At 40.6% G+C, this 121,330-nt stretch overlaps 5 protein-coding genes and 1 pseudogene across 6 annotated transcripts in view; all 6 read right to left on the reverse strand.

The window, feature by feature from the left end:
- Nucleotides 1–2,738: 2,738 nt before the first annotated feature.
- Nucleotides 2,739–20,448, reverse strand: bsk146 (brain specific kinase 146). The gene is made up of 5 exons (XM_008292809.1): nucleotides 20,228–20,448; nucleotides 9,654–9,923; nucleotides 9,354–9,556; nucleotides 8,757–8,948; nucleotides 2,739–7,619 (listed from the first exon to the last, which is right to left on the reverse strand). The coding sequence occupies exons 2-5, from the start codon at nucleotides 9,823–9,825 to the stop codon at nucleotides 6,843–6,845; spliced, it is 1,344 nt and encodes a 447-aa protein (XP_008291031.1). The 5' UTR covers nucleotides 9,826–9,923; nucleotides 20,228–20,448; the 3' UTR covers nucleotides 2,739–6,842.
- Nucleotides 20,449–24,325: 3,877 nt separating this feature from the next.
- Nucleotides 24,326–49,897, reverse strand: LOC103365382 (uncharacterized). Its single transcript, XM_008292810.1, has 20 exons — nucleotides 49,684–49,897; nucleotides 45,169–45,350; nucleotides 44,802–44,985; nucleotides 42,834–42,976; nucleotides 40,830–41,011; nucleotides 38,382–38,641; nucleotides 38,012–38,249; nucleotides 37,740–37,923; nucleotides 35,600–35,726; nucleotides 35,298–35,384; nucleotides 33,929–34,114; nucleotides 33,553–33,827; nucleotides 31,291–31,439; nucleotides 29,256–29,337; nucleotides 28,226–28,340; nucleotides 26,937–27,068; nucleotides 26,610–26,849; nucleotides 25,405–25,546; nucleotides 25,111–25,276; nucleotides 24,326–25,033 (listed from the first exon to the last, which is right to left on the reverse strand). The coding sequence occupies exons 1-20, from the start codon at nucleotides 49,727–49,729 to the stop codon at nucleotides 24,620–24,622; spliced, it is 3,534 nt and encodes a 1,177-aa protein (XP_008291032.1). The 5' UTR covers nucleotides 49,730–49,897; the 3' UTR covers nucleotides 24,326–24,619.
- Nucleotides 49,898–51,107: 1,210 nt separating this feature from the next.
- On the reverse strand, nucleotides 51,108–98,375 carry LOC103365383 (uncharacterized). Of its 2 annotated transcripts, none has more exons than XM_008292812.1 (40): nucleotides 98,094–98,375; nucleotides 90,754–91,559; nucleotides 90,292–90,481; nucleotides 89,826–90,187; nucleotides 86,301–86,420; nucleotides 86,007–86,204; nucleotides 84,897–85,037; nucleotides 83,361–83,621; nucleotides 81,602–81,782; nucleotides 81,315–81,481; nucleotides 81,020–81,163; nucleotides 80,717–80,895; nucleotides 79,961–80,133; nucleotides 78,593–78,817; nucleotides 78,362–78,471; nucleotides 77,405–77,620; nucleotides 76,681–76,807; nucleotides 76,356–76,578; nucleotides 76,073–76,220; nucleotides 75,278–75,455; nucleotides 74,917–75,094; nucleotides 73,303–73,429; nucleotides 73,045–73,164; nucleotides 72,306–72,456; nucleotides 72,091–72,203; nucleotides 71,218–71,368; nucleotides 70,864–71,112; nucleotides 69,582–69,794; nucleotides 65,061–65,242; nucleotides 64,694–64,877; nucleotides 62,726–62,868; nucleotides 60,722–60,903; nucleotides 58,274–58,533; nucleotides 57,904–58,141; nucleotides 57,632–57,815; nucleotides 55,492–55,618; nucleotides 55,190–55,276; nucleotides 53,821–54,006; nucleotides 53,445–53,719; nucleotides 51,108–51,305 (listed from the first exon to the last, which is right to left on the reverse strand). In XM_008292812.1, exons 1-40 carry the CDS (start codon nucleotides 98,101–98,103, stop codon nucleotides 51,108–51,110), a joined length of 7,707 nt encoding a protein of 2,568 aa, XP_008291034.1. In that variant the 5' UTR covers nucleotides 98,104–98,375. The 2 variants fall into 2 exon arrangements, with proteins under 2 accessions (XP_008291034.1, XP_008291033.1); XM_008292811.1 differs by having other exon boundaries at nucleotides 90,745–91,559.
- Nucleotides 98,376–100,107: 1,732 nt separating this feature from the next.
- LOC103365386 (sulfotransferase family cytosolic 2B member 1-like) lies at nucleotides 100,108–102,422 on the reverse strand (annotated as a pseudogene).
- A 4,186-nt stretch (nucleotides 102,423–106,608) lies between these two features.
- Nucleotides 106,609–112,950, reverse strand: sult2st2 (sulfotransferase family 2, cytosolic sulfotransferase 2). The gene is made up of 6 exons (XM_008292813.1): nucleotides 112,681–112,950; nucleotides 109,882–110,093; nucleotides 109,050–109,176; nucleotides 108,460–108,554; nucleotides 108,192–108,372; nucleotides 106,609–107,312 (listed from the first exon to the last, which is right to left on the reverse strand). The coding sequence occupies exons 1-6, from the start codon at nucleotides 112,817–112,819 to the stop codon at nucleotides 107,203–107,205; spliced, it is 864 nt and encodes a 287-aa protein (XP_008291035.1). The 5' UTR covers nucleotides 112,820–112,950; the 3' UTR covers nucleotides 106,609–107,202.
- Nucleotides 112,951–116,870: 3,920 nt separating this feature from the next.
- Nucleotides 116,871–121,330, reverse strand: part of radil2b (Ras association and DIL domains 2b) — a 37,979-nt gene continuing 33,519 nt past the window's right edge. Inside the window, exons 15-18 of the mRNA XM_008292815.1 lie at nucleotides 119,582–120,091; nucleotides 119,277–119,509; nucleotides 118,293–118,432; nucleotides 116,871–118,215 (exon numbers count right to left, since the gene is read on the reverse strand). Coding sequence (XP_008291037.1) covers nucleotides 118,122–118,215; nucleotides 118,293–118,432; nucleotides 119,277–119,509; nucleotides 119,582–120,091 — 977 coding nt within the window. The 3' untranslated portion in view covers nucleotides 116,871–118,121. The remainder of the gene's footprint in view (nucleotides 118,216–118,292; nucleotides 118,433–119,276; nucleotides 119,510–119,581; nucleotides 120,092–121,330) is intronic.

Below are 121,330 nucleotides of genomic sequence, written 5' to 3' on the forward strand. Positions count from 1 at the left end.
CTAAGTTTTTGCTACCATCACACCAATAAAAGGTTCCAAGCTAACACAGCATTAGCTAGCTGGCTATCAGGCAGTATGTGGCCTTATTAAACTTAATAAAAGTAGACATTAGTTACTGTGTTTGTGCATTATATTCCTTCATAGCAATAATTAGTTGGCTTATTGACAGACATCTCTGTTCGACTTCTGTTGGTACTCTTCCTAGCAGGAGCTGGCCAGCTGATTGGAAGCAGCAGTTCCAGCTCTAAATCGAAATGTTGCGTTCACGAACGATCAAATTCTCTTTTATAGCTTTTGGACACAAACAAAGGGAACTGAGTTGGTCTTCAGAGCTATTGACAATGTACTTGTGGTGGTGGGTGGTACGAAAAGACTGTACGTAAGAGATGGACGAAGCCTCTGTGTGTGAAAAATGAAGTCAGTGTCGAATGCCTTAAAGCTACATTCTTTCTAACAGTTCAGCAGGCGGCAACTCCTCTGGTTGTTTGAAGTCTATGAAAAAAAATGACTACTTCTTACTTGATCTATTACCTTACTAAACATGTTCCTATTGAGTTTATAGTCTCAGCTGCTAATTTCAAGTCTCCTTCATCACAGTGTGGTGGTCATTCACTAAATTATGGTCCCGTTTAAAGTAAAATAGATGATGATGCAGGGTATGTTTTAGGGTGTGGCTACCTTGTGATTGACAAGTTACCACTGCATGGGTCTGCATAGTGTCCATAAGTTCTCCAGTTAGATGCACACCTCCACCTAATTTCAAAAGACCAACACGACAACAGCCAAACTGCAGACTTATGGCTTCACAGCAGCAATCCCTAAACCAGTGTCTCTGTCCATCTTTTATAAACTGTGTTACGGGGAGGTTCGAAGGCTCATGCGCGAGGCAACATGACACGGCAGACAGGCAGTTTAAACAATCAATTATTTATTTGTACACACAGAAACCGATAAAGAACTAAAAGAGATTGCTGGAAAAGCAACTATGTCTAAAATGACAGAACAAACAAAAACCAGAGGCACGGACCCGAGCTCGGTATCACCGAGTCGGGCACCGAAAAAACAAAACGAGACGAAACAAGAGAAACTAAAAGAGGACACCAAAAGGTGTTAAAGAAGGAGATTTACTTGAAAACAAAAAAGGACTAGCAAGCTGAAAAACGCTAGCTCTACGCACGGGCAGGTGGGGGTAAGCAAAAACAGAAGTCTAACGAACTGAAAAAGCTAACGGACCAAAAGCTAGCAACGAGCTAGTGCTAAGCGCCGACTGGCGAACTAAATACAGGGCGAGGAGAACAGACGTACGGACAGGATGACAAACGGAAGTACAAACACTAGCGGGACATACGGACTGGTGGAGTAATGATGCTAAACCGGAGGCTAATAGTGAGGCTAGCTAAACCTACGCTGGGGGGAATCTGACCTGACGGGGAACCGACTGAGAGGAGAGGGGACGCAGGGAGGTGAGTGGAGGAGCGGAGCGCCTGGCGTTGCCGCGGCTGCGGTGGAGCGGCTGCCGAAGACCGGGAGCGGACGCCAGGGAGCTTCGGGAGGGAGAGGAGGACGGAGCTGGTGTCTGGGCTGACGGGTGGACCAGAGCGGGCAGGTGACAAGTGGTGAGTCCGATTTCCGGGGCAGGAGTGAAACGGAGACAGAACCGGTGAATGGTTTGACGGCGTGGCGCTGGAGCATTGTCTGGCTGGAGCTGAAGTACCAGCAGACCGGAGGTTGCAGCTGGAGCGGACCAATCCCCACGCAGCAATCACCAGATTGGTAACCAGGTGCACCTGCCTGCGTGCTGAGAGAGAGAGAGAGAGAGAGAGAGCGCCAGAGAGAGAGAGAGAGAGAGAGAGAGAGAGAGAGAGAGAGAGAGCGCCAGAGAGAGAGCGCCAGAGAGAGAGAGAGAGAGAGCGCAGGGCAGGGGCTGAGGCTGCAGGGCCATGACAAACTGTCCATGGTGTCATGGTGTGTGACTGATTTTCTGCAGCTATATTCTACAGATGTAAATGGCAGAATACCGGTAGATAATACAATTTACCTTTGTTCCCTAAATGTCTCACATTCAAGCTATTGGTAGATGGCTATTGGAATGAGTTGCCTTGCACTAATATATTTGAAAAGAGCAACAGCCAATGGTAAAACTCCTATCACTAGGCCAACCAATGGTGTAGCTTCACCACTCAGTCAGTCCATCAGTCAGACAGGGACATACATTCATGTTTGTAGGAGTGACCCGCTGTTGGAAGCTCTGGAGCCATAAGATCTGACTCCCTTCTGTGAGGACGTGCAAAGACTTGGAAAGATTGGGGGCATGTGATTGGCTGAGGAGCTCAAGAGAGAGAAGTGGTAATAAAAATGCAAACATCCATCCATCCATTATCTATACACCGCTTAATCCTCACTAGGGTCATGGGGGGCTGGAGCCTAATGATGATAAAACATGATAAACCTAATAAAATGCCAAGTATAAAAATTAAAAAAAAAATTAAAATTAAAGCCGAGCATTTCATTATATTCTCTTGAGTTATACTTTTTATGATTCCACAAATGGTTGCTTCATTTCTTTTCATACATTCAAATTACTTTACATCCTTTCTTTGATAAAGTGCTGTGAGATGCTCTGATGGAAAGATACCAGTGCAATTTGACAAGCATTTAAAACACCTGTATCTGCCGCTTTGGCCTAATGCATGACAAAAGACGTGCAGCAAGAAAAAAAAGACAAACATCCCAACAGCGCTCCAACAAGAATTCTCATTTTATTGACTAAATCTCAGCCTACAGGAAGACAGTTGTATTGCAAAGACAAAACCGGATACGAGTTCTAGTGCTGTGGTCATCTACTCACTAAAACTCCACTAAAATCATGATGCTTTGAAATATGTCACCGGACAGAAAGACACTGGAACTCCATTACAACACGTCACGTCATGGGTGAGGTGAGAAGGCAGCAGTGACTGACTCAGACACTGGAGAGGAAAGCCAAGAGGGAAGGGGAGTCGTGGCAAAGTTCTAGTTGGGTGTCACCCGTCCTTCCTACCAGCTCAGGCGTCATTAGCTTCAGCAGATCTGCTGTGGTTCATTCTCATACCCTGGGAATCCAAAAGGCCCACCTAGACGTGTAATTTCACATCTTGAAATTGTGTCATTCCAATAAAAACGATGTCAGGATGAGACTGTGTTCATAATAAACTAAAAAATCATCTTGCTTTTTCATGACCTTTGTGGTGGCAGACATGTTCATCTGTGGTTTGCTACCACAGTTTGCTAGTGGTGCTAAACTTGCTTGGCGATTAGCAGCAGACATGTCAGTTTATGTTTGGAACAGATAGCATTTTTGACAATAATGCTACTGTTTATAGTTTTCCAGATTTCAGGGAGACAGTTGTGGTTAATCTTTCACAATGTTGCCGCGTGCAGATTAGTTGTGTGGCCAATTGGCAGTGGGCTTCTGGCTAACTTTGTAAAAAAAAAAACTGTTGCAAGTTTGCTGCAGATTTGCATATTTATATTTTAGGTAGTTTTTATATTATTGCAGGTGATTTTCTTGGCACAGTAGTTGCACTGTTGCCTCATGACATAAAGTTGCTTAATAGTTTCTGTTGTAGGTTATTCTCTCACCCAGCTAGTTTTGACTATTAAATTACCATTTTTGTAACTCATAGCAGCCATTATTTCCGGCAAACTTAGCAGATTAGAGCTTGTGTTTGAACAAATTGTGGCTATATTGTCTGAAATGAGCCTGGACCGTTTTGTAAGATAATATAATAAAGGTCAAATTCAGGAAAATCAGGGAAGAGCAAATACGCCTTGTCAAAAGCACCAAAAAATTTGTCAAAAGGTTAGCTAGCTATCTTAGCAAGCTAAACTTTGGACAAGTTTTTTTTGTTGTTGTTGTTTTTGTTCTACACTTGAAAAACAAATTATAAAAGTAAAACGAACAGGAATAAAATTAAAAGTTAGGTCTTTAATTGCCTAAATAAATTAAAAATTCAGTGTGTACAAGAACAACAGCTCATGCCTTGTACTCTTTACTCTGTTTTGTAACAAGAAGCTAATGTGGTTTTCTTTTCAAATACAAAAAGAAACTAGCAAGGTCTTCTGAACGACACCAAACCATCTGTTACGTAATTCCAAGTAAAAGTATTTTGGATTCAGCACCACAGAAAACTGGGAAAACTATTCTGTACAAGTACAGGCTGTTAGCTTCTTTGTTAGCATCAACAATTCTGACGTCGGTTTCAAGAGGAACAGTGTTACCTTGAATGAACTGAACATTATTTTCATCCTTTTACAGTTTATTATGTGGGTTGAGTTCCATTTAGGTTGTACAAACCACATGTACGTTCTTAATTGTTTGATATAATTTTTCTAAAATGGCCGCCTCCTGCTGCTGCTACTTCTGAAAACTCCTTAAGAGTTCTTCAGATATGAAACTAAATCGCTTCTTAGCATTGTTTTTGAACTGCCCCTAGGGGATAAATAAAGATATCTGAATTGAATTGAATTAGTGATAGATTTATGTGGCTACAGGGGAAGTAGAAGGTGGTTTTGGGATGAATGTGCTGCAGAGAGAGGATGACGTGATGAGGTCATGTACAGGCTTCATACGGTCACGTGACTGTGAGGACTGACACAGTGAACGCTGCCTGCAGCTGGCCGATAGCGAGCCACCGGCTGCAGAAAACAGTGTCTGTGTCAGGACCGTCCATTGTTCTGAGTCAGAAGGCTGCTGATGAGGTCAGAGATTGTCACAAGATGTAGTAATTTGCATACTCCCCTGCTGATCCGGGGAGCAGCCTTGAAGAACATGATCCAAACACAAAGTGAGCTTAGCCGACCCTCAGTCAGGCCAGATCCGAGCTGAGGACTCTCACGGGATAAAGAAACATGTCGTTTGCAGCTATACTACATCTACAGAGTACTACAGCTTGTGACAGGAGAAACACTGCAGGTTTTCACAACAGAGCTTTTAGCACATACAAGTTCATGCAAGTTTATGTCTGGAAAGCAACACACAAAATGCCCATTCCTATGCATGATCCAAGGCTCCTTTTTTTTTTTTCAAATTATTTAGACTGATATTCAGGAGGAGTCAAAAAGGAATGGATTACTTTTTTTGCCATTGTAACTTAGTAAAAAATAAACAAAACAAAAAAACAATTCAGGCCACATTATTTCATTAAAGGTGGCTGTTTCGAAGCACAAATTTGAACTAAAGATGCATCATTTAATTCCCTACCTGTGATAAATTCAAGCCTCTCGCTCAATGTCCTCATGCTTAGTTTTTTTTCTCTTTTTTTTGAACAGTTTTTGAAGGTGGTGAGATGAGCACACAACATTAATAGCAATACAAATACATCACACTGAATAGAAACTAATTATTGTTCAGATCTTTTTTTCCTTTTTTTTTCTTTTTTTTTTTTTAGCCCTAGTATGTCTCAAGAGATCATAACAGTTAGATTCACTCCCGGACATAATGCAAGAAATTGTGCTACTGCAAAAAAAAAAAATCCACGTCACGACATTTTAGATTTTTTATCCTTTTTTTGTTTCTTTTTTTGTAAAGCCGGTTTAAATTTCTTGTGATGTTTGAGCTACTTGTCATGCAGTTTATAAAAGGTGACTCTTCTGTGATTTTTTGTTGTTGTTGTTGTTGTTTCAGATTGAATTGAAACTGATCAGTTTTTTTCTTTTCAGACAATAATTTTCACTAAAAGAAATTTTTTTTTCAGTTAAAGTTTCGATGAAAAGGTACGCAAGGCAGACAGAATTTTTCGGAAAAAAGCGTCAAAGAAAAGCTATACAAACAGAATTTCAAGAGTGAGTAGAAAAAAGTCTTTCAACAGTGAAGTAGATATGTTTGTCATGAAGAACTGAGACATCATAAGCCTTCTCTCACTCCAGTCTGACTCCTGCAGTCGTGCCTACAGTGTTAGAATATTCCATCTGGAATCTATTGATCATCTTACATAATGTACAGTATTCATACCGATATGTACAGCAGCCAGCCGAGTGTGTTGCACGGAGAAGTGGATTTGGCACAGCTACGTCTGAACACCAAACTACAATGTCGAGTCGAATGGAAAACAAAGAAAGCTACCTTACAAAAAACAATAGAAAAAATAGAGTGTGTAGTCTTTTTAGATTCAAATAAATAATAATAAAACTCTCAAAGCAAAATAAATCCACTTCTTTTAGATTCATACATACAGAACGCACGGCGATACACACAAACACACTCGCACTTTCACATTTTTGTTACACGTGAAACATTTAAAACCACCGCTCGCTCCGTTTTTTTTTTTTATCTCACAAGGTATTTCCTTGAGTTCTGTTTCAGTCTTCTTCAAAAATACAAATCCCCCGTCTCTTGGCTTCATCAAAAACGATACGTCTTGAAGAGATCACACTGTTCCGTCACTATTTGTTGTTATTTTTTTTGTAGCTGGAAGTATTGCTTTAAGAAATACATTTTGGTCTTCTTCTCAGATGGTTTTAGTGACAGAATCTCTAATGGAAGCAATTTTTTGAATCATTTTTGCTCTGGATTTCCCTACACAGCACTTGAACGTTACATTCAAAGTGTGCACAAGGCTGCTTCTGGAGTCTGAGAGGACGTATGACCAAAAACCCTCCCTCGTGAGGACTGTTTGCATTCTGCAAAGACGCTCTCTTAAGTCTTGCATGTGTGTGCTCTTCCTTTGCCAGGATGTTGAAAACAGGATACGTGCTCATACTTGTTGTCTGTTTGTTTCTTTTTCCATGCATGCACATCTATGTGGTTGGATGAGAGGTATAAAAGTGTGTACCGGCGAGTCCGTCACAATGTTCTGACGCGCTCAGACGCAGATTTCTATGGGCGTGGCTACCAGCATACGGCCACCCGGTGAACTGTTCTCTCGTGGCATTCGATCGTAACTGTTGGTAGACGACACGGAGCTGTTGGTGGAGACGGACACAAAATGGTGGCCCCCGCCCGGTTCCATCATCCCTCCTTTGGCCCCGCTGCCGCTCCCCCTCTCCACCACCATGGGAGACATGGGGGAGAGGGGCGACAGCGGGGAGCGAGGCGACAGAGTCTGCTGCTTCATCCTCTCCACAAGGAGCTCCTCGTCCTCCTCCCCGGACGAAGATGACGAGATGGTGCCGTCCACCTCTCCTCGCACACCCCCTCCTCCTCCACCTCCTCCTCCGCCTCCTCCACCTCCCCCTCCACCGCTGACTCTCTCCCCGCCACCTCCGCCTCCCGTGTTGCTGTTGTTGTTGTCGTTCTCTGCGTCCAGCATCCAGGAGTGACTGAAGTAGCCGAACACCTCTTTGACGGAGCAGCGGCGGTCCTGCTCCATGGAGAGCAGCCGGCGGAACATGCGGAGGGCCTGCTCGGTGAAGCGCCTCCACTGCGACGGCACCGTGTTCGTCCTCCTCCTCTGCCAGCGGATGAACTCCTGGTAGAAGGAGTCGGAGGGCAGCGCCTTCTCCCACGGGAAGTTGCCGGTGAGCATGCAGAAGAGCAGCACGCCGAAGGCCCACACGTCGGTGCTGTAGTCCACGCAGAAACCCTCGTGGCGAGAAACGTCGCAGAGCTCTGGGGCCGTGTAGGGGATGGTGCCACTGACCTGCAGGGAAAACACAACGGGTCACAGGTTTCAAATTGCACAAAAGCAAAAGCGAATTAGGCTCGTTTCCATTAACTGCATTGAGGCAAATAAACTAGGTTGCATCGTCCCATCCATAGACTGTATAAAAGATGGACGTAGCTACCGTGACGTCACCCGTTGGTTTCTGCACTGAGAAAATGAAGCCAGGGTTTTGCTACTTCCTGGTTGACATCTTGGATTTTTGGAGGCAGTGGCGCAAAAATCATCGGAGGGGGGCGGAGAGCCATAGGAGCAGCGATTGGTCAGACGGATTGAGAAGCAGGCCCTCTCTGCCCGCACACATTTACCGCCTTCTGCTCGTTTCATCTGTATGGTCGCTGCCGACTGTCAATCAAGCCAGCCACGCCCCTTGCCCCGCAAAATTTTGATGATTTTTTAAAAACTCAGTATTGATTTATTTTCAGATTGGCCACCTGATCTCTGGACTTGACCATGAAAACTAATTTTTAAAAAATCCTGAGCTGTAGGAATGCAGTATTTCATGATCTGTGATCACTTCTTTTCCAATTCATTTCTATGGGAGCCAGGGCTTTTTGGAGCCAGGACTAGCAGACGTAGTGATATTGCAGGTTTTTGACACTTCCAGGTTGGCTTCATTTTTCAGAGCCGGTTGCTACGTCCATCTTTTATACAGTCTATGGTCCTATCAGAGGGTAGTGAATACTCTGTATACACAACGTTGAAATATACAGAGTAGAAGAGCTCAGAACAAAATCAGTCGTTTGGCAACTGCTAGAAGCTTCAAAGAAGATGAAGAAACAACCAAAACTTTGTCCATCTACAAGAGAAAAGTGGAGCGAAGTATCCAGGAACTGTTTTCAATCAGGAAGTCTGTAATTACTCCTTCATTTCAGCTCGTAGTGGCTTGTTTCATGCTGTCCAGAAGTGAAGACAGTGAAAGAAGCAGGAACACAGTCATGTGAGTTAAATGCTCACTGCGTCATAACCTAAAAAACCTGGTTCCATTATTCACATCAAGTCAAAAACCACCCAAAGTGAGCGTACGTTTTTTTGAATTTTGCCATTGCCATGACCTTTTCCTAATGTGATACTTCACAAATACATGATGGCTTATAGGGTGAAACAGAAACTCACTCTTTTCACGGGCGAGCCAGCACGACGGGTCATGCCGAAGTCAGACAGCTTCACCTTGCGGCACTCTCGGTCAAAAATGAGGATGTTTTCAGGCTTGATGTCCCTGTGGACCAGCTTCTTACAGTGCAGGTAGTCCAGAGCGATGGCCACCTGGTGCACACAGCGCTTTGCCACCGCCTCAGGAAGACCAACCTTCAGGAGCAGACAGAGGGAGAGCAGCACAGTTAGACAGTGAGTTTGGTCAAACTGGAGCAGAGCTTTGGTTCAGGCAGAGCAATGAAGTCCCACTTGTTCAGTCCTGTCAGTGAGTCATTCATTCACAGTTTGGCTACCAGCTGATTGAAAAGGTGATGTCACTATTTAAAGAAAACTGCAATCATTTCTTGAAGATAAAATATTTTATTGAAGCCCGTGTGTGCATTTTTTTTTTAAATGTGATTAAAGAATGTTTCTAAATGTAGCGATTTAACTTTGGAGTGAAAACAACTTCACTGCCTCCTAATCTAACTTGTTAGGATGTTAAATTAGCCATAGTCCTAGACTCAGACGCTATTATGCAGCGAATCAATAATCACAATGATGGCTGTAAATGAGCACCTGTGGAGGAATGATATCGAAGAGGTCTCCTGCCAGAGCGTACTCCTGTGCGAACACGTAGTACTCATCTGTCTCGAAGGCGATGCCGAACATGTTGATGATGAAGGGGCAGGGAGACAAGTAGAGGGAGATGCTGTACTCCCGTAGAAAAGACTTCAGCTTGGTCGTCTTCTTCTTTAGGAACTTCAGTGCCATTTTTGTACCTTTTGGAGAGAAACAGAGGAGATTTGTTTTCTGCTGATCATTTGTGTTGCAGCAGTATGCTCTACTGCTGTTTGTACAACGCGCGTGGTCCCTCACCTCTGATCTTGTGGATGACCAGGTCCACCTTGCCGTAGGTGCCTTTGCCCAGCTCTCTGATCACCTCGTAGTACTTGTTGACCTCCAGCCTCTCCAGGTTCTGGGCAGCAATCAGCTGCAGCTCGTCCAGGATGTCCATGTTGGCTCGAGAAACCAGTGGAGAGGAACTCATTGTGGGGAACGCTCGCAGGGGACGGACTGGGGGGTGGAAAGACTGAGGACCGGACACTCAGGTAGGACAGGAGCAGCAGCAGCTAATGGCTGGTGTCACTGCACAGAAACAAGAGCAGAAAAACATTTTTAAATTCATGCCCACTTTTATTCTTATTTCACCTGTAGGGAGTGCTACTAAAAAAACAAACATCAAATTGATTTGAATTCTGTGGTTGTTTTGTCTTCTGTGCAACATGTCTTTCCTTTTCTTTCACTGTCATTTAGATCCTGTCTCTTCTTTCTGATCGTGTCTGTTCCGCTCAGTGTGTGTTTGTTTCTACAGAAATGTTGGAAACAGACACAAAGACCGGAGCTGAACAGGAGAGGACAAGGAGAAGCAGAGGAGGGATGAAAAGCAGCAGAGACTATCACACTGAGCCAGCATTAAACAGTGCCGCACATAAATGAAGACAAATTAAGTAATTATTATTATTATTATTTTAAATTAGAAATACTTTGCTTTTTTAGGACATCAGTTGAATGCTCAGACTGCACTTTTACTTTTATAATGTAATGTGGGAGGTCACTTTTCAGAACCAATCAGAATCAGAATATGATCTGTTTCTAAACTTGAGAACAGTTTCAATGGGAGGGACTCACATGCACTAACACACTCTCGAGCTGGTCCAGCTGCTAAAACACAGACCAGATTACAACACAGAGGGAGTGTGACTCCATCTGCTACAGATGCCAACACTCCACAATATCTTTACATAAGATAGATGTTTGCTGTTACATTATTGCTTCATTTATCAAAACCTTGCATATGGCACCTTTACATTTTGTCCTTTATTTTTTTTTCTACTATGATGTAATATCATTCTCCAACATGACTGAATTTTTTTCAAAAAATCTTGATCCTCATCTGTTTTTAAACATCTTTTAGACATGGTTAGCACTGTCTAAAACTGTGGAGTAAATATACATGAAAAATTTAGTGTAAAACTTTGGCACAATCTGTCACTGTGGGTACTGCAGCTTGTCTAGAAGTCGCCATCCTACTCATATGATGGTTGTTGTTTCAGTGTGACAGTAAGGCAAATTATTTTAGTCTGAATTACAAATGTAAATATACTTTGTTGTTGTTACTTGTTTGGTTTTCAAGGTCAGTGATTGATGATACGCCGTCGATGTCGAAGCTCACAGTCTGTTGCTCTGATCTGCAGCGTGATATTCACTGAAAATGCTAATTATCTGCAGTGAAGGCTTAAGTAATTCTAAATGCTACTCGCCAAGGGGGGATGCCAGAGCTGAGCTGTGAGCTGACTCACACACACACACACACACACACACACACACACACACACAGCCAATAACAGTCCTTTCTAGCAAATCCATTCCCTGCTGCAGTGTGATTATTCCTAGTGATTGCTTTTTTTTTCTTCCTGAGTAGCCGGACCTGCCAAGTTCTGACCCTCAATCTATACCTCCAGGCCCATGTGGAGGAAATATAGGAGCTCTACACACACGCTCACACAGACTCACACAGTCCTTACATAACCTGAAGTGCTGGAAAGCAGCCGGTCTCCATTGGTAGACACTTGGATTGCTGTCATATTTACAGCACCTTCTTTGTCATCAACACAGACCCCTGCCAAGCTATATCTGATATTCTCCACAAATCCTGCAAAGGGTTTAATTTCTTGCCACCGGCTGGTTTAGGAAAGAATAAAATCACATTCTGATGTGGATGCAGCAGTCGCAAGCTGTCGTAACATGCTTCATCGCATGTTAAGTCACCGCGTATGTACACTTCTACAATTTCATATTGCTTTTATCCAATGTGATGATGTATGTGTATGTATGTGACAAAATAAACACACAAACAGCTCGTCATCCCCTCCACAGGCTTCCACTGTAGGAGTGCAATCTTTTTTGGTGTGTGTGTGTGTGTGTGTGTGTGTGTGTGTGTGAAGTGGACAGGAAGAATGGTTGACGCCAGCAGGTGAGAAGGGATGAGTCAGTTTGGGTGATAAATGGCAGTTCAGAGAGGATGTACTGCATCTCTGTGCTCCCTTAAATAAAAGCTTGCAGACACATGTGGTAAGAAAACACACACACACACACACACACACACACAGGAGGAAAAGCTGGGAGTTGTAAACAGAGAAGACCATTTGTTTCTGCCCAGGATCAGAAGTGCTTACTGTAGCACTGCAGGATGCATGCAGCACCGTGTGTGTGTGTGTGTGTGTGTGTAGGTGTATGTGTGTGTTTATGCTTGTTGGTATGTTCGGACTGCAGAGGACTTTGGTCAAAATAACAACCAACATCACCTTGTTTGACACTAAAACATACTATGTTTATTAAAGTGCTGCAGTTTTTTTTTTTTTTTTTTACCAATTAAGCAGTTTTGAATTAAATATCTTGTCAACAACTGGATCATTTGGAACAGATGGTCATGTCCGCTGACTTTTTATCTAGCAGATCCTCTCCGGTGAGAATGAAGTTTTTTAACCTTGTTACCACGTCCATGTGGTGTTTTATATATGCTGGAAGACACACAAGCAGTCAGTGTTACAACTTTCCATTGTGTAGTGTAGAGTAGTACTATAGTGTTTGTGCAGAGTCATGGGTGAGCTGATGTGCTCGAGCTGCTGTGAGTGAGGAGGGACGGGTGGGGAGAGAAGCAGGGACTGCATGGATCTACACATTCTGGACGAAGCAGCTGTGTAGAGTTAAAAGGCATGAAGGGATTATTTTGAAGGACAGCCAAACACATGCAAACCTTTCCCATCAGCCTCTGCTGTACTTCGTATTTAGCACGAATTAACACCTCTTAGTATGCAAACAAAATTAAAATGGTGAATCGCAGCACATCTACTAAACACCAGCATGTTGACATTGTCACTGTGACCATGTTCAGGTGCATAGATGTTCACCAAAAGTCAGTTAAACTCAACACCTGAAAACCTTTTTGTACCCAGTGAGCTGCTCTGAATGGCTTGAGTTTCAGAACATGAGATCCAGTTTTCTGCATCTCTTCCTTGTTGTTTTTGTGTCTCTCCTCTTCCACCAAGCGATCAAAATTTCTGGCAAAGACAGCCGGTGGAAAACTCTCGCTCTGATCAGCGGAGAACAGCGCCTTCTTTCTCATCCGCTCTCGGTGTAATCAGGTCATACTAATCTGACACGAATCCTCACGTATCCGCGGCTGCAGAGATACCACACGGAGAAATGTGATTAGTCAGCACGGGCCGCTCGGTGTTTTCTCCCGCTAGCCTCTGCTGTCTGCAGAGATGATGCAAGTTTCGAAAAGCCTCAGTAATCTTCTCTTTTTCACACATCTAGGAGCGCTATCTGCACTGCAAACCTTCTATGATTACTACAAGGACACATGAATGCAGTAACGAATGTAAACCGTTGGAGCCCGTGCAGACTGACTTCATGTGCTTGTTTGTTGTAATCTTGGTACTCAGACCTCCCTGGAAAGCAGCGTTGCCACTGAGTGTCTGGTGAAATAAAACCAGCAGAATTGAATTCCGCCTTAAGTCGGATGATCTCAGCTACATTAATCATCAGCTCCTAATCACTGTAAGCATAACCGGATTAACACACCTACACTGTGCTCAGGCAATTCATTTAATGGAAGTAAACTCATAGCCTGATTTCATTAGGTGTTTTAAATGTACACAAATGCCAGAGAGAAGCGACGAGTGGACTGAATGCCAATCACCTGCCTTAAAACGGTTTAATCAGATTTCACTGTGGACCTGTGCAGTACGTCGTCTGGGTAGTTACAACAATCAGCTGTCTGCAAAGTGCAACCCTCAGTTCTGATAACCAGACTTTAACCACAGAATTTATTGTATTTTTAAGCTTATATAAACATCTTGAGTGGTTTTCGGATGAGTTGAGACGCCTGTGATTGATTCTCTAAACTACAGTGACAACATTGGAGAGATTCTATGTCATCTGCTGTTTAGTATTCAGACCAGACGATTGCGTGCGACTAGATCAGACACTCCTTAAACACGTCACACATCATCTCTCCTTACCTCAGTCTGCCTTTATCAAACACACTCAGGTCTGTGCTGGCAGCTTCCATCCACATCCATGTATATGTGTGTGTGTGTCAGCCTCCTACTGTGTGCGTTCGTGTTTACCACAAAGACAAACTGAATCTGTATTTATATAGAAGCAGAGTGAGTCATCAGATCAGGATAAATGTTGGCTCTTCACGGGGGAGAGGAAGTCTGCTTGTGTGCGCATCACATAAGCTCAGTGGTAGCCATGCAAGTAACACAATGCACAACTAGCTGCATTTCACAAGCATTCTGCATCCTTGGAAGAAACAACTGCAAAACCAGCGATTGGACAGCATCTTGGCAGAGCTGAAATCTGATTGGATAGAAAAAATTGGATGACCTGCAGCTCATCCTTCTTAAAGGTGCAACATGCATTTTAAGGGAACATGAAATAATGCTGCGAAAACACTGGAGATCTCTCTGCATGAGGAGTGTAAAGAAGAGAGAGGGAGGTGAAGCTGACTAGTAGCGTCTATCTCACACCACTGTTACTACTGTTAGCAGTGTTTTCTCTTTTATATTGCACCTTTTTGTAAAAGAAATGTAATGGTAGCACTCCTCCCTCTGAAGCAAAACCCTCAGTGGCCACAGCAGTGTGTCACAAGACATTCTGGGACTAGACACTGTCTGTAAAAGATGGAAAAACCTCTTGGTCTAAAAATTAAAGCAATGAAAAAGCGCCCTAACCTGCATTCTTTTTAAGAGAGCTGCAATCACTAGTTTCAAGTCTCCTTCAGTAGAGCATCGTGCTCATTTTGTAAATGACGTTCCCAGTCAGAGTTACACAGATGATAATGCGGAGTACTTTTCAGGGAAGGGATAAGTTATGATTGACAAGTCACAACCATATTGGTGTGCTTAGTGTCCTCAAAATTCTCAGTCAGATCCAACCATCATGGTTACGAAAGACCAAGATGGTGATGGCCAAATGCCAAACTCGAGGATTTAAAACGGTGGTCGACAAACCAACGGGTGACGTCACAGTAGCTACGTCCATCTTTTATTTACAGTCTATGGCTGGGATGCAGGAATATTGTTTGGTAGACTAATATAATACATAAAATCAAACACATTAAAAAAACAACAATTTTAGTTTTATCCATCAGCTCGACTAAGTCAAGATCTGCGTGCTACCCAGACATGCTATCAGACTCGTATCCCTCAACTCTGAGGTATTTTTAACTCACTGTTTTGGATTTCCACTGCATAATTTCCAATCTCATTATCTACATTTCCAGCCATCAGCAGTTCTGATAAATCCACTTGACAGTGTCCCGTCCAGCACCAAGCTTTAGCTGAACAGCTAGCAGCTAAAGAACAAACTACTTCCCTTAGACAGTAGACAGTATATTAGACAGCAATCTGGAGGCCACAAACTCGACTTCAGACACATCACATGCTGTAAAAGGCACATTTTGCATATTTTGTGCTCTGTTTGGTCGGCGTTGCTCCTAAATAACCAAACGATGCTGCTTTAATGCACTGCAGCAGATTCCCCTCCTGATAAAAAGGTAAAAAAGCAGCGCAATCTTTTTTGTGACAGCCTCATTTGTAATCATTAGTGCTGAAGGGAATGATTGATTAATGAACCCAGCACAAAATGAATCAGCAAATATTTTGATAATTGAGTAACTGTTTAAATTACGAATCAGGCAAATACACAGACTCTGGTTCCAGTCTGTTGTCATGGATGGAGTTTATTTGGTGGATTGTTATTTTTTCTTTTTGCACCAGTTTGGCCATTTTATAGACTAAATACTAATTAAGCCCCCAAAAATCTATCAATTAAATAATGACAAAAGTAACTTAAACTGTCTAAAATGTGCATAGTCATAATTTCCTTGCGACTATTTCCGAATATTCCTCCTCTCCTCCTCAGGACCGCTCACTCCCACAGGCTTTAAAACGCAGCGCACTGGAAACAGACACAAAATACACCATGTTCCTTTCAGTCGACCACAAATCCATCCCCCCCCCCTCCTGCTCCTGCTCCTGAATCCTCTCTCAGCACTGACACTGTGCCACCAGGTTTAACACTCCGTGGAAACAGAGCGGCGACCGGGGGCCACAGCTGACTAAATCCCAGACTGCTTATGCAACCAGCGGGCAGAGCTGACCGGTCGAGCACATTCAGCGAGCCAAGGCGATGATCGCAGCCACGTCCACCCCCGCTGATGCAGCCATACTGCCCTCCAACAATTAGAGCAACGCCATCCTCATCCATCTTCCATTTCAATGACCTTTCGCTTTTTCCTGATAGTCATGCTGCAAACACACACATTCCTGTTTCCCCAACACAAACATTTGGCCATTAAATTTTCGGACCATTTGCCTTCTGTTTACACGAAGCCGGCATGATCAGAAGAAGTGGCCGACCGCTGCAAACACACATAATCAAAGTGCTTGACAGGGAGCTGGTGTACAGGAGAGAAAATAATGAGAGAGGAGGGAGAGGGAGAGCAGCACACAATGACAAGGGCCGTTGAGTAGCAAAGCACCAGTCAGTGTGTGTGTGGACAGAGATAAAGAATAGTGTGGTGGCCGCTATCTCTGCACCTCAGCCCCTACTGACACAACAGCAAGTCACTGTGGCAGATTCTGAACTACATTTACAGCTTAGTCGAAAGGTCAGATATAATGATCCCAATCTCCTCCCTCTGTGACCGACCTTTGACCCGTGAGCTTGATTAGAAATTCTTACATCATGATCAAACTAGCTTATTAGCAAAAAGAAAGTCAACAGTCTTACATTTTGCACAAAATAGCAGGCCTGTAAAAACACAGCCGTTTTGTGTTACATTTCCATAAAGTTGGGGGGGCTCAAAAGAGACAGAATAAACAGAGAATGAACACAATAGCAGCAGGCTGAGATATTCAGACTTCTTGTCTCGAATGCAGAGAAAATTCCCAAAACACTGACTCCTACATTACCCACAATGCATCTCCATGCATGCTAAATACTCAGACCTGCAATTTGTGTGTAGGTCTTTTTTTTTTTTTGTTAAAACTGCAACGGTTGCAGCAAATGCCACTTATAGTGTTGATTTATCAGTCATCTGTTTTGTCATAAGATGTTAAAAAATGGTAAAAATGTCCATCAGTGATTTCCCAAAGCCCAAGATGACCTCCTCAAATGTCTTGACTTATAAACAACCTAAAAGATTATAGAGGAGGAATGGAATCAGAAAATATAACAATTTAAGAAGCTGAAATCAGAGAAATTACACATTGTTTTTTCTTTTCTTTTTTTTTTACAACATCACTGATACCTATCAATTGATTGTCAAAATACTGGGAAAGTAATTTAAAAGTTAACAACTAATCACCAGTAAGCTCTAATGTAGTGTTCATGTCATCTTGTTGTTACCAGAATTACCAGTTTTCCAGCAAGTTGTAAGTATGAGTGGGCAAGTGAATAAACCCTGGATGTATCAGATCTGCCACAGTATATTATGTTGAACAACTACACCTGACGGCATCACTACGATCTCCTAGTGTTATTTAGCACCCATTAAGCGAATATCAGTGTCCTCATGGGCGGGTTTCCCTGATCAGCCGCCATCTTGGTATAGGTTCATATCTAAATGAATGGGGAGAGAGCTAGAATTTTATTCATTTAAATGTTACCGAGACAAAAGTTTGGCTACCATCCTCCAAAATAAGGTATAAAAAGCGTTTTTCCCCCCATAGGTTATGCTTTTGCTCCACATTTGCACTAGCATGACGACATGATTGGCTGCACGTTTCCTAGTTCTGCTGGTACGAAGCCAATGATTGTCTTTTTGGGGAAGGAGGAGGACGCGTGTCATAGAGCTTTCATCTTTAACGTTACAAAATTCTCCCCTAGATTTCTATTCAGGATTCTTTAAGTCGCTTCCTTATAATATCTCTGCATGCACAGCAGATTTATACATTAAACTCAATCTGTGATACGTGTGTGAAGGAACATCATCCCCACATCCACTTCAAGTAGTGTACACTTGAACTGAACAGCTTACAACAGCTCAGCTTTTTGAAAATGCATGTATCTGCTTCAGGGGTGAGAGCCAGAAGAAAAAGCTGATCCCATTCTTACGTCTGTGTGCGAAACATGAAGATATTGCTAACACTGGAGACTGGAGGCACTGGCTGTTTCCGAAATCATCCACTTACTCCCTACTCTCTATCTAGGGACCACTGTGTAGTCAACCATGTAGGGAGCACTTCGGCAAAGCAACATTTCGGACACTACTCGAGCTATTAATTACGTTGCTTGCTAGTAGTAGTAGCGCAAACACATCAAATTCACAGTTAAGTACATAGCTTAGTAAACGGTAAACTCAAATTCAACAATTCAACCTATATGGGGAGTTACTTAAATTTTAATGAGGAGCTGTCGTGCTCTCGTTTGTCTTGTTCGTGTTCTTCTTCATGCAATGCGTGATGGTACATCGGCTGTACATTGCTTTTCATGGTGCATTGCGGGATATTTTGAGTGCACTATATAGGGTGTAACATTTGTAAATTAACATTCTGACAGCCCTACAAGATAGCAAACACCCCATGTAATGACTACGCAAGGTATAGTGGGTGATTTCGGACACAGCTGCTGTGTCAAATCTACCTTCCAGCACTTCCTGTCCAACAGCTACCCAACTTTAAGTGAATTCCAGCACATAACTTCCTGCAAAACCACACATTGGCGTTTTATAACTTTGGTTTGTGTCAGAAATAAACAAATATGCTGTCAATAAGTACAATTTACACATGTTTGTATGTATTTTTTGTAAGTTTTGACAGAGCAAAGCTAGCAGTTTCCAGTTGCTAAGCTAGGCTAACTACCTTCAGGCTCTAGCTGTATGTTAATGTACAAAAACATACATTTCTTGTCTAATTCTTGACAAAGAAACTCTTTGCACATCAGTCTTATAAGACAGTAGTGTTGGAGACGGATGACCATTTCAAAAAGTTTTAAAAAGACACCTAAAAACTATCAAACTTGCAAAAATACATTTATTTGGGATGAACCTTTGCGAATAAATGCATTTTTGCAAGTTAGACGTTGCATTGTTAAGAAAGTAGACACATTTATTTCCTAAAATTTAGCTACAGACTTTTAACAGTAGGGCTTGAAATATTCAACATTAGTGTGTATGAGCTTCGTATTGTGATACGAGCCTTTCAGCACGTTGCATTCTAGAAATTTCTGAGTGATTCCAGGAAAGCTGCAGGTTTTCTTTTATCCACAGAAGGGTTTAGTGTCATCTACAACATAAACAGATGACTTTATACTATTTTGATCATATGTATGTGATTTCGTTTGTCACCCCACTCTGCAGGAGAGCACAGAAACACTTGCAGCAGTGCTCAGATGTGATGAGCAGTCAGAGTCCTCAGCGCTGCTGGTCAGCTGTTCACTGAACACTGCACCTGGATGTCTATCTGACCTACATCGTGATCTGTGACTCATCAACCTGGAGTTTATCTCCACCGTGTGTGTGTGCTTTTATGTGCCATCAAGGAGCTTTAGCCCACTTTGATCAGCTGAGTCTCTGCCTTTAACACGCACACACATGCACGGCAGCAGACAGCCTCCCACAGCGCCTCAGAACACATAAAGCAATAAGAGGAATTCATTACAGGATGATTCACTCCCACAGTGCTTCTGCAAAATAATAACCAATAATAGGTTCTATAAATGGAGCATCAGGAGCAAACACTTTGACAACCCTAATTTTTTGAAAATAAGGCCAGAAAATGGGTGTGATTTGGCCCAGCGACTACAGAAAGCAGCCAGTGAGGATGTAAACATTCTGGTCCCTCAGCTCCAGCAGTCTGTGGGGCTACGTCATGTTGATGCCACCTGCAGTGTGTCCTCACACTGCACTGACTCGGAGGCAAACCGCTGTCACTTTAGTGTAACAGAGCTCAGAACACACACACACACACACACACACACACACACACACACACACAGACATGCAATAGCTGCTGCAGATACCTGACAACCCCCCTCCTCCAAAAAAACCACAAGATGCCTGGTGGGGGTGAGGGAGGAGTGCAGCATGTTGTGATCAATAACACAAATCACACTACACACACACACACACACAACACTGTAAACAATGTAAAATGCTAACAGGTAAATGGATTGCTGTTTGCTGGGGACAACAGTTTGTACAAACACAGCATTACGGGCCAATCACAGCATTGTTTTCAGCGATGCCGCTGCACACAATGGGCCCGATCGATCCAGCATCGGATCCAACAGCGTCCAGGAACTGCTGCGTAAGGAAACGGTGCACGTCGGTGAGGGTGCAGGTGAGGATACACCGGGTTTATTCCGCCACTCACCCGTCAGTTGGTTCCCATATGGGGGCTGCTGAAGTCCGCCCTGTGAGCCCGGGCTGCTGCTGCTGAACACACAGGTGGATGTGAGCGCATACTAAGGCCAGGTGAGCCGCCTGCTGCCGCCGTCCCGCGGGAAGCCTCCGAGCTGCCGTGAGTCGGTAGAAGTGGCGCCGAGCATCCTGCAGCCTCCTCTGGCTCTGCGTCCTATTGTCTCCGCATCGCTCTGTCCTCTAGGAGGGGAGGAGAGGGGAGGAGAGGGGAGGCAGGAGAGGAGCGCCAGAGCCCTCCCCCTCCTCGGGGCTCTGGCCAATCGCAGCGCCGCTCCGCCGCTGCTCTGTCTCCGTACAGACTAGGCTGCCTTCACGGCCCGTCGGAGATAGTAGCACCTCCTCCAAACACGGAGGAGACAAACATGTTGCTGAGGCCGAGCTTGCCTGAGGTGACTTTTAATGATGAGAACACCGTGTTCAGAGTCACTTAAAGTGGAACTGCACTGATCTTACACTAAAACTTTGTTAACACGTGGGGTGCAGTGTAAAAAGTTGGATAAAGGCTTTAGTGTCTTCAAAGAGAATCATGTGAAATCTGACATGTCCTCAAGAGATGTTATTTGAGTCTGTCTCCAGGGCTGACAGTCTCAAAAAAGTTTTTTTTTTTTTTTAAAGACTGTACATGCATTTTGTGCCATATGTATGTTTTAGGTCGTATAAATACATGTTGTGGCTGTGATAGAAAGGAGGACAGTAGACTGATCCTCCTCTATTCGTAGGGTGACCATATTTTGATTACCGAAAGCCAGGACACTCAGCCCAGCAATGTGACACTCAAATGATACTCAAAGTTTACTCAAAGATGTCTTATAATTTCAATACATTCAAAGTATGCCTTCTCCAAGACAGGACCAGGACATTTCCATCACTTTATAAAAAGCAACCAAGACGGCCAGGACAGGACATGAAAACAGGACGTTTGGTCACCATAATAGTCTATTCTTGCCCTTACAAAAGCTAAATTTGTGGCAAATTTGTGACCGATGCAGCACAGACACATTAGTTTGTCATTAAACGTCATACATGACAAACTTTCAGCAACATTGTGGCAGTAGTGAGAAGTTCACCACCAACAAGCTAACATCCAGTGAACATGTCTGTCAGTGGTGCTAAATTTCAAGTAACCTTCTTGTACCAAGTTTGCCGTTAGTGGCCAACATGTCACGTTATGTTTGCCATAACTTTTCTCAAAATAATATTATTCACAGTTTTATTCCTAATTTTCAAAATCATATTTTATATAATTTCTATGATTTTAAGGGTGGGCTGCAAGGTGGTTCAGTGGTTAGCACCATTGCCTCGCAGCTGGTTCACATCCCGGTGAGGACACCCGGGATCTTTCTGTGTAGAGTTTGCATGTTCTCCCCGTGCAGCGTGGGTTCTCTCCGGGTTCTCTGGCTTCCTCCCACACAGTCTAAAAACATGTTGAGGTTAATTGGTGATTCTAAATTGTCCATAGGTGTGAATGTGAGTGTGCTTGGTTGTCTGTCTCTAAGTGTAGCCCTGTGATAGACTGGTGACCTGTCCAGGGTGTCCCCTGCCTTCACCCTGAGTCAGCTGGGATAGACTCCAGCCCCCCCGCAACCCTAGTGAGGATCAAGCGGTGTATAGATAATGGATGGACAGATGAATTTTAAGGGTGATGATCTTGTGCACTGTCACCTCACAACACAAAGGTTACGAGTTTAAACTTATTTCCCGGTTGGCTTCCTCTGGGTTCTTCCCCCATGCACTGTATATAAAAGTTAAAAGTAGTCTTTGGACCTGAAGAAGGTAGCCAATGCAGAAGTGCCTTAAACCTGCATTCTCTCTGACAGCCAGCAGGAGGCAACAGAAAGAAGGCGAAAAGAAGTCTGATAGTAAAGGAGTCTATGAGAAAATAACCCGACTTCTCCCTTGATATACTTCCTCAGTATATATTTTCCTAAGGGGTTTATGATCTCAATCACTAATTTCAAGACTGTATACTTAAAACATGATGTTCATTTTGTAGATGATGGTCCGAATTACCATAAAGGAGGCAATATAATGGAGTATGTTTCAGTGCCGGCTTAACTTGTTGACAGGTTGCTGCTGTATTGCTGTGTGTTATCTGCTGTGTTTCCTCAGTCAGATCCACCCATCGTTTGCTACATCGGGTTTCAGTGACTAACACAGATCTGGTCAAATGCTAAACTGGAGGCTTCCAAACAGTCATCCACAAACCTGAGACACAGTGGCCTTGTCCATCCTCTATATACAGTGGGCTGTTCTCCCTGTGTCCACTTAGACCCCCTTTAAAGGATAAACTGGGTGATGTTTAAGTTCGCCAGAAGTCATTGAAAGTTTACTATAATTTGCATATGAAAATATGATCTTCCTGCAAACTCACATCAACATTGCCAAAGGTCAGCTACATCTGCCTGCCAGAAATCTGAAATTTCCATAAGGGTGAGGCTTGTTGCTACAAGCTTAAACACACCTAAATCTCAAAGTGAACTGTCAGCAGTTAAGTTGCATTGTGGGTAATAGAAGCACAAAGTTTCGACAAGGAGGAAAACAACCTGTTAAGGACCTGAGAAGTGAAACTTTCCCCAACTCCCTTCACCTTTTAAATCCAGTGCACATGGCAGATGGTTCAATAACAGCTTCTTTACTTAACAGTGCAGTTATGCCCATGCACTTTCACCACATGACTACGAGGTCCCCTTTATAGTTGGATTAATTACAAATTGCATAACAGCTTATTATACTTTTAAACTGATGCTAAAGAGTGCCACAAGGAAGAGTTCACATGGCCACAGATAAAAACAGCACAATACAGTGTTTTAATGTGAACTACTCGTAAACATCAGTGAACACGACCTGCCAACAGGAGCCCCCAGGAGTTTAGAAGCCTAAAGGGACACCGTCAACTGCAGCAGGTCCAGCATTATTACTTCAAAAATATGATAAATAATGAGCGAAGTTCGAGTTTACAAGCTACACATGAATGCGGCGTGAGTCTAGTAAAGAGGGCGAAGCTGTGCAGTGCCAGAAGAGTCCCACTTCTAATATAAATGTGGTGTTTGTGAAAACAAGTATCACCTGGTAGTCATCTCCTCTCTGACTCATGCCTGTGGCCCGTTATCACTTTCTGTATCTAACAAAACATCAGCGCAATATTCAGCTGTGTGGCCCACAACACTGGGCTTATCTTACTTCGTGATCCTGCTCATTTTCCCCTTTTAGGACACTCTGTTACTGAGCCTAGAAAAAAAAGAACTGGAAGATCCCGCACTGCATCTTAAACAAACAAAATATGTCACGAGTTCTCGCAGAATCGCACCAAATAAGCTCTGTTCTGATCATAAACAGCCCGCTGTTCGTTCATTTAGTACATTTTGTGTCTCAGTGATGCGTTCCCCATAAATGATCCTTTGCAGAAAACAGCCCTCTGGTTACCAAGAGGTTGCATCACAGGATGAAAATAGGGAGGTTCTGTCCCCAGAGGCGGCTTCTGATCTCTCCACCAACACTCATCACATGGATAATAAGTGTCCTGTTTTGCTAAGATTACCATCCTACAGCAGCTGCGGGGGGGGAAATAAGAAGTTGGAGATGTTGGGTTTTTGTCACACAATATTGTTTAAAAAAGAGAATAAGAATCATGCTATAATGCTGGGTTGTCTTACACTCTGACACTGGTATTAAAAAAAGCTGTCAGTGGTTCCGACTTGAACCGGGCAGAATGACAGGTGATCTTTTTTTCTTTTTTGAAGACTAACTCTTGTATCAAAACAAGCCTGGGAAGTGTTTAAAGATGAGCAGAGGAGCTGTGTGAGCTTCATATAGACGCTACATGCGCCTGCACCATCCGAGTACAGCCTGTTCCCTGTGACAGTGTAATTACTAGAAATGATGGGAGCCTGCGAGGGACCCGTCCAGCCCGCGCTGCTTCCACTTGATTTAACTTAACCCTCAGCTGTAATCACTTCATCTGTCAGCCAGGTTAAGGTGATGGAACCTCTCATTACTAAAGATGTACTGGAACTGCCTGAGAGATTATTTAAGGAATAAAAACTGCTTCAGCTGGCAGAAAAAACAGATTTTATTTGAATGGAATGCTTCAGTAAAGGTGAGGGGGGGGCAGGGTACAAAGTGCTAAAAACATTAAGTACTGACCACTTTAAAAATAGAAAACAATGTGCAAAATTAGTCTTTTCCAAAAGAGCAGGCAAAATAATACAGAAGATAGTAACGTGGGCACATCTAGAAAGAACTCAAATCAGTGCATTTAAGATTAATTTTAAAAGGCATAGAAAACACCTGGAGGGGACTGTTTAAGTTGACGCTGTGCAAATATCTCCACAGACCTTAAAAAGAGTTATACAAACAGATAAAGTGCCAAATCTTTGGTGTGGAGATGCTGCGCCAGGTTCTGAATACGACACAGGCGGACATTTTGAGCGTCTCCTGCGCTGTACACTCTGAATATGTGGTAGCGCTCCTTCTCCTTCAGTGCAAAGTCCAGCTCGTTGGCGGAGAGGTGGATGAACGACCTCTCTTTCTTTACCGTCGCCTTCACCTCTACGTACACCACCTCCAGTGCTGCTCCCGCCGCGAAGGTGAGTTTGAAATCATAGGGCTGGCCGGTCTCTCCGCTCTGGTTGCACCACAGGATGCTCAAGGGTCGTCCGGGATCTCCGCTATCCTTCCAGTGACACAGGAAGGAGTTGACCAGCTGCTCCCCCCACTCGCCGATCGCTGCGACGTCCATCTGGTCGTCAGATAACACCACCTGCAAGAGAGGCACGATTAAGAAAAGCTTGACGGCACTGAACCGCTGGGACACCGACGTGCTGCTGGTATACTGACAGTGGTGGGTCTCTGGCAGGTGAGCTCCATGTCCTCCAGTGTGGCCGGTGGAGGCTGGTCTTTGTTCCAGAGAGGGAAGTTCAGGTTCAGAGGAGGACGCTGAGCCTCTGCAGCAGCTGCAGTCCCCTGGAAAGTAGTGGAAAGCACCACAGCCTCAGGGACGGCGCTGATAGAGACAAAGAAGTTGGGAGAGAGAGGAACGAAAAGAGAATGTGGTGTTACATGTTGAGTGAATCAACATTAGTTTTCTATATGAGTGTTTGAAGTATTCTGGGATGAGGAGAAGAAGCCTACAGGCTGTTTGGAGCCGGCTGCTCGCTGGTGGCCTCGGCAGGCTGTGCAGACGGAGGACTGGGTGTTGGTCTGGGAGCGGAGAGGTTTTCCTTGTTGGCCTCAGCTCTGTCTGACTTTGTGGGGTCACTCTGCTGGATGCGCTCTGTCAGTGACAAACAACACCACATGGAAGAATTCAGCATTTACAGGACGTGTTGTACATGTACAATTTGTGAATAACGCCATTGTGCAGAATGACGGCACTAGTTTTTGTTTGTGCAACTCAGTCTTTCAAACACTCAAATGGGATGTTAAAGTCAGATTTTTTAAAAATTCATTGCAAATGACAGTTGGACCTTGTTAATATTGCCATACTACAGGCTAAATAAAGGTAATAATATCCACCGAATACCTTTCCTGCTGATGTTGGTGATTTGGCCCCGAATGCTCCACATAGTGTTTAGCTGTGAGTCTGCATCTTATATGTTTGTGATTATCACAGACTACTAAAGATGAACCTGCTTATTCTGATTTACAAGGTGCGATCAAGTTGTATCACTAGCTAGATTTACATCATCAGCAGGGTGAAGTAGCTCCAAATAGCAACATCTAATGAGCTAAAACATCTTTACATGTGAGTTAAAGCTGCACAATAAATAATTTCATGTCCACCTGCGGACAACACAATATTTTCATGTTGCTATGGCTAACACACTCTGGATTCATGTTTGTGGTCACCAGATAGCGTAGGTCCAATACTAATAATCCCTTCCTCTGGGAAATACGTGGCATTGTGGCTGAAAGCAATTCAACTTGTTTCACAAGCTAATTGTTAACTTCACTTGTCTGTCACTTGAAGCTCAATGAGTAGTGTACAGTCTGTTTATTAAACCTTTTTCAAAGGAAAATGATGCCTGCTGCAGTTGAACACAGGCTTCATGTGTTTATGGATTGAAAAACCAAAACAGTGAAGCTTAAAGAGTACAAAACGCTCTGCAAAGCTACGCAGAGCTGGAGAGATGGGGAGATGGGTTCATCTTTTAGGGTTTGTCACTACGTCCGGTCCCCTTCAGACATTTGAACAGACATTTGATCTTTTAGAAATAAAATAATATTGACCGCTTAAGGTTAAATTTTCTGCTACATTTACAGGATTGTACCTATAATTCTAAACCAGCACAAAAACAATCAGCTGCAGGGAGACAGTAGTTTGTTGGCTGTGTAACCTGGAGGCTGTGGGCTGTTGTTGGTCGCTGCAGTGGCGTTCGGCTGCCCTGCATGGTTGAGGACTCTCTGAGGAATGGGCTGGTCTGGAGGTTTGCTGCTGCTGCTGCTGCTCCTGGGTGGCTGGTTGCCCTCGTGGTCTCTGGGGGACACTTCCCTCTCTGGGTCTCGATCTTTAGGTGCAGCAGGAGGAGGCCACATTTTCATGACGGCTTCGACAACACTGCTACCTCCCTGACCTGCTGCCAACCATGGGAAGTGAAAAATGTAGGTTTTAAGACGCTAAAGCAATCGATTCTTTCTGTGTTCTCAACAGCTTCATACAGTACCTGTGCGACTGCTTCCTGTGTTCAGCATAGATGCTCTTGGAGGCCAGCAAGCCAGCGTCTGCTCCCCATCCTCTTGTGCAGGGCGAGATGGCTCCTCTGGGGAGCTGATGGAGGAGTAGCTCCTTGATAGCACTGGAGGAGAACATTTTCATAAGTTAAAACCAAAGAAGAAAAAGAGGAAAAGATTGGTTTAAAAGCTGTAAAAACCCCAATCACACACAGTATGAGCCTGTTTCAAGGCTCTAATGCCATAAAAACAGATTTTGTAATGAAAAAGTCTTTGATCATATTAATCCTTGTAGATGTGTGTGTGCTCTCTGCTGCAGTCAGGGATCTGCTCCTCTCGCTCTTTGAGCCTTGGCAACAGCTGCTCTTTTATGTCACCACACACAAAGTGAACAAACCTGAATTAGCATATGTGAGAAACACACGTTATCTTTCTGTGTGTGTGTGTGTGTGTGTGTGTGTGTGTGGAAGGAGAGTGTTTATGCAAAGCTGAGACTCAGAAGAAAAACACTTTGAATATTATGAAATGATAATGGAAATCGGGGCAAGTGTCACAAAGAGAATTGGAGGAACTGCAGATGTAAGACGGAGAGAAAGCAGCAGCGAGTTGTTAGAATTCATCTCATGCTCCAGTTATAGCGCTGAGTTGATGTTCTGCATCAAACTGTGATTCTCTCACACGTCAACACCGAGCTGCAGTTGTGGATTTTTCATGGTCTTTTTTTTTTTCTTTTCTCCAAACATTCTACACTTTAACGCTCAGCCTTTTATGAAATTGGTGCAACGCAACCAAAACAGTGACAAGCTGATGGATAGTTCTGCTTTCTTTTTCTACAGACTGAACTGACATGGAGCTGAGTTTATGTTTCTGAGTCAAAGGTTAAGGCCGGTGATGTTTTGTGTTATGATCCGATGAAGTATGAAAACACCAACATCATTGTCCTAAATAAGTCTTTTTTCGTCAACAACAACAACAACATATATGGTACCGAATATTGGTAAATGTTCATTTGTGACATGTGAACATGAAGTGGCTCAACCTGAGAGGATTCAATGTAATGACTGAGTAAAGTCGGTTATTCAGTAATATGTGTCTAAACTAGAGCTCACATTAGCAGCACAAGCTACTGGTGATGACAGGCGTGACAGCAAAACACCTGAGTGTACTGAGCTGTGCATGGGTGTGTTGTATCTCGTATGAATTCAGCACATTTCATGTGTAAAAGGATGGATGTGTTTTTTTTTTCCATCTTTCCACTCAGACGGTGCAGTGACTCCTGTACCTCTGTCCAGGGTGACCTCTGGTTTGGGAGGCTCTGGGACCTCCCACTGCTCCTCGTCACTGGGCAGGTCTCTGATGTCCGCTTGGTTCAAGAATCTCTTCAGGTCTCTCGGGTCCTGCGATGCATTTATCACAGTTTAGAGTGAATAACTGCAGTAAAGCTGAGATCTAATCTTGGTGGGGGTTATTAGATTTGTGTTCTATTAAAGATTCTCTGAATTCTTTGAAAGAATTGCTGAATTTCATTATTCTATTCACCCCACAGGAAGTGAGTGTTTCCACACAGACAAAGAAGTGCTCCATTCAACATTAGTTTGAAGTCCTTATTTAGAAAACACCAGTGGAGTAGATTTGGAGTTTGTTCATTCAGATTCTCTTGTTCAAAGTGGCAGCGAGAGACATTCTCATTAAAATGCTGATGACCTAATTAACATGTGCTGCCAGTGACTGATCAATTTCCTGGAATAATCTAAAAGTTAAAGTAATAAGCAGATACAATAAGTCGGGAGGCAGATCTGTCCACATTTTCCTCTAAGCCTCTCGCATCAGTTTAACTGCAGTCTATTAAATTGCTGTTAAATCACATCATTAAAACCTTTAAAAACAGTCGAAAAACCCTCTTTATTGACTTTGGTAAATCCAACCCTAACCATAAAATTTCCGATACATTCTGTCCATATTTCAGTATTGATTATATCATGCAGATCTAGTTCTGCTGCGTGTCTTAAATAAGCTGCTGCACAAAGAGAAACAGGAGAGGATATTCACTGAGGAGGGATCAGAGTTGAGGACCAGTGCTGCTGCCTCTGCTGCTGCGCTGTTCAACAGAGATGAGAGCGAGTTGCCATGCAATGTAAACACGACTCCCTCCAGGGGAACAGTCATTAGTTGTAGCTACAGTCAGCTCAGCGGGGATCGCGTGTGATCGAAGAGATAGAGAGTGACAGGATGAAAGACCGAGAGCAAGCAAAGGGCCTTTTCACTGGGTATGGATTAGTGATCAATGTGTGAAGAGATCATATATCCCTTACATTGAGCGAGGTTAGGCCACTCAGGAAATGTGTCAGCTCTTTCCTATGGCTGGTCTCTTTGCAGAACAGGGTCGCCAGCTCCCTGAAACAAGCACACAGAAAAACGTATAATACAAACACCAAAATACAGACAGGACTATATCAAATAAATTTCATCACAATTTTTCCAAAAATAAACATGCATGATGAATGTAGATCTGCAGTCTAACTTCTATAGTCCAGCTATAGCTAAAAGGTCCCATTTGGTGAAAATGAGTTTTTGTTCTCATAATAAACCCCCTTGTACTTTCTAGAGCTGCCTTCACAAATTCTAACATTTTTCAGACACAAGTAAAGCACGCTAAATGGTCTGCTTTTTACTGCCAGAGTGAACATATGAGTCTTCATGCACTCCCAGCATCTGAGGAGCTGAAGTTAATTACTTGTATTTTTGATGGCAACATCCCTACACCAACAGGAAAGTTGTTGGCATGTTGTACGACTAATGTGGCTGACGTTTTAATTAGCTTTGATCGCATACCCACTGGTCAGAGCTCTGTGGAAAACCTAAAGCCAAGGAACACTCAGACATGGTAGAAACTTTAAGACAGACTGAAATCAAGGTGACTGTCTTTTCATGTGGCCTGTTGTGCTTCAGTCCAACCTAAACTCAGATGGTGTTTTCATGTGTTTCCTTCTCTCCTGCTCTCTGTGCTCACATACACTGTATTATCATACAGTAGAAGTAGTAATAAAGCTGTTTGAACTGTTTCTGTCAAACAAACAAATATGAAATATAGACTGAACCACAGCCCATTAGGACCATGATGCTGACCAACAGCCACTTCATAGCCATGTCCAAGTTGCTACAAACTCACCATACACAAGTTAAAAACAATTTTACACATAAAATGATCCATCTGTCCCCATCACTGTCATTGGATGTCCGTTAGGAATCAAAGAGATTTTATCATGGCCAGTACAGACAGAAGGAATGACTACAGCAGTCAGTTTTGTTTGTAGATATAAATGAAACAATGTGAACATATGTTTCTGTTAATGCTGTATAGTGTTTGCTGTCATGATGATATGACTATGGGACAGTCATAGGATAAAACTGATCACTTTTTTAAACTGCCAACAGGACTTCACTCAGTATCTTAATGTTTAAATGTTAAACATTGTAGGAAAATAGTATAAAATTACAAAAATTGTGATTTAAATTAGGAATCAGTAGGTAGGATAGTAAACAAGAGTTCTAATACTTTGTGGCACATTTCTGTGGCATCAACAATAAAAGAAAATTCCCAAATACCTCACCCTAATCAACCATATTAGTATTTATTAGATTTGATTCCTGCTCTCTACAATTCTAATTTGACCATGGTCTTGTAAAACTGCAATACTCACATTAATAGGAAATATACTGGGTTGAAATAAATTGGAATTATTCCTTTTGGTGAAATTGTTGAAAAATAATGAACTCTTCTATTGTTCAAATTACACCATAAAGATTTTATAATCCATGACAAAGCTCTTCGCATTGACTGGCCACTCAGTGTTGAAAATCCCTGTTTCTGTGTGAAAAATCCATCATATTCCACGTCAGACGGGGAAATCTCAGGTACTGGTTTGTTGCTTTTCTTCCACTGATTTTATCTCCCTTTCCTATGTATTTAACATTTTTTCTGATTAGCCCACAAAAAATTGCCACAAGAAGGGAGAAGAAACTGTAGCTGCTGTAGACATTTCTGTATTGCTGTAGAAATTTTATTGAATTTCCCTTCTGGGATAAATAAAGTATTTTTCATTTTTCATTTCATTTCAAAAGAACCTCCAGCATCCATAAATTTGACTCCCAGGATAAGCTTGATAAGCTTTTAAAGCTAAATTCCTCCACCAGAGATCTTAATTATAAATGTTTGAAGTTTTCTTGATTTAATGAAGGTTGAAAAAGATGAACATTATGACTTTGTTGTTGGTGCATGACCTTTATGCAGTTAGAACTCAGTTTGAGAGCAGGAGTGAATGTTGGGACACTTTCCAACACACATACCTGCAGATGTCCAGCTTGGAGTTGAGGTGATCTTTCTGGATGTAGAGCTCCTTCTCGTCCTTCAGCAGACAGATAACGTCCTGCAACTCTATCACTGCGTCTTCATCATCAGCAACTTCCAGCTGGTGGTGAATGTACAGCTTGCCCACCTGTAAACAATCCAACAGCAAGTTAGAACATACCTTCATTTTCAGCACTTATGCCTTTTGCTAAAGCCTCCTCACTCTCAAGTGTGTGCGAGTTCATAAGAGGATATTTTTAAGGTTAGTGTAGTTGTATGAACCAGAGCTAAACTAAACCTCAGAGAGTGACAATTAAAGTTGGGACACAAAGAGTGGAAAACAGGACTGACTGTCACATAATCATTTACTTCATGAGCTTGGTGATCTCAGACAAATCCACCGATGAGCTTTTTTCTTCACTTGAAGAATGCTCACACACAGCAGTCCCTAGTGCTGACTGCATAATGAGCTCCTGCCCAAGTAAATCAGCTGTTAATTACACACAAACTCAAAGACAGGCTGAGTGCAAATGTGCACTGCTCTTTTATGTTCGCAAATCTCCTGCTCTGGACAGAAGCAGCACAGACAGAGATGAAGGAGCTAAAAGGAAGTTCCGCCTGTTGAACAGATTGAATGTTGAATGTTGCCGTGATCACGGTGAAGAGATTCTTCCTAAACAAGGTCGTCAATATGTGTGCCTTTGGAAATGACTTTAAGAACTTGTCTAAATCAACCACACTGCCAAAACTCAACTCAAAAAATGAGCAAAAATTAAGGACATTTTACCTGAAATTGGCAAATGATCTGCCAACAAAACAGGATTTCTTTAAACCAGTCAAAATATTAAGCCTCAAAGAATGTAGATATCCTAAAACTAGTGCGCTCAGAATGAAAGCACTTAGATAAATTAGTCTGGGTACAAAGAAAATATTTAAGAACCGGGGTGCCATGATAGCTCAACTGGTTGAGCTGGAGTCCCATGTTCAGGGGCTGTAGTCCTGGGTTCAAGTCCCGCTCATGGCCCTGTCCTGCAGGTCCTTCCCCCATTCTTCTCCCCCACTTTCCTATCTCACTCTCTCAACTGTCCTATTGAATAAAGGCAAAAAGGCCCCAAAACAAGAAAATATTTAAGAACTGTTTTCTCAAAATGTCAGAAAGCGATCATCTTGAAATAAGGCTACATACCCTGGAATATACAGCAACAAATAGCATACTGAGCTTTAAAGGGATTATTCCTCCTAGAGTAATGTATTACCACTAGAAATAAGATTGGCTTGCTAAAAGACAGAAATGAATCTAAATGCTGAAGAGAGCGCTGAGTCACTCTTAATGGATGTCAGTGAGACAGTTTGAGTTTCTCTTCAGAGCATCACTCTGTGTACACTTATCAGTGATAACACGGACTGTCATCAAGCCAGCAACACACGGCACTCGTGGTGTCACAGCTCCACTACTCCAGCGTGAAGGTGAATAAGACACGACACGAGCAATTGAACTGTAAACACAATGAAAACAAACATAGAGCAACTCAGCATGACAGGACATGCAGAACATTTTAGCTAATGGCCTAAATTGCTGCTACAAACCCAAAAGTTCCCTGGCACTCAGCAATGCTATAAAATATCTCTTTACTTCGTTAGTGAGGACTCAAAGGCCATGTGTGCATGTTTAGGGGAGAACAAAGGATGCAAAGACAACATAAAGACCATTTGTTGTCAAACTGAAAATGAAATCAGGAGACTTATGGCAAGATAAACATAACAGTGCTTATAATAAACAACAAGCTTCCTGCCTATTTATTAAAGGTTACTGGATTGGTCACACGCAGTTCTGATGTCAGGACTTTGTTAAGTACAGCTTTTGTTCTGCATTGTATGTTATCTATGGACAACATAACTGCTCCAGTCTGGCTGTGGTGTAACAGTGAATTCCATGTGGTCAGCATCTGCTCTGATATGTGAAGAAATGAAAAGTATGAGATGTTTGATAAAAGAAATTCTGACTTCAAGAAATCCGCTTTGTACTTCTCAGTATTGATCCAACATCTTTTCAGGAGATTTTAGTTCCAAGTCATAAGCTACTCAGAAGCAGTAATAAAATGTCTTATTACTGAATTTTTATCACCTTGTTCCTATCACTATTTTATTATGCTAATTAGAGAACAAAAAAGTGAAATCCTCCACCAGAAATACCATATACTGTCTTAAGAGATTTCCTCTTACTCAGTTTGCACCATACTCCTTCAGATTGATCGTCTCACCTGCCCGAAGGAAAGGTGCTTGATTTTCTGTGCTATGTTGTTGTTCGTCAGCTCTGAGTAGACGTCATTCATCTCCTCGTGGTGGTAGAGGAACTTCTGGATGTAGGGGATAACTGAGCGCACCATGTCCTGCATGGACGGACAGGGTCTCAGGTTCTCAGTCTGAGGCTCAGACTTGACACACTTTGAAAGCTGACGGATTCCACAGATCTCCAGAAACAAAAACCTGTCCTTCTCATTGAAGTTAGGAACTTGTTCTCCTGAGGCTGCGTGACCTGGCAGGCAATCATACAACAACAGTCATAATCTTCATTTTTTTATTCAAGTGGTATTCTAACACGGACAACTAAAGAAGAATCAAGTGGCAGCAACATACCAAAGTTCCCAGTCCTGCTCTTGGGAGCAGCCTTCTTCTCTGGTGGTGGCAGGTTGAGCAGACACACCTGCTTGTGAGGTTTAAAGATCTTCTCCAACTCTTTGTTGTCACCAATCATGGGTTTACGAGCCAGACTCACCCAGCAGTTATCTTTGGTTGGGAAGACCCTTTTATCAGACACCATACCTGAACACAGAACAAAAAGGACAGACAGACTGAGTTCTAGACATTTAGCATACATCTTTTCACTTTGCTGGTGCACCTTCTAGATGATTATTAAAAAGCCATCAGGTACATTTTGATTGAAGTTTTTTTACAAATCCAACTGGTTACATGGATAAAATAAAGTATTATTGGAATTATAATTCCACGTAAAAGGAAATCACGAAGGCAGAACTGTAACAAATCAGTAGTTTGCCCTGTATTGAAAGAGGAAACACCAGTTGTATCTCCAATATCCAAATCTCATGGCAACTGTCTCCCAATACAACAGCTTCATGTTGTTTAGCTACCAACCCTGGTAAAGTACTAACATTAGTCCAGTCTTTATATCCATCAGTTAGCTTTGCTGTGTAATGTAAATAGCAGTTGGTGCCCCTGAACATTACTTCAGTTTCGTCTTCTCTCCAGTCTAGCCTTTGCCTCTAGTGGGAACCAATCATGAAGCCCAATAGAAGGTACGTCATTTGTAAACACAGGAACTCAAGCACAACTCAAACACATTTGGTACGTACACCTTTACTCTTTCTAAGAGCTTTGTGTCACAGCTGCTGTTGCAAGTGCTGACCATGTTATTGAGCGAGCCATACTGCAATAAATAACTTGCCATTGTTTTTAGAATAGTGGCATGCACCTGTGCCTTTCAAATGACGCACTATCTCTGCATCACGTCTTTGCCTCACACCTCCACTTCAACTCTTCCCAGGCATTGGGAGTGGGTGGGCGCCTCACAGTTCCAATTCCCCATTTTATGCCACTTTCAGGACACAGGGCAACACCAGGAACTGCTAAAAGCATGTTGTACATGACCCCGACTTCTGAAAGGAGGATTTTAAACCCACATAAAAGAGGCATTTTCCCCCTTCAGATGGTGTTTCTTACAGGCCCTGATTATATTAGCACTGCTGCGAACTCTGCTGCCACACATTCAATCACTTGCACTGCAGACAAGACAGTTAGCTATCTCAGTGCTGTCAGTCTCCAGTGTGAAGTATTTCCAGGCTGCAGCAACAAATTCTTGCCAGCTGCTTTTAAAACATGCGATGCACTGACAGGTGGTGGATGATGCTAGCTTGCCAAAGAAAGTCTATAAGACACACAAAATGGATAAAGGAATAAATGTTGTGTTTGCAACACATTCATTACTCACCTTTCAAAGTGGAGCAGTAAGCATGATTGAGTTTGTACTGAGGCATGTTTTCTTGGTCTCCAGATACTGGAGGTTTACACTTTTGAGCTGTAAAAATAGAAATATATGTATTATATTATCTAAGGACAGAGAACACAGGGAAGTTGTAGCAAGTGCAGCTAGTCAAAATGGAGACATAACAGTTGTTGAACAGAGAGATAATGAGCTGCAGACAGATGGGACATACGGAGTAAAGAATTGTGTGAGTCACTGAATGCAAGAAAATCTATCAAACAAAACACTGGCAATCGAAATGTCCTTACCAAGTCTGGCATAGAGCACTGACACATCCTGTAGCACTTCAGCAGTTGGTATGGGAGATGATGAACAGATCAGTTCCAACAAACCAACATACTGCTTCATGTTGGGGCTGGAATCCACATTCAGCAGCTATACATGAGATATATGGTAACAGATTCATAATTAGTGTGGTGTGGTATGTGGTTAATTAAAATGACAAACACAGAAAAGCTCCTTCATAGTAAATTAAACTGTTTGTAATTTGTTGTCTGGATATCCATCATAATCAGCAAGTGACGGACAAAACTCCATGTGCTAACCCACTCACAGGCCTTCTTTAGCAGCTCAGAGTTTATGTTAGCCGGCTAGCCGTGGCTAATAAAGTTCTCGATTTTGTTTACAAATTCAGCTGTGAAGTGTGATGTGTAGTAATCTGAGCAAATTTGTTCATAAATAATGTGGTTGGATCACATAATCCAGTCCTTGTTTTGATCTGGATCAAAGCTTCAGGATTTTTTTAGTGGGATCGAGATACCTGTGTTCCAAAAAATCACCCTGATCCTCAGCAGAAGGCTGGACTCAGGGTGGATTTCAGGAACAAAATGTAGTAAAACTTTGAAATCGGTGAAATCCTACAACATTGCATCATGTAGTGAATGCACATTTACTTAAAATGTTCACTTTATATGTTTAACCATTACAGTGAAAATGTTGACAAAATAGACAATAGGTTGTTTCTTAAGCCTTTAAAGTACACATATATATATTGTGCACATGAAATAATCTCCCAAACAGCTGCAAATATCAAAAGAAAATATTATACAATTAAACAGAAGTGCCATTCATCACTGTATACTTCTAATAATGACAAGATCTTTAGAAATGATTCATCAGAAATGATTATGTAATTGTGCCTCCTAAAGCAGAGCTTCTAAAGCTAGTCTCTCCACACACTAACTCTGAATGTTGTTTATTTTATTAACTAATGGAAATGATTCACCTTTTTAAGATATAAAACACATGTTCAAAATAGTCACAGTGTATTACTGAATTTATCTGTTGTGGTTCGGATGAGGGCTTTACTGTTTAAAAGGAACTGAAAATGAAAGGGGATGTTTGTACTATTTTGTTGTTCTTTTTTCCGACACTTCAAATAAAAACATTTTCTACCTGCTGTGCTTTCAAAGTAAGCCCACGTTGTAATATGTCGTCCCACTTAAAAGCACTGGTGATCTGGATTTGGGAACCATGAAAAGACTGTACTTGGATCAGAGTACAATGAATATTAGATACAATCCAGTGTTACTTTGAAAAACTAAAACAAAAGTCAGCTGGAATATCTGTTCCAGGATTTTTTCAGATGCAGATGAAACTTTTTGAACACCTGAATCCAGGAGCCGGCTTTTGCTTACCTCCGTCTGTAATCAAGGGACCATGAGAGCAGCATAAATCTGCCAATTTTATTATTGTGCTGTGTGAGATTTGGAAACTTAACAGCAGAGAGACGGGGCTTAGCAAGCAAACAAACAACTAAAGGAGTCCAAGAAACCATGATTCACTTTTAAACATGTGGTTAAATTATGTGAGCAGTCACAAAGACTACAACAGACCTTTTTTTTGGAAAAATAGTAACCTGAAATTGCCTTTAAAGGAGGCTTTACCCATTCAACCCACACCAACGGCAAACTCAATTTTGTGTCTGTCGTCAGAACTAAGTCTCTGACTGTCAGCAGGAGATGTCTAGACAAACTTCCTTCAGCTGACTGACTGACAGCACACATTTAATGGATAAAAGCAGTTTTCAAGTCGGCTCAGCAGGAAGAAATCAGCATTGTTTTGTATTGACTAGCTGGTTTATTGATTGAAAGTGAGACCACAAAGCTCGCAGTGACACTGGGAGCCTGATTAATGATTACACATACCATTACATTATTTCACAACATATAAATAGCAGGAGATTTATGTGATTGAAACAGCTGTCTGTGGAGATTAGGATTCACTCAGCACACCAGAGGACAGAAAAATAGATGTGTAGCATAAAAAAACACTCAGGGTTACTTTAATAGATAAGAAATCTGTTATGTGATACGGGCAAGGGACAGATGTAAATAAATGCTTCTACAAAGGCTTTCTGTGGGTATTGGCTGTAACAGAAGAGCTTACCCTGATGAAGAAGTCTTTCATGCCTTCCAGCTGGCTGTAGAAAGGAGCCAGGACTTTGGGCTCCTGGACAGGGCTGTCTTGTCTGTGAGTCAGCTGTTTGTAGCGGTGGAACATGGTTGTTGTGTCACTCCAGCAAACCTCTTTCAGGTGGTAGAAGCGTCCTGAACACCAGCCACCATTATGCCTGGGGAAGCAAAGATTCACTTGTGGCCTCAGGCGTTTAAATGTTGACATTAACCTGGAATAGTATGCTGGCACAGTTCATGACGCACCTGTTAAACTCTACGAACACAGCAGGAGTGTGCTGGAAGAGTTCCTTGAGGCTGCTCTGGGAACAGTTTGTATGCAGATAGGTGTAGACGTTGTGGATGTGCTCGACTGTGGAAGTGAAATTTGCCCCCTCTGACTCGTCCTCAGCGCGTCTCTGCTCCTGGTTATCTGTCTCTGGTTTGACGCACCACTCCTTCAGGTACTTCATCAGAACTTCCACTGAGACACTTTCTCTCATCCCTAAAAGAAGGAGAATACAGTTACAGCCATGTTGTTTATCATGTAACGGCCTCAATCTGCAGCAGTTACAGAATAAACAAAAACTACAGCTATGGGCAGCAAATATGTCCACAATGGCAGACAAATTTTCACCTAAAGCTCTGCTGAACTCGCTGGAGTGAATGTCCACGTAATAGACGTGAGTCCCCAGCAGCCCGGTGACTTCAGGGGATGTCAGATAAACTGAGCTTGGACACAGGTACTTTTTCTCCGACTGTTCTTCTCGCTGTGGGCGATAAGCTGGAACCCATTCAAGTCGACACAAGGAGTGGTAGAAGGAGGACCTGGTGCTTCTGATTGGTCGTCCATCGCTGTCAATCACCTGGGCTGTGAGGTACTGAGAGTAGCGATGTCTGAAAGAAAGGTTGCAGGAGTTTTCAGTCCCTCTTTTCAGTGGGAAGAAACAGAATAATTGCTGACACAATGACAGCTTCTCTGAGATACATTTAAAATAGCACAGTATATTTTCAGAGGTCTGATTATTACAGTGTGTGTGGATGGCAACCACTTGAGTGGTAACTCAGTGAATCTCTTTTCACTTAGGATGACTCAACAAAGTGGCAGAATTGTGTGACCTACATTTCCCTGCGCTGCACGTGCTAAATGATCAGAGTTAATGCACTGAGAAATTCTCAGGTCAAACTGATCAGCGCAGTAGATGGCAGTTTCTCACCCCGTGCGCTTACAAGGCGTAAAAACTGAGTAAACAAATCTGAGCTTGTGCATGTTCATGACAGCCAGGCGTTTTATTTTAGTCCTTTCAAGTCACAGCTTACGTAAATACTTCTAGAGTCTCCTTTGTTTTTCTCTGACAACCTTCATGTCCTAATAAATTCCTCTGATAATGGTTTTTGTGACTGCACTCGGAAGAACCATTCAGTCCTTGGAATTTTCTGGACTGGCTCACCTTTATGTCTAAAAGTAATGATGGACTGTTGTTTTGTTGTGCTTACCTAATCAGTTCTTGCAGAAGCAGCAGCAAAACAGAACTACTTGCTGTAAACCAGCAGTACTACTTCAACACAACTGATGGTCTCGTTAGGAAGGCAAAAAATGTCACCAGCTAACCATAAAATCTCTTAACCTCTAAAAACTTAAACATTTAGATTGTTTTCCCATGAAAATAATCATTTTCTGTGTTAAAAGGTTTAGATGTAATTCTACACTTCCACTAGAAGGTGCAGATCCATGAAGCCCCTCAAACACTTAACACTGAGATTCTGAAGAAGAAGAATGATACAGAAACTAACACAAGCTGACAGGATTGGCTCCTTAAGTTTGCAACATATAAAACTCTGGAAGTCTGACTCTGTGTTTTTGAGACTGTGATTGGTACACTGCAACGCTCGGCCATGCTGCTGGCTGCTTATTTCACTCATGATGTTTCTTAAGTAAAAAATGTGAATTTCACCAAAAAGGATTCTAAATACGTAAATTAGCAACGGAAATTTGAAAGCACTTTATGTCAATATACCATATCAATAACAGTGACTTGACATTATTTGACGACCTCGGCACAACTGATGAACTCATTATAGAACTCCACCACTTAACTTTTAACAAGACTAACCTGTTAACTGGAAACGTGATTTTTGTGTTATTCTTTTCTTCCCACACAATCTTATGTGTTATTTCATAATGCTGTCAGCATTGTTCTGCTATGAGCAAAAAATAAAGAAAAGCACCTGACATTATAGGTTTGTTCAAACTTTTGATTAGTTCAGATGCACATTAGTACTTTTGTACTCATTCTGTATTTGACTTGAATATTTACTGTTCACTTGATTATAAGTGTTTTCGGATGACATTTATGCTGTTCTTAAGTAGGTCGGTGTAATAAAACTGAAACTCTTGATTGATTTAAAAATTGTGCCACTGATGTTTGGTAGCCACACCTGAACAGTGTGCCACTGAGAATGTAGACTAAGAAGATCAGGATGGTCACTTGATGCCATGTATTGGGAAATGGCTGCCAATCACAGAGCATAAAGGAGAAATGCAAAAATACTGGTGTGATCCTTTAATTATTCATCCAACTGTGAAATAAAAGAGTGGCTGGTAGAAAGGGTTGTACAGGACATAATTAAACTCTGCTCTGGCAGTGCTTACTGCTCTCCAGTATGAGTTTGTGAGCTTGGGTGACCTACTTACCTGAACTGCTGTACTCTACTCACACATCTACAACAGTAACTAACAAGATGGGGCCATAGTAAAAGCAGCTAAATCCACATTATTAATTTGATCTCCCTGACAATGTCATCCCAAACATTAGGCTGGAGAGTCTCTCAGGAGGAGCCTGTCAGCCAATGTTCCCACTTTACCCCAGTAATCACTTTACAGCCACAGTAGAAATAACAGGAATTACTACCTGACTCTGACAAACCCTAAAGCCATTAACATTGTCATTACTGTGGAAATGAGGTTTCCTAAACATAATACAAACCCCGTAAATGCACTCACTTCTAAAATGGGATAATCCTACTGGACAGAACATGACACAGGAAGAGAAGCATGTTAAGTGTGTGCCTTCCACTGTATTACCCAGTGTCCCAGTTGGTCTCCAGCAGCTCCAGCAAAGCCATTCTCTGCTGCAGCAGGAGGGAGCCGGGCAGCTGGGCTGTAGCCAAGGCATGAAACTCCTCGCAGGGGTAGTCATCGAGCACACAGCCCTCCCCAGGAGTTTGGTGCCACATTGCACTTTCAGCTGCCCAGGGACTGGAGGCCTGGCGGAGGAGGAGGAGAGGGAGAAGAATGAGCTTCACAGTTAACAATGACATCTCGCTTAAGTGTTCAAAGTCATCTGAAGCCAGTATGACTGAAATGCTCTACAGACGTTTTTTTGCAGGTTTGTACCAGACTGGACTGTTATGATTTTATTCTCTCTGGTATAACTCTGTCATCTATCAAACGCCTGAAAGCTGTCGAGTACACTGCAGCTAGAATCTAAAACAGAACCACAAAGTTTGATCACATCAAATCAACCCTGATCTCGCTCTACTGGCAGCTCATACAGAGACAAAGTGTCACCCTGAGCTACAGACCTCTGATTGGTCCAATGCCTGTTTGGTGTAAAACACAAATAAGAGTGTTTTCATCGTGTTATCATTTAATAACTAAAACAGTTATCAATGTTGTATAGACAATTTGAATTTTTTTTTTTAACTTGTTCCATGCTCTCACCTTGTCCTTATTATCTATCAATGCAGCTTTTGTACTGGGTACCACCATGAAGGGCAGCAATGACAACCATTCTCATTGTTTCATGAATCTGCAGATACTTCCCTTAAACGATCACAGAGTATGAAAGCCCTCTTGAGGCAAGAAAAAACACACACAAGGTCAGTCAGACTAAATCCTGTTATGTGCTAGTTTAAAAACAGATTAAATACTAATACTGACTAGAGACTAAGTGAGGTCAAAGTTCTGGCTCACATTCCCACATTTTTTACTTACCATTATTGTTTTTTGTTTTCTTATCATGTTTAACTTTTTGTCTCTGTTTGTCCTGGAACAATTCAGAAACTAGGGAATGTTTCCACACTTCTTCATCTTCAAATGTTTCTTGATACAATATATCAATTTACAAATCCTCACAATTGCTGAAACTAAGCAATGTTTGGCTTTTTTGTTTGAATAATTATTTAAAAGGTTTAAAGAATGATCTAAACTGGTGTCAGTTATTTTCATGAAAATAAACTGATCAGTGACTGACTGCTGAAGGTCCAATTAGTAGCTGTTTGAAAACTATTGTTCAACAGCAGATGACAAAAATGAATATTTTGACACCTACAGCTTCACAACAACCTGGAAATGTCCACCTGCTGATGAAAAGAATGTGACACCAAGGCCTGGAACAGCTACTAAATGGAACTTGTGATGTGATTGCTTTGTTCCTCAGTGTTAACCACAAATTAGGAAGGCCTGCCGTGTATTAAAAGATTTGATGATAGCGACCGATGTGATAAATGTCAATGTTGTTGTCGTCATTTGAAATGATTATACGAGTTTTATATGATATTTTAAGGAAGAACAATCTGTCTGTGCTATCTTTCCAATATTGCATGTAGGCAGCATCTGTCCCACAATGACTGATGGTATCATCATAAATCCACATATTATCCCCTGTAGCTGCAGCCCAGGCTAAAACAGGCATCAGGAATGTCTGACCTGCACTGCCTCTGTTCTGTCTGTGACACGTCCCATCAGTCACCTGCTTTTTCTGCTCATCCTCAAAGCAGCTATTGATCTCTCTAGTCCTGCTGTGACTCATAATCGTTAGTATCTTCATCCTTTAATCACTACCTTGTTTGTCATGATGACTCACAAATGCAGAGGAAGATTCTCGTCTCACTCTGGTCTCTGTGCAACCAGTAAATATTGTGGCCTTACACAACATATCAACAGCATTTTATAATTTGTGCTTACAGGTAGGGCTGTCACGACCATTTTCTAGTGTTTTCTGGCAAGTATAATTGCATCTTTGTAGCATGAGCTGAGTGTTATTCCTACATAGCTGAGGTAACAGTTCAGGGATGTCCTCCTCACCAGTTCTGTAGCAGTGAGTGTTTGTCTTTCTTTGCGAATCATGAGACCATCTCTGACTCCTAGTCTGCTGAACAGCTCTCTCCATCCTGCTACATCGCCGTCTGTCTCCACGTAGCAGGGACTCAGCAAGATCCAATCACAGCCTGGTGGAGGAGAAAGAGGATTTACGGTTGGAAGAATAATACAGAAGTGCTGTATGAAAACTAAAAAACCAGGAAAACTAAGATATGTAATGCAAAGGTAATGTGTCTCATTTACCTTTTGATATTGGTTATTCAGTCATTTAATCAAGGTCTAACATAGGTGCAATTAATCAGCTGTTTTATCACCAAAGGAAGGTTGTTGTCACACTGTGTATCCAATACTAACAGAATCAATGCCTTTGTGGTTTCTGGTAGAAAAGAGCTGAAGCCTCAAGGGATGAATCACATTGCAACACATTTATCAATAAGTCCAATAGAAAACAAAACGGGGCAAAAAGATCAGAGCTTCTACATTAACTGACTTGGAGCTTAAACAATGAGCTATTTTGACAATAAATTATATTTTTAAAGGTCATATATTGGGCCCCTTTTCAGCCAATTATTTAAAGTCTCACGCCCCTTGAAAGTGTCTTTTAAGTTTTTACAACTGGTAGTTTTTGATATCAACAATCAGATTTTTTTCATGAAAAGGAACCCCAGACGTGTTGAAACTGCTACGCTGTACAGGTCTCAGATTTGATCCCATTTCTAAATAAGACTGTTTCAGTGTCTGTATCCTTACATGCAGCTGAGCTGCTGCTGTTCATGCCCGCTTCAGGAAGAAGACTCTCTCTGCATCTACTCTTTTCAGTGACTGACAAAGTGGAACGCAGAACATTTGACATACTTTGCTCATGCATAAGACATTGAATTCTAAAAGCAGAGATCTGCGAAGGAGCATGCTTATGCAAATATTTAGCTTGATGACTTGTGATTACCCAGTTTCCACAGAGAAACTGGATAAAATTTTTACTGGTTTGCAAAGCTGGAGGGCTGGCTAGCCGAGGGGAAGTTGGAGGAATGGCAGTAGCAAGAATCTTAATATTCTAATAGGTTTTTTTTTTTTTACACCTCTTAAGCTGCATGTCCTGGAAGACATCAACATGGAAAATAAAAATCTACAATGCCAGATTTTTGTAGCAGCTACTTTGAACATACTGTATATGAGGAGAGAAAACCATGTATTTTGCAATATAATGTAGTGTAGAACACATGCATAAATACAGTGTTTTTTATATATATATATATATGTGAGAGCAATTATTATATAGTTTAGGTTTATTTTATTTTGTTAAATAAATATCTCAAGTGTCAACAAAAATCTGTGACGGTGACTATTTTTTAAACTTTCCAAAATGAGACTTTTTTTCATTCTAAGATGTGCAGCTGCAGTCACATGGAAATGTATTAGATGAGAACGTCAACATCAAATGGCTCAGATCATCAGGATGTCCTGATAAAATGCTGCAGCAGATGTCTTTAAAATGGGCAAAAGAGAACATCACTTTGTGTCTACACAGCTTCTCTTTCAGCTTTTCAAAGCACAGGTCAAGTGTTCTGATCCATTTTCCATGACAGGTTGTCCACTCTACTACCACTTACATAACACAAACACAAATGCGCTATTATGCTGGATACAATGGAGGCAAACCCTAACATAATCACTAACCACTTTCCTCAAAAAAGAAAATACATGCGCACACACACAAACACACAAAGCTGATGTCCGAAATTTACCCAGAAGAAAAAGGAAATGGCAGTTGAGGACAGTAAGAAACAAGCTTTGGTGATTGTTTTGGATATTTTGCTTTCTTGGCCAAACATGGGCAATGAACAATAACTGGGCGAGGAGAAGTGTTTGTGTTCAATAGTTTTCTTTTTACAGAAACAGTCCGTATGTGTGTTTATGTTTGTGTCAGTATAACAACTGTGGGTTTCTCCCTACCAGGCAGCTTCTTAGGCAGGTCCATGTTGCCGTACTCTTCAGAGAAGTGCACCCTTTCATTGGCCGGGCACAGCAGACCCCTGCAGGTCAGGACGGGTATTGCAATGTCGGAGTACTCCTGGCTGGAGGAGGAGTGCTGCTTGATGAAAACCAAGTAACTCACAATCACCGACTCAGGCTTGGACTTGTGGTGGACCAGGAGAGATGGGAACATCACAGAATGAAAAAGAAGAAGATAAAAGAGAGAAGGAAAGACAGATTAGATAGACTGTTGTTAGTAAGAAATTATCTTGTTTTTGAGGCATTTTCTCACACTGCAGTTGACACAGAAGTAGAAGCAGCTGATTTGGTGCAATGTGTGTATTACCTTCCATTTGTTGTTGCGTATTGAAGGGTAGATGTGCTGCTCCAGCACCTCTTGAGGCTCCAGCTCATGAACCCCAAGTTTTCTCAGCAGCTCTCGAATCTGCTGACTTTCCAGGGGCTCCAAACAGTTCAGCAGAGAGGGGTGAACCACGCTTACATCCTTGTACAATGCAGACAGTGGTCCTGTGAAAAGACAACAAACTGGATTAACACCAACAAACTAGAGCCATAAACGTAACAGGGGAGATGAAGCCTTTTGGGCTTTTCCAGACACGTTGCAGGTGATATCATGTCCACCAAGTTTTAGGTTTAAGAGTTCTTCTGGATGAACATTTTCATCAGACACTAGCAAGTGATATTCCAGTTTATTTCATAACTGACTTCCTCTTTAGAGATTCTTTTGCATCATATGTGAGGAGAAGCAGAACATTGTTACAAACTGTTAAATAGAGGACATTGTTTAGTAATGGTGTCCACTGTCATTTTGTCCTGGATTTGAGAAACACAATTTACATGGAGTCAGAATTTTTAGAATTTCCTAATTTCTTCTTAACTATTTCTTAGGAAATGTATGATTTTGACATAGTAGCATATAATCAAATAACTAAATACCCGTAACTAAAAACACTCCCTGACCTACTTTTCTACTTTCTGGGGCTGGCATCTGAAGGAACATTTCCCCGCTGATCTCTGTACTGCTCAATATTTCAGAAGCACACAGTGTTTAACTTTGCTGTCTTTCCGAAGCTATCACACTCATCTCTGTCCACTTGACTTCACCTTTAAGCAGAGCCTGAGGTTTGTGCTGCATTTGGCTTCACTTCTACAAGGCTGTTTCAAACTGAAATCACTGACCTGAAAAGTCAAGACTTCACTCCCGCCAATGTTATTTCCTGCTAACTTTCCCAGCATTCTTTGTTCTTCATCTGCGCTCAGTGACAAAGGGTCATGTATAATAATGAAGGGAAGTCTTCACATGTCTAATCTCAACAGCAAAATTCATGTGCTGCCATAATGGAGAATCTCTTTTATTGCTCTTAAACATCCAAGATGCATTTATTTAAAGGGTTGCTCCAGGGTTTTAGTATTGCCATTGCATAAATTATGTGACCCACAAGAGAGAATTTACAGTATGAAACAGAAGCAGCAGAGGCTAAGTCATCCTTATGCTTAATCCCTGAGAGGCCAAGCTTCTTGAAGCGGCCACTGCAAACACACACATGCTTGCAAACGTCAGATATTACGTAATTGTGGGACTGAAATCACTGCAGACTTTGTATAACCCCTTGTTGTTGACAGGCCAATCTGTGTGTAGATTGTAGAAGACGTACATTTTTGCTGTCCTGCTATTTTTGTTTACATTCAGTGTGCCTGCAGAATCAATGGCATCTCTGTATGTTAACTTTAATTGTTGAAGACAGAGTACACACCTGCAAAGATGATGCTGCACAAGTTTCTGAACTGAAGCATGCTGAGAGTTTTATGTTGGATCAAGTCATCATCTTTACATAGTCAAACTGTATATAGTCCTTATTAATTCTGTATTTTTTAGTCTAATTGTACTTTTTCCCCACTTATCTTGCTTCTTCTACGCTTCACTAGCTGCTGTACATGTCTTTAGTGAGGGATCAAAAAAAGTTTATCTTATATTATCTTCTGAAAATCTGATCTTACAGTTCCCATAATGCAACCAATACAAATTTTTTGTCCGACCCTCCCTGCCCGGTAAATACACCCTATCAAATGCTATATCAAAGTCTCGCCACTCAGCAGCCATCTTGATAACACCCCTCGATAGGTATGTGGGCAAACAACACAAGTTCCCTGATTAAACGAAAGGACAGAGAGAGACATAAATGTGATTTCACAGGACACTGGGACATAAAAATGTATGTATAGAAAACTGCTTAGAGATAAACTGCTTAAAAAGTTTTTTTCATTTTTACACACAGGTTTTCCTCTATTACACAGAGTTTCACAACATTGCGCAACAACACAACTGTCTGGATGATTCCTGGTTTGGCTATTACAAAGTAGAAGATTGGCTTGGGAAGGACATATTTGGCGTTACAGAATTCTCCCATAGATTTCTATTTAGAATTCTTTCAGTGACGAGTCTCTCCCCTATAACACCTTTGACCAGATCACCAGTTTGCAATACATGATGATGTCGACTTCATCAGGATTATGTTGTCAGACTTGATAAAGCACCCTTACAGACACAGAGGACATTTCAGAATGTTTCCAAACAGTGAGCCCTTCCTCCACTTGACAGCTACACTCATCTAAAATTCATTAAGTTCTCATTTAATGCAAAGTATGTTTACCTTAATACAAGATGTCAAATTAAAAATCTGCATCTTTCACTGATGTGAAATAGTTACTGTAAATCTGTGTAAATAGTCAGGTCTTTGTAAACATGGAACTGTCTGTGTAGATTCTCAGTCATCCATGTCATGGTGATCCTAAGTGCTTTAGCAGAAAGCAACTGAACGTTTCTTTCTAGTTCTTAAAGACATTTCACCTCTCATTCAAGAGACATCCTCAGTTCTATCTGACTGGCTGGAAGTCGAAGGGATTAATTCTCATAAGAAGGCACAAGGTTTGTTGAGAACCCAAGAGTCACATAAACCGAGGTGTGAATGACCGTGAAACCGCCTGGGAAATGATCACAGACATAGACATGTCATAGATGGCTCAGCTATCTCAGCCCTTATTCTGAAGTACAAGCTGCTTTGTATTAGATCCAGATTTAATCTGTTCTGTGATTTTGTTTATCAATACAGACACATATCAGTTTCATAATTATCCTTTAATGCAACTGCTCTGTTGTCAGATTGACACTTTGCTTGTCTGAAGTCATGCACACTCTTCTATGTAAAAAAAAAAAAACGTGAAATCACGTTATATCTAATTGTCTATTCTGATTAGGTTTATTGTTTTAGAAATCAATTACTGCAGAAAGCTGACTGGAATAAATGTACTTACGTGCCAGTAAATCCACCAATACCTTTTTATAGACTCAATAATTTACTCATTACCAGATATAATGAGTAATATAAATTATAATGAAATGAAAGTAACATTTTAGTGTATCTCTGTGATCCGATCAATCACTTGCCCTGATTTTAAATGAAAGACATCAGTGATGCTCACATGAAGCCCTGAAACCAGATGAGACAGAGTGCAGAGGAAGAACAGAACATACGCACTTTGAGTTGCTTATAGAGACACCAAACCACTTAGACTACATCATTATTAAAGCCAGCAGAAACTGCAGTGGCTTATGTTTAAATCAATTATTCATGCTTGCCATTCTAAACCTCTGCTTTGGGTACAGTTTTTGAATGTGATGACGCACAACACGGGTGGCGTTCCTCCACTTTTGTATGAGCCGCTGTGATCCAAGTAGCTGTACATCTGCTTATTCTTAGAAAGGGGTCAGGCTTGTCCGTAGACCGTATACAAGTCTGTCATACACCTACTTGGCTGCCCTGAATGTCTGAGGTGTTGACTTCTGAGAGCAGATACAGCTTTTGACGCAGATCCTTTCAGAGTTCAGAGACTTTCACATGAACCTAGTTTCTATACCTATTCAGACATCAGAAAGCAAAGTTTGACTCCGTTATACAAACTGTGTTACCATGACTGTGTACTGGAGTGCCTTCATTCAATCTAGCATTTTATTCAATGTGCTATTTTTACTTATGTTATGAAGTACCACAATAATTTCCAGCTTTTGCAAATATTTCACTGCTGAGCTTTATGAGCACAGATGGAGTGTTACATGTGCACCTCTCACAGTCACGAAGGTGATACATATTTATCTGTTTTTGTTTTTCTACATCAGTTTATCACATTTTTAGAAACTGGAAACCTGTGAAACTGTACCGTCCTATATTCCGACTGCTTTCTTTGCCCCATCTGCTGTGCTGGTTTGTTGTAGTTGTCACGATTGATTTAGCACTGTACAATCAGCACATGCACTTTCATATATTCTTTGCAGGTGCAGACTAACTATGTGCACAAAAACAGAGAAAAGGCACCGACACAGCTGTCTCCTACGCAGATTTCCAATTTTATAAGCTAATGTGTACTGGAACATACTCTTCAGCAATAATGCACTGTTCTGAGATCTAAGCTATTAATTTGGGGAGAGAGCCTATAAAAAAGCCAAGCTGTGAAATTTAAATACCTGTAACATGCAGTACTTTTACTGTAAATGTGTGCACACATACACAGGCACACAAACCATATTCAAATGCACTCACACCTTCACCTTTATCTGAGCTTGAACATGTGGTTGACATGTTGACATTTAGGAATAAAAAAACAGTAGTCCATTCTTAATAAAATACTTGGATAATGTTCTGTGAGGAAACAGTATGTTCAGAAGGCGACACTTGAACAAGATCTTAGTTTGCAACTGAATCACCAACCACATTCACAAGATCCAGCTTCTAATGGACAGGGGCAAGTTAGCTGTTAGCTACTGCTGCTAAAGTCATAGAATTACCTGCTTGAGCCTGAGCTTTCGTTTTCTTGGTCTTGGTCTCTTCCATGGGAAAGAACACTCCCTCTCCACTTAGTGCCACCACACGTCCGTCAGCCAGAGGGATTATGGGTAGATCTTTGAGGGTTTGCAAGATAGAATCTGCCTCTCCGTAGCCATGCTCAAGAGCTCGGAAGTTGCAAACCAGCAATCTGGCCAGCTGTCGCAGACCTCCATCTGGAATAAAGACACATTGCTGTTGTCCAAAACTTGCTGAAATATATTGTTCATCACACAGAATTTAGTCAGAATTACAGAGCAAATAGTCCTGCATAACCACAACTATCTACACAGTGCTGGACAATGGTCTGAAAAAAGAAGAAATAAAACACTCTGGTATGTTTGCTTTCCTTTAAACTAATCGCAGTCACTTAGGGCAGTGCGAAGCCCTGGATGTAGCTACAGTGCTTCTGCAAAACAGTGTTCAGAGGGAAATTCTTTTGTCCGAACATGTTGGAAAAAATGAAACCTCTTCAACTGGTGGGTAAACATTACATTTATGACTATCGACTACCAAGCAGGTCTGCATTTTCAGACAATCCAAATCTTGCATCAATCAATCACAACTAGCCATTTTCAACTTAAGGGTTGCTGCTCTGAGGTTGTTGTTTGCCATACTGAAGGGGCATTTCGGAAATACTAACACGTCCATAATAGGGGTTGTACGATGGCTGATACCTACACTCAACATCTGGTGAGTCAGATTCCAGAGCAAACACATGTAAATAGCTGTTTGTATCTAATGAATGCACACACAACAGAAAACAAAACAAAGATTTACATTTGTTTCATAAATAATATTAGTAGTTATTGTCTAAAAACCAGGGGCAGTGTTTTGAACACAAGTGGGTATATTAGACCATTAATGAAACAAATTACAGTAGCAAATTCATTCAATAGTAAATGTTTCATTGTTAGTTGTGTTGACGTTTTTTGTGAAAAAAAAAATACTCAAAATATTATTTTTAAAAAACAACTCAAAACTAAAAAACTACTACTCAAATATCAAAACTCATACTGTATTAAAGTAATTTATGCTGTCATCGTTAATTTTCCCACTGTCTGTGCTCACAGTTCTAATCTCACAGACATCATAATTAAAATATGATTGGCTAAATGTAATCAAAAGAAATTACTGAAAATGTTTTCTTTATATGATTACATGTATNGGGATAAATAAAGTATTTTTCATTTTTCATTTCATTTCAAAAGAACCTCCAGCATCCATAAATTTGACTCCCAGGATAAGCTTGATAAGCTTTTAAAGCTAAATTCCTCCACCAGAGATCTTAATTATAAATGTTTGAAGTTTTCTTGATTTAATGAAGGTTGAAAAAGATGAACATTATGACTTTGTTGTTGGTGCATGACCTTTATGCAGTTAGAACTCAGTTTGAGAGCAGGAGTGAATGTTGGGACACTTTCCAACACACATACCTGCAGATGTCCAGCTTGGAGTTGAGGTGATCTTTCTGGATGTAGAGCTCCTTCTCGTCCTTCAGCAGACAGATAACGTCCTGCAACTCTATCACTGCGTCTTCATCATCAGCAACTTCCAGCTGGTGGTGAATGTACAGCTTGCCCACCTGTAAACAATCCAACAGCAAGTTAGAACATACCTTCATTTTCAGCACTTATGCCTTTTGCTAAAGCCTCCTCACTCTCAAGTGTGTGCGAGTTCATAAGAGGATATTTTTAAGGTTAGTGTAGTTGTATGAACCAGAGCTAAACTAAACCTCAGAGAGTGACAATTAAAGTTGGGACACAAAGAGTGGAAAACAGGACTGACTGTCACATAATCATTTACTTCATGAGCTTGGTGATCTCAGACAAATCCACCGATGAGCTTTTTTCTTCACTTGAAGAATGCTCACACACAGCAGTCCCTAGCGCTGACTGCATAATGAGCTCCTGCCCAAGTAAATCAGCTGTTAATTACACACAAACTGAAAGACAGGCTGAGTGCAAATGTGCACTGCTCTTTTATGTTCGCAAATCTCCTGCTCTGGACAGAAGCAGCACAGACAGAGATGAAGGAGCTAAAAGGAAGTTCCGCCTGTTGAACAGATTGAATGTTGAATGTTGCCGTGATCACGGTGAAGAGATTCTTCCTAAACAAGGTCGTCAATATGTGTGCCTTTGGAAATGACTTTAAGAACTTGTCTAAATCAACCACACTGCCAAAACTCAACTCAAAAAATGAGCAAAAATTAAGGACATTTTACCTGAAATTGGCAAATGATCTGCCAACAAAACAGGATTTCTTAAAACCAGTCAAAATATTAAGCCTCAAAGAATGTAGATATCCTAAAACTAGTGCGCTCAGAATGAAAGCACTTAGAAAAATTAGTCTGGGTACAAAGAAAATATTTAAGAACCGGGGTGCCATGATAGCTCGACTGGTTGAGCTGGAGTCCCATGTTCAGGGGCTGTAGTCCTGGGTTCAAGTCCCGCTCATGGCCCTTTCCTGCAGGTCCTTCCCCCATTCTTCTCCCCCACTTTCCTGTCTTTCTCTCTCAACTTTCCTATTGAATTAAGGCAGAAAGGCCCCAAAACAAGAAAATATTTAAGGACTGTTTTCTCAAAATGTCAGAAAGCGATCATCTTGAAATAAGGCTACATACCCTGGAATATACAGCAACAAATAGCATACTGAGCTTTAAAGGGATTATTCCTCCTAGAGTAATGCATTACCACTAGAAATAAGATTGGCTTGCTAAAAGACAGAAATGAATCTAAATGCTGAAGAGAGCGCTGAGTCACTCTTAATGGATGTCAGTGAGACAGTTTGAGTTTCTCTTCACAGCTCTTTACTTTAAAAGACAAGCAGAGCATCACTCTGTGTACACTTATCAGTGATAACACGGACTGTCATCAAGCCAGCAACACACGGCACTCGTGGTGTCACAGCTCCACTACTCCAGCGTGAAGGTGAATAAGACACGACACGAGCAATTGAACTGTAAACACAATGAAAACAAACATAGAGCAACTCAGCATGACAGGACATGCAGAACATTTTAGCTAATGGCCTAAATTGCTGCTACAAACCCAAAAGTTCCCTGGCACTCAGCAATGCTATAAAATATCTCTTTACTTCGTTAGTGAGGACTCAAAGGCCATGTGTGCATGTTTAGGGGAGAACAAAGGATGCAAAGACAACATAAAGACCATTTGTTGTCAAACTGAAAATGAAATCAGGAGACTTATGGCAAGATAAACATAACAGTGCTTATAATAAACAACAAGCTTCCTGCCTATTTATTAAAGGTTACTGGATTGGTCACACGCAGTTCTGATGTCAGGACTTTGTTAAGTACAGCTTTTGTTCTGCATTGTATGTTATCTATGGACAACATAACTGCTCCAGTCTGGCTGTGGTGTAACAGTGAATTCCATGTGGTCAGCATCTGCTCTGATATGTGAAGAAATGAAAAGTATGAGATGTTTGATAAAAGAAATTCTGACTTCAAGAAATCCGCTTTGTACTTCTCAGTATTGATCCAACATCTTTTCAGGAGATTTTAGTTCCAAGTCATAAGCTACTCAGAAGCAGTAATAAAATGTCTTATTACTGAATTTTTATCACCTTGTTCCTATCACTATTTTATTATGCTAATTAGAGAACAAAAAAGTGAAATCCTCCACCAGAAATACCATATACTGTCTTAAGAGATTTCCTCTTACTCAGTTTGCACCATACTCCTTCAGATTGATCGTCTCACCTGCCCGAAGGAAAGGTGCTTGATTTTCTGTGCTATGTTGTTGTTCGTCAGCTCTGAGTAGACGTCATTCATCTCCTCGTGGTGGTAGAGGAACTTCTGGATGTAGGGGATAACTGAGCGCACCATGTCCTGCATGGACGGACAGGGTCTCAGGTTCTCAGTCTGAGGCTCAGACTTGACACACTTTGAAAGCTGACGGATTCCACAGATCTCCAGAAACAAAAACCTGTCCTTCTCATTGAAGTTAGGAACTTGTTCTCCTGAGGCTGCGTGACCTGGCAGGCAATCATACAACAACAGTCATAATCTTCATTTTTTTATTCAAGTGGTATTCTAACACGGACAACTAAAGAAGAATCAAGTGGCAGCAACATACCAAAGTTCCCAGTCCTGCTCTTGGGAGCAGCCTTCTTCTCTGGTGGTGGCAGGTTGAGCAGACACACCTGCTTGTGAGGTTTAAAGATCTTCTCCAACTCTTTGTTGTCACCAATCATGGGTTTACGAGCCAGACTCACCCAGCAGTTATCTTTGGTTGGGAAGACCCTTTTATCAGACACCATACCTGAACACAGAACAAAAAGGACAGACAGACTGAGTTCTAGACATTTAGCATACATCTTTTCACTTTGCTGGTGCACCTTCTAGATGATTATTAAAAAGCCATCAGGTACATTTTGATTGAAGTTTTTTTACAAATCCAACTGGTTACATGGATAAAATAAAGTATTATTGGAATTATAATTCCACGTAAAAGGAAATCACGAAGGCAGAACTGTAACAAATCAGTAGTTTGCCCTGTATTGAAAGAGGAAACACCAGTTGTATCTCCAATATCCAAATCTCATGGCAACTGTCTCCCAATACAACAGCTTCATGTTGTTTAGCTACCAACCCTGGTAAAGTACTAACATTAGTCCAGTCTTTATATCCATCAGTTAGCTTTGCTGTGTAATGTAAATAGCAGTTGGTGCCCCTGAACATTACTTCAGTTTCGTCTTCTCTCCAGTCTAGCCTTTGCCTCTAGTGGGAACCAATCATGAAGCCCAATAGAAGGTACGTCATTTGTAAACACAGGAACTCAAGCACAACTCAAACACATTTGGTACGTACACCTTTACTCTTTCTAAGAGCTTTGTGTCACAGCTGCTGTTGCAAGTGCTGACCATGTTATTGAGCGAGCCATACTGCAATAAATAACTTGCCATTGTTTTTAGAATAGTGGCATGCACCTGTGCCTTTCAAATGACGCACTATCTCTGCATCACGTCTTTGCCTCACACCTCCACTTCAACTCTTCCCAGGCATTGGGAGTGGGTGGGCGCCTCACAGTTCCAATTCCCCATTTTATGCCACTTTCAGGACACAGGGCAACACCAGGAACTGCTAAAAGCATGTTGTACATGACCCCGACTTCTGAAAGGAGGATTTTAAACCCACATAAAAGAGGCATTTTCCCCCTTCAGATGGTGTTTCTTACAGGCCCTGATTATATTAGCACTGCTGCGAACTCTGCTGCCACACATTCAATCACTTGCACTGCAGACAAGACAGTTAGCTATCTCAGTGCTGTCAGTCTCCAGTGTGAAGTATTTCCAGGCTGCAGCAACAAATTCTTGCCAGCTGCTTTTAAAACATGCGATGCACTGACAGGTGGTGGATGATGCTAGCTTGCCAAAGAAAGTCTATAAGACACACAAAATGGATAAAGGAATAAATGTTGTGTTTGCAACACATTCATTACTCACCTTTCAAAGTGGAGCAGTAAGCATGATTGAGTTTGTACTGAGGCATGTTTTCTTGGTCTCCAGATACTGGAGGTTTACACTTTTGAGCTGTAAAAATAGAAATATATGTATTATATTATCTAAGGACAGAGAACACAGGGAAGTTGTAGCAAGTGCAGCTAGTCAAAATGGAGACATAACAGTTGTTGAACAGAGAGATAATGAGCTGCAGACAGATGGGACATACGGAGTAAAGAATTGTGTGAGTCACTGAATGCAAGAAAATCTATCAAACAAAACACTGGCAATCGAAATGTCCTTACCAAGTCTGGCATAGAGCACTGACACATCCTGTAGCACTTCAGCAGTTGGTATGGGAGATGATGAACAGATCAGTTCCAACAAACCAACATACTGCTTCATGTTGGGGCTGGAATCCACATTCAGCAGCTATACATGAGATATATGGTAACAGATTCATAATTAGTGTGGTGTGGTATGTGGTTAATTAAAATGACAAACACAGAAAAGCTCCTTCATAGTAAATTAAACTGTTTGTAATTTGTTGTCTGGATATCCATCATAATCAGCAAGTGACGGACAAAACTCCATGTGCTAACCCACTCACAGGCCTTCTTTAGCAGCTCAGAGTTTATGTTAGCCGGCTAGCCGTGGCTAATAAAGTTCTCGATTTTGTTTACAAATTCAGCTGTGAAGTGTGATGTGTAGTAATCTGAGCAAATTTGTTCATAAATAATGTGGTTGGATCACATAATCCAGTCCTTGTTTTGATCTGGATCAAAGCTTCAGGATTTTTTTAGTGGGATCGAGATACCTGTGTTCCAAAAAATCACCCTGATCCTCAGCAGAAGGCTGGACTCAGGGTGGATTTCAGGAACAAAATGTAGTAAAACTTTGAAATCGGTGAAATCCTACAACATTGCATCATGTAGTGAATGCACATTTACTTAAAATGTTCACTTTATATGTTTAACCATTACAGTGAAAATGTTGACAAAATAGACAATAGGTTGTTTCTTAAGCCTTTAAAGTACACATATATATATTGTGCACATGAAATAATCTCCCAAACAGCTGCAAATATCAAAAGAAAATATTATACAATTAAACAGAAGTGCCATTCATCACTGTATACTTCTAATAATGACAAGATCTTTAGAAATGATTCATCAGAAATGATTATGTAATTGTGCCTCCTAAAGCAGAGCTTCTAAAGCTAGTCTCTCCACACACTAACTCTGAATGTTGTTTATTTTATTAACTAATGGAAATGATTCACCTTTTTAAGATATAAAACACATGTTCAAAATAGTCACAGTGTATTACTGAATTTATCTGTTGTGGTTCGGATGAGGGCTTTACTGTTTAAAAGGAACTGAAAATGAAAGGGGATGTTTGTACTATTTTGTTGTTCTTTTTTCCGACACTTCAAATAAAAACATTTTCTACCTGCTGTGCTTTCAAAGTAAGCCCACGTTGTAATATGTCGTCCCACTTAAAAGCACTGGTGATCTGGATTTGGGAACCATGAAAAGACTGTACTTGGATCAGAGTACAATGAATATTAGATACAATCCAGTGTTACTTTGAAAAACTAAAACAAAAGTCAGCTGGAATATCTGTTCCAGGATTTTTTCAGATGCAGATGAAACTTTTTGAACACCTGAATCCAGGAGCCGGCTTTTGCTTACCTCCGTCTGTAATCAAGGGACCATGAGAGCAGCATAAATCTGCCAATTTTATTATTGTGCTGTGTGAGATTTGGAAACTTAACAGCAGAGAGACGGGGCTTAGCAAGCAAACAAACAACTAAAGGAGTCCAAGAAACCATGATTCACTTTTAAACATGTGGTTAAATTATGTGAGCAGTCACAAAGACTACAACAGACCTTTTTTTTGGAAAAATAGTAACCTGAAATTGCCTTTAAAGGAGGCTTTACCCATTCAACCCACACCAACGGCAAACTCAATTTTGTGTCTGTCGTCAGAACTAAGTCTCTGACTGTCAGCAGGAGATGTCTAGACAAACTTCCTTCAGCTGACTGACTGACAGCACACATTTAATGGATAAAAGCAGTTTTCAAGTCGGCTCAGCAGGAAGAAATCAGCATTGTTTTGTATTGACTAGCTGGTTTATTGATTGAAAGTGAGACCACAAAGCTCGCAGTGACACTGGGAGCCTGATTAATGATTACACATACCATTACATTATTTCACAACATATAAATAGCAGGAGATTTATGTGATTGAAACAGCTGTCTGTGGAGATTAGGATTCACTCAGCACACCAGAGGACAGAAAAATAGATGTGTAGCATAAAAAAACACTCAGGGTTACTTTAATAGATAAGAAATCTGTTATGTGATACGGGCAAGGGACAGATGTAAATAAATGCTTCTACAAAGGCTTTCTGTGGGTATTGGCTGTAACAGAAGAGCTTACCCTGATGAAGAAGTCTTTCATGCCTTCCAGCTGGCTGTAGAAAGGAGCCAGGACTTTGGGCTCCTGGACAGGGCTGTCTTGTCTGTGAGTCAGCTGTTTGTAGCGGTGGAACATGGTTGTTGTGTCACTCCAGCAAACCTCTTTCAGGTGGTAGAAGCGTCCTGAACACCAGCCACCATTATGCCTGGGGAAGCAAAGATTCACTTGTGGCCTCAGGCGTTTAAATGTTGACATTAACCTGGAATAGTATGCTGGCACAGTTCATGACGCACCTGTTAAACTCTACGAACACAGCAGGAGTGTGCTGGAAGAGTTCCTTGAGGCTGCTCTGGGAACAGTTTGTATGCAGATAGGTGTAGACGTTGTGGATGTGCTCGACTGTGGAAGTGAAATTTGCCCCCTCTGACTCGTCCTCAGCGCGTCTCTGCTCCTGGTTATCTGTCTCTGGTTTGACGCACCACTCCTTCAGGTACTTCATCAGAACTTCCACTGAGACACTTTCTCTCATCCCTAAAAGAAGGAGAATACAGTTACAGCCATGTTGTTTATCATGTAACGGCCTCAATCTGCAGCAGTTACAGAATAAACAAAAACTACAGCTATGGGCAGCAAATATGTCCACAATGGCAGACAAATTTTCACCTAAAGCTCTGCTGAACTCGCTGGAGTGAATGTCCACGTAATAGACGTGAGTCCCCAGCAGCCCGGTGACTTCAGGGGATGTCAGATAAACTGAGCTTGGACACAGGTACTTTTTCTCCGACTGTTCTTCTCGCTGTGGGCGATAAGCTGGAACCCATTCAAGTCGACACAAGGAGTGGTAGAAGGAGGACCTGGTGCTTCTGATTGGTCGTCCATCGCTGTCAATCACCTGGGCTGTGAGGTACTGAGAGTAGCGATGTCTGAAAGAAAGGTTGCAGGAGTTTTCAGTCCCTCTTTTCAGTGGGAAGAAACAGAATAATTGCTGACACAATGACAGCTTCTCTGAGATACATTTAAAATAGCACAGTATATTTTCAGAGGTCTGATTATTACAGTGTGTGTGGATGGCAACCACTTGAGTGGTAACTCAGTGAATCTCTTTTCACTTAGGATGACTCAACAAAGTGGCAGAATTGTGTGACCTACATTTCCCTGCGCTGCACGTGCTAAATGATCAGAGTTAATGCACTGAGAAATTCTCAGGTCAAACTGATCAGCGCAGTAGATGGCAGTTTCTCACCCCGTGCGCTTACAAGGCGTAAAAACTGAGTAAACAAATCTGAGCTTGTGCATGTTCATGACAGCCAGGCGTTTTATTTTAGTCCTTTCAAGTCACAGCTTACGTAAATACTTCTAGAGTCTCCTTTGTTTTTCTCTGACAACCTTCATGTCCTAATAAATTCCTCTGATAATGGTTTTTGTGACTGCACTCGGAAGAACCATTCAGTCCTTGGAATTTTCTGGACTGGCTCACCTTTATGTCTTAAAGTAATGATGGACTGTTGTTTTGTTGTGCTTACCTAATCAGTTCTTGCAGAAGCAGCAGTAAAACAGAACTACTTGCTGTAAACCAGCAGCACTACTTCAACACAACTGATGGTCTCGTTAGGAAGGCAAAAAATGTCACCAGCTAACCATAAAATCTCTTAACCTCTAAAAACTTAAACATTTAGATTGTTTTCCCATGAAAATAATCATTTTCTGTGTTAAAAGGTTTAGATGTAATTCTACACTTCCACTAGAAGGTGCAGATCCATGAAGCCCCTCAAACACTTAACACTGAGATTCTGAAGAAGAAGAATGATACAGAAACTAACACAAGCTGACAGGATTGGCTCCTTAAGTTTGCAACATATAAAACTCTGGAAGTCTGACTCTGTGTTTTTGAGACTGTGATTGGTACACTGCAACGCTCGGCCATGCTGCTGGCTGCTTATTTCACTCATGATGTTTCTTAAGTAAAAAATGTGAATTTCACCAAAAAGGATTCTAAATACGTAAATTAGCAACGGAAATTTGAAAGCACTTTATGTCAATATACCATATCAATAACAGTGACTTGACATTATTTGACGACCTCGGCACAACTGATGAACTCATTATAGAACTCCACCACTTAACTTTTAACAAGACTAACCTGTTAACTGGAAACGTGATTTTTGTGTTATTCTTTTCTTCCCACACAATCTTATGTGTTATTTCATAATGCTGTCAGCATTGTTCTGCTATGAGCAAAAAATAAAGAAAAGCACCTGACATTATAGGTTTGTTCAAACTTTTGATTAGTTCAGATGCACATTAGTACTTTTGTACTCATTCTGTATTTGACTTGAATATTTACTGTTCACTTGATTATAAGTGTTTTCGGATGACATTTATGCTGTTCTTAAGTAGGTCGGTGTAATAAAACTGAAACTCTTGATTGATTTAAAAATTGTGCCACTGATGTTTGGTAGCCACACCTGAACAGTGTGCCACTGAGAATGTAGACTAAGAAGATCAGGATGGTCACTTGATGCCATGTATTGGGAAATGGCTGCCAATCACAGAGCATAAAGGAGAAATGCAAAAATACTGGTGTGATCCTTTAATTATTCATCCAACTGTGAAATAAAAGAGTGGCTGGTAGAAAGGGTTGTACAGGACATAATTAAACTCTGCTCTGGCAGTGCTTACTGCTCTCCAGTATGAGTTTGTGAGCTTGGGTGACCTACTTACCTGAACTGCTGTACTCTACTCACACATCTACAACAGTAACTAACAAGATGGGGCCATAGTAAAAGCAGCTAAATCCACATTATTAATTTGATCTCCCTGACAATGTCATCCCAAACATTAGGCTGGAGAGTCTCTCAGGAGGAGCCTGTCAGCCAATGTTCCCACTTTACCCCAGTAATCACTTTACAGCCACAGTAGAAATAACAGGAATTACTACCTGACTCTGACAAACCCTAAAGCCATTAACATTGTCATTACTGTGGAAATGAGGTTTCCTAAACATAATACAAACCCCGTAAATGCACTCACTTCTAAAATGGGATAATCCTACTGGACAGAACATGACACAGGAAGAGAAGCATGTTAAGTGTGTGCCTTCCACTGTATTACCCAGTGTCCCAGTTGGTCTCCAGCAGCTCCAGCAAAGCCATTCTCTGCTGCAGCAGGAGGGAGCCGGGCAGCTGGGCTGTAGCCAAGGCATGAAACTCCTCGCAGGGGTAGTCATCGAGCACACAGCCCTCCCCAGGAGTTTGGTGCCACATTGCACTTTCAGCTGCCCAGGGACTGGAGGCCTGGCGGAGGAGGAGGAGAGGGAGAAGAATGAGCTTCACAGTTAACAATGACATCTCGCTTAAGTGTTCAAAGTCATCTGAAGCCAGTATGACTGAAATGCTCTACAGACGTTTTTTTGCAGGTTTGTACCAGACTGGACTGTTATGATTTTATTCTCTCTGGTATAACTCTGTCATCTATCAAACGCCTGAAAGCTGTCGAGTACACTGCAGCTAGAATCTAAAACAGAACCACAAAGTTTGATCACATCAAATCAACCCTGATCTCGCTCTACTGGCAGCTCATACAGAGACAAAGTGTCACCCTGAGCTACAGACCTCTGATTGGTCCAATGCCTGTTTGGTGTAAAACACAAATAAGAGTGTTTTCATCGTGTTATCATTTAATAACTAAAACAGTTATCAATGTTGTATAGACAATTTGAATTTTTTTTTTTAACTTGTTCCATGCTCTCACCTTGTCCTTATTATCTATCAATGCAGCTTTTGTACTGGGTACCACCATGAAGGGCAGCAATGACAACCATTCTCATTGTTTCATGAATCTGCAGATACTTCCCTTAAACGATCACAGAGTATGAAAGCCCTCTTGAGGCAAGAAAAAACACACACAAGGTCAGTCAGACTAAATCCTGTTATGTGCTAGTTTAAAAACAGATTAAATACTAATACTGACTAGAGACTAAGTGAGGTCAAAGTTCTGGCTCACATTCCCACATTTTTTACTTACCATTATTGTTTTTTGTTTTCTTATCATGTTTAACTTTTTGTCTCTGTTTGTCCTGGAACAATTCAGAAACTAGGGAATGTTTCCACACTTCTTCATCTTCAAATGTTTCTTGATACAATATATCAATTTACAAATCCTCACAATTGCTGAAACTAAGCAATGTTTGGCTTTTTTGTTTGAATAATTATTTAAAAGGTTTAAAGAATGATCTAAACTGGTGTCAGTTATTTTCATGAAAATAAACTGATCAGTGACTGACTGCTGAAGGTCCAATTAGTAGCTGTTTGAAAACTATTGTTCAACAGCAGATGACAAAAATGAATATTTTGACACCTACAGCTTCACAACAACCTGGAAATGTCCACCTGCTGATGAAAAGAATGTGACACCAAGGCCTGGAACAGCTACTAAATGGACCTTGTGATGTGATTGCTTTTTTCCTCAGTGTTAACCACAAATTAGGAAGGCCTGCCGTGTATTAAAAGATTTGATGATAGCGACCGATGTGATAAATGTCAATGTTGTTGTCGTCATTTGAAATGATTATACGAGTTTTATATGATATTTTAAGGAAGAACAATCTGTCTGTGCTATCTTTCCAATATTGCATGTAGGCAGCATCTGTCCCACAATGACTGATGGTATCATCATAAATCCACATATTATCCCCTGTAGCTGCAGCCCAGGCTAAAACAGGCATCAGGAATGTCTGACCTGCACTGCCTCTGTTCTGTCTGTGACACGTCCCATCAGTCACCTGCTTTTTCTGCTCATCCTCAAAGCAGCTATTGATCTCTCTAGTCCTGCTGTGACTCATAATCGTTAGTATCTTCATCCTTTAATCACTACCTTGTTTGTCATGATGACTCACAAATGCAGAGGAAGATTCTCGTCTCACTCTGGTCTCTGTGCAACCAGTAAATATTGTGGCCTTACACAACATATCAACAGCATTTTATAATTTGTGCTTACAGGTAGGGCTGTCACGACCATTTTCTAGTGTTTTCTGGCAAGTATAATTGCATCTTTGTAGCATGAGCTGAGTGTTATTCCTACATAGCTGAGGTAACAGTTCAGGGATGTCCTCCTCACCAGTTCTGTAGCAGTGAGTGTTTGTCTTTCTTTGCGAATCATGAGACCATCTCTGACTCCTAGTCTGCTGAACAGCTCTCTCCATCCTGCTACATCGCCGTCTGTCTCCACGTAGCAGGGACTCAGCAAGATCCAATCACAGCCTGGTGGAGGAGAAAGAGGATTTACGGTTGGAAGAATAATACAGAAGTGCTGTATGAAAACTAAAAAACCAGGAAAACTAAGATATGTAATGCAAAGGTAATGTGTCTCATTTACCTTTTGATATTGGTTATTCAGTCATTTAATCAAGGTCTAACATAGGTGCAATTAATCAGCTGTTTTATCACCAAAGGAAGGTTGTTGTCACACTGTGTATCCAATACTAACAGAATCAATGCCTTTGTGGTTTCTGGTAGAAAAGAGCTGAAGCCTCAAGGGATGAATCACATTGCAACACATTTATCAATAAGTCCAATAGAAAACAAAACGGGGCAAAAAGATCAGAGCTTCTACATTAACTGACTTGGAGCTTAAACAATGAGCTATTTTGACAATAAATTATATTTTTAAAGGTCATATATTGGGCCCCTTTTCAGCCAATTATTTAAAGTCTCACGCCCCTTGAAAGTGTCTTTTAAGTTTTTACAACTGGTAGTTTTTGATATCAACAATCAGATTTTTTTCATGAAAAGGAACCCCAGACGTGTTGAAACTGCTACGCTGTACAGGTCTCAGATTTGATCCCATTTCTAAATAAGACTGTTTCAGTGTCTGTATCCTTACATGCAGCTGAGCTGCTGCTGTTCATGCCCGCTTCAGGAAGAAGACTCTCTCTGCATCTACTCTTTTCAGTGACTGACAAAGTGGAACGCAGAACATTTGACATACTTTGCTCATGCATAAGACATTGAATTCTAAAAGCAGAGATCTGCGAAGGAGCATGCTTATGCAAATATTTAGCTTGATGACTTGTGATTACCCAGTTTCCACAGAGAAACTGGATAAAATTTTTACTGGTTTGCAAAGCTGGAGGGCTGGCTAGCCGAGGGGAAGTTGGAGGAATGGCAGTAGCAAGAATCTTAATATTCTAATAGGTTTTTTTTTTTTTACACCTCTTAAGCTGCATGTCCTGGAAGACATCAACATGGAAAATAAAAATCTACAATGCCAGATTTTTGTAGCAGCTACTTTGAACATACTGTATATGAGGAGAGAAAACCATGTATTTTGCAATATAATGTAGTGTAGAACACATGCATAAATACAGTGTTTTTTATATATATATATATATGTGAGAGCAATTATTATATAGTTTAGGTTTATTTTATTTTGTTAAATAAATATCTCAAGTGTCAACAAAAATCTGTGACGGTGACTATTTTTTAAACTTTCCAAAATGAGACTTTTTTTCATTCTAAGATGTGCAGCTGCAGTCACATGGAAATGTATTAGATGAGAACGTCAACATCAAATGGCTCAGATCATCAGGATGTCCTGATAAAATGCTGCAGCAGATGTCTTTAAAATGGGCAAAAGAGAACATCACTTTGTGTCTACACAGCTTCTCTTTCAGCTTTTCAAAGCACAGGTCAAGTGTTCTGATCCATTTTCCATGACAGGTTGTCCACTCTACTACCACTTACATAACACAAACACAAATGCGCTATTATGCTGGATACAATGGAGGCAAACCCTAACATAATCACTAACCACTTTCCTCAAAAAAGAAAATACATGCGCACACACACAAACACACAAAGCTGATGTCCGAAATTTACCCAGAAGAAAAAGGAAATGGCAGTTGAGGACAGTAAGAAACAAGCTTTGGTGATTGTTTTGGATATTTTGCTTTCTTGGCCAAACATGGGCAATGAACAATAACTGGGCGAGGAGAAGTGTTTGTGTTCAATAGTTTTCTTTTTACAGAAACAGTCCGTATGTGTGTTTATGTTTGTGTCAGTATAACAACTGTGGGTTTCTCCCTACCAGGCAGCTTCTTAGGCAGGTCCATGTTGCCGTACTCTTCAGAGAAGTGCACCCTTTCATTGGCCGGGCACAGCAGACCCCTGCAGGTCAGGACGGGTATTGCAATGTCGGAGTACTCCTGGCTGGAGGAGGAGTGCTGCTTGATGAAAACCAAGTAACTCACAATCACCGACTCAGGCTTGGACTTGTGGTGGACCAGGAGAGATGGGAACATCACAGAATGAAAAAGAAGAAGATAAAAGAGAGAAGGAAAGACAGATTAGATAGACTGTTGTTAGTAAGAAATTATCTTGTTTTTGAGGCATTTTCTCACACTGCAGTTGACACAGAAGTAGAAGCAGCTGATTTGGTGCAATGTGTGTATTACCTTCCATTTGTTGTTGCGTATTGAAGGGTAGATGTGCTGCTCCAGCACCTCTTGAGGCTCCAGCTCATGAACCCCAAGTTTTCTCAGCAGCTCTCGAATCTGCTGACTTTCCAGGGGCTCCAAACAGTTCAGCAGAGAGGGGTGAACCACGCTTACATCCTTGTACAATGCAGACAGTGGTCCTGTGAAATAACAACAAACTGGATTAACACCAACAAACTAGAGCCATAAACGTAACAGGGGAGATGAAGCCTTTTGGGTTTTTCCAGACACCATAGGGTTGCAGGTGATATCATGTCCACCAAGTTTTAGGTTTAAGAGTTCTTCTGGATGAACATTTTCATCAGACACTAGCAAGTGATATTCCAGTTTATTTCATAACTGACTTCCTCTTTAGAGATTCTTTTGCATCATATGTGAGGAGAAGCAGAACATTGTTACAAACTGTTAAATAGAGGACATTGTTTAGTAATGGTGTCCACTGTCATTTTGTCCTGGATTTGAGAAACACAATTTACATGGAGTCAGAATTTTTAGAATTTCCTAATTTCTTCTTAACTATTTCTTAGGAAATGTATGATTTTGACATAGTAGCATATAATCAAATAACTAAATACCCGTAACTAAAAACACTCCCTGACCTACTTTTCTACTTTCTGGGGCTGGCATCTGAAGGAACATTTCCCCGCTGATCTCTGTACTGCTCAATATTTCAGAAGCACACAGTGTTTAACTTTGCTGTCTTTCCGAAGCTATCACACTCATCTCTGTCCACTTGACTTCACCTTTAAGCAGAGCCTGAGGTTTGTGCTGCATTTGGCTTCACTTCTACAAGGCTGTTTCAAACTGAAATCACTGACCTGAAAAGTCAAGACTTCACTCCCGCCAATGTTATTTCCTGCTAACTTTCCCAGCATTCTTTGTTCTTCATCTGCGCTCAGTGACAAAGGGTCATGTATAATAATGAAGGGAAGTCTTCACATGTCTAATCTCAACAGCAAAATTCATGTGCTGCCATAATGGAGAATCTCTTTTATTGCTCTTAAACATCCAAGATGCATTTATTTAAAGGGTTGCTCCAGGGTTTTAGTATTGCCATTGCATAAATTATGTGACCCACAAGAGAGAATTTACAGTATGAAACAGAAGCAGCAGAGGCTAAGTCATCCTTATGCTTAATCCCTGAGAGGCCAAGCTTCTTGAAGCGGCCACTGCAAACACACACATGCTTGCAAACGTCAGATATTACGTAATTGTGGGACTGAAATCACTGCAGACTTTGTATAACCCCTTGTTGTTGACAGGCCAATCTGTGTGTAGATTGTAGAAGACGTACATTTTTGCTGTCCTGCTATTTTTGTTTACATTCAGTGTGCCTGCAGAATCAATGGCATCTCTGTATGTTAACTTTAATTGTTGAAGACAGAGTACACACCTGCAAAGATGATGCTGCACAAGTTTCTGAACTGAAGCATGCTGAGAGTTTTATGTTGGATCAAGTCATCATCTTTACATAGTCAAACTGTATATAGTCCTTATTAATTCTGTATTTTTTAGTCTAATTGTACTTTTTCCCCACTTATCTTGCTTCTTCTACGCTTCACTAGCTGCTGTACATGTCTTTAGTGAGGGATCAAAAAAAGTTTATCTTATATTATCTTCTGAAAATCTGATCTTACAGTTCCCATAATGCAACCAATACAAATTTTTTGTCCGACCCTCCCTGCCCGGTAAATACACCCTATCAAATGCTATATCAAAGTCTCGCCACTCAGCAGCCATCTTGATAACACCCCTCGATAGGTATGTGGGCGAACAACACCAGTTCCCTGATTAAACGAAAGGACAGAGAGAGACATAAATGTGATTTCACAGGACACTGGGACATAAAAATGTATGTATAGAAAACTGCTTAGAGATAAACTGCTTAAAAAGTTTTTTTCATTTTTACACACAGGTTTTCCTCTATTACACATAGTTTCACAACATTGTGCAACAACACAACTGTCTGGATGATTCCTGGTTTGGCTATTACAAAGTAGATGATTGGCTTGGGAAGGACATATTTGGCGTTAGAGAATTCTCCCATAGATTTCTATTCAGAATTCTTTCAGTGATGAGTCTCTCCCCTATAACACCTTTGACCAGATCACCAGTTTGCAATACATGATGATGTCGACTTCATCAGGATTATGTTGTCAGACTTGATAAAGCACCCTTACAGACACAGAGGACATTTCAGAATGTTTCCAAACAGTGAGCCCTTCCTCCACTTGACAGCTACACTCATCTAAAATTCATTAAGTTCTCATTTAATGCAAAGTATGTTTACCTTAATACAAGATGTCAAATTAAAAATCTGCATCTTTCACTGATGTGAAATAGTTACTGTAAATCTGTGTAAATAGTCAGGTCTTTGTAAACATGGAACTGTCTGTGTAGATTCTCAGTCATCCATGTCATGGTGATCCTAAGTGCTTTAGCAGAAAGCAACTGAACTTTTCTTTCTGGTTCTTAAAGACATTTCACCTCTCGTTCAAGAGACATCCTCAGTTCTATCTGACTGGCTGGAAGTCGCAGGGATTAATTCTGTTAAGAAGGCACAAGGTTTGTTGAGAACCCAAGAGTCACATAAACCGAGGTGTGAATGACCGTGAAACCGCCTGGGAAATGATCACAGACATAGACATGTCATAGATGGCTCAGCTATCTCAGCCCTTATTCTGAAGTACAAGCTGCTTTGTATTAGATCCAGATTTAATCTGTTCTGTGATTTTGTTTATCAATACAGACACATATCAGTTTCATAATTATCCTTTAATGCAACTGCTCTGTTGTCAGATTGACACTTTGCTTGTCTGAAGTCATGCACACTCTTCTATGTAAAAAAAAAAAAACGTGAAATCACGTTATATCTAATTGTCTATTCTGATTAGGTTTATTGTTTTAGAAATCAATTACTGCAGAAAGCTGACTGGAATAAATGTACTTACGTGCCAGTAAATCCACCAATACCTTTTTATAGACTCAATAATTTACTCATTACCAGATATAATGAGTAATATAAATTATAATGAAATGAAAGTAACATTTTAGTGTATCTCTGTGATCCGATCAATCACTTGCCCTGATTTTAAATGAAAGACATCAGTGATGCTCACATGAAGCCCTGAAACCAGATGAGACAGAGTGCAGAGGAAGAACAGAACATACGCACTTTGAGTTGCTTATAGAGACACCAAACCACTTAGACTACATCATTATTAAAGCCAGCAGAAACTGCAGTGGCTTATGTTTAAATCAATTATTCATGCTTGCCATTCTAAACCTCTGCTTTGGGTACAGTTTTTGAATGTGATGACGCACAACACGGGTGGCGTTCCTCCACTTTTGTATGAGCCGCTGTGATCCAAGTAGCTGTACATCTGCTTATTCTTAGAAAGGGGTCAGGCTTGTCCGTAGACCGTATACAAGTCTGTCATACACCTACTTGGCTGCCCTGAATGTCTGAGGTGTTGACTTCTGAGAGCAGATACAGCTTTTGACGCAGATCCTTTCAGAGTTCAGAGACTTTCACATGAACCTAGTTTCTATACCTATTCAGACATCAGAAAGCAAAGTTTGACTCCGTTATACAAACTGTGTTACCATGACTGTGTACTGGAGTGCCTTCATTCAATCTAGCATTTTATTCAATGTGCTATTTTTACTTATGTTATGAAGTACCACAATAATTTCCAGCTTTTGCAAATATTTCACTGCTGAGCTTTATGAGCACAGATGGAGTGTTACATGTGCACCTCTCACAGTCACGAAGGTGATACATATTTATCTGTTTTTGTTTTTCTACATCAGTTTATCACATTTTTAGAAACTGGAAACCTGTGAAACTGTACCGTCCTATATTCCGACTGCTTTCTTTGCCCCATCTGCTGTGCTGGTTTGTTGTAGTTGTCACGATTGATTTAGCACTGTACAATCAGCACATGCACTTTCATATATTCTTTGCAGGTGCAGAGTAACTATGTGCACAAAAACAGAGAAAAGGCACCGACACAGCTGTCTCCTACGCAGATTTCCAATTCTATAAGCTAATGTGTACTGGAACATACTCTTCAGCAATAATGCACTGTTCTGAGATCTAAGCTATTAATTTGGGGAGAGAGCCTATAAAAAAGCCAAGCTGTGAAATTTAAATACCTGTAACATGCAGTACTTTTACTGTAAATGTGTGCACGCATACACAGGCACACAAAACATCTTCAAATGTACTCACACCTTCACCTTTATCTGAGCTTGAACATGTGGTTGACATGTTGACATTTAGGAATAAAAAAACAGTAGTCCATTCTTAATAAAATACTTGGATAATGTTCTGTGAGGAAACAGTATGTTCAGAAGGCGACACTTGAACAAGATCTTAGTTTGCAACTGAATCACCAACCACATTCACAAGATCCAGCTTCTAATGGACAGGGGCAAGTTAGCTGTTAGCTACTGCTGCTAAAGTCATAGAATTACCTGCTTGAGCCTGAGCTTTCGTTTTCTTGGTCTTGGTCTCTTCCATGGGAAAGAACACTCCCTCTCCACTTAGTGCCACCACACGTCCGTCAGCCAGAGGGATTATGGGTAGATCTTTGAGGGTTTGCAAGATAGAATCTGCCTCTCCGTAGCCATGCTCAAGAGCTCGGAAGTTGCAAACCAGCAATCTGGCCAGCTGTCGCAGACCTCCATCTGGAATAAAGACACATTGCTGTTGTCCAAAACTTGCTGAAATATATTGTTCATCACACAGAATTTAGTCAGAATTACAGAGCAAATAGTCCTGCATAACCACAACTATCTACACAGTGCTGGACAATGGTCTGAAAAAAGAAGAAATAAAACACTCTGGTATGTTTGCTTTCCTTTAAACTAATCGCAGTCACTTAGGGCAGTGCGAAGCCCGGGATGTAGCTACAGTGCTTCTGCAAAATAGTGTTCGGAGGGAAATTCTTTTGTCGGAACTTGTTGGAAAGAATGAAACCTTTTCAACTGGTGGGTAAACATTACATTTATGACTATCGACTACCAAGCAGGTCTGCATTTTTGGACAATCCAAATCTTGCATCAATCAATCACAACTAGCCATTTTCAACTTAAGGGTTGCTGCTCTGAGGTTGTTGTTTGCCATACTGAAGGGGCATTTCGGAAATATTAACACTTTCATAATAGGGGTTGTACGATGGCTGATAGCTGGACTCAACATCTGGTGAGTCAGATTCCAGAGCAAACACATGTAAATAGCTGTTTGTATCCAATGAATGCACACACAACAAAAAACAAAACAAAGATTTACATTTGTTTCATAAATAATATTAGTAGTTATTGTCTAAAAACCAGGGGCAGTGTTTTGAACACAAGTGGGTATATTAGACCATTAATGAAACAAATTACAGTAGCAAATTCATTCAATAGTAAATGTTTCATTGTTAGTTGTGTTGACGTTTTTTGTGAAAAAAAAAATACTCAAAATATTATTTTTAAAAAACAACTCAAAACTAAAAAACTACTACTCAAACATCAAAACTCATACTGTATTAAAGTAATTTATGCTGTCATCATTAACTTTCCCACTGTCTGTGCTCACAGTTCTAATCTCACAGACATCATAATTAAAATATGATTGGCTAAATGTAATCAAAAGAAATTACTGAAAATGTTTTCTTTATATGATTACATGTATTGATTCTGAAAAGCTGATATATTATTATTATTATTATTATTTTTACAGTAAACACACACAACACTGGTCTGTACACACCTGAATGGATACCCTCCACTCTCATCAGCTCCTTGGCCATGGCTGTGGTTACCGTGGTAACATCTGATCCCCGCAGATGTCGGACTCCCAGGTGAGTGAGCAGGGAGGTGGGTGGGGCAGGGCTTAGACCCGGATGGAGATAGGACAGAGACAGATGCCTTTCCAGCTCATCTCCACCAATCACGTTGCGGATCACGGCGTCCTGACAGACGGCCACCTGGGACGGCAGCTTGTACACAACCTTACCGTCTGAGAAAGGCGGCATGGAGAAGAACAGTGTTAGACACAGTGTTTTCAAATTCTCACGTCTTTTTCAAGGTTTTCATTTGCACGGCCTGCAGGTGTGAGGAATACCTGAGCTGAGTGTAGGCAGGAAGGCTTTGCCTTTGAGCAGCTGAATGATCTGGCCGGCAACAGGCTTGAAGAAGTCCAGCACCTCGTCAGGTAGGGGAACAAACTGTAGGAACTGGCAAAGGCCCTTAAGCCCCTTGAACTCTGGGTGATCCTGGAACAAGGACATGACAGGACAAAAGACAAACAATGACATTACTCTGTCGTGTTTTGGATGTCCTGTGGCAAACTTTTCATTTACTTCAGCTACAGAAAGAACCAGGCTGATATTAACGATATTTTCAATTTTCCCTTTAATATACATTTATTTTACAGAGATTTTATCATATTTTTTAAAAACCTCCCTGACGTTACTGGCTTGATTCACTTATTAAATAGTACTTATGTCTGTAGTCATTTCTATTTACCAATTTGCAGTCACTTCCTATCCAGATACTTCACAGTAAAGGTCCTTAAAATGTACACCAATCAGCCACAACGTCAGCACCACAGACAGTTCAAGTGAATGACATTTATCATCTCGTTACAATGCAATTTTCTGTCAGGAAGCCTTGCGTCGTGGCTTCCATGACGATGTTAATTTGAAATCTACGACCAAAAGTTTAACCAAAAGGTTTTTATTGCTCCTAATTTTTGGTAATTGCTCCTAATTTTGCTGAGGAAAAATTCTCCTTTCCTGTCATTTGACTTGAGGTTTATATACACCTACTGCCCATGTTATAATATTATATATCATATACTAAAATGCTCTGGCCCTGTCCTAGTCACTGGTAAATCTAATATCATCTGTTTCTTTATGTTTCCTACATTACATTTTTAAATAATCTACATTCTTTCCAAGGATCATTAAGCATCTCATCTGCAATTTTGTCTTACAGTGAAGACGTCCATAGCCTGGAGGAAGAGTTGTGGTATTTCAGATCGCAGCCACTGGTTCCAGGAGCTGTCTCTGTCAACGTCTTCACGAGAGGAAGGAATGTCGAAGTCACCTAGAAGAGAAAAGGGCATCAATTAGTGACACAACTTTTTCTTTAAGCAAACAAACTGCGTTCATAAATAAACTGCTCTGTGATCTCTGTCTCGATTCTCACCTTGGATGATGAAACGAAAACCGAAACTGCGAAGGGGCAGGTAAGCAAACACGGGTTGCTTCTGAGGCTGGCATACAATGTCGCCTCCTGTGATGTCGCTGCCAAGCTGGAAAGCCAGAGCCAGTTCGGTCGACTCGACGTCCTCTTTGATCTGAAATCAATGTCACAACAGATGCAACAGCTCACAAACAGGATGGTTTCCTCAAGAAATGGATCTTGGTGTCTATTAACTGAACGCTGATGCTGATGGAAAACTAGAGCACAGAATGTACAAAAATTGCAAGAAATTTTTTTTCCCCCTCACTCAGCTTTGTTCTTTCTCTTACATAACCTAACAGCAGGTAACGGGTGGCTGCCTATGGGAAATAGAAGAAGGAAAATAGCTAGGAAAGAAAGAGTAGCAAGGATTATGGAGTCGTTTCAGCCTGACAGATCATTAAAATCTGTTTGGTGGCCTTTATGTGCTTGTGTGTGTGAAAACCCTGCCTAATGAGTGAGTTTTCACAAAGTCTAATGACAAGCAGAGAGGGAAAGACCTTTGAGAGGCAGAATGAATGACACTTATAAAGCCCAAAAATGAGCATGTCAGAGAAATGCAAAGCTCCAGTGGATTTTTTTAATGCCCCAGGAGGAACCGAGCGCACAAACAGATGCCAACTTGTTGTTCTGAAACCCAAATACTATATGAGCGGCTGGAAACAAAGGAGCAGGAAGAGATGGGAGTTAATGTGTGCGTCACCTTCTTGGGCTTGAGTGTGGCTTTGACTACTAGCCAGCGCTCCAGGCCCTCCGTGTGCGCCACCTCCAGCACATTGTGACTGAGGTCTTTACGAGTCATTGTCACATGACGTTTCTCACTCTGTCGACAGAAAACAATACAGGAGAACGAATTAGAAGTCATTTTTACTAAATCCTTTAAGGCTGGTTTATATTCACATCTTACATTGAGGGCAAAAACACAAACGCACAGTTTCTTTGGTATGGAAAAATGACTTACCTGATTGTAGATGGTGATGGAGCGCAGGCGGTGCAGGAAGAGCAGCAGCGATGGGTGCACGTCATGAAACAGGTTTCTGGTCTGACGGTTTTCACAACGCAGAGGAAGGCTGATTTTAGTGGTCCAGCTGTTGGAGAAAGAAATGATATGACCAACACACTATTAACACAGTTACCCCTTTACATACTATTTCGTCTCAAATTTGACAGCAGTAAAAATAACCTAAACATCATTCTTGTAGCCTGAAATTTGCTGATTTTTCCTAAAGTGACTCAAAAAATGTTATACTTTTGTAAAAGTGCTACAAGTGTTTGTACACTGAGGCTGCTTCTTGTCAAATTTGATCCGTATCAACTAAGATAGATTTGAGGTCAAATCAAGGAAGATGGTGGTTTTAGGGAATCTTGAAACTGTGAAACTGTACATCCCATGTTTTATGTGTATTTTTTATTTACATTCATCAATGTGACATAGGCTATTTAGACAATTTAAATAGATCTGTAATTTAAATAGACACTTGCTATGAGGGAATTCTTGACAGGAATTCTTCATAAAGGCATAAAATATTAACAGTATGTAAGGGTTAACTACCTAAAAGTACAGAAACTACAGCCAAAACCAACCCCAGAGGTGGGTGAAGATGGACAAGGCCAAAAATGTTTCCTAAAGTTAAAAGTCTGCAGATTGGCAGCAGCAGCTAGTAATACATTGTCGAAATGAATCTGTCTGTTTCTTGAGGCAGTGGAGAAATATACAGAAGCTGTCTTGTAGAACTGCAATGTGTGAAGAGCTCCTTGTTTTGGATTTTAGTTCAAATTTTGAATGCTTTTAAACATAAGGATACCATTGTTTTCAGGATAATGCAATGGTAAGAGTCCTACAATATTTATGTTAACGGCAACAGTTCCAACCATTTTAACCTAATGTTAGAGATATTCAGTTTGGCCTGGCAGAGTACATGGGAAGGTTAAGATGCAATCACAGGCACAAACCATTGAAGCAAAGTTAAAATGTTCTGTTTTTGCAGTTGGTACCAAAACCTGGCACCATGATTTGGCAGTCATGGCGTTGGAACCCAGAATAGAAAAGCAGATTTATTTAGGCTGCAGTTTGTAATGCCGTTTTTGTAAACAGTGTAATAATTAAAGCTGGTGCTTTTTGGCATCAATGGGCAAAAATTCTATGTTAACCTTTCAGCATATTGTAACTCAAGTTTATAGGATGACGGAACATTTAAGGTAGGAACAGGCTTCACCCAGAGCAGGTGGGAAAGTATAAACAGCAGAAAGGCCACCGTGAATATGGGAATGTGGTGGAGCAATGGATTAAACAAAGGACTTTCATTCAGGATTAAGGGGTTTGAATCCCAGCTGAAGCCACAAAAGAGAGTTTGCTTTAACTTCAATCTTAAAATATGATTTTGGCATTAATAAACAAGCCTTTTGTCACAGACTACAGTTGGACTTGTCACAGTAGAAAAAAGCTGCAAATTATAAAATGAATTTCAGTTAGCTGCTTCCGTTTCAGGGTCCTGGGACTGTGCATGTTGGACAACTGTCAAGTCCAAATGTCTGCTGTGAAAAAGGTCTATTTTGTCTCAATCAATCATCCAACCTGTGGCGATTGATGTCTTCCAGCTGTGCGTCCAGAGGCCTCCCATTCTCAGTCCAGTGGGGGAGGATGTATCCCATCGGACCGCAAGTCTTGTCAAAGCGCAAGTGGAAGCCATTGGAGTGAATCTCGGGACAGTCTGTGACCTTGAACACCGACTTGAAGCCAATCCCTTTTTGTCCTATAACAAGTAGTGAAACATAAGTATTAAGACACCAATGGTAATGACTCCAGCTTCACACATACTCAAAACATTTTATGCAACACCTGAATGAACAGTATTAAACAACAGTCCATTAACCTGCGTCTGATGATTTAACAGTCAAACAAATGGAATTATTTGAGACATCATGCACATAGTTACCAATGTATCCGTATTTGTGTTTGCCCTTGGTGCTCTGGCCTACGTCACAGATGGCTCTGATGTTCTTCTCCTGGAAGCCGGTCTCATTGTTGAGGACGGTGATGCAGTCTCTCTCCACCACAAAGGCGAGCGCTGGAACGACACCGGCGTCCGATGGATAACTGTTGTCATCAGCATTCTGAAAAAAAGGAAAAAGAAGCAGTTAAAACAGCTAGAAATGTTTAAAATGAAAGACAAACTCCAAAGTAAATTAAACTTTGGGGTCAACCAGTACTGTTGTTTCAGGACCAAAACCAATCATTAGTAATCGTAATACTGTTTATTAACATTTAACATATCTTTAATTAAAAGAGAACTTTTCAACATGTATCCTTCTGTGTTGATTGGCTATTAGTCCTGATGTGTAGCCAATCTAATAGTGCCAGGTGGGATGTTGCTTGACTACAGATAGACATCTGCATCTGAGTCAAAGAAGCATGTCTTCAAATTATTTTATTTGATCAGAAATTAGTTTAAAGAGATAATGATGATCAGCCAGGCCGATGATTGGTCAACCCCTTATCAAAATCTAAGGTGGCCTTTTCCTACACAGATTTTCAGTCAAACTTGTTTTTAATATCAAATAGCAAAACATTAAAAAATGTTTTTCTTTTCTAAGTGCTAAGTATAATTTTGCTCTTTTTTATTTATTTATTTTTAATTTAACTAAGTGTCATAATAACTGAGCATTTGTCAACATTTTGTATGATTTTATTTTAGCTCTATCTTTAGGGGTGTAAATGAACTAGAAACCACCTGAATGAGTTCCAGGACAAAGTGTGTGTCTTTGCTGTAGAGTTCAGTAGAGAGGCGGTCCAGGCTGCGGCCCAGTCTCTCCTGGTGGACCTGCATCAGTTTCTGGCCTTCAGCGGTCAATTTCACCCCGATACCAAACTCACTTTTCCTGTCGGGAAATAAGAGGAGCCCACAGAAGAGGGACAGATCAGTTATTTTTGCAAGGCTTGCCAGATTTGGCAAAACAACATTAAGACAAACATTAAGTAAAAAAAACAGAGTGATATAAATAAGTTTGATGAACCTGATGTCTTCAATGATGGCTTTTTGGAAATGGGATGCAGTCTCTGACTGGCAGCTGGCAGCATCTTTATCATCTGTGTCAGATTTTTCCAGTTGTTCCTCAACCTGGCCTTCCTCAGCTTCACTGCTGACCTCTGATGTCTCTCCGTTAGGAAGTGAAGTCAACTCATACAGCTCCTCGTCATCCTCTTCCTCCTCAATCTCTACATCTTGATCACCATTGACTAAAAGAAAACAGTCATCAGAAAAATAGAAAAAAACAAGCAGGTAGCCCTTTACTCACATTAAAGTTTAGATTTCTGTCATGGGGTTCTACTTTCAGTCACCTTGTTGCAGGCTGTGGTTGAGCTGGGAGGAAGCACCGTTGTTGTCCGTCACATTATCCTCAAGATACTCGTCTTCACTCATATTGAGAGCTGACAGACTGCTGCTCTCAGAATCTATCAAATTAGACTGAAATCATAAAAGTACATTAAAAGACAAGTTGAACAAACAGAACAAAGCAAAACATCAGTGATTTTACTGCTATAAAGTAAAGAGCTCAATCACAGCACCGCCTATATAAACTTAACTCTTTTACATATCTGTCTACATGTCAAATGTGTTTTGTACTTTCCACACATTTCAGGCGTTTCATGGCCACACATGCTCAACTAAACTTAAAACTTGAAATTGATATTGTTCAAAAGGTTTTACTGTTCTGTCACATGAGAAAGAAATCAGATCATTAGCTGCAGGTGCTGTGTAGTCATGGCAGTAATGTTTACGGATTTTTACTAGTAAGTGCCCAAAGATCACATGTGAATTACATGTTTTTTTTCTGTTGATCAAGTTTTTTCTAGATGGTACTCTGCTAATATTTCTCTTTATTTAACAGCTCAGCAGCCTGTGCTGCTGATGTCAATTATCAAGGTAAGTTTTTATTTTCTTCTTATTATTGTACTTAGTCTTATTAAATGTACAAAGTCCATACATGTAAGAACTAGGATTGCTGTAGTTATAAATGGCTCCAGCCTGAGTACTGCATTTATATTTTTCTTGTATTCTGACCTTGATCCGATCCACAGGTGCTGTGTACGTGTTGTAGTCTTGGCTCTGCAGTGGATTCAGCTTTTTCTGATAATCTTTGACCCAGTCTGTGATGCCCAGGAGGATGCCCAGCCGATGCAGACAGTTCATGTGCCTCGGGTCAGACTGAGCCACAGTGATCAGGACCTGCTTAGACGTGGCTTGGCCCAGGACACGGGAGAAAGGCTCCAAAAACACCTGGAAGTCACATTCATGCAAAAACGTAAACACTATGTCTTAATTAGAGTTGCCACAGAAATGCAACGCCTGACCTTTCAACATTTTGTTGCACAAATGAAGTGTAGAAACGGATTCAAAAACAGAAGCAGCATTTATAAAGATAGTATTGGTCCTGTGTTTACAGCAAAAAAATAGAGAGAGTGCTTTAGCACAAACAACAGTGTGTCGAAAATGAGAACTACTCAGAAAGCTATTGTGTCACTGTCTGTGGTTGGCATGACAACTGTTTGACAACCAAGTCTTCATCAATTTAGGTGAACAGATTAAATTCACAAGCTAAAGCTGCCCACTCAGTTGGTCAAGGAGATATTAAAACACTGTCCTAGTTTTTTGTGTGTTCGTTAAAAGCTGTGCACTATCTGTTTGCTAGAGAAGAATGTTTTGTTATAAAAGACTCTGAGAATTGACATTTTTAAAGAAATTAAAGCCTGACGTCAGTAAATGTGCTCTCCACACCTTATTTGTTCCTTTTCTTTTACTAACTTTGAAAGCACAAAGTGTGCTCCTGGAATGTCAGAGCTTACATTTCTACCACCTCAGTAGTGTTTTTATGGAGCTGTGGGACAAATTTAACAAGATCCACTTCTCTTTCCATCTCTACTCTAAAATCTGAACAAATCTTCAACGTAGCTTCTTTTTGAAAACAATATATAATTTCACTGCAATAATAATCTTCGGAGGCAATCCAGTGCGACTGACCTGCTGCAAAAGAGCTTGGCAGGTTTTGTTGGGGATTCGTGTCAAACATGCCAGGAGGAATTTGGCCACTCTGCTGTAACATTGCACATCCTGATCAGCCTGGGACAAATCTGAAAAACAGAATTTTAGAAACGATGACACATTCATGCTGCATTTGATAACATTTGTGCATATTTCCTTGCTAAAAGAATAGAAGGTGATCTTAAATCTTCCACCCTGTTGCATCACTACCTTCTTTAGCCACAGCTGCTGCCAGAGAGCTCTGCATGTGATTGGCCAGGAGAGCCATGGGAGCGTTGACGATCCCATCAGCTGCCACTATGGACACAAGGTGGCCGGCTGTGCCGACGGGGTCCAGAGCCGCGGCGGCACTAGAGAAGTACTTGTCTCCTGTGTCGGTGGTGATTCTAAGCAGCAAACCTGGTCTCACCTCCAATGCTGCCAGGCCTGTATTACCTGTATTGTAGGTAATTAATCACATGCATATTAGCTGGAAACATTCTTTTTAATACTTTGTACACATCTTATAGTTGTAGCCTTTATATGTGAGCACTATTTGATCAGTGTAGTTTCTCTATTGGTAGTTACTCTACACAAATAACAAGAAAACATTTTGCTCATTCATTTGTCAACATAGTCATTTTTCTTTTCGGGTACTTTCAACAGCCTTCCATTGAAACTGTGTTTCTTTATTGGGTCACGACCAATTCTTAGACTGTCACCATAGACTCCCATGTGGTGTTTTAAGATATCCTTATCCTTTATTGCAAATCTCACGTGAAGGGCGGGCTCACAAGCTTTCAATGAGATTTAAATCTGGTGAACAAGGGTTGTAAGTCATCACTGGATGACTTTAAAGCTTTTGCTAAGTAGCCAAACAGTGGAATGTTTTGATGCAAGTGAAGCATTGTCCCACAACATTTCATGGTTTTCCTAAATGCTGCAGACTTCTTCTATTGCCAGTGCGTGAATAAAGTGTCTCCCCAAAACTGGAAGCATTTTTTTTAAAAACCATCGGGAGTCCATCTGCCACTCAAACAGAGTTAGTTCATCGTTGTTGATAGCAACCCATAGCAATACTCCTAAGTCACCTCGTTGGCGTCAAAGTCAAAAGGTTCATAGTAACTCCTTTAAAAAAATCAAAAAAATCAATCTTTAGCTATTCCTTCGTCCATTCTCCTGCTCCTGTTCTGAAATTTCTTTCAAATCTCTAGAAGTTCATTTGCGTGTTTTGCAACACATTTATACTGACCCTGTTTACCCCCTATTGATTGCTCACTTAAAATCCAGTGATCATGCCTCAACATTTAGGCAGCTTCAATCATCTTGCATCCTTTGGAGAGGCATTTCAGATTTTTTGTCTTTTTAATATTTGTTAGATGTTTTTCTCCAGGCTAATTTTACCACCAGCAAGGGCTGCTCAATAATTATGCAAACCTGAACATAAGGCCACCTTCAATTGATTAGTCCTCATCCTCCATTTTATTGTTAAAAGAACATACATGCAAAGTACAAACAAGGCAAACAAAGTCTGTTTAACAAATGATCAGAAAAAACAACAGAAAAACACAAAATGGCCACAAAATGGCTGACACTTACCTGCATTTCTTTCGATGAAATCTTTGAGAGACCCATGAAGTGGTTTGAAAATCATCTCCCATTGGCTCCACTCACTCAAATCTTCCAGAAGAGGGCAGGAGAGCAAGCTTGCTAGGGCCTGGTCCTTGGACATCTCACCTAGACACCCCACTAGTTCCTGTCCACTTTCAGCACTGTTCATGGGAGGGATGTGAGAGACAGAAGGACAAACTTATAAGCTTATTGAGAGTAACAAAAAACATTTTAATTGTGAAACAAAACATGGGCGCTTCATACATCTTAAATGTCAAGTGTGTAATATGGTCACAATCTCCCCTTCTGTTCCTGGGCTGCTGTGAGGTGTTGACCAATGGCCAGAGTGGTGTCTTTGCAGAACCTTTCAGTGAGGTTACAGTGACCTTTGAACATTAATTTTGATCAGCTGATCCTAGAGGCCAAGTAAATGTGTGCCAAATTTGAAAAAATTACTTCAAGGCATTAAAGAGATATCTTGACAGAAAGATTACATGCATGACAATAGGATGGACAACCTGAAAAGATAACGCCTACGGCCACAGCCATCACAAGTGTGGAGGCACAACGAAAACCCCACTGACACGTGATGATCAAAGTGAAGAAAAATGTTCTGTTGCATCAGCCTGTGCTGCTTTGATATTTACTGTCCTTATTTAAATCTGTCTTTGCAAGACTCTCAGCTTTATGTAAGAGCATTACTAAATTGCTTAAGTGACGCTGGACTGGTAATAGACTTCTAACCTTGATTTGCTGTGTTTGGCAAACAGGGCTGACTCATAGAAGACCTGGCTCATTCCTCCTCCAGCCAGGCCTCTCTGGCGTTGGACCAGACCAGCCAGCATGTGCAGTGTGCCATATCCCAAGTCACGACTGTCTCGGACCTTGTAGTGGGCCCTCAGCGCTGACTCAATGTGGGACAGCTGGGGGAAGAAAGTTGGATGTTACTTTCTAGTTTTAGAACAGTATTTTAATATACCAGTAAAAGAAGAGTGCTGTTTTAGTATCTGTGATTTGTGACAGCTCTAATGTCGATCACTGACTCACTTCATCTGGATCAGTGGAGGATATGTCGCCACACTGTTTGATGAACTCAAACACGTCTTGTCTGGTGGCTCTGAAACCACTGCCAACAAGCTCCATGCTGCTGCTGCCAAGAATCAAAGTAGACCCCAGTGTGTCCTGCAGCAGCTGCATGTGACCAGACAGAGATAGGGTGAAAACAGTGTCAATTGTAATAGTATCACTATGGCAACATTCTTGAAATCTTCGCAAGGGTGATTTCACACTCATGCACACACTCAAGATGTTTGGCAGTAAACTATAAAATATATAGAAGCACCTGAATGTGTTTTACTAGGAACTCCAGGAAGTTGCCTTGCTCTAGGGAGAGGAAGTCTTTCACATGAAAATGTTTGGTCAATTTCCTCTCCAGAGAGGCAATGTGGGCCAAAGTGATTGCTGAGTTCTGAGCAGCCAGGCTGTCTTTCAGATATTGCTTTACTTTGGCTGAGAAAGACAGAGCAGAAATTCCTGTTAATCATAGAAAAGTGCTGACTTGATGCATGTTCAGAGTACATCAACAGACGAGCTAATGTGTGACGGAAACCCTGTATCCTGCATTCGAACCTTCACTTGGAATGGATGTGGCAGATCTGTCCTCTGTTTTAGTTTGTTCTGGGGTTTTGGATGCCTTGTCTTTGGCCACCAGGTCCTGTGGAACAGCGAGGGAGCCTCCACAGATGGCTAGCTGAAACAGAGCGGTTGCCAACCGGTCACCCGACACCTGCAGCAAGAAGCTCTGGATGCTCTGGATTTTAAAAAAAAGAAATAAATAAAATAAAGCTCTGCATCAGAGAGATGATGATCATTTATACAATCTTCAAGTGCTGGTGTAAAACAGGCACATTTTATTCCACACAGACTTCTGTCTATTCGATTTGGCCAACATTTGTGCCGTTACAGTCTGTGACAACTGTGAATTATGCTGTTTTATCAACACAATAATTCAGTCTGATAAACATCAGTTGCTGATTCAGCTGACACTGTCAGATGAGGTGTGGAGACAAAGTGTAAAAAATATCTCTGTTTCTAAGAGAAACACACTAGAAAACAGACAAAAACATTTCCTAAAAGTCTAGCTTTCGTAATAAATTTGGATAGTGTGGAGCCCAAAACCTGTTTTGCAGTCTTGCCATTATTTGCCTATTTGGACCTGCCATTTTTCAGCACAATCCTGTCTTTCTTTGTTTATTTCTACTTCTTTTATTTTCAACAACATTTCAACTTTGATAAGAAAAATGCGAAAAAGAGAACATTAGGTCTTGGTTGCTATCAGCAAACATCAGAGACAGATACAGCTCATTATAGAGAGATCTGAGCATTGATGGCTAATGGAAGAGAGAGAGAAAAAACCTGAACAATTTGTGTTTCCTGTGAGTAATAGCAGCATTTTCCCCAGTGTTCTCCCCTCTTCTCTTTCTATAAACATCTTTTCCATTGAGCTTATATAACTCAAAATTTCTGTCAAAAATGAATTCACCATTATATACCATATTTAATACTTAAAACACCAGACAATGATTTAAACTGCTAATAAAGTAGGAAGACATCTCTGAGGCCAGCATTTGGTGACATGCAAAATGTTTTTTTGCTTTTTTACATGTAACCAAAAAAATCTTCAGGAATTAAGTATCACCTTAACATGTAACTTCAGGAGTAACACATTTCACACTGTTGGGTCATATTTGTGGTACTTTGAGTGTGGAGCTGGTTCTCAAGAAGTGGGCGAAACCCTTTACTTCTAATTACAGGAAATCTTAAAGCTACTACTTTCTACAACACACTATAGTGTGCTCCCAACATTCCATTTTAGAATAAGATGTTGGAAATACAGATTGAATGACCTGAATCTTTTACAATGAACTATTTTAATGGTGATCATATCACAAACTACAGATAAATAAGATAAAGTCTTCAGAGTAAAGATAATCCCAAAACATGTACACAAGAGGGCGGCTGTCGAGATGAGTTTAGTCCCAAATGTAACATCTAGCCAGTATTCATCAGTTAGAACTTTATCCTTGTGCCTTCATTAGGGATTAGGGGAGTATGAAGGCTGACGTTTTGTTAATGAGTTCAAAACTTGAGAGCAGCCCTGAAACTCCTTGTTATCCCCCTGACAGCTCGTGTTGGGAGGCTTAGAGGAATTAACACCCAGCACTCTATAGTAGCAAATTAAGGACACAAGACCAAAGTGTCATAACCACTAAGCTCCCAAAAATGTGGAGACAAAATTCTCACATTGCCACCGAGCACGTTCTTCTGATGCATCTGAGGAAGCATCAGATTCATTAATTGACTACAACTGTCAGTGTCTGGTACCCACCTTGGACATCCTGGGGCTGTACACCTCCTGTACGTTTGTGAATACCGCCAGCACTACCTCGGCTGCCGTCATAGAGGCATACTTTTTTCTGAGATCCAAGCTGCCTGTAGAGGAGAAGGAACCTGCAACTTGCACTGACTCTAGAACGGTCTTTTTGATTTTTCTCAGCCGCTCGTGGGTCTCCTCTTCCAGCTCTTTCTGGATGGTCTCCCTGGCACGCTCCAAGATTGCATGCTCACCACGGGTCACCTTTCCGAGGGTCTGGAGTGGACAGAGAAGTCAGAGTGTTAAATAATGATAGAACAGATTCATTTCAGGTTTCATTTCAGAGTCAAAACAGGTAAAACTATTTTTGATCTCAATGGTACCGCAATTTCCCTGAGGTTTCCACCAAAGGGATCAATAAAGTTCTATTCTATTCTATTTCTATTCTATTCTATATGTTCATCAGTATCACCTATCGTGGGTTGTGGTGGACACTGTGACGATTATTTTCTACCAAAGTACATCCTCCATGAGGTCATATCTGTCAGCGGTAGTGGATATGATAACATGTGTACAAAGAAGTGTTGTACAAAATACCAACACCAGAAAGGAATCAAATACCCTTGTATTAAAAATAATGCCATTCATCATCTTCGTTGCATTGATACTTACAGAATGACAGTGTTTTAATAGAAACTGAAGCAATTGAGAACAATAACTACCTAATTTGGCTTTGACTTTATCGCTAAATGACCAATGTTACAAAAGCAGTGTTCACGCTGATAACATTAACTCATGCCACTGCTATGAACGACAAGTATAAAGATCGACAACACCAGTTATAATGATCAACTGAATTCCAGCAAAAAATGTGAAAGTAAGTAAATGTGCACTAGTGTACTGCTGCACTTATCTCTGCAAGGATTCAACCTTTTATAAGCTGCAGCATGACATGTGAAAGCAGACAGATGTGAATGTGTAAAGAGCTGATCTTAATGTAGAGTTCATGTTTGTAAGACGTGTTACCTTGAAAAAAAAAACACCAAAATGAAAAATGAAAATCATTTATCATAGCAAGATACAGGAAAAACAGAGAGACTTGTCAGCTTCTGCTCTTCTCAGTGCAGCCATGAAGCCACGACTGACACAAACAAGGTGAAAATGTATGTAGCAATGTATCTATAGTGCGTACAGGTCTTGTTCTTTTTTGTCAAGTAGAAACTGCTAAGGTTCAGAGGGCTAAATGCAAAGGCTGACCAAATATTGATATCCTTTTTTCCCATTACTACACTTTGCATGAAGTTAACTTAAAATTATAAACTGTAATTATTTTTAAAATATCATTGCTTTACTATTTTTCAGTATCCTTTATTCACTCTTGCGTTGAATTTTTTATCTAGGTGAAAAAGAGTAGTCCTTTTGCAGGACTGCATGAGAAGGAGTGAACAAAAAATAAAAAAAAATGTGTGCACAGTAATCAAAAGCAACACATGCTCTCTGCTGATGATAACTCATCAGTCTTGGAACGATGCAACAAAAAATGTGTCTTACCGCGATAGGCAGCGCGATGCTATGTATCCTGATGCCCAGCTGGTAGGGAGAGTCACAGTTGTAGTGGTCAGCCAGATACTTCAGGAACTCAGCCAGGTCTACTTTTACATTGGTTTGCTTCCTCCGAAAAATGCGAAGTTGCTATACAAAGGAAACAGATAAGACACATTTAAACACAGATATTTTAAAAGACAGAGCTACAGGAAACTTAATCTTGAATTTGTGGGTATGTCATCAGTAACTGACTAACATTGTTGTGTACTGCCCATACTTCTCTCACAATGATAGCTCCAAATACAGAACATAGATTAAACTAATTTGGCTCATGTGATGCATAACACATTTTTTTAAAGATGTATTAATAATGATCAACATCCAACAGATTCCTGTGTAACCTTTGAGCCTCACACTTTGGCTAATGATAATTCAAATGGATATACAAGTTTAGAGTGCCTTTGTCATTTGTATTTTACATGGCCTTCTTGATTTCATTTGCATTTTTAATAAAGCATTTTGAGGTCAACAAATACTAGTAAACAGCTTTACAGTAATGTAATGTAAAACGTTCAAGGTCCCACAAGGTGAAAATCAATTTTTATTGTGTTCTCTGTGTGCTGCTCTATACTGCTAAACTACTGATCTTATGACTGCAATGTTGTCTGACAAACACAGTGCACGAGTTAAAGACGATGGCTGTGCTGTCAATTCAGAGACATTTCCATGCAAAATGATCTGTCAGAAAGAAAGTTAGCAACGATAGGAAGTCCTGCATCTTGCACATTTGTACATGTCTATGTTGGCTTCTATGCGGTCAACTGTGTTTCTAATCTTTGTCAGTCACACAGAGAGTCTTCTTCCTGAACATGGCAGGTTCAGCAGCAGCTCAACTGCATTTAAAGCTACAGACACTGAAACAGCTGGTTTAGAACAAGGCTAAAACCAGGGGTTATACAGTCATGGTGAAATGAACCATCTTTTCAGTATTTTCTAATAATATGGGACCTTCAAAGTTAAATAAAAAGATCAGCCCACAGTTTCCAAAAAAAAGGATTAATGTATCTGCAGTGCAGTTCAAGTGGATCCCTAAGTTGTTTCCTATGTAAGTGCTACCTTTAGGATGTCTATGGTCTCGATCTGCGGGATATCATCATCCTTTGTGTTACTGTCAATCTTGAACATGCGGTGGATGAGGGGGAGTTTGCAGAGGGGCCCCAGGTTCAGCTCTTCATAGCGCTTCTTGTCCTTTAGGCCAGCCAGTGACTGGCCGAGCTCATACAGGGTGCAGACGGATGTCACTACTTCAGTGGCCTGACAGAGAAAGAAAGAAAAGAAGTTTTCAATATAGCGACCTAACACTCAGGAAAAAAAAAAAAACAAGTTAATCCCAAGTGGACATGCTCCAACCTCCAAGAAAACGTTGATCTCTTTCATGATGTACTGAAGGTCTTTTAGAGCTGGAATTGTCCAGTGTTTTATCCGTCCTGGGTCCAAAGAAGGAATTAGCCTGCACACCCGGGATACCACCTGGACACAATTGTGGAAGGCAGTGAGGGGACAATCACCAATGAAATACAGTGCATTACTCAGCTGTATGGATTCTTAAATGTAAGACATTAAAGTAAAACCCACTCTTGTAGATGCTTGTGGGCTAAAAGCCACGCATTTGGACTTAATTTACAATTAAACATTGTAATTAACCTGTTTGTGTACCCTTCCACTTCAGCTACTGTTGGTCAATACATTTATGTGTATGTCTCCCAAAGGATGAATGGCTGATTTTTGCTATTGAATAGGAAATATCTGTGTTTATAGGAGGCTTTTTTTTGTTAAAGCAACTTCAGCAGCAGAAAGGTGAATAGGATATCCTGGTATAGGACCTTTATTTAGCTGAAGGGGTCCCTATTAGACCCCCAGAACAGACTTCAATCTATCCATTCATAACAATTTGTCAGGCTTTTAAGAGATGTGATTTTTTTTTTGACAACTTCTCCTTCAGTGAGCATATTCTCACCTATAGATGCTTTCATGATATTCCACTAACTGGAAGCTGGTGTCAATAACACAGCTCAACTTTACAATGCAACATAGAAAGCTAAAGAAAAAAAGCCCCAAAAAAACAAACATGAATTTGCAAATTTTACATTTGCAAGTGTGTTTGGATGAAGAAGCTTCATTCAAAATGTTTCCTTTCAAGGATGCATATAATGCATTTAAGCAGAAAGCAAATTATACAACTGTGGAACATTCCACATGATATGTGGCATCAGTCAGTCCAAGATGTATGAGAAATTGAACTAGTTTTGGCATTTCCACACCCATCAGTTAGAGTTTATAGACCCTGTACACTTCCGCAGGTGATTAGAAATTCTTTGGATCATTAGAGACATCTCTGTCACTCTCTTGTTTTGGTAGATCTGCAGGGTGAGACAAATACACCTTTTTTCACAACAGATGTTTTGATTTATCACAGCAGAGCGTAACTGATAACTGTAACTGGCAATGGCTGCATTCCAGGTGAATTCATCAGGATTCTTGCGTTGTGGCTCATCGCCATGGCTCATTGAGACACCTAATGGAAGTGAGGCATCATTAATTAACTTCGCTTCACTTCACGTCTCCTCCTGCACAGAATCAATCACTGGCAGTTGCTGCACAACGGGGGCTGGTTGGATTTCTGTCTGACTTGATTCCTGGCTGGACGTCACAATGATGATAGTATCATGAGATGAAGGTGACTTTGGTTTTTAAAGCCATGCAGTGTAGTTGTTCATCAGCCACTGTATGGCCTCAGGGCATGATGGGAAATTCCTCATCTTATCTAACAGAAGACTAGTTTAGATGCTATCTCAAAAATATTCTGCTTGATGGAAACTGTTCTTTTAAGCTCAACTGGAAATGAATTTCTTTGTCTGATTTTGCAGGTTTATTTTGTTAACAGCACATATGATGGTGAAGTTTGTAAGTCCAATAGACTTAATAGGCTTCAGTTGTGTTACAGATCAGAAACTGTACAGCAACATATCCCAGTTCCAGTCTACTGTATTTTGATGGTGGACGGATTTCATTCTACTATGATTTAGCAACACCAAAGTATTTGGTAAGGGGATGTGGGACTTAAGACAACACCTTTACAAATGTTTCAGCTCTGACAATCTAAACATCTGATAGTTCAGTAATAAAAGCTATTATAAAAGCTGTTTAGTATTTCTTTTTAATGTATTTGTGTATTTATCATTGTGTTTCAAGTATCAATGCAGTTTAACAGCAACAGGTCTCCTCAACTGATTAATGTACAAACTGATAAGATGAGGATTTACTTGAGAATTTATGTATTATGTTTTTTTTGACAACCTGCATTACAGTAACAAAATGAAGCCCATGAGCAGAGATCACAGATAGCCTATGCAGAATTGTAGGAATTTAGAATTTTTTTAAATTTTGTACTCGTGGGCAGGGCCTTTTAGGCTGAAGTCATCACATGTACAGCTCAAGCCCACCCTTCAGTAATAACTGGATGCAATTTGCTACTTCAATGCACTGGTGATATATATGTGCAGGCATGCACACCAGAGAGATGTACTACATCCAGTGGAGCTAACCTGGTCTAAAGCAGGTGAGGTTCAGAGATTCAGACTTTAATTGGCTGGAAAAAGTATCTCCCTTTTACTATTTTTGTCACTGACATTTTGCTATGAGTGATACAAACTCTCAGCTGAGGGAATGTCTTACACCTGCAAATCTGTTGAGCTGCATGTTACTAATATCACTGAATGAAGCCATTCAGCTACAATATCACACACTGTATGCACTGCGTTGCCATGGGAACCCAACATGTATTCAGCTGGTGCAGAAAATGCATAAATATATTTTTATGTTTGGTCCTTATCTGCTGCTCAGTCTGTACTGCAGCTGATACAGTAAACTCCATTATATATTTTGGGGGGGGAGCCTATCCCAGCTGACTCTGAGCAAAGGCAGGTTACACCCTGGACAGGTCAGAAACTGAGAAAGTCTGAGTTACCAAAGAAAGTTGATAATCACCATGGTGACAGCCATTATCTCTGACTTGAGTATAGGTTTTGTTGAGCTGGCTTATACAAGGAAAGCCTGACTATGTCAAACTTGCTTGGTGGTACAATCCTCAGGTCTAAAAATACCCCTAGTGTTAGCATTGTGATGCACTCTAAAAAAAAAATCCAGGGCAATCAGTTCTCATGGTATGGTATGGTTTTGTATGTTCTATTCAAAAGGCAGGACAACTCAAGATGGATATCACTCTCGTTTCCTAACTATAATATGAAGTCAGAGCCAGCAGTCAATATACAAACACTTTGCAATTATACACTGTTTTCACAATAGCCATTTTGTCATGTCTTGCACAGCTGTGGTGCGATGACTGCATTCCACCTAAGTGAGGTCCTGCTACACGTATGCAGGTTTATTGTCATGGCTTCTCATTTTACTATAGTTTTCTACTGAGACAAGGTATGTTACACTTTTGAATATTTCATTTATTAGGTGTGTACTCTATTATGTGAAGGTTAGTCCCTCATCGATTCTTGTTTGTATCAGCACAACCCTGTGGCCTTAAAGAGAGACACCAGGCTCTACTGCACCCAACTACAAAATAATTTTTAAAGCCCTATTTTTTTGCACCAATAAACAAACAAGATATAAAGGTAAATTGGAGGTGTTGTTTTTTTGGGGTTTTTTTTTTACCTTTGGACCGAGCAATTCTAGCAGTTTCTCTTTACTTCAAGTTTAGATTTATGCTAAGCTAAATTAAGCTAAAAACTACCTGGCTCTAGGTTCATACTTAGCTACATTATTTACACATGTGAGAATGATATCAATCGACGAGAAAGCAAGCAAAAATGTTAAACTATTCCTTTACAATAAAAGAAAAAGATGCATCTTGCTCCTCCTCACCTTCTCTTTGGTGACCAGCTCTCCCTCATCAGCCACTTCCCGTATCACGCTTGCCATCAGACTGTTGACGGTTTCCAGATCCACAGCTCTGTTCCCCCTCCTCCCTGTGTGCCGCTCCTCGTCCTCCATGGCCTCCACTGCCCGCATATTGCCTCCAAGGACCTCTCTCAGCTGGGCATGATAAGATTCTCTAAACAGGGGACTACCGGCTTTTCTCTGGTCTACATCTCTCAATTTGCTCTTCTGCTCTTTGGTCATGTTCTTTTCTGCCCCCAGCTCCGGAAAGTCCGTGCCAGAGAGGAAGTTGGACCCAGCAGCTTGTTGTTGCTCGTTTTTGGGCTCCCCTGGGAGACTCTGTGTCGCTGCGGGAGAACATACATATGATTCCTAAGTATGGATCACTGACAGTCTTTTTTCATTATGCATGACACTGAATGTTATCACACTTGGTTACTCATTTGGTTACCTGCAGGCATCTGCCATGCAACAGTCTTGGGCTCTGCTGTTTGCCCAGATTGAGTGGGTCTATTCTGAGCTTCCAAGGTGTCATACAGAGACATGTACTGTGTGAGAGGAAATTGTTCACCAAACTGCCGCAAATAGCAGCTTTGGAGCTGGTCCATTGATGGGGCAGTCAGCTGGAACGTCCTTATCACCTAGAACACATCAAAAAACTTCTTCTCACCACTAGGTTTCAATAGGCATACAGTTGTAATTAGTTTGAGTACTGCAAAAGTCACAGATACTTCCTAGAGTAGCTTAGTAGGTTAAAAACAAAAAAGTTTGGAAACAAACTTGTGACTCTTCTTTGCTAGTGTTAGCCTCATTAACATCGGTGACTAGAATTAGTTTATGTGTCATGTTAATTAGTATTTTTGGATAAAACATACATACATAGTGGTCTGTATATTTGTTTTACATTACTAACCTCCAAGACCCTCTGGTACAGCTCCTGTTGAGTCAATTTCGTAGCTGACTTGGATGCAGTGAGGGGTGTGTTACCAGGAATATGAAGGGTAGAGAATGAAGAGCCAGTGGAAATCAAAGGAGAGCCTAGAAGATTCATTGAGCCCCAATGAGGGCTGGCATCAGGCCGTGTGACTGCAGCGAGAGGACCATTGCTTCTGTTCTCAGTAAGTGATTCTGGTGTCTGTGGTGTTGCAGGCCTGCTGTCCTCTGTAGCTGTTGTTGGCAGCCCAGCTTGAGGCTGATTCAGAGGCTGATGAATCTTATGGAAGACCATATCCCCTGTCACAACTACATCTTCCAAAGATTTGATCAGACGGGAAGTACGACTGTAGCCTAAAGAGGATGCACACAGTTTGTGGTGGTATTTCTGTTTGTAGACTGCAGCAACCTTATTCAGAGAAATCCCATATGGATATTCTTTAATCATGTCCACAACATTTTTCCGAATTTTGTCATTCATTTCACTGTCTTCTGGCTCTTTTGCTGATGCTCCAAGTGTCGCCGATGCTCCACATGCAGCTCCAGCTACGGCCTGACTTCCACTGTGATGGTCCTTGTGAAACACCACCTCCTGCTCCACAATCAGATCCCCATCCAGAGAGGCCACCAGGCTGGCCATGGAGTCAAAGTGCAAGTCAGAAAAAGACAGGTTCCTGCGGTACATCTTTTTGTAGCATACTGCAAGCTCTTTCAGTGGGATCCCATCTGGGTGCTTCTTCACCATGGCCACTACATTTTTCCGGACCTTCTCCATCTTGAGTAATGCTATCAGGAGAGAAAAGAGATCACCATTATGGTAGAACCACTGCATAGGAGTTTACCAGTAGTCTCACTAACAAACTACATATAATGTGTCTGTACAAAATAGGCAGTCAGGTGATTGGGGCAGTTTATCAGCTAATATTAGTCTACCGTGACTGCCAACCAGTAGGTAACAAGAAACCAAAGTGCAGAAATGGCAAGAATATCTTTGCAGTCCATAGGGACATAATTACTCAAAGTTTGTTTTTCCAACTATAAAATGTCCCTCTCAATACAGAAACATCTGGTGTTACTTTATTAAAATGAACATCTGTCAGCATTATTATCATTATTATTATTATTTTTAACTATCAAATATTGCATCTACCCTAAAAAATATCATGCATTAGTCTGGCAGTAGTGCCATCACAATTTTGCCACTGATTTTTATACAGTTCTATAATTGTAATACAACACAACACAATTTAAAGCTGTCTGTGAAGATTCTCAGTCATCCAGGTCATGGTTATTCTCATAGATTAATTGCAGCAACTGGACTTGCTTGAGTTCCTTGAAGACGTTTCATCTCTCATCCAAGAGGCTTCATCAGTTCTGACTGACTAGTTGGAAGATCTAGATACTTATATTCTTAAAGAGCCATTAACACCTGAGCTTTGGTTTCAATTGGGGGTTTGTTGCTCCTCCCCCTCGTCATGTGGGTCGTTAGCGCTCCCCATCACAATGGGGTTTGTTAGGGTCTTTTGTAGCTAGGTGTGAATGTGGTTTCATCTTCCTGGGGAGAGTTCTTAAGACTTGCACTGTAAACAGGTGAGAGGTGATGCCTCAGACCTCCACTTCTGTTGAGGGATGGTCTTTCCAGTTTGACATAGATGGCTTCTTTCACGCGTCTCTCAAACCATCTGTCCTCCCTGGCCAAAATCTTTAAATTATTATCTTCAAATGAGTGTACTTTGTCCTTAAGATGCAGGTGGACTGCACTGGACTGCGTACACCACGTTGCTTTGTTTATGTCTCGGTGTCTTGTCCGTAGGGTAAACCAGCTTGAGTCTCAGGGTGTTGGTGGGCTTGAAGTACTCTGGAATGTTGTGTTTGTTAAAAACCCTCCTGAGCTTTTCAGAAACTCCTGCAACATAGGGGATGACTATGTTGTTTCACTTCTTGGTCTTTTCTTCTTTATCTCCTCTAGGTTTTGTAGAGGATTCGATGAAAGACCAGCTTGGGTAGCCACATGTTTTGAGTGTTGTTTTGATGTGCTTTTGTTCCTCCTCCTTTCCTGCTGTCCTGGTGGGGACGTTCTGGGTCCGGAGTTGTAGGATTCTTATTACTCCCAGCTTGTGTTCCAGTGGGTGGTGGGAGTCAAACAGCAACTATTGGTCTGTGTCAGTGGGTTTCCTGTAGATCTTTATGTCCAGGCTTCTGTCTTCTTCTATGTGCACAGCACAGTACAAAAAAGCCCTGACCAGGATCTGCTCCTAGCCATTGGTACAGATATGTGGGCGACACCTGGGCTAAAATCGGAAGACGTCAGAGGAGGGAGTCTGGCCTTCTTGGACTGTACTGTGCTGTCAGTCAGAACTGATGAAGCCTCTTGGATGAGAGGTGAAATGTCTTCAAGGAACTCAAGCAGTTGCTGCGATTAATCTACGAGGATAACAGTTTAAAGCTGGTATAATCAATACAGAGAGCTAAAGTATCAACCAACTCTGCATGCTGTTTAAACGCGCAGCAGTCAGCATTGAAGCTCTTACAAACCACTGCACACTCCCTGCCAAGCCCCAAATGACAAACAAAGTTAGCGCTTCAGTGATGGTAGCAAATTATGTAATGACAACAGTCAAATCAGGCTACAAGCGGTTGCTAAGGCATAGGTGCCTTTCTTCCTCTGTTTGAGAAATGTTTATTGTACAACAACCAAGCCCATGTTTTGCATCCATGCCATGTAACCATGGTCCTGAGCCAATAAAAATGTCATTTCAATACATAAAAACAAAACAGAGAACAAACAGTAGAGCGAATATTAGATTTACATTCATTAGGTAGCCAAAGGACGACACTACCCCACAACATGAGCTGCAAAACTTTACTGTTGATAACTGGTTACTGCCTGTGTTGTAAATAAAGTTTGCTTATTTCATGTTTAAGGAATTTAAACAAGCTCTTCTTAATAGTAATTCTAGGAGCCATTTATGTTTGTTGTCAGCAAGTAATTTGATGTGGACTATTATTATTACTATTATTGTTGTTGTTGTTGTTGTTGTTATTTGGACACATGGTAGCGGTAATTGGACACAGGGTGCATATGTAGAGGACACAGGTAGGGGGAGAGCCAACAGTTCTCACCAGATCAGCAGCAGACCAGCATCAAACCAGCACAGATACCAGATTCACAATAGCAAAACCGCTGTATTTTCATTGTCTGTATATCTTAGAATAAACATCCACTAATGGTAAGTACATGGACTAGAGATTCTGTTTTTGATCTGCGTCGGTTCACTTTGCTCCTCTTGTGCAGTAACGGCAATCACAGGACATTGTCATTACAATAATAATTAACAAACTTGTCAATCTCAGTGCACCAAAGTCTGATTAAAATAATACATTTATGAATTTCAACTCAATTCAGTTTTTTAGAATTTTGTCTCAAGACACTTTAATACAATAAATGCAGCATTCGGCTAGCAAAGTCTTCTGTTTTGGTTGAAATATGTGATAGGGAATAAACTAATAATCTGTCCAAGGTAAAGTTCAACTGATCAGTCTGCCAGCACTATTTTCTGATTGTGTTCTATCACAGATACAGTGGTATCACCATACATGTTGTCTAAAAGCTCTGTCTGCAGCATATATAGCAGAGTGTGCGTCACAGCTGAGTGGATCAAGCGGTGTCTTTATTGTATGTTCTTAACAAACTTGTGAACAAAAAGTTAATAAAAATCGACCCTAATATATCCCCTTTTCAATATATCTGTCAATAAATCAATACCAGAATGTTTCACTTCCTAAAATCAGTCCCAGCATCGATCCCAAAAGTCAGTATCATTTGCCATTTAATCTCACAGAAAAGTTCTGAAGCACAACAGACTCAATACAACACATTTCAATCAGTACTCAGAATGTGCTGTGAATTAATACCCAGCCCTGGTCGATATTCTTGTCAACACTGACAAATAATAAACTTGCAACATTGCATCAGAAGATTCAAACAAACAAATCCTTCACTTCTACCAGACCTAACGACCACTCTGTAAAACCAAGCAGACAACACAGCACAGTGACAAGTACAGCACTTTAACTTTAACTGGATTATTTTCTCTTCTACAAGAGGGATTAGTTTGGTAGTTTGTTTATGACAACACATCCAAAGCTGACAGCAGAAAAGACAATATTTAGACTGGCATGATTATCTACGACACCACACCAGCATGTAAAAAAAGAGAAGAAGAAAAAAGACACAAATGTAAACTACAGTCAAAAGTAGATGGAAGCTATCTTACCTATTCTTTCAAATAACAAGACGTACGATCCACCATTCTCAGAAGAACTACTTTCTATGAAACAGCAACTTTCTTTGCTCTCTTATATACTCCACCCTCCCTCCTTCCCTCCTCTCATGTTGTGTTTCATTTTACGCAAACTCAGGGAGAAATGAAACTGAAAGTAACTGCCGTGACCATTACAGAGAGCCACAGTCAAATATACTGGAACATGGTGTCACCACAAACTGGTACAGCAATAAAAGAGGCAAACCACAATGCAAACTAAAGTAGCTGGGTGTGGCAGAGAAGCATACAGACTATCTTTTAAAAGCTACAGTGCAAACCTATTTGTCTGAGGCACTAACTCCTTTAAGCATCTGGGAGTTTTTTGTTGTTCGAAAGGTCTTTAAAGAAACGCAGCATTAATAACGACTTAGTACACACAACATAGCATGGTAATAAATGTAAGCAAGGTTTGTAAAGGGAAGCCAATGATAAAACAGGAGGGGAGACAGATATGAGGTATAAATGAGGAATAAAGAAACTTTGGCTTTAAGTTTCACATTCCTGGCTTGCCACAGCTGATGTGTAACACACCATGTGACCTGATTTAAATACACAGCTGGTTTGTCATTGTGAATACAAGCCTTTCTGAGGAAATGAAACTGAGGTTAAGAAAGTAAGGCTGTCTATTTGTGAATAACTGACAGGACAGGGTTATAGTTCAACAAGGTCACATGTCACTGCAATTACCACGTCACCTCTTCTGGTAATCTAACCAGAATTACTGGCTGTTACTGATGAATGCACAGCAGAACATTTCTCCTTGTACATTCCATTCTCTTCTGCCTACCCAGGACAGCAAAACATGGCACGAGTACAAAGCATGACTACATGGCAAAATCCATGATGCTGCAGAACCTGACTTTTTTATTACTCTTAAACAAGAACTGCACCTTTTTAGCTCTGTCTTGTTGAAAAAACTCAGCTAGATGGCAGTGGCATTTGTGAGTGCACTGCTTAGATGAAGGAAAAACCTTAAAACACATGATAAAAAAGAAGCCAATGAAAGATAACATAGCCCACATTGCTCAGTGCTTCAAATACCCCCTCTCTATTGGGAGATAAGGGATTGATGATGACATGAGTGCAAGAGACGATGATGTCATGCAAAACTGACAGCCAAAGAGCGACAGGCCACATAGGTAATTCATCTTAGAAGACTTAGTACTGATCAGTCCAAACATTGGATCACAGCGTTATATAACCTGGCAAGCCGGGATAAGTGTTTTACTGTTTAACAGCCAAGTTTGACTGAAAGTAAAATGACCAACAACATCAAGCCATAATTACACTGTGACTAGTGTTAGATCCGGTTCTTTATTTGGAAGCCCAAGAACAAGTCGGAGAAATCTTCATTTCTCAGATGCAGAATTTATTTAGGTCACAGGTAAAGTTTTGCAGCGCTGGAATTCAGAGGGACAGAGAGGAATCTCATGTCCAGCTGAACTGAGATTTTTCGGTTCCAGGTTACAGATATCTTCTTGGGCTGGGCCTGCCCCGAACATAGATAAGATTTACTTGGCCAGTTACTAATGGCGTGGACAGGCATCCTTCTGTGCTCTGTCCACGTCCTTGATATTTGGTAAGCAACGTGTGTGGATGTTGTTGGTACGGCGTGTAGCTAAAGTAACAATCGTATCTAGTAGAAAAGAGGAGTTTCCGCTATCTCCAAGTGTGCAAACCAGTTCTCACTTTCCACATTATCTTCAAGGACATAAGCTCAGCACAAAATACAAACTCAGAATACATAATAACTTGAAACTTAATTAATTATAAGAACCATAGGAATCATGGAAAAATACAGACTGAGAACACATAATAGCTTGAATCATACTTAATTCTAACACTAGTCAGAGTTTATATTAAGGATATTCATAACGTTGTTCTGGCAGTCACTGACTAACATAATTTAGTACTGAGGAGGCCAAGTAAGAGTTAGGAAAAATCTCACACAGGTTGTGCATGTTGCAAGGCTCCTCGCTGAATACTGGTAAGTAAGACCAGTTGCTGTGGTGGACTAGATCTTCAGAAAACGCAGTGAAAGAGGAAGAGCTCATCATCACGGAATCTGTGGAGAACTCCATCCTCAAGCTGCTTTCTACACGGTGGTAAACCATCTTGTTGTATGTGGTTATAACTGCGGTAGTATGTTTGAAAGGCGAGCCACCTTCTGACACAGACACCTACAATGTCACGTCAACTAGTCAAAACTCTAAATTAGGATATCTGTATTTACATTCTGACTAGGTAGATTTACAATTGTAGATATTTATAAATCATTCTGACCAATTTAAACTTAATTTAAGATATCAAAAAAGGGACATGCAGATATTGCAAGTGAACTGTGGATTTCTGTAGTGAGAAATCTCATTTACATCAACGGTAAAAGTGACCTTGTTTGTCCTTGGGAAAATGACAATAAGGAATGACATCTGTGAATGGGAAGACCAGGAAGAGGTGGACATCTGTCAATACTTATTTAGACTCACCAGAATTATTAGTACGTCTAATCATAATTCAGCTGCAGATTCACATATATAAATATCTGCACCTGACTTGTAGTTATTAAATATTTAGAGGGCTTGCCATGATGGGCAGCAAAAGCTTGTGATACATAAACACTGACCCAGTAACCGAGCATACTGAAACACACAGAGGTTTCCCGCTTACAGTGCAGTGAGAGCAAACAGGGACAATAACTGTGTACAAAATACCTCCTAATGCTATTACAGCTCTCTTCCATTAACACCTAAAATGAGGGCATAATGGAAATTTCTCACGTGTTGCCTTTTAGAAATAAAACTTTAACAGTAAAAGGAGAAACCTGTAAGACTTTCAACACAACTGCTGAGACAAGACTCTGGCAGGCAAACGAGTCCAACTTTTCAAAGTTTGAAACATCCAGTTCTGACCAAGGACCGTTAAAGTCCAACTACGTGGTACCAAAACTTAAAAATTCTGCAACAATAAATAGCAAAACTAATGAGTATTCAGCTACCTGTTATCATAGCAGCATCTCTTTGCTTGCAGTTGTCGCCTCTGTGTCCTTGCCTTCATTCATCATCCTCAGTCTGTGATGGGGGAACAACAGAGACACTTCTGTAGCTAGCACGGCTGCTCCTCGGGCTAACGTTAGCAAATAATACCAGAACTATTACGATTTAACTTCACAGAAATGATATTAGTTGGTCAGTAAAGATCATTAAAATGTCCGGCGTCAAAGCCCCGGTTTCGGAATCTTAACACTGATGCAATTTAATGCAGTTTGGTCAAATATTATGCAGCGAAACTCATTAGACGATAACATTTTTTAGCCGCTTACCTAGCTAGCATTGTGCCGCATTCATGTCACACGACAAAAATAGTAAACGCGAGCTCTCTACTCAAGAAAAAAAACGTATTGCTCACATACTACATATCACAACAGTCGCTCCGTTTCACCTCTTAGCTATGTTTGTTTTCAGTTACAAATAGCAGATTGGTTGCACCCATTATCAAGGTTTCATAGAGATTCTAACTAGGGTGTAATAAGACGGTTTTTCTCCTTCGTTACCTGAATGCGGCTTCTTGTTAAAATGTAATAGAAATATTTGTACCAGTCTTTGAATAAAAGCTGCAACCGATTATTAGGTATTCTGTACAGTACAGCACAAAATATGGTCTGTGTAAGAGAAACGTAGAAATATCTGATAAAAATGTCTCATTCTAACTGTGTGTTAGTTGGCAAAGCCTAATTCATTTAAGTATGTTTCTATTTCTCCAGCAGTTCTGTTTCCACAAACTTACAGTGCATGAAGCAGACAGTATGTCATTTTTCTGTACATTTATGGTTGATGGTTTTCATTCTGTCAGCATAAACTGCACCAAAGTACTCAGCCTTAACTGCAGCTGGATGCATTTTCTACAGATAGCTGCATACTCAATACATCCTAGTCATTTCTGGTTGTTCTTTTATTAATTAATAAATTAAATCACAAGATAAGAATATACAGCTGACAGAATTATACCTTAGGTTTTCATTTCATTGTGATGAGATTTTTCAGTTCCTCATTGTATTGTATTTCAGCTTAGTCCACCAGAGAGCAGCATTGACCTGCCAATACTAAATGCAAGGAGCTGTCATTAGTTTTTATAGGGTGACGCAACAGCACTTTTTGAGAAATGGCCAAACTGAAAAAACTATCGATTGTCTGATCACTGCTGGGATAAAGTTGGAGCCTCCAGCCTTCACCGAGACTTTACTGGTTCTGCTCTGGATTCCTGCAAAAACCGTTAAACTGCTGATATAAGGTTCAGCATGTCGTATACACGCACAGAGACATTCAGACAAGCCGAACACGCTCACTGATCAAATAAATGCTATCATCTGAAGTATTCCTTCATATTTTTACTGTTACTAAATACCACTAGTCACAGTCGCGTGTGGATTTCACTGGGATCTTTTTCCATTTATAAAAGTACTGATTTTTTAATGTGGGCATTAATTACAGTTTTGTAGGTTAACATGTACATAAACATAAACTAGTTTAAAAAAAAAAAAGTGTTAAAACATTTAAAAATCTTTATTTATGTATATCTTTGTCTGTCTGTGCACCGGTTGGCACAGCTGCTCATTGAGGAGTTTTTCTGTATTTTGACTATTTGCTACAGTGTAGAACAAAACTGAAAACATCAAAACAGTTAAACAACACATATGGAATTATGTAGCAATCAAAAGTGTTGGACAAACTAAAATATGTTCCATTTTATATTCCTCAAAGCAGCCACTGCTTGTTTTAAAGGTAGTGTTTACACTATTGTCAGTGTGTCAGCCAGCTTCATGAGGAGTAACTGTGTGCAATGTGAACTTAACAGGTGAAACAATGCTCCTTGTAGAATCAGTATAGTATATAGAGTAAAAGAAAGACCATATAAAGCACATTTCTAGTTTTAAACTTTAATATTCAGTCCATGAAAAAAATGTAAAGGTTTCTGTGTTTCGTGGTATGAGGATCTCTTCCGTTGACTTCATATCAATCCCATGCAAATTTTTATTCAACATTTTTCACTTTGTCCTTGTAAACAGCATCAAAGTGTTCTGCTTCTGCTGCTGTCAGCTGATTTTCCCAATCTCCAGTGATTCCTGAAATACAACACACAAGAGGAATCAGAGTTTAGTTGTAGAGAATGTAATAGTGAATAGAATATTATAGAATATAATATAATAGAATATTAGTGACTGAGAGACATTTGAAGGAGTAATATTGGAGATTCTAATGCATGAAATCCCCTCGAATATGTGTTTCCTGTTAAAGTGGCCAAGGTTGAAAAACTGAAACTAAATCCTTAATCCTATTGTTCAATTCCCCCAATTTAGTTTAAGCCTGAACACACACAGTTTGCAAAAGTTAATTGTGGTTTAATTTTTTACTGTATTGCACATATATTGTGAAATCAATAAATACTTTGAGAAGACATGCACTTTATCTATCAATAATAAATCGCATTGTCACAATCATTTCATGTGAAGAGGTAAAAAAATATATTTTTTATTCCAACTTTATGGGCAACAGTATCTTTAGTGTGCTAACCTCTGGATTTAAAGATCATATCCAGTAACATTGGAACTGACAGTGTACTGTAGACATCATTAATTGAAACCCACCTTTCCTGAGGAATTCAGACTTGGTCTGGTCCATGAATTCATGAGGAACTGCAGAGTAGTTGGACATGTTGTTCTGCTTCATGTTCTTGAACAAACATCGGTCTGCTATCTTCTCTGTCACCTCAGCGTCCAGAGGTTTCTCCAGGAACTGAGAGATTCTGGCCACAGAGTCCTTCAGGTCCTGCACCACACAGAAACACAGCTCAGCTCATACTCCTGGATGGCTGTTTAATAGGATTAATGTAAGATGAAGATATTTGTAATGGGTGTAGTGTTTTATGTTTTTCTAACTTTGAGGTAGTCTTTGAGGTTGTTGACAATCTCACCATTATCAGCTCTTCATAGGAGATGTACATTATGTTTGTCCTCAGCATTCAGCCAGCCTTTCACATGATCAAACCAGGAGCCGTACACAGCTAAAAGGAAAAGAAAATCAGTTGTATTTAAGTTATTACATGAGGTTACTCTCAGTAGCTGTACTGTGTGTTATCATTATACTCAAATATATTGGATTGAAATACGACTAGGCGCTCTGTGAGCTGGGGTTGACCAAGTGGGAAGCCATCCCATAATAGTAAAAGGAAGCTGTAAACACATCTTTGGGGTCCTCATGACATCGATGACCTTAAACAATGTTGTCACATTTACTGTTAATCTAACTATTTCTGTCTATCAATCAACAGGAAAATGTGCTGCAGCGAAAAGGAGAATGAGAATGAAACCTGTTTACCTTTGGCTTAACTTCAAAGAAAAATAGAGGCATTTTGTTGTACTGAACATGTGTAGTTAACAATCGTGCAGATGGCCGCTCCTCCAGGTTCAGCTCAGAGGCCCGAGTCTCCTCCAGCCAGGGAACACGGTCCCAGTTAGACTCTCAGCAGAGGCCGGATCTCCTCACATTGACTCATCAAAAGGGTTTTGAAGACATTCAAACTGAAATAGCACAAATAGAATTATATAGTGAACAAAAAAGTGAACTAAATATATGTGAAGAGTTAATTTGCAAAAACAGATAACTCCATCTTTACAAACCTTCAGAAAACCCACTTTTCCATTGTCTGCCTGAGGGAATATTAATCATTTCTTCCAGCTCTCAACAAAGGTTTTTCTCTCGCTCCCTACCTTGCCCTTATCTGCCCCGCTTGCTGCTCTTTGTCTTGTGCTGTCTCTGTCTGAATCTATCAGAGCCTCTCTCTGCATTTCTTTCCAAAACCTGAAATCATGGATTTGATCAGCTGGTCTCTCAACGCAATTGATCAAATTTTCTCAACGAGAAAACTGGGCAAAGGAGAGCCCGCCTGCCCTGATGGAACGTCTGCAGCGGGATACACGATGGACTCCTAGTAGGAGTGGAGGGTTGTGCACCTCTCTATACTTTCCGTGGAGGATGTTGAAGACGTCTACATAATTGGGATTATGACAACAGGCTTCCTGCTGTTTGTAGTTTGTGGGTTCCTGCTTTATCGCAAAGTTCGGAAGGCGATGGCAGCACTTTCAGCAATTGAGAAGCTGCCCGTCATTGAGGGAATGGTTCGGGCTGCCAACACTCAGACTCAAGCGATATGCGAACTTAATTGCAAACTGGATGGGATTCCAGAACTTATTCGCAAGATGGGTACCAACTTGGAGCAGCTGAACAGTCCGATCTGGATGTAATGGGCCATCAAATTCGGCTTTTTGGATCACAGAGAGAACCAGTGGGACTTTAAGACTGATAGTAAATTGCAGAGTCGGCCTGACCCAAAACAATCTTCTTTATCTTCATTCAGCTCCCCCACTTCAGCCTTGGAAGGCTGACATCTCTCCACTTCTCCTGGATGTTATGCAGACAGATCCTCGACCCCTCCCCACCTCCCTCCTTCTCCTGTGAACTTTGTCTCTGGATCAGAACTCTTCGAGGTTGTCTCGACGGCAAAGGCCGTGTCTCGTCACCAGCATCAGACGGCAGAGACAATGTTGAGTCTGAGCGGTGATGAAGTCCATGGGCTTACACATACACATACACGAAGACACACAACACACACACACACCCCCTTGGACTCAACGTCTGGTTGGCAAGCCACCCCCTCTCCCTCTCTCGTCACAGGGCTGATGCGACGCGCTCCCCCCACAGTGTCTGAGCTGTGACACCTCTCCTCCCCAACACCCTCCCCCCTCCCACACGTGCAAGTCTTCGAGTTTTTTGTTGTGATGTTTTATTATGTTGCTTATGTGCTGAGGTCTTTTTTCCTAATCCCACACTGTGCCCCCCCTAGAGGAGCCTAGTTCGGGAATTGCCTATTTCCCCCCTCATTTTCCCTCTTGTTTTCCGTTTCCTATCTAATGATAAGGGGCGCTGCTCATGCTGGCTGACCCGACGTTATTGGTCACTGTCTTTTTATGTGTCTTGGACGGGATGTAAATGTAAAAGTAATTTCTCTGAAAAGGGATCAATAAAGTTCTATCTATCTATCTATCTATCTATCTATCTATCTATCTATCTATCTATCTATCTATCTATCTAATCAAACTTCAGTTATCTCGAGTCATTTCTACTGAGTCAAATCCACTCAACTTATGTTTGATTGATATTATCTCTGTTTAGTTAAGCAAAGAGAAACAACAGCACACTATTGTTTCAAGTCGTAAAGGTCAGTCAGCCCAGAAAACGTCAAGAACTTTGTTTCAGTTCTTGACATTTTCTGAAAAAGCCATCAAACATTGATGAAACTGATGATGGCTGCCCCTGCTGCAGAGGACAAGTTCAGTAGTTACCAGCCTCTGAAACGACCAGATAACAGCACCTCAGATTAGAGCCGATACCAGATGCTGTCCACAATTTATGTAGGAGACTCATCTCATTATCAAGTAGTGAGGAGCAGTGAGAGTTTGTTAAAGTGTTATCAAATCAAAAGATGGCGAGTTCGAAGAATTGCAAAGACAAACACATTTTAAAACACAATGCATCTTTAATACAGGAACCATTAGTTAGTCCTTGGTACAGTACAATACAGGGCGCAGGGGTGCCGCCCCCCACTACTGATGACCAGATTAAAAAGTAGTTCTCAAATGTAAAGTTAAATTTGAATTAATTATAACAAAATATATTCTTTTGCTATATTAACAATATTTGTATTATTAACAGATTTAATATTTGTCTTTACTGCGTGTTTACTAATTTCACACTTCCTGGATGTGGGGCGCCGCCACACTAGTGTGTATGTCGCTCGAAAAACTTTTCATGATCATGTGACCTTGGCTCGGGCTCTGATTGGCAGCTGCAGACTTTCTCACGGGGCGCAGCTCGGTGCGTCCCGGACCCTCCCACTTTTGTTGTAAGCCAATTAATTTTGTCTTTATTTGCTTTTGTCTTCTGTGGTTGGATATCAAAATTGTCCTTTGTCGTTCTTACGACTGCGCCTTTCCCTCCTCTTCTACTAGATGACAGCTGCTGTCGTGACGGCTAAATGCATCAGCCATGCTGTCAATGGAGAAAAGACTACTCACAGAAAAGACTGCGTGTAGAATACATGTAACTGGGTTTAACCTCGGACAAATGTGACATGAAAACGCCCAAATTTATTATTTTTAAAGTAATTTCTGGTCACACATCGGTCAGAGCACACCGCAGCCACCAAACAGCGTCTACCGCAGCCTGCTATGTGGGGCGTTCAGGGAGCATCAGTAAACCGCAGCGTCTATCGATCAGAAAATGTTCAGCAAGTCCTATGTTTTGCCTTTGACCAGGTGGGAGGTGCAACAAAATGAGAAAGTGGGTCGCACTGGTGCTACCAGTAAAAGAGTTAGTCTGAAGTCCTGAATAGTGTTTTTTTCATTATTTATGTTGTGTGTTTTGAGTTTGTACAGATCCTGTAAATAGTGATGAAAGTTTGATGAATGGTTTTGAAATTTAGTTCTGGTCAGTGTTGATGATGCTAAATTAGATCATGATTAAAATATCCTCCAAAGGTAGACAATTTGCATTCCTGTAATTAGTTGTGCCTGATTGTACTCATTCTAGTTTCTGATTTTAAATAAAAGGTCATTTGCAGACTGCGCCCCCCAACCAAACATTTTCACCAGCCGCCACTGTATCTAAAGCAGGTCAGAGCAGAAATGTGAACATCAAGACTATGTCTGTGTTGCACCAACTGGAGAGAGAAAACACAAAGTTAGTCATAAATGCACGGGGAGCCGAAAACAGGAAGAAGCTCCACCACAATGGCAGTAGTGCTCACGTGCAGAATCTGTAGATACAATCTAATGTGCATGTATACAACCGAGTTCTCCCAGCAGACTAGAAAGTAATCACATCAGTCCATTCGCAGTGTCTGCAGCTGTTTCTGTGCACATCTCCAAAAGTATAATCAAAGCTCAACAGGTGCTCCAGCAGCGAGGCCCAACGCAGCATAAGTACGGATGGTTCAGATACATCAGATCAGGTGACAAAAAAGAACCTGATTCCAAGTTAAAACAGGTCTTAAGGCTTTGAATAATATTTGTCTAAACTTGTGATTTGATAGCTTTCACAGCTTTTACGCATTCGCAGTTGAACTTTTATGAGTTTTTGGAAAATTCAGATTTTTTTGCTCAGAACACCAAATTTTGATGAAGAAAAATGTTATGAAAAAAGCACAGTTAAGCATTTCTCCTCACAATTTCTACTCTACATTCAAATAGTTTACATAAAAATGTAGGCATTTCTGTCCCTTTTCACCCAGTGTAAATCTCATTGTGATAGGACTTGTGTTTTTTTTCCTAAATCACTTCAGAACAGAAACGGCGAGTGTCTCTAATCTGCCACCAAATCTATTTAACACAAAATACGTACATGAAAATACATCAGTGTGTCAAAACAAGACTGTGCTTAACGTGGTGAATTCTTTTTTTCCAATATGGCGTTTGCTTTTGTTTGCTCGAGAAGCTAACCCTCATTCTGCCTGTCTGCTCCTCCTCTCCTAATCTCACTGCAAACAACGCTGACACCGATTGGCTGATTGATCTGGACTAGACAGGACTTCAAACATGGCTGCCTTTATCAGTAATGTATAATGTTATCGTGTGCCCTGTCAGTAGGACGTATCGAACAGCAGCCTCAAGGCCAAACAACACAGCTTTTAGAAATGATATTGATGAATATGGACTTAAAAAGCCTTGATGCATGTTCTAACATGTTCATCAAATGTATCACCAAAATACCCATTTAATGTTAAGAATATGATTAATTACCCTGTTAGGCACACAGTTGCAAAATTACAAAAAATCTGTAAAAGTTTTTCTTAGAGATCCTATTTTCATAGCCAATGGGTTCTACGTTTAGCCTCAGAATGCTAGAAGTGTACACGGGTCCATCAAGCTGTGAACTCACAACCTTTGCTTCGAGCTCATCTCTTAGTTTCTTTTAACTTGATATGTCAAGACAAAGTAAAATTCCTTCAAAACTTTAAATACATTTCTGTAGATACTTGGACATATTTGATGTCTTTAATGGTTCATTGTACCTAAATTCTGTGTTTTTTCTGAATGAATAAACAAACAAACAAACAAATAAATCAATTCTGGTGACAGTACTTAAAGCCTTTCTGTAATATCTCAAACTTTTTGTATGTAATCAGGCACACATACATATAAATAGTGTTTTGAGGGGTGTTTGTGGCACTGTTGGACAGGTAAGAATGTTCTTGGATGTGGAGATGTAAATATTCTAGGGGGTTGTAGGGATTCCTTTAGCTATGATAAATAAAAAGCAGAATGCTACTGATGACAAAACAGAAATACTAATTTAGAGATGGAATCAGGCAACAGTGACACTTTGCAGAGGAAAAGTACTGTCTTTGGGAGGACCACTGCCAACCACCATGTCTGAACACTGGAGATACAATTCAGTGTATTTGTAATTACAATTTTATTCACTTTTTTAAAATTAATTAATAGTCATTTACAAAAAAAAAATGTTGCAGCGCCACATAAGCAATCGACCCTGTGAACAAACTTTTAGCCGTTCTGTATATTTGTTCAGAAATATATAATTACAAATACAGAAAGGTCCAACATTGCATTTATTATAAAGTACATTTCTATGTTTATGATGAAAGTTTCAACTGTACATTCAATGTTTTACACTAACATACTAACAACAATGTATAGCATGAACTCGCACTGTTAATATTAAAGTGACTACGAGCATTCTCCTCTGAAGACAACTAAAGACTCCAGAATATTAAAAATTAAAGTTTATTTGGGTTGTTACGAAGGACAGATGATTCAAAAAGCAACATACATACAATTACTAATTCAGCAGAAAAGGTCATCATGGTCCTAGATTCCACTGTTAAAGTGAGAAAAATGCATTACCATGATGTTTCACTGCATATCAGAGCAAACCTATTGATTTGTGGTACAAAGTTCAGTGTGCCTTTAACACAAACCAATAAGCACTTTCAGTAAATGGAAGGCTGCTGCATCTTCTTTCATTAGGTTTTTATTAATTCCATACAAATTTATATTTGACATCTTTCATCTTGTCTTTGTAAACTGCGTCAAAGTGTTCTGCTTCTGCTAATGTTAGCAGATTTTTCCAATCTCCAGCAATTCCTGAAACACAACATTCCAAAGAGGATTTGGATTACAACCAGTGATGCAAATTTCAGACAATTTTGTTAACCAACAGGCAGCAGCATATCAATCAATAAATGCTGAACTGATAACACAAAGTGAGTACTGCACACACCATTCTATAAGCTGATGTTGCCACTTTCAACATACGACATTTGTTGTTAATGCAGTTTGCTTTTATGTGCCTCAGGCTTTAAGAGTACTATCTCAGTAAACTACAGCACATCTTTAATGCATGGTCTCTTGCAGGTAGCTGATAACTGTCACAAATGACTTTGTCACGGTGGCCTTTTTGTTACCTCACCAACACAGAACTACTCGTAGCCTGAGGGACCCCCTCATCAGGTTTCTACAGTGATAAACAGTGACCGGCTTAAACTGGTGGTGCCACCAGATACTACAGCTAATTTATTTTATTTATTTATTATTTAACCTTTATTTTACCAGGTAAGTTAATTGAGAACTGGTTCTCATTTTCAATGAGCCTCACAATGCCAGAAGTGTATACGGGTCCACATGGACATTTTACAATACATTTTCTGTAATGCACGAACTTTGTGTTCTGCCTTATTGGTCAGTATATTTTTAATCTGCTAAATAATTAAAAGCAATTAATTGATTAGCTGTTAATCATTCAGGTCCTAAATTACAACTGACAATTACAGCCTTACTTTACTTTTAATAGAAATACAACAAATAGTTATCTGAATCACATAAAGTGTGTGTATAGTAGCATTGTGTTGATAATCATTGCTGGTATTTGTTATAAATACAAATACTGTGTACAGCTCCATGAAGATCACATCAAGTAGCAGTGGAACAATAAGTCTCCTGTACATGTTAGTTACTGAAACCCACCTTTCCTGAGGAATTCAGACTTGGTCTGGTCCATGAATTCTCGAGGAACTGCAGAGTAGTTGGACATGTTGTTCTGCTTCATGTTCTTGAACAAACATCGGTCTGCTATCTTCTCTGTCACCTTAGCATCCAGAGGTTTCTCCAGAAACTGAGAGATTCTGGCCACAGATTCCTTCAGGTCCTGCACCACACAGAAACACAGCTCAGCTCCTACTCCTGATCTTGCTAGATTTTAAAAAACTGAAGAAAGACTTTGTTGTGACCTCACCATTAGCAGCTCTTCATATGAGATGTAGAGTATGCACTCCTTATTTTCAGCATTTAGCCAACCCTTTACATGATCAAACCAGGAGCCAAACATAACTAGATGGAAAAGAAAGTACTCCCTGTAAAATTGTTAGGAAAATTCCTCAGTGGAGTCCTAACTGCTCCAAATCAATACACAGAGTCAAAGCAAAGTTTTACTTGCAGCAAGGAGCAACATGTACAGCACAGAGTCTGAACAAGTGACTAAAAGCATGAAGCATTGGTTCTTATATACAGAAAACAGAAGTCAACCTCCTGCAAATATGTATGTTTAGGCATGGTGTTTTGACTACCAGCTAAGGACGTCTTGTAATTATCTCACACTCACAAGGGGAAACAGAGGCAATGAACATTTATAGCATTCTCATACTTTTCACAACGATCATTGGATCATAACACAGAATTATTCTGACAAAAATCTAATACGAAAGGACATTTCTTTGCACTGAATACATTGTCACCCAGTGTAAAATATATCTGAAGGCCATTGTAAAGTACTGTATTGTATTGTAAATAAACACTGTAGACTGTAGGTATGACAATGGGACCAACCTTTTCCATCGAGGAACGTGCTCAGGAACTCGCTCGTTGTCCCTGGGTTCACTAAGAAGGAGGTCATCCCATAATAGTGAAAGGAAGATGTAAACACATCTTTGGGGTTCCTCATCACGTATATCACCTGCAGTGATTATATGACATCTAGTAGTCACCCAGTCTTTAAACACACATTTTAGTTTGCTCTACATAAAATGTTAGTTCTTGTGGACATCCCTCTCTGACGTGTTGAAGTAGGCCTGTGGTTTTTGTACAGCTCTTTGCTTCTCACAGTCTTTCAACCACAAGTGAAACAGACAAGACTAACAGTGACTCTGTTCTAATGAATGATTTACGTAACAACATGTAAACATGGCTTCTTTCTGCCACCCATCAGTCTCCAACAGACTGCAAATCAAGCCCCAGTTACAACAGGTGTTTTCATTTGAGCCAGTGAACTGATCAATATTGTTCCATACATTACCTTCAGATTATTTCCATATATTATATATATAGTGTATGAGATGTGATCAGAAAGTTCTAACACTGTACCTATAAAAATCAAACCCGTACCTGACTAAAATTTGGATCTGCTTCAAAGTAGTCCCCTTGTGTAGCAATACAGCGTTCCCAGTGCTGCTGTCACATTTAATAGTCCTATTATGCCAGTTTATAGTGAGATGTCAGGTGGCATCCTGACTTATGCACATGTCACGTAACGCTCGCTATATGCATGTGCAACACAAACACTCCTGGAACTACTGATCATATCTCATGTCAGAGCAAACATTAACAGTCATACTGGATGATCCTTGACACTATGCACTACCACTACAATGTAGCAGATTACCTTTGGCTTTACTTTAAAGAATGATGGAGGCATCATGTTGTTGTGAAAGTGTGTTGAAAACATGCGTGGTGATGGCCTCTCTTCAAGGTTAAGGACTTTAGCTCGATGCTCCTCCAGCCAGGGAACGCGGTCCCAGTTAGGAAGACTCTCAACAGAGGCCGGATCTCCTCCGCTCACGATCAGAGGAACGATCTCCTGCATCCAAGTCGTACCTACACAGAGGAAACAAGCTTAGTTGAAACGTGTAGCTACAATAACCACGTATGCACACGTTTTCTATTCATCTTTTGATTTACCTATTACTGTTAGCCCTCCTAAATGGGAGTTAATGAGGTGTCAATGTAAAATAACCTAATTGCCACTTGAATTATACACTTTATGAAAAGTATACAGCTGAAAAGAAACCACACACAACAATAAATTGGATGTTTCAGTTCTTTTTTTTGTTGGTTTATATGCAGTTTAAGGCTTCATACTTCCCCTTTTTCTGAAATTCTATTGCAAAAAATTGCTCAACTTTGTGTAATACAACATGTGATGATGAAATTTGTCAAGCTCAGTCTGTGTCCATTGCTGTGAACATTATCTGTGATTTCTTCTTCATCGGACTTTGGATATGCAGACAACTGTTGGTCTTTGTATTATTGACAAGAAGGGAGATACAGCTAATTGACATCTTTATCCTTTAAATGTCGGTAGCAACAGCTGATTAGGATAACGTTCTTCTTCAGGAGCACAGCAACAAATAAAGGTAAAAGTCAGATTTCTTGACACTATTCTTGTTATTCTTGAGTAACTTCACATTATTTAGTGGTGAATCCTGAACATTTTTTTTTAAGCTTTAGGACGAAGTATTCACATAACACAATAACCAGTAGTAGTTTGATGATATGTTCGCGTAAGTAAAACTCTGGATGCAGGATATTTACTTATACAGAGGCAAACTAAATTAATAATCTCATGAAAAAAACTTGGTTTGGGAGACATTTGGTGGCATGGTTTGGGTCCACCTGTTTCCACAGATGGAAGGGTCACTGTAGATCATTACGAAGCTGTTCTGAGAGATCACCTCCATCCTATGATGAAACATTTCTATCTCGACAGCAGCGACCTCTTCTTAAGATGAAACGTCTTCATCTATGGGTCACGACTGAATGCTTTAAAGAAAATGAAATCAATCCTATATTACATCACAGTCTAAAGAACTTAACACGGTTTAACACCAGTGAGATCCATGTATTAAGTATCCCACACTAATTCAGAGAAAATAGGGTTCCAGAGATTTGGAGAATCAAGATGAACTGAAGCGGTCCTGTTCAAGACACTTTACAGCCTTTTTTTAGACATGCAGTAACACAATAACACTGCAGCTGATCTGTAAAGTGAAGACATTCAGTCATTCAGATATAAGTCACTTTTATGCTCATGTTGCTCGAGCCACAGCACACACACAATATTACTCTTTCATGCAAGATTTAAACAATACAACAAGTTGTGTATAATGCAATAACAAACAAAAGGGTAAATCTAATCAGATTAAATACTCATCACAGTATTGTTGTATTAATATGGACATTTCATTTTGAAGCAGATTACACATTATTCTAACTACTGCTGCTTGTGCGTGTTGATCTGGTGAAGTAACGGATCGACCTGTCACACTATGGATTTTCTGATGAGCACAGACTAACACAGGTACAGATAACGTATTGGTTTGTAGGGTTCAGAGCATCCAGTTCATTTATTTATAATGTCAATTTTAAATATTAGTCAGTATGTGATGATAACTGATCAAACTAGAGCCGCTTATGGTACAGTTGAAAACAGAAGTTTACATGAACTGTATGAAAAGACATTTTTTTCCTCACTGATTGATTGAGATATTTATTTCAAATATGTAAAGACAAGTACCAATAAACAAAGAATTAATATTACATATATATACATACATACATACATATACACTCATATCCATACATATCCATACACATGCATACAAAACAAAATCATATAGCAAAAGTAATATTCCATAATTCTGGACAATTGATACACACATATCTGACATTAAATCAGACTAAACTTTTCCTGTTTGAGGTCAGTTAGAATGATCTAAATTGTTTCTATTTGCTCAGAATAATATAATGAGAGAGAGAATATTTGTACTACTTTCTTCAAAGTCAGAAGTTTACATACATTTTCCTTAGTGTTTGGTAGCATAGCCTTTAAACTGTATGACTTGGGTCAAACATTTTCCTTCCACAAGCTTCCACTTGTTGAACACATCTCTGAACTGACTCATTTTGGACAAGTGACACGGAAAAGTTCAGTTGTCCAGACTTCTACGGAACAGTGAGAACAACATCCACGTATAGACTGTGTGGATGAAGCTAACAGCAGAGCATTCTTGAGTTAGCTTCCTTCACCTAAAGTGGGCTAAAGCATGATGTAACCATGACAGTTCAAAAGTGCAATGAGATAACACTTGGGGGAGAAGAGAACTCACAGTACTGAGTCGTAGAAGTTACTAAAAGTTGTTTTTTAAAGCTTCCAACAGAGAGTAAGTGAAGCTAACAGAGCTGCTTGTTGAGGTGTGTTGTTTAGCCGGAAGCGCGTGCCCGCATGGCTCACCTGGTTGAGCGGGCGACCTGTAATCAGTTCCATATATGGCTATAGTTTCCTGATGCAGGGGTCGTGGGTTCGACTCCCGCTCACGACCCTTCCTCGCCCCATTACTTGTCTATTACTACTGCTCTAAATAAAGCCAATAAAGCCTAAAAAATGAATTATCCAGAAGCTCACCTGACTTGGGATACGTTACAATGAGGATGTCATCGGGACGGAAAGTGAACTCCTCGTAGTACTGGAGGCTCTCAGGAGGATGCAGACATGTCGGCACATAAACGCCCTTGTACAGCGAGTATAGCTCTGCTTCAGTCATCGTTCAGAGGCTGGACTGGCCGAACACTGCCTTGACCAGAGTTCAGTATCTGCTCCTCTGCTGTCCTGTCTTCCGCCGTCCTACCCGCGCTGCTCGTTAAAGCTGTACGAGTCTGTTTATGTGGAGCTGCCTTCATCTGACTTAAACTGTCAATGTGCATCTCTCTTCTTCCGGTTGAAACTGCTCCTATGGAACTCCCAACATGCAGGTTTCTACTTGCCATAAAGTGATGGTAACAGAATGACGAAAAACATGTCCTCAGGCTGTATTTCCTAATGTGCACAGACTAACACAGGTGCAGTTTGCGCCCTGGTTTGTATGGTTCGGAGCAAAACATTCAGTTTATTTATATATAATGTAAATTGTAAATATTAGTCAGTGTGTGATGATAAGTGATCAGAGTAGAATCAGAAATAATCAGAATCAGAAATACTTTATTGTTCCCCTAGGGGAAGTTGATTTCAGTTACAGATGCTCCCAGTAAAAAGTCTTAAAAGAAGTAGGAAAGTAAAAATATCTAATAAATTTTAAAGTATTAATATAGCCACTTATGGTACATAAAATGTGATTTCATTGTTGCTTGGCTGTTTGTTTGTCTGTTTGCTTGTATTGATTAGAGACACGTGCACAGATTAATTATATTATATTGTATTATATTATATTATATTACAAATCTCTATGATAAAAATTTTTTTTTCGTTTGACAGAAACATATTTTGACTTTTGTAAACAACAATAACTGCAACAATAAAATGTATTTAGATTTTTAAATATGACAAATCACACAATTATTGTATTGGCTTGTCTACTTTATTATTCATTAATTAATTAGCCACACAGATTTGATTTTGTGTTTCATTTTGGTGCCATGTTTGGTTAGTAACAATCAGAAAAAACATTTTATAAAATCATCATGAACCACAAAAACAATGATAAAATACTTAACTGTCCTGTTCAGTGGCCTGAAACAAAACACGCTTTTGAACCAGTGATCTGTGTAAGGACACTTCAACAGGCTGTTCATCAACCTTAATGATGAACACGCAGGAATGAGTCAAAAACATTGTACAACAAGCCAGGTTTATAGAGATGACACATTAGTTTGATCATTTGCAAGTATATTTTTTGTCATAAGTTGTTCTTGTATTGTCCTCACTGTCAGTGTCACCACCACAGTTGTTCGGATTCTCTGTTTGCAGTTTAGGTTCCTAACCATTGGCCATATCTCTTCAAGATCTTTGTTGAGCAGTCCTCTGCCTGTCTGTCCTAATAATATTTGTGCAATTGAAGTCGAAGTCTAAATATCAACCATAAAAATCCTGTTTTGCAAAAGAAGAATTGTGCCAAGTTCTCCACTGAAACAGTCTACCTGCTAAACGTCTCGAACATGTGTGCAGAACTGGTGCTGTTTTAAAAGCAATAAGTGCTCAATCTAAATACTGTAATTGTATGCTGTGTTGTGAGTGTATAATGTAGTGTAGATGTCCATCCATCCATCCATCATGGTGGCAGAAGGCTAAACAGAGCATTCCAAATGTCCCTTTTCCTTGCAGCATTTTTCCATTCCTCCTCGGGGATTTCAAGGTGTTGCCAGAGCTGATGAGATATGTAATTCCTCCAGTGAGTTCAGGGTCTATCCAGTGGTCTCATCCCAGTTGAGTATGCCCAGAAAACCTCCAAAGGAAGACGCCAGGAGGCGTCCTAATTAGGTGCCTGAGCCACCTCAGCTGGCTTCTATCAGAATTGACTCTATGCTGAGCTCCCTCCAGAGCTCCTCACCCTCTCTCGAATGGTAACAGGATCTGTGATGTCTATACTTTCCATTCATTATGTAAACCGGAGGTGTCCAGCTGCCATTTGACACTTTTGGAAGCTTTAGAAATTGTTTGAAACTAACCATTATTGATCTTGAACGAAGACAGATTTAGAAACTACATGGTTTATTACTTTGCTTCAAATGTTTTTAGAAGCACATTCTGGTGAACTGTTCTCATGATATGAGTTTCTAAACGTGCCACCGTGTTGGTACGCTAGTCAGTGTTTGTGCAATTATGGGAGCCTGTAGACTGGATTGGTTTCCTGTTGGCAGGTGCCTGTTAATTATCTGTTGTAGCACTGCCTTGTCTTTGACCATTAAGCATCCATTGCTGGGAAATGGCACATATGAAAACATCCTGTGGACATGTACCTTCAGGTTGAGCCCTGCCACCCTATGAGAACGTAGGATTCTCCGGGGGAAAGGCAGAGATTGTATATAAAGATGGATAAAACCTCCATGATGTCGCCTACTTGTTTCCTGCAGAGTGCTTTTGAAGTTCAGTGGGGTAATTCCCGGATAGTCATAATATAATAACAATTGTAATCATAAAAAGGAGCAAAAACGTGGAGTGTGAGTGGAGCTGAAGTCGACCATGCAAACATCTCATGGACTGTCCTGTGAGGGCACCGACCTGTCCCTCAAAGCAGCCACACCCTTAGATATCCATAACTGTCAGACTTAATACAACCTAAATGAGTGAGTTTTATGAAATGTATCCCTGCACAGTTGTCATTAATAAGGGAATTAGTTATAGAGACTGCAAACATATTTATGAATGCAGTAAGGTTGGACATTTCAACATGGGGGTCTATGAGGATTGACTTACTTTTGGAGCAAACTTCAAGTTCACATTTGACGAACTGCAGTTTATGGGACTTCTGCACTGACTCTATTTTTCACCACTGGAGATTTCTGTTTAGAAATATGCAGTGCAACAGCGCTACTTAATGGTAGCTCACAAGTAGATAGAGTTCTGTGACTTCCCAGCTTCAACCTGAAGAAGTCGAAGCAGCCAGAACCATATGAGTAAAAACGCCTGTGCAGCATACAGTGTTCATTTATAATACAATATACATCGCTGGAAGTGACAGCAATAGCATTAAGAGCAACTCTAACTTTGCAAGAATAAACTGTCATCTGGGGAGAATGAAAGCTGAGCTGTACAGGGCAGGACCTGAAGGACTCTGTGGCCAGAATCTCTCAGTTCATGGAGAAACCTTTGGATGCTGAGGTGTTAGAGAAGACAGCAGTCTCTATCTTTGCCCAGTTGGGGTAAAACTAACTTCTTACTCAACGCTTCCCCTCGGAAACAGAGAGGAGCAACACCTGCTCTACAAGCTGCTGCTGTACAAAAAAACATTTAATGCAAAAACACATGGTAAGGGTGCTTCACGAAACGTCTAAATTCATCCTATCCCCTGTAAGATGTGTAGGGATTCATAGGGCTGTTCTGTGTACTTATTGAGAGATGTTGCAATTGAGAGCACCGCCTAAAGAATTCATGATCTATAGGAGAATTCCAACATGCCAAAGATGGTGGGTATCTGTGACTGCTTGTCTGTGCAGTAGCTTGAACAATCAGGAGACACTGAAATAGTGTTGCATAAAACAAATATTATTTCCTGTTTACAGAGTCAAGATGAACACCAGATGAGTTTCTTTCAGCACGCAGACAACACAGACAGCTGGTGGACCTTGAAGACATTCACTGAATTCGACAGAAGGTGTTTTGGATTGGAATAGATTGCTCTACCTTCAAAGCCATGCATCACATAAACACGCACACAGACATAGAACGCTCAGCTGAGTCGCCTCGTACTTGTAGTTTCAGTTTAGTTTCAGTATGAAGAACATGTGGACTGAAGGATGCAAAGAAGAATAATTTACATTTAAGACATACAAACTAAACCATCGGCACCTGGAATTACTTGCCTTATTTCTCCTCCTACAGTATTCTGGTCTCCGGTTAAACTTGAAAGTGAATTTGTAAAGTGTGTTTACATTTGTAGGACAGCCTCTATTACATCCTTACCTTTCCACCAGAAACACACTGATCGGTTGTTTCAACGTGACTGAACGGAAATTACAAAAATAAAAGATTAACATATATTTATTGCTGAAACACAACAGATCTGAAATCAGAAGGCCGGGTGCACTAGTACTTTTATAACTAAAGGACACCTTGGCTAATCAGAGCTTATGAAAAGAGACTTTAAAGACAATGAAAAACACTAAAAATGTGACGATATATTTTTATGGTTTAACATGTAACAACCATCACACGTCCAATGATTTTATCCAGTTGAATAATAATAATACAACAAATCAACAACAGCAACGATGTTACACTGTAGTTATTCTCTGCAGACAAATGGTATTATTTGGAAAGTATTTACAAAAGGGGGAGACGTCCACGTGAGCTGACTTATCTGGTGCTCTCAATCAGTTGCGCAAGTAGAAATATAGGATGGTCTTTGCTGTGCGAGCAACTTCTGCTTTATGCTGGTAGTAGCTGCACATCGGTAACAGGTTGAAAATGTTGCACATTGTCCTGTATATGTTAGTGCATGTGGCATGACTCCAAGGGTCCATCTAGAGGTGCCGTTAAGGGTTGTTGCGTCGAGGTCCTCATATCATTCATGACTGGCTTTAGAGTTTAAAATGCTGCTTAAATAAGGAGTGGATTATTGACTGTATATAGAGGATGGACTACGCCTCCAGGTTTAAAAAGTAAAGCGATGGAGTGCAATAAATTTGCATTCTTTCTAACAGCCAGCAGGGGGCGACATATCTAGTTCCAAAATTAAGTCCTACTGTATGAAAGCCTATGAAAAAATGACACTTCTTTTCACTTGTTGCCCGAGTAAACATTTTCCTAATATGTGTATGGATTCAATTGTTAATTTTAAGTTTCCTTCAATACAGAATGGAGTTTATTTAGTAAGTTATGGTTCCATTTTGAGTGAAATACATGATGAAGTAGGGCATAAACCATGCGTATTGTTCCTGTCAGATCCACTGCTAGCTTGTTACGTACAGTTTTAAAAGACCAACATAGCCACGACCAAATTCCACATTTGAGGCTTCATTATAACAGTCTACAAACTAACATTATGTCCACCTTTTCTACACAGTCTGTAGGCTGGACTCAGTAGCAGTGTAAAAAAACAAAACAAATGGCACCTAAGTATGAATCCAACCCTGACCCAACCATACCAAGCAAATTTTAAAAATATGAGGCAAACTTCCAAACATCTTATTCACTGGGAAACAGTCTCGCACATACACATCAATAATTACTATCATGCTATTACCACGTAAATTAAAAAGCTGCAAAACTACGTTGACCATACAAAAACCAGGACGTAACTCATTCCATAGTGCATTTTTGTTCTTCATATCCTGAACTTAAATGTTCAACAAGCTCTCACAGTCATCTTTAAGTGCTGACGGTGCATCGATAGTCTCTTAACAAACGTAGTGTCAGCATTCAGTCCGTATTGTCTCGGCCATCCAGGCTGATCTGGCCACCAGTAACCTCAGTCTGGCACCCGATGACTGGATCAGCTCCTTTCCACTGACGATGTGAAAGAGACAGAATTAAAACTTTACCAAAATGTGAGTTCAAAAGATGAGGCATTATGTATTTCTTACCTCTGGTAATCCAGTCCAAGCAGACTGACTCCGTTAACAGCCAGGATCCTGTCTCCTGGTAGCAGCCTCTCACAGCGGGCTGCCGGAGAGTCTGGGACCACCGCACGGATAAAGATGCCCTTCACCTTCAACGAAGAGTCCTGGAACACAAGATCAAAATGTCAGGTTTTCGCTGAAGATTTCACAGTGAGATGCCACTGAATGTAATGTGGGAAAACAATCAAAACACTAAAGATTTGGTGAAAATGTTTGTCAGTCATGTAAAGAGTACAACTGGTTTACTGGGGCAAAATAGGTACAAACTGTGAAGTGTAAACGGGCGGATCTACGTCCTGTGAAGAAAATCAACAAAATGTTTGGGAAAAGAAATGTGTAGCTTGTTTAGCAAATATAAAAAATTAAAAATTGTATTATGACTGCAACATACACCATGGTTTAACCTACCACTAACCACTATTCACTCTCATCGTTCTTGTTACTTTTCTGGCTGACATCACCAAGAAAATAAACCAGAGGCATGTTACAGCAAATTATGCAGCATTTTTTGGGGACTATTTTATCAAGTATATATTTAAATATGTAGAGTCTACGCCATGTTGAGGTTTGTTTAATGCTTTTTGGATTACTACTTTACAAATAGATAATTGTCTCAGTTTATTTTAATTGGTTATATTTGGATGGTTTTCTTAAATGAGAGCCACTTATCAACCTCATCATTTCCCTCAGTGGTCACACTAAATATTCCCCGCAGACCTAAAAGCGTTTTCCTCATAGACCACCACTGTCGAACTGTGGACAGAAAACCTCAAGCTGCAAACAAGCTTGATTTTTAATCCCAATTTCATATTTGTGAAAATATCACTAGAGCTTAAAAAAAGTTTTGTTTTCATATTATCATCCCAATACAACCCTCTCACCCTGAACCCTTAGCTTGTGTGTTTGGATTTCATCAGTCACTGCAGTTTAACCAGGAGGATCTCTCACCCTTGTGTCAACCAGAGCGAGACCAAGTCCTCTTTCACCTCGCTCCAGCTCCAAGCTAAAAACCTCCTCATTGTTGGCATCGTAATGGTCATCTGCCTCCTCCTCCTCCTCCTCCACCTCGTCCTGCTCCTCCTCGTCTTCTTCTTTTAGCTCTACTAGTCTTTTCATACTGCTGCAATCTGATTTCAGACGGTCTACTTTCAGTGCAGCCAGACATTCAAACACAAATCCACCTACAGAGAAAAACAAGTTTTAGTTCATTGAGCTAAAAACACAAAGAAAAACATTAAAATGTCTTTCTGTACCTTCATCATGTGCATCAACTCCAGTGGACCAAGTAAGTGCCTCACTGTCAGCTCTCATCCATCTCTCCTGGTCCACGTTCATCAGGTCTACAGGATCTATGGAGTGTGGGGTGTTGGGTGGGGTGAGGAGACAGGAGGGGTCCAGAGCTGACCTCTTCAACTCAATGCTCTCAGTCTCTCTGGTCTGCAGCTCTAGATTTCTAAGCTTTTGGGACAAAATGTCGGCGCCGCAGGAGCTGAACTCCTCCAGGTAGTGGGTGAAGAGAGGGGAAGGGGGTGACGGTGGCAATGGAGGTAAAGCAACAGAGGTAGTAGAAGAGTGCATGCAGTTTTGGACATCTGCCTGAGATAAGTTGTCCTCAGATGGAGGTGTAGCCGAGGTTTCCACAACAGCATTTGGAAGGGTCATCTTGGTCAGTTCAGCATCCATCTGAATGTCACCACCCTGAAGAGAAACACGATTAGAACATGACGAACGCATTTGAAAACCATAATTTAAAAACTTGCTAACTTAACACAACAGTTTGGCATTTTGTATGCTTATTCTATGACTTGTTGGGAGCTCGAGGAAAAATTGATGCCACTCTCTCTATTATGTGGATGGGCGACACATAAAAACTGTGGTTAACTACAAAATATAGGCATTTTTGGGGAACTGATGTGTAATAACTTGGTTTAAGACTTGAATATGCCGCTAGAACATACCTGTTTTACTATTTAATGTTGCACTTATTGACTTTTCAGTGCATCAAGCTGCAAATACAACAATGACCTATACTCACCTTTGAGCACATGAGGATAACATGCTGATAGCTGCTGATTCACATCCAGCCGATATGGAATGGAAACATTCATTTGGAGTCGTGTTTCTGACCACATGGTGAGTAAGTCCAACATTTACTCTCCTTTTAGAGCTGTTTCTGTCTTAATTAACTGCTGAGGGAAATGTCTGGCTCCGTATGTAATAAATGTTCTACTGTCTGCACTCTAAGCCACAACCTCTGGTACTAAAATATGTAGCTGACATCAAGTGCCAAAAACTGCAGTTCCTCGAATGAGCACTTGAGGGTGGCTCCATATCAGAGCAAGTCAGTGCCCGTAGACTCCCATGTTACACTTCACAGCAGCAGTAAAGATGTTTACAACCTGGTACAGAAATGGTTTTGGTGTCTGTAGCGGATTTCCCTGTAATGGCTACTATATTGGTGTGAATTTAATATATTTCACCTATTAAGGTTGTTTTAAGGCTTGAAATTATGCATAAATAAGGGCGTGGCTGTCACAGGACAAACATTTGCACGGCCTGACAATTTTAAGGTTAGGATTCTTTACCCATGCAGTCTGTCACAGAGTGATGAACGTCTTCCTATCTTTACCTCTGCAAGATTCGGTGTGCATTCAGTACCCATACTTCGTATATTTAGTATATTTAGCATCCCCAGATACACGGTATGTCAAATACAGTTTGCTGAACAATACTACAATGTACAACTACATCCGGTTGCATTTTGCAGTGAGCAAGCCAACATACTTTTATGGCCATTCTGACCCACAATATATCAAGATATGATCTATGAGTGAATGGTCAAAACTTGAGGCGCAACTATATTATGAAGCAGTAAGTCTCAGTTGTTTGGATACTGCATCAAACAGTACGCACTTTGCTATGGCATCTGTAGTACGTACTGAAAGGCAAAAGAATTGGATTTGGAACCCAGGAAGCTCTTTTTATATGAAGATTCAAGGATT

Source organism: Stegastes partitus, unplaced genomic scaffold (genome assembly GCF_000690725.1).
Source record: "Stegastes partitus isolate 25-593 unplaced genomic scaffold, Stegastes_partitus-1.0.2 Scaffold834, whole genome shotgun sequence".
In the NCBI taxonomy this organism is placed as follows: Eukaryota; Metazoa; Chordata; class Actinopteri; family Pomacentridae; genus Stegastes; species Stegastes partitus.

Bases quoted from the DNA above. Each gene is read 5' to 3' on its own strand.
- bsk146 (XM_008292809.1), bottom strand. From the start codon at position 9,825: ATGAGTTCCTCTCCACTGGTTTCTCGAGCCAACATGGACATCCTGGAC. The intron at 8,949-9,353 runs GTGCTCATTTAC...CTGCTCCTGAAG, and splicing joins TCGATATCATTCCTCCACAG to GTTGGTCTTCCTGAGGCGGT. The intron at 7,620-8,756 runs GTGAGTTTCTGT...TTTTCCCTGCAG, and splicing joins CTGGCTCGCCCGTGAAAAGA to GTCAGTGGCACCATCCCCTA.
- LOC103365382 (XM_008292810.1), bottom strand. From the start codon at position 49,729: ATGGAAGAGACCAAGACCAAGAAAACGAAAGCTCAGGCTCAAGCAG. The intron at 42,977-44,801 runs GTAGGGAGAAAC...CTCCTCCACCAG, and splicing joins CCTGCCTAAGAAGCTGCCTG to GCTGTGATTGGATCTTGCTG. The intron at 34,115-35,297 runs GTGAGTAATGAA...TTCTGTGTTCAG, and splicing joins TTACTGCTCCACTTTGAAAG to GTATGGTGTCTGATAAAAGG.
- LOC103365383 (XM_008292811.1), bottom strand. The intron at 86,421-89,825 runs GTGAGGAGGAGC...AATTGTGTCCAG, and splicing joins AGCTGGTCACCAAAGAGAAG to GTGGTATCCCGGGTGTGCAG. The intron at 64,878-65,060 runs GTAATACACACA...GTCCACCACAAG, and splicing joins TACGCAACAACAAATGGAAG to TCCAAGCCTGAGTCGGTGAT.
- sult2st2 (XM_008292813.1), bottom strand. From the start codon at position 112,819: ATGACTGAAGCAGAGCTATACTCGCTGTACAAGGGCGTTTATGTGCCG. The intron at 110,094-112,680 runs GTGAGCTTCTGG...TCCTCTGTGTAG, and splicing joins TGTAACGTATCCCAAGTCAG to GTACGACTTGGATGCAGGAG. The intron at 108,555-109,049 runs GTTGGTCCCATT...TTTTCCATCTAG, and splicing joins CACGTTCCTCGATGGAAAAG to TTATGTTTGGCTCCTGGTTT.